Source organism: Microtus pennsylvanicus, chromosome 1 (genome assembly GCF_037038515.1).
Source record: "Microtus pennsylvanicus isolate mMicPen1 chromosome 1, mMicPen1.hap1, whole genome shotgun sequence".
In the NCBI taxonomy this organism is placed as follows: domain Eukaryota; kingdom Metazoa; phylum Chordata; class Mammalia; order Rodentia; family Cricetidae; genus Microtus; species Microtus pennsylvanicus.
The window spans coordinates 213,334,641-213,478,505 of record NC_134579.1 but is presented as its reverse complement, the minus strand read 5'-3'; the positions used below and the strand labels follow the sequence as shown (position 1 = coordinate 213,478,505).

The window sequence follows — 143,865 nt, the reverse complement described above, 5'->3', positions numbered from 1 at the left end:
GAGGTGTCTGGGTCTAGTAAAGTGGTAACTACAAGAGCGTGAGGACCCAAGTCCAATCCTCCAGAAACCACACAAAAAAAAGCCAGGGGCAGCAACACACACCTGTAATGCTAGCACTGAGAGGCCGAGGCAGGAGGGACCCTGTGATGTGGTATTCCTCTTTCTATGGTGTGGATATGTTTTATTACCAGTGATTAATAAAGAAGCTGCTTTGGCCTATGACAGGGCAGAAAACTAGGCGGGAAAACTAAACTGAATGCAGGGAGAAAGAAGGCGGAGTCAAGTAGACGCCTTGTAGCTGCTGAAGAAAGAAACTTAACAGTAAAACAAAGCCTTGTGGTGATACACAGATGAATAGAGATGGGTTAATTAAAGATATAAGAGCTAGCTAGAATACACCTGAGCTGTTGGCCAAACAGTGTTGTAATTGATATAGTTTCTGTGTGATTTGGGTCCAAGCAGCCAGGAAGCAAAAGTGCATTTTCTGTTTTCATCCCTGGGGCTCATTGGCCAGAACTGATGACCTTGTCTCAAAAATAAACATAGAGAACATAAGAAAACCAAGCATTGACCTCTGGCCTCCCATACCTGTACACACACATCAAAACTAAGACATCAAGACCACGTGGCAGTGAATTCATGTCACTGTCCATGTGTTTATCAGGTGCCTTCCTCGTTGCGGTGATGAAATCCTTGGCAAAAGCCACTTAAAGAAGGAAGCATTTACTTTGGCTCATGGTTCAAGAACTGCAAAGGCCCATGTTGACCGCCGCATACGCGGGACTTAGAATCACCTAGGCTTGCTCCTGTCCAGGGGCAGGGTTGGATCGGGTTACTTTAAGAAAGAAGATGCACCTAACTGTGAGCAGACTGTTTTAAGCCTGGGGAAGGTGAGCCAAACACACCAGCATTCATCTCTCGGCCCCCTGACTGCAGACACAAAGGGACCAGCTGCCTCAGGTTCCTCATGCCCGAGCCTTTTCCACCATGATGGATGCAAACTCAAACTGCGAGCCAGGACAGTCGTCCCCTTCCTCCTTCTTTAAGTTGCTTTTGGCGGGTATTTTGTCCCAACAATAAAAATTAACCAACACTAAGCTAGGTCCCCTCTCATCTGAGCAGACAGGGTAGACGGCAGGGACTGTTGACATTCAGCCAGCCTCCTCCTTTATGTCTCATCTGGAACCCCAGTTCATGGGATGGCGTTGCCCACATTCAGGTTGGGTCCTTTCCTTTAGTTTTGCAGGTCTGGAAACACCCTCACAGACACGCCCTATGGCACGCCTCCTACATGATTCCAGATCCAACCAAGTTGACAGTGACGATGGTGTCAGAGCTGAAACGTGGGCGCAGCATCTTCTCAGGAACACTACTGTGGTTGTGACTGGCTTGTCTTGGTGTGTCCTTCGGGAGCACCCTGAAGAGACCGTCTCTGGATAATCCTGGGTATCTTCCAGACCAGCAGCATGCTAGGGACCCCACTGGAGCCGGAAGCCTGAGAGATGCTCTGAGAAAACTGACAGGTGAGATCCACTGCCCACCCAGGGCGTCCACAGAGCAGAGGCTGCAGAGAAAGGCACACGCTTGTGTGAGCTCTGAGTATCGGAGCAGGGGCCCTGGCTCCACCACCCTTGTGGATGTGAGCTCTGGGGACAAAAGCAGAGCGTCCCTTGTTGGGTTGTTGTCATGACTCACTGAGAGTTCCCATCGAGCATCCACAGCTGATTAATTAATAATTATTAATATGTGAACAAGTCAGCGGGGGCCACAGGGAGAGAACAAAACCACAGTAATTACCAGGTGTGTGCACATGCTACCATCAAAACTTCATGTGAGTGGCAGGAGGTGGTGTGTGTTGTTTGAATGTGCATTCTTCATACTTCTAGAGGTTTCTTTCTAAGGGTAAGTTGCTAGTTGCTCTTTTTAGCTGTGTGTGTGTGTGTGTGTGTGTGTGTGTGTGTGTGTGTGTGTGTTGTGTGTGTGTGTGTATGTGTACAGGTGGTATCCAGAGAGTGGGCTAAGGAATTCAGATAAGAAATGGAAATAACTGAGTATAAGTAGTAAACACACATGCAAAATATGGGGGAACCAACTACCCTTTTGCCCAACCCCCTATGTCATTTCAGACAACATGGAGATATGAATAGTTTGTGTTTTGAAGGTAATCTTATCTCAGCATGTATTAGTAGGTGTTCTCTAGAAGAACACACACACACACGTGTAAAGGGGAGTTTTTAGAATGGCTTATAGGCTGTGATCCAGCCAGTCCAACAACGGCTGTCTACAGACAGAAGAATCCAGTAGTTGTTCCATCTGCATGGCTGGATGGCTCAACTGGTTTTCATTGTACCCTGGAATCCTGAAGAAGTGGCGCTAATGAAGGAATAGACTTGCTATTGAGGGTGATAGCAAGCAGAGGAAGAGAGAGCAAGTCTCCCCCTTCATGTCCTTTACATAAACTGCCAGCAGAAGGTGTGACTCGGATTAAAGGTGGATCTCCCCTCCTCAGAGATCTGGATTAGAGGTGGGTCTTCCCACTTCACATGATTTAATTAAGAAAAAAAATCTCTCACAGGTGCGCCCAGCCATGTGGGTTTTAGTTAATTCCGGATGTAGTCGAGCTGAAAACCAAGAAGAGCCACCCCACACTCTAACGCTGAACCTTCTTTGGGTGAACACCTAGGGATAAACTGTCCAGCCGCAGCATTGGAGAGCTGCTGCTGGGCTTGACTAACCATGCAGAGTTGGTGAGGAGTGCTGTCTGGAGGGTCGGCTGGACTGTACGCATCAGTGGCACTGTCCTGAGGGATGGGTGGTGTTCCCGGTTTGCTCTTGAGGAAACCAGTCGTTACTCTATAAAGGGGTGACTGGAACCCAGAAGACCGACTGCCATAATCCCAGGTCATAAGAGAGCTACTGAAGTACCCGTTATCAACCGCTTTCCTCCTGGTCTCTGTTCATGCTCTTCCGACTGCCCGAAAGCCTTTCTTTACAAGAGCTCCAGCCCCCCCTTGACTGGCCAACCTTGAATTCTCCCTCCAAAGGTCCCTGACACAAGAGTAGCTGGCACTCTGGGCCTGCATTGACTCCCGATCCATAGCAGCAACTGATCAAGCTGTGTTACCTCTGAAGGACAGGTGAGTAGAACAGAGCTCTGTGCACATAACTGACAGTCAGATTCCACCACTGTCACTATGGGCTTCCCTCTTTGAATTCTGAACAACTCTATAAAAAACCCCACTGTGGTGCAAAGCAGCGTGTGGAGCCTGCCCGATGCTGTTGGCTATGGGCATCTGGCCAGAAGTATCCTGCTACCAAGGTAAAGCGAGGCAGGCTGGCTGGAGAGCTTGTTTCAGATTTGTGTGAGTTTATGCTGGAGTCCCTGAGACGTTTGCTCAATGGTGTCCCCCTCCACCCGACCCAGGACAAAGGAGCCAGGTCACCTCCGCTTTACAAAGCCTGCACGCCCCGTTCGTCTATTCTCTCCCCGCAGCTGGTGTGTCCCCCCACAACTGCTGGCGCTGAATTTGAAACTCAAGGATGACTCAGATGGCATTTTTGGAGATGCTTTTTAGCGTCAGATGACTCAGTGTGTTTCCACGCCAAGGTTTTACTCACATTGTTTTTTATTATAAAAACAATCATTGCGTTATTTGTGCTCATCATAGAAACAAAAGGTAAAATATAGTGGTTTTCACCGTATTTTTACATAGTGTCCAGCCAGTGAGCTGGCCCACTGTAAAGGAGCTAGCCACCAAACCTGACGACCTGAATTCAATCCCAAGAACCCACATGGTGGAAGGAGACAACTGCCTTCAAAAGTTACCCTCTGACCTCACACATGCTCCATGGGACACATGCACCCCCCCCACACAAAATTAACTTTAAAAGCATAAGCACAGCGTCAATTAATTTTTTCAATGAGAATATCCCAGGCTTCATCTTGGCCTATATCGCAGGTGCCAATTAATTTGTGTTTCTTTTAAATTTCTAGATCTAATGTAACCGTCTAAACATAAGACAATCATTTGAAAGATGGGAATATAGAAACTGTTGTGTAACAAGGAAAATTGGTTTACAACAGGCCTGGAGGCGTAGCCCAGCATGCACAGGACAGGACCCGAGGGCCCTTTCTAGGACCACACACCCACAGAAGCAAACAAAGAGCCAACAGGTTCACAAAGTCACTTAACAGGAGGGCATTTACAAAGGCCTGCGTACACTATGCTTGCCGTAGTGGAAAATCCATGGACGGGAGATGGAAAGACTCACAGGGTCTGGTTGGCTGTGCCCTCCTGCCCTCCTAACCCTCCTGACACCCAAGGCGACCATATAGGCGGTGTGGATGAGGGAGATGATTAGGATTACGTCATGGGGTAGAACCCTGATGACTGAAGCTGTCTGAACCAAGCTCTGAGAGAGGCCGGCACTCTCTCCACTGTGTGGAACGGAAGGGGACTTGTACCAGACATGGACTCTGCGGCACCTCCGTCTTAGACATCCAGCTCCAAACTGTGAGGAATAACCTCCTGCGGTCCAGAAGCAGCCCTCTTGATGGTATTTGTTACGGTAGTCCGAGTGATGTAAGACAAGGTGTACACTAAAATACAGTTTACTTTTTAACATACAGTATTTTAACATACAGTGAAGGAGCCAACATCAAACCTGGGAGCTGTTAACAGTTACATGTGATTCACTCAGTTCTGCTTTTGTTTGTTTGTTTGTGAGACGGGGTTTCTCTGTGTAACAGTCCTGGCTGTCCTGGAACTCACTCTGTAAACCAGTCTGGCCTCAAACTCAGAGATCCACCAGCCTCTGCCTCCCAAGTGCTGAGATTAAAGGAGTGCGCCACTGTGCCTGGCTTCACTTTGTTGTTGTTGTTAGAAAATGTGGCTTTGTAATGAAAAAAGGCTGGTTCTTCTTTGTTTGGGTCTTCTCTAATTTTCTAGTCATTTCCTGTTTTGATGCAATATCCTCTAACACTTTAAGGTTCCTGTTTTGTAGGTCAGCTCCCCAGCCCCCATGGTGTACACTGGTTCCTATATTGTAGGTCAGCTCCCCAGCCCCCATGGTGTACACTGGTTCCTATATTGTAGGTCAGCTCCCCAGCCCCCATGGTGTACACTGGTTCCTATATTGTAGGTCAGCTCCCCAGCCCCCATGGTGTACACTGGTTCCTATATTGTAGGTCAGCTCCCCAGCCCCCATGGTGTACACTGGTTCCTATATTGTAGGTCAGCTCCCCAGCCCCCATGGTGTACACTGGTTCCTATATTGTAGGTCAGCTCCCCAGCCCCCATGGTGTACACTGGTTCCTATATTGTAGGTCAGCTCCCCAGCCCCCATGGTGTACACTGGTTCCTATATTGTAGGTCAGCTCTCCAGCCCCCATGGTGTACACTGGTGGCCCTGCTGTTCGGCCTGCAGTGGGACCACCAGCCTTCCTGATTGGCCCAGGCCTGCAGTGAGCCACCAGCCTTTCTGATTGGCCCAGGACTGGGGTGCACCAGCCTTCCTGATTGGCCCAGGCTTGTCTGAAGCAAGGTAGGAAGAGTTAACCACCCTGAGAGTATCCAGGTCCCAACTAGGTGTCTCCGGCTTCATTAACCCTTGACGAGCTTGCAGCCTGCCCCTGGGCTGTATGCCTCATCCCCTGGCCGCACAACTGATCAAGAGGCCATGGCCACCACACTGGTGCATCCTTCAGGAGTTTACCCACTTGGAAAACATACGAAGCAGCCCTGGCAAGCCCCAAATCCTCCCTAGGGACCTGCCACGTGGTATTTGAGAATCCCTGAGTCCCAACACACTTTTCTCCATTCGCTCCTGGCTTTATCTTCAGAGCCACATGAGCGTGACGCTGCCACAAGAGGTCCAACATTTCCATCCTGTCCCCATTTGCTCCAGCCTGTCTGCCCCGGGTTTGGCACTCTCATTGTCCCACTTGCTGGCCTGTCTCCCGCCCTCCTGGGGGCCTTCACTCAGCCACTGTCTTCTCACTCAAATAGCCTTCCGGTCTCCTTTGTAATTCTTCTCACCATCCTTTGTAGCCCTGCATTTGCTTAGCCTGCTTTTCCAGTGCTGTGAGAACAGGGGACAGGGTAGGCTGTGCTTTCAGGTTGGACAGGTGTCTAGAGGACAGTTATAGCCCTAAATATCCCCCTCTCTCAAACACACACACACACACACACACACACACACACGCACACACACACCCTACCCATCTTCTAGCTTGCAGTCACATGACACTTAGCCACCCTATGTAAACAAAGCCATAACCTCCAGCTGCCCCTGCGTACCAACCCTAAGATAAACTGTCCTTGTCCCTCTTATCACCCAGTGTTCTCGGTGGCATGTTTGTCCCTTCCCTTTATCCTGCAGCCCACACAGTTTGAGTCACCATGGGTCCCCTAGCTGACCAAGCTTAAGCTGCAGAGAGCCTTTCAATAGGTATGCCACCCCTCCTGAGTGTCGCATGATGTCAACAATAGCAGAAGCGTGGGCACCGTCTGCAGGCTCAGGAAGGTTCTACGGAAGGAGTGAGCTCCCAGCCTGGTCATGGGGCTCAGTCATCACAGAGTGTGTGGATGGCCTGACTATGCTTTATTGACTCCTGCCCCTGATTGTTACACCAGTGGAGGAGGCTATTATGGAAATGATGCTCACAGAGCTGGCTGTGACCATGCAAGGGAATCATGCTGGTCTGGAGAACCCCTCAGAAAGAGCATTAGCAAGGATAGTGAAGCTCTGGTGGATAATGAAGACTTGGAGCCAAATCAGCATATTTTCTAGTAAAGGACCAGAGAATGAATGATATAGGCCTTGCAAGACCATAAATCTCTATTAAACTACTATACTCTGACTGTGGAGTATGTGTGTATATGTGTGTTTGTGCATGTATGCATGTGTGTGCATGTATGTATGTATGTATGTGTGTGCATGTGTGTATATGTGTTTGTGCACCTGTGTGGACATGAGTATGTGTGTGTGCATGTGTGTGTGTATGTGGTGCATATGTGCATGTGTTTGCACTGTGCATGTGTGTTGCATGTATGTGCACATGTGTGTGCATGTGTGTATTGCATATGTGCATGTGCTTGTGGAAGCAAAAGGATAGACTCACTCCTACCTCAGGCACTTACCACCTTTTTTGAGACAGGATCTCTCATTGGCCTGAAAGTTACCAGGTTGTCTAACTTGGGTGGCCGTAGAGCCCCATGGGTCCCCCGTCTCTGCCATTCTGGTGCTGGGACCACAAGGACTTGCTTCCAGGCTCTACATTTCTTACAAGCATTCTGGAAATCTGATGTTTATGAGGCAAGAGGTTTACAGACTGAGCCCTCTCTCCCCAGGCCCCGAGCACTGGCTTTGCAAGACAAATCAGCATAGATGATACACAAGGTTCCTAACTGTGCTCCCCTGAAAGATTTAACAAATATGGGTGGAACCAAGGTGGCCTCCTGGCCCAAGTCAGCCAACCCAAATTCCTTCCGGCAACTGGAAATGGGCTGGGTATGGAACTCAGTGGCAGAGCCCTTGCCTAGTGAGCATGAGGCACCAAGTTCTACTGCTTAGCCCCAGGCGGGGGGGGGGGGGATTAAAATAAATAGATAATAACTACAAAACTTAACAGATTCAGATATGAAGTCACGTGAAGGGGAGACGCTAATGACTTTCTGACTTATGTTATCTACAGAACAATAATTACCATAGGACACGTGCCAAAGCTGTAAGAACCAAGAAGAGGTTGCCCCACTCAGGAGTCTCTTCTGCAAGACAAAGGCATCTATGCAAAGCGGTTGGATGAGTGCCCAGCAGAAGCTGTGCTAGGTCAGTGTCAGTGTGAGGAAGTATCCAGGGACCGGTGCCAGAAACGTGTTAAACAAGAAGTAGGAAGAGCATGCTATGAGGCCTATATGGGGGGACACCCTGCACTCCAGAGTGCCAGAACAGCTACCGCCCATGAGGGCCAGTGCTGGAACACCAGATAAAAAAGAGGTCTAAATCTGATGTTCTAGAATGTTCTCTTGAGGGTTATGGGAAGACTCTTAGGATACAGCCAAGGAAGAAGGAAGTGAGGTGTGTGTGTGTGTGTGTGTGTGTGTGTGTGGTGAAGGGTGGCATTATAACAGTTTCCTCTAGAGCTCTGGGAGAGAGGAACTCAGGCTAAAAGGTGGGGAGTGACCCAAGAAGCAAGAGACAGGGTGTGCTTTGGCCTTGAATCACTGCCTTCGTGATCCTGGAACAGAAAAGAAGCCATTTAAGAAGAAGCTGCTAAAGCCTCACTGTGCCCCACATACCAGGCTGCGCTGGGTGGGGCAGCTGTGCAGACCTAACCATGGCACTCTCCCCTTCCTCCATGTCTGGGACAGAAAAGTGGAAGCCAAGAACTGGGGACCCAGGTTTTCTTTAAGGTCTCTAGCACAGCAGAGGGAGACAGTAAGCACTAAACCCATGCATGAGTGAAGAACAGGTAGACAGTAAGCACTAAACCCATGCTCAGGTGAAGAACAGGTAGACAGTAAGCACTAAACCCATGCTCAGGTGAAGAACAGGTAGACAGTAAGCACTAAACCCTTGCTCAGGTGAAGAACAGGTAGACAGTAAGCACTAAACCCATGCTCAGGTGAAGAACAGGTAGACAGTAAGCACTAAACCCATGCTCAGGTGAAGAACAGGTAGACAGTAAGCACTAAACCCATGCTCGGGTGAAGAACAGGTAGACAGTAAACACTAAACCCATGCATGAGTGAAGAACAGGTAGACAGTAGGCACTAAACCCATGCTCAGGTGAAGAACAGGTAGACAGTAAGCACTAAACCCATGCCCAGGTGAAGAACAGGTAGACAGTAAGCACTAAACCCGTGCTCAGATGAAGAACAGGTAGACAGTAAGCACTAAACCCTTGCTCAGATGAAGAACAGGTAGACAGTAAGCACTAAACCCATGCCCAGGTGAAGAACAGGTAGACAGTAAGCACTAAACCCATGCCCAGGTGAAGAACAGGTAGACAGTAAACACTAAACCCATGCATGAGTGAAGAACAGGTAGACAGTAAGCACTAAACCCTTGCTCAGATGAAGAACAGGTAGACAGTAAGCACTAAACCCTTGCTCAGGTGAAGAACAGGTAGACAGTAAGCACTAAACCCATGCTCAGGTGAAGAACAGGTAGACAGTAAGCACTAAACCCATGCCCAGGTGAAGAGCATAATTAACAAGCCAACCTGCTAGAGATTTCAGTCAAAACATGCCGTCTCCCTACCAGAAATGCAGAGATGTATGGATATTTCTATGCATTTTATTCATATCTCATCATAGCTTCCTAAATGAAATTTTGCCTTCGTCAAATAGCAATAAGGTGGTTTCTGTTACTTTCATTTCTTTCACTTAAACACTTATGTGTAAAATTGTTTTCTGATAGCATATCCTAATAATACATACATTCAAAAAGAAGCCGAAATCTTGGCTGTCTTTCCTGTAATCCATTGGTACTCAGGGTGAAGACTGGGTACGTCCATTCACCCCAAGTCTGAACATCACTGACTGAGCACTCGGTGTTGGAGAATATTTATTTTCAGGTGTGTGGCTTTTGTTTACGCTGCATTGGTTTAACTCTGTGAAGCTGTGTTACTGCTCCTGTCTAAAACACCTGATGGCCATACTAAAGCACCGAACAGCCAATAGCAAGGCAGGAGCAAGGATAGGCGGGGCTGGCAGGCAAAGAGGATAAATAGAAGGAGAACCAAGGAAGAGGAGAAGAGAGAACAAGGGGAGGAGGACATCAGGAGCCAGCCACCCAGCCACCCAGCCACCCAGCCATCCAGCCACCCAGCCACAGAGCAAGAGTGAAAGTAAGATATTCAGAAGTAAGAAAAGGAAAAAGCCCAGAGGTAAAAGTTAGTCGGAATAATTTAAGAAAAGATGGCAAGAAGCAAGCCAAGCTAAGTCCGAGTATTCATAACTAAGAATAAGCCTCCGTGTATGATTTATTTGGGAGCTTGTGGTGCCCCCCTAAAGCCAAAAGAGTAAACAATAAAAACAAACAACAACAACTCAGCAGATAAGTTCTGACTTCCATGAATTGTGTTTGAGGAGGAAGTGCATGATCTGGGATGTTTTGAGCTTTCTAAAGCTCATATAGTTGATTGTTTACTTTGGTCAGGCACCTTCATGGCCACACAGACCTTACAAATTAGTGAACTGACAGATATCAATAGCAGAAAGCTCTCCCCAAATTCAGGACGAACTTCATTCAGGATTTTAACATCTAGAAACCAGAACCCTAAAATGGTTGTTATGAGTTGTCCGTTGTTCCCAGGGCTTGCTTCCGCTTTTTGGATAAAGAGCCAAGTCACGGCAGAGGGCAGTAGTGGGAACCATAGGTAGAGTGGGGAGACCAGAAGATGGGGGACAAAGCCGGCAGGTGCTGATGCTGCCTGGCAGAGCCTGTGTGCTGCGGATGCAACCGAGAGAAGCAGGCGTCTCTACGCCACTCAGGTCCCGGCTGCTGTGTGTGTGTGTGTGTGTATTCCCATATGATTCTTCCAGCAATCCTAAACGTCACTTACTCTTTGACAGTACGGACAAGAAGTAGTTCAGAGGTTTGACACTGATTCCAAGACAGTTTGTTACGGTTTGAATGTGAAGTATCTCCCAGAGACTCACGGGGACCACTTGGTCCCCAGAGGGCAGCACACTTTTGGGGATAATGGAAACTCTAGGTGACAAGGTAAAAGAAATAGAAGAACCCTGGGGGCAGATCTTTGCCTGTGCTCACTCTGTCTCTCTCTCCCCCACCTCCTTCTCCCTCCCTCTCTCCCTCCCTCCCTTTCTCCCTCCCTCCTTCTCTCCCTCCCTCCCTCCCTCCCTCCCTCCCTCCCTCCCTCCCTCCCTCCCTCCCTCCCTCCCTGCGCTTTCCTGGGACTGAAACTTCCCTAGGTCAGAGACCCAGGATTCCATTATTATCAGGGGTTAAATTCCCTCACAGTGAACGTGTGACTTCTTAGGAAAACCGAGGCTGGGGCTATGTTCCTGCCACCCCCGCGACGTTTTCCATTTCCTCGCTCAACCAGACGTTTCTAATCATCAATCACTACGATCTTCTGCAAATTAGAAAATGACCAATTTTTTTTTTTTAGAACTCCAGGTGTGTTGTCATTTTTGTGAACATTCTATATGCTAAACCTCTTTTCTCTGCACAAAGCGATGGTCCCAGTGCCCAGTGTTGTGCCCGGGCTCTTCCACCCACGTTAGTCTCACAATGCCAAGTGTGTTGCCCTTTCTATTATTTAGGAGTCCCTCTCACTTTGCATGCTTGGAATGCATCCACAGCATTTAATTTCCTGGTGTCACAGCCCTGCTCAATGGCCCATACCTTCAATCCACACACAACACCTCCCTCGGCTGGAGTTAGCCAGGGATTTTCTCAGGATGTGAGTCAGACCGGGTCTGATTGGCCATCAGGGGATGGACATGGCAGTTCACTTTCCCCATTTGTGATTGTAACGAATACAAAGTCAATATTGTACACTAGGCTGGAAAGCAGAAGAGCAAACAGGAACAGAAGCCGTGTTCTGTCTGTCCCCCAACCCTCTACACAGATCTATGCTCCTGCCTCACTTTCCTCCATTTGTGTACCCTCCCTTGAATGTGAGCCGACCATGTCATATACTCTGTCCCCTGTGATAGAATGCCCTGTGGAAGCCCTCAGTCATGATTCCTGCATCTCCCCTGAGCCCATGCTCCCTTCTGCCTTTTTTTCTAGCGCTGGCAATCAATCCCATAGCCTAGCACATGCTGGAGAGCACTCTAAAGCAAAGCCACTCCTCAGTCCTATACTGTTCCTTTCGACGCCTCCCTCAAATCATGAACAAGAAAGATCGTGTAAGCTAATGTTGTATTTTACCAAAGGAATATTACAGCCAAATGCATATAGAAATTCTTGCCTCTACTCTTTCCCTTCTCCTCTTGTTATCCAATCTCTCTTCACTTTCTTCCCTCCCTTGTCTCTGTCTCTGTCTCTCTCTCTTCCCCTCTCTTCCCTCCCTCCTCAGTGGTATTCGGGACTGAACCTTAGGCCTTGTATATTCTATGTAAGCACTGTCAATAGCTGTGTACTCAGCTCCCTATTTACTGTGTTGGTTTGCTTTTGGAGACAGGGTTCTAATGAGTGGTCCAGGCTGGCCTTGAACTTGTGGTCCTGCTGCCTCATCCTCTTAGAACATCGGTGACCAAGAAGGAATGGTTAGTGTATGAGTGGATTTTGACGACCGCTTCATAGCTTGATTTTTGTCTGAAGTTCACATCCTCCCCTCACAGTGGGGCTAATGCAAGACTCTATCCAAGTTGGCAGTTTTGCGTTGAGGTTTTATTTGTCAAAGACAATGACTATTCACTGGGTGTGGTGGCACAGGCCTTTAATCCCAGTACTCAGGAGATAGAAGCAGGTGGATCTCTGTGAGTTCTAGGCCAGCCTGGTCTACAAAGCAAGTTCCAGAACAGCTAGGGCTGTAATACAGAGAAACCCTGTCTCAAAAAAAAAATAAAAGACAGTGATTACTCAAATAATAGACCCTAATGGTCCAATTAGAAGAGTCTCTTGTCCTATAGGACATTATTCACAATTAAGGTAGAGCCATTGGGTTTATTATGCACCCCCTTTTTTTTAGAGAGTATTTGAAGGACTGTTGCACAAGAAGAATCCTTCCAAACCTAGACCAGGAAGGTCTGCAAAAGTTAGCGAGGACCAAGGAAACACACTAGAACAAACAGGGAGTTTGCTGCGCAAAGAGGAAAACCGTGGTTCTCAGCCCAGAGCTGTCAGACTGCTTTTCCCAAATGTCACGGACTTTGGTCAGTTCCTGTGAGATACATTCTAGAAGAAAGGAAAACAAAACATTGCTCAGAGGGACAATGGGCAGTGCGTCTGGACGAAACTCTCATTGTGCCACACTGGAGCCGAAACTGGGGGCGTATGACTGGTGACATGGGTCACTGTGACCCACAGAAAAAGGGTGGCTGGCTGGTGTACCAAGCCTGCCCCCACCCCAGCAACCAATAGGAGCCCTTCAAAACTAAGATCTCTGTCTTAGCATACTGTGCTTAAAGGTGCTGGCCCTAAGAATGTATTTGACAATAGCTGCTGATCTGTCTGCATAAAACTTGAAAGGCAGAGTCTTAAAGGGACACCCAGGAAACATTGAATTAAAGGGGAATTGAGCTGGGGTTGTAGCTCAGTTGGCAGAGAAATTGTCTAGTAGTCCTGAAGTCCTAAGGTTCATCCCTGGTGCCGTATGCAACCAGGCACGGTGGTACTAAGGAAGTGAAGGTGGAAGCGTCAAAAGTTCCTTCTAAGTCTAATACTGAGTAGTCATGATTATAAAGTCCTTCTCTCTGGTAGCCTAACTCTTCCAAGACACTGAAGGTGTGGAAAGAGGAGGCAGCTAAAATGTGAGCATCGTGTCTACATGGCTGCTCATGTATCTGTGATCTCATTTCAAGAGGGTTCCACGTAGGATGTATGCTGGAGGCATCTACTCATCAGCGAAGAGGAGAGGAGGCTTCCTCTGGTGTAATAGTTTGTGTGTGGTGGTGTGGTGGTGTGCCCCGTGGCAGTGGGGACGTTCTCCAGTCCGCACCAAAAGAGCCTCTTTGTGTGATCTCTGAGGCCTATGAGGTGACCACTGCCGAGGCTCAGCTACCCCTGCGTCTTGATGAGGAGCTCTTTCTGCTGTGTCCCTTCTTGTCCTGCGCTGCTCTGTGGTTCGCATTCTCTGTCCTTGACCTTGCTGTGGGACTGTGGGCACCTCTCAGCTCCGGGTGCATGACAGCAGGAGATGCCACACTCCTACAAGGCTGTTTTCATGCCACAGGGAGCTAAAATTTTCATCATTGAGAAACACGTGAAGCTGCAGCCTCAAACTGTTCCTGTCAGGTGGAAGGTTTCTGTCTCAACCAATAACAACTTGAGGGTGGTTTGTTTGTTTATTTAAATTAAATATGTGTGTATATGCACTTATGTGCATATGTGTGTGTCTGTCTGTGCAAGTGTAGGAAGAGGGGCAGAAGTCAAACTTTGGTGTTGTTTCTCAGGATACTGTCTACCTGTTTTGTTTTGGTTTTGGTTTGGGTTTTTAAGATTTGTTGATTTTACTATGTGTTACTATATGTATGAATATTTGGCCTATATACATACATATATATATATATATATGTTGTACATGTATACTTGGTGCCTATGGATGTCAGAAGAGGGTATTGGATCCCCTCACACTGCAATTACAGATGGCTGAGAACCACCATGTGGATGCTGGAAGTCAAATCCAGGACCTACGCAGGAGTAACACATGCTCTTAACCACTGATTTCCTCTAGCCCAGTGGTTCTCAACCTTCCTAACGCCGAGACCCTTAAATACAGTTCCTCACAGTGTGGTAACCCCCAATCATAAGATTATTTCATTGCTACTTCATAACTGTAATTTTGTTAAATATCTCCTTTGCAGGACATCTGATATGCAACCCCAAAGGGGTCACAACCCACAGGTTGAGAACACAGGCTCTAGCCCCTGTCTACAGGGTTTCTCACTAGCTAACCAGTAGCCCCAGGGACCCATCTGTCTCCACCTCCTGGCGGCTGGCATTATAAGCGTGTGCTACCGCCACACCCAGCTTTTCCTTTTGGCATTCTGGGGGTTGAACTCAGGTCCTCATGCTTGAAAGGCAGGAGCTCTGTTGAGCCACCTCCCTGGCCCAAGGCCATTGCTCGTCTTTTCCAGATTGAAGACCATCCTGCTGGCCTTTAGTAAGTCAAGTGACATTTATTTAGGGATTTCTAGCTTCATCGTCTTGTACCAAATGTTTACACAGAGGGAAGTGAAAGAGCTGGCTTGGAGATCTGGAGTGTGAGACCTCAAGTATCCTGATACTGAAGCAGCACTGAGTTCTGGCGATGACCGTGGTCTGCAGTACAGAAGGCCATTGTTCTTGAGGGTGACAGGTTAGGGGTGTCTATAACTAGCAAGCAGATTTTTTTAAAATCTGCATAGATATGCATATATAGTATACATAGAGATATCCCTTTATCAAATGCTTCATCTATACTTTTGAATTTTTCCATATCACAAAAAAATCTATCATCTCTAACCTGAAGAAATTCACACATTATTAATGAGGTGTGTGTTCCTAATAATATGGGAAAGAAGGACTAAGCCCAGGACTCTACAGTCTTTAACGAGGAGGGTCTTGGTTGACATATAGCTACCGTACCCACAAGCTCCAGTATCAAAAAAGAAGCCCAGAGCAGATCAGCAAGTCCTGCCGAACCCAGCGTCTATATAGAGGCCCATGTTTCCTGAGACCTGGGCTAACCCCTGAACAGTTCTTTGTTTTGCAAAGCAGGGCTTTGGGAAAGTCAGCCCCTCAGGAGGAATCCAAGAGGTTGGCTCCAGGTCAAGTCTTAGACCCAAACTGTGATGGATAAAAATGCCAATCATTCTGTATCTCAAAACTACGCCTTATGCATGAAAACAGAAGGGTCCTTTTGAGACCTGAGCTGTGTTTGGTTACTCTCCCAGCTCTTTATTAATGCAGCTCTGTGTCTAAGTATTCCACCTGTTGGACCCAAATGGCTCTCCGTGCTTCTTCACTTCATCGGGTGGTCTGGTAGCAGCTTCCCTGCTGGAGATACCCAAGGTCTCTGTCTCCTTATGACGTGACACTTATGTTCCTTCTCCCATCGGTTATCTCCTCGTCTGCCTCCTTCATCATCACGCTTGTGCACGGAGCAGCCCCAGCACACGCCTCTACCTGAGAGACAGTTTCTTTGTGCCTCTGTATCAGAACCCCTGAGACCAGGTAGTTTATTTCTTACAGTTCTGGAGGTGGGGAAGAGTGTGAGATCCTGGTGCCAGTGTGTGATGTCTGGTGGGGCCATGCTGCTGCATCCTTGAGTGACAGAAGGTGGGAAGGCAGCAGGGACAAACCCCTTCCATCGAGTCCGTTGACGAGGACGCTAGTCCCATTCTTATTTAGGGAACCTAGTAGCTTTGTCACCTCTTAAAATGTCTTTTTTTTAAACTGTTGCAACTTTTTAACCCTTCATTGTTTTTAACTGAGCTATACATCTTTCCCCACTCCCCTTGGTTCTTCCTCTCACCTCTTCAACCCTTCCCTCCTGCCTCCCACACTCCCGATTTATACAGGAGATCTTGTCTTTTTCTCCTTCCTAGACAGATCCATGTATTTCTCTCTTAGGGTCTTCTATGTGATCTAGGTTCTCTGGCCTTATGGACTGTAGGCTGGTTAGTCTTTGTTTAAAGTCTAAAGGCCACTTATGAGTGAGTACATATTATATTTGTCGTTTTGGGTCTGTTTTACCTTACCCAGTATATTTTTTTCTAGTTCCATCCATTTACCTTCAAGTTTTAAGATGTCATTATTTTTTACTGCGGTGTAGTACTCCATTGTATAAATGTACCACGTTTTCCTTATCCATTCCTCAGTTGAGGAGCATCTGGCTTGGTTCCAGGTTCTGGCTATCACAAATAATGCTTCTATGAATACGGTTGATCAAATGTCCTTGTGGTATGATTTAGCATCCTTTGGGTATATGCCTAAGAGTGGTATTGCTGGATCTTGAGGTAAATTGATTCCTAATTTTCTGAGAAATCACCACACTGATTTCCAAAACAACTGTACAAGTTTGTACTCTAATCAGTGATGGGTGAGTGTTCCCCTTGCTCCTCATCCTCTCCAGCGTAAGTTATCAGTGTTTTTTATTTTGGCCATTCTGACAGGTGTAAGATGGAATCTCAGAGTTGTTTTGATTTGCATTTTCTGATGGCTAAGGATGTTGAGAATTTCCTTAAGAATCTTTTGGTCATTTGAGATTTCTGTTTAGGTCTGTATCTCATTTTTTATTGGATTATTTGTTCTTTTGATGTCTAGTTTGAGTTCTTTGTATATTTCAGAGATCAGTCCTTTATCAGATGTAGGGTTAGTGAAGATCCTTTCTTGTTCTTTAGGCTACCATTTTGTCATGTTGACTGTGTCCTTTGCTTTACAGAAGTTTCTCAGTTTCAGGATGTCCCATTTATTAATTGTTTCTCTCAGCATCTGTGCTACTGGGGTTGTATTTAGGAAGTGGTTTCTTGTGACAATGCATTCAATTGTACTTCCCACTTTCTCTTCTATGATCTTCAGTGTGGTTGGTTTTATGTTGAGGCCTTTGATCTATTTGGACATGAGTTTTGTGCAGGGTGATAGATATGAATCTATTTGCATTCTCTACATGTTGATATCCAGTTATGCCAGCACCATTTGTTGAATATGCTTTCTTTTTTCCATTTTATAATTTTAGTTTCTTTGTAAAAAATCATGTGTTCTTAGGTATGTGGGTTGATATCTGGATCTTCAATTTTGATTCCATTGGTCCTCCTATCTGTTTTTATGCCAATACCAAGTTGTTTTACTATTGCTCTATAGTAAAGTTTGAAGTGAAGGATGGTGATGCCTCCAGAAGTTCCTTTATTGTACAGAATTGTTTTGTCTATCCTGGGCTTTTTGTTTTTCCATATGAAGTTGAGTATTGTTCTTTCAAATTCAGTGAAGAATTTTGCTGGGATTTTGATGGGTATTGCATTGAATCTGTAGATTGCTTTGGGTATGACTGCCATTTTTACTATGTTAATCCTACCTATTCAAGACCATGGGAGAGCTTTCCATTTTCTGATGTCTTCTTTAATTTCTTTCTTCAAAAATTTAAAGTTCTTGTCATACAGGTCTTCCACTTGTTTAGTTAGAGCTACCTTCAAAAATTGTCTTTTTAATATCAATAACTACCAGTGAGCCAGATGAGGGGACCCCAGGGAGAGCACTGAGCAGAAGCTAAGCATTGTTAGACGCTGCTAAGATCACTGAATGATGATCGGTTTTTCAAGTTTATGTCATCAGCACGCCTTCTGGAGTTCATCTTCCCATGTGTACACAATGACACTGGGAATGGTGTAGTCTGACCACCCAATTAGCAAGCAACCAGAGCCATGAAAACCTCCTGTTGTGTCCTGGGCACAATGCTAATCAGGAATCAGGCTCCTGGCAAACATAGTCACTGTTATTGTAGGAATGATCTGGGGAATGTCCTCATGCCAGAACAGGCTCAGGGAGATTCAGTGAACCAGAGATGTATCTGAGAATAGATCTCAGGAGTCTGCTAGATGTGGTTCCTGGAATCTGGTCTCTGCCTCTCTTAGCACCATCTGCCTCCTGTGCGTTCTGTTAGGGGTGATCTCTTGGGCACTGATGCCTTTGAAAACACACACCCACCAATACAAGAGCATAGCTGACTTGGCCAACACAGAAGTCTGGTGTATCAACAATCATGATAAATAATGGCAAAATTAATTTATGCCTTTTCTCTTCTTTATACAAAGGTACTAAGGCAATCAAATCTCCTTCGTGATTTAGACATGTGCCCATATAAACACATTAATGGTTTTCTCAAAATGATCACTCAAAATTATTCAATCATTTCAGAGAGGATTTTGGATTTTTCCTGTCCTTCTCTCAGGCTTGGGTGGGCTACTAGCATATTGTGTGTGGGTGTGCTCTTCCCTCAGTAAACAAATCCTATATAAAGGCTAGGCATCCTTGGTTTGATGTGGGATTCCCCTCTGTATGCTGTGATTAACATTGATTAATAAAAAAAAAACTGCTTTGGGTCTATAGCAGAGCTATAGGGGAACAGAGCTAGGCAGGGAAAACTAAACTGAATGCTGGGAGAAAGAGGGCAGAGTCAGGGAGATGCCATGGAGCCACCAGAGGGGAAAGATGCGAGCTGCCAATTTGAACCTTGCTAGTAGGCCACGAGACTTGTAGTAAAATATAAAATAATAGAAATGGGTTAACCAAAGATATAAGAGCTAATTAGCAATATGCTTAAGTGATTGATTGGCCAAGCAGTGATTTAATTAATACAGATTCTGAGTGATTATTTCATGGTCTGGGTAGCCAGGAATGAACAAGCGGCCTCCTACAACATTGGTTGAAGCATCTAGGTCCAAGGGGAATGAGGAAATAAAAACCTTGCAGAGGCTGGAAGAAAAGCATCCTGGGGTGACGTTAGAATAAGCCACTTCTCACATAAAGGAAAGAGGGATCCAGGAATTGGAGGGTGGGAACGAAGGAAGCTAGGATGAGAGAGCAGTCAAACTTAGGAGTTAGAGAGAGGGGTATGGAAGACTGGAAGAGAGATGAGAGAAGGTGACAAGCACCGGTGTGGTCAGAAATTTCTCCTGTAGGTTCTTCTCACTATGACCAGAGGCAGGGCTAAGGATGAACAGGAACCAGTTGTGTGAGTTACATGTATGAGGTTGATATGAAATATATTTATATTACTGTAGGATTCCCAGACCCCGCCCAGGAACTCACAGGGTCTAGATCCTAGAGGAAGCATTGTTCTAGATATGAGAGAAAGAGCCAGTATCGCAGGAAATACAAATCCAAGACCTGGTCCTCATTCATAGCATTGGATGATGTCCTTAGAGACCATCCTAGAATTCTAGAGTGTCCTTCTGACCCTCTGTGGTGGGTGACTTGTCTCTGATCTCCACAGATGAAGCATGCATACAAGAGCATTTAGAGTCCAAAGTGACTTCTTCCTTTGTTGTAATAAGGAGCGGCGGGCTGCGTCCCGCCACCCGGCTAGCTTTACCCCGAATAATTACAAGGAAACTGTATTCTTTTAAACACTGTTTGGCCCATTAGTTCCAGCCTCTTCTTGGCTAACTCTCGCACCTGGACTAACCCATTTTTAATAATCTGTGTAGCCCACGAGGTGGCTTACCAGGGAAGATCTTAACCTGCTCCTGTCTGGAGTGGGAGAACCATGGCGACTCCTTGACTCAGCTTCTTTCTCCTAGCATTCTGTTCTGTTTACTCCGCCTACCTAATTTTATGTCCTATTAAAGGGCCAAGGCAGTCTCTTTATTTAACCAATGAAATTAACACAAGCCAGAAGACTCTCCCCCATCATTCCTTCTGTATCTCTTCCTATTGTGATTTCTACAAAGGTGACCAGTGATATCCTACCTACCTTTTTCAAAAGTAGTATTTTTTAAAAAGGTTTTTAACTGAAGTAGAATTACATCATTTCCCCCTCCAATCTCTCCTTCCACGCACTCCCAGATATCCTCTCATGCCCCCCACTCTCAAGTCAAGAGTCTTTCCCCCCTTTGATTGTATCTGCTAAATATGTGTATGTATAAATATACATAAACAGAGCCTACTGAGTGGTTTTGTTGGAACATTGTTCCAGTCTTGTCTATTCAGTTATTTCTAGGAGAGACTGGTTCACCGTAGGCATTCCTGTATTCTGGTTCTTACATTGTTGTTGTTGTGTTTTGTTTTGTTGTTGTTTGTTTTTTAAAGCGAAGCAGTAATTCTGTACCTGTGCAGGAAACTAAGGTAAAGGAAATCAGAGAGCAACATCTATGATTCCCCAGACTTTCCCTAAAGGCAACATTGTTACTCTGAGCTCATTTGGCCAGAGGTCCTGGTAAGCTAAGAAAGCAGGAGGAGGTGGATTGGGAGGGCAAGGAATGAGAAAGAGGAAAGGAGGGCCTGCCTGTAGGATTGAGGGATGGGGTGCCTAGAGGTACCTCTCCCTCCATAGCCAGCATGGGCATGCAACCTGGGAAGTAGGAAGGAGGAAGTATTGTTACCAAGTCAGGAAAGACAAGAGAGGTTAGCACCCCAGTTCTGGGCCAGAGGAAGCAATGGAAAAGTTGAGAGTCTAGAAAGCCTTATGGGGACACAGGCCCAGCTGGGTGTCCTCTGTCCCTTTAAGGGCTCTGTCCTCCTCAGGCAAAGAGTATACAGTGTGTGCCTTGCTCTACTGAGTAACACTTTGGTCTTATCTTCCTGCCCAGCTGACTGTCATGTTTTTGCTGAAGAAGCGTGGGACTAGGGACAAGTTTGAGCACAGATAGTCACTGCCAGCCCCAGGAGGCCCCTGAGTGGCCTCCTCCTGCCCTGTGCTCCCTGCTCTGTAGCCTGGGGACCACCTACAGGCTTCTGGTCCTTTAACCCCTGCAGGCCCAGCAGGCAGTCGTCGGGGTTCAGGGCGGAATCCAACACTGCCCTCCCTGCAGTGATGTGGGAAGAGTGAGGGCCCACCACGCAGTCCTTACCCAGTACTGGTCTTGAGAACTATTCAGATCCTATGATAACTTCATGAAAATGTGCATCACGTACATACACACATGCATATATACACACATACAGACACAACAAAATTTTACTCAGCTGAAGAGAAAAAATATAAAATTTACAGAAAAATGGACAGCTCTGGAAAGTATTCTATTAAGTGGCCCAGACTCTGAAAGATAGGAATCCCATATTCTCTCTTGTATGTAAAAGATCTTAACTCTCATTGTCCTGTATATGTAACAAAGGGGATGAGACAGTGGGTATAGACTATGGGACTACCAAGGAACCCTCTAGAGAGAAACAGGAGATGTTGAGGAAGAAGGGGGAGGGCAAAAAGTCACTTGAGATAAAAGCAGGAGGTTATAGGAGGAAGGAGGATGTGGAGAGAGGGAGAGAAACAAAGATTTGTTTGGACAGTGCCATAAGAGACTTAACATTTGTATGCTAGTCAGAAGAAAAAAATTAAAGAAGTCAGTTGTCTGTTTAAGAGTTATTTATGCATTAAAAAATAAAATTAAAGGTTTTGAAACCATCACCCTGCCTGTCTTCTCTGCCCCGTTCACTGTAACCTGAGCCAGGAAAGGGATAATTATGGGCTGAGTGATGGCCCCACCATCAGACATTGTTAACGTCACTGTATTTGGGAAAATAGTCTTTGAAGCGGTAAATTAAAGGGGTGACATTAGGTTGAGCCAGAAACATGATTGGTGTCTCAATAAGAAGAGGTTAAAGTGCTGACAGACACAAGAGAGGGACCACATGGTAACACAAGGAGAGCTGTTTGTAAGCCAAGGGCATGTCCACCCTGCAGACATAATTGCTCTTGAATATCTTCCTTCAGGTTCATGACAAATACATTTTAGTTATTTCAAGCCCTAACTTGGTGGCCAGTCCTAAGTGGGACAGTAGAGGAAAGAAGTTGAGATTCTCACAAGAAGGGTGACATGGTTGTCCCTGGGACCAGAGACAGCAGATAGAGAATAGATCCAGGGTTCACATGCAAAGGCTTCTGGGAGCCCCACAGTGGTATCTCACAGCCATGGGAAGCCCCAGCAGAGGAACACTCTTACTCCAGCCTGCCAGGCATACCCAGGGCTGGAAGTAGCAGGCAGCTGCTGAGGTAGAGAAGCAGGGGCCAGAGCACTGGGGGTAACCAGCACTGCTGAAGAGTGTCTGGCTTGGCAGCACCCACAGCACAGGTGGGTGGCCAGGCTTCATATGTGGGGATCAGAGCCACGACCGAAAGGTGAAGTGGGGCTCTCCAGATGAGCCCCCTCCAAATACGCAGCCCATCCTGCACCTTCTCCGCACCCTTACTTCTCCGGCCGTGCATCTGGAATGCAGAAAGTCAGAGCCGGTCTCTGAGGCGCCTTTTTGTACTGAAGTTCTGTGTTTTTGATTCATAATGGTGATTCATGATGAGTCAAAAAGGAAAAGGTTAGAATGTGTTCTGAAAACCCCGCTTAAGCAAACAGGCAGTCATGTGCTCCATTGTACAGGTGCTTCAGAGCCGAAAGCACATCATTGTTGAACCATAGAGCACTCCAGTACCGAGAGACCTGACTTCCGGGGAGTTGTTTACTGCGCAGTGCTGACAAATTGACTGTCTGCAGGTTGAGCTGCCTCTGCCAAGCCCTCTGCTCATGTCGTGAGGCTGTGCACTGTGTGTGTACGGTGTGAAAGAGCAAAAGGCATTAGTGCATGACATAACCTTTAAGCTTGGCATCTACGTCGCTTATTTTCCTCAAAAACTACTTGAAAAACTGAAGCTTCATGAAGGAATGCTTTACATTAGCTCACAGTCTAGCGGTAATGTCCATCACGGTGTGGAAGGCGCAGTGGCAGGAGTGAGGCGGCTGGTCACATTGCATCTGCAGTCAGGAAACAGAGAGAGATGGACGCTGGTGCTCAGTTTCCTTTCTCATCTTCATTGAGTCTGTGCCTCCAGCTCAGGGATCAGAGCTGCCCACATTCAAGGTGGATCCTTGTGGTAGTTTGAAAGAGAATGGCCCCCAAAGGGAATGGCACTAATTAGGAGGTGTGGCCTTGGTGGAGGAAATGTGTCACTGTGGAGGTGGGCTTTGAGGACTCATATATGCTCAAGCCACACCCAGTGTCTCAGTCCACTTCCTGTGGCCTGCCAATCAAGATGTAAGGACTATCAGCTCCTGCTCCAGCACTATGTCAGCAGCTTGTCACCATGTCACACCAGGATGATAACAGACTAAATTTCCCAAACTGTAAGCTACCCCATTAATGTTTTCCTTTATAAGAGTTGCTGTGGTCTTGCTATCTCTTCACAGTTAGAAACCTAATGAAGACAGTCCTCCCACCTCAGTCCAATAGAGAAGCATTGGCAATTTATCCCCTAAGTTAATCTAGCTCTTGTCAAGTTGACACAATATTAACCCTCACCACGGTCAAATATAACTTCAACTTTCCTTCAGAAATGGGGTTATCTGTGAAAACAAGCTGTGTATGCAGCTGGCATTGCCTTTCTTGAGAACTTGGTAGTTTCCAAATATCAAGAATCTTTTCTGTAAAAAGCTCATTTCAGAATTAGAAGGGCAGTGTAATACTTGATCACCAGCTAGCAGACATGGTTTTGGAGGGCTGTGGAGTCAGGAGAATGTGGCCTGGCTGGCAACAGTGAGTCTCTAGAGGGAGCCTTAAAGGTGGTGGTACCTGCCTCTGCTGGCACCCAAGCTTTCTGCTTTCTAATCTGCCATGATTTGAAAAGTAGCAGCCAGGAGCTACAGTGGCATCCCTGGAACAGGTACCCACCATGCCTTCTCCACAATAATGTGCTATAATCCATGAAACATAGGCAAAATAACCCTCCCTCTTTAGTTGCTTCTATTGGAAGTGTTTTACCTGTATGTCTGTGGACCACTTGTGTGCCTCATTCCCGGGAAGACCAGAAGACAGTGTCAGATCCCCTGTGACTAGAATTATAGACGGTTGTAAACCACCATGTAGGTTCTGAGAATCAAACCCAAGTCCTCTGCAAGAGCAGCCAGTGATCTTAACAGCTGAACCATCCTTGTAGCCCATTCTGTTGGATATTTTGTTTCACAAAGAGAAAAGTAACTAATACAAAGGGTCTTTGAAAACCGCACATCTACCTCTTTTCTCTTGGCTGAAGATAAACTTTTTTCCCAAAAGCAAACCCTTCAAAGTAGACAGAACACCTCCATCTTCCCTCCATCTGCAGCCTCTCTAGCGGTAGAACATGAGTCAACCCAGGAGGACCATTTTGCCTGGGGGTCCCAGTTCTGACTATCCTATCTGAGTCTTTTTGTCAAGTTTTGGTATCCCCATCCTTCCGTTGCCCTTGACCCCTCAGATAGGCATTCTTGCCGTTAGAACGTGGGTCATTATCTGTGTACATTAGAAACAAGAATTTCCTTCTTGCCCTGAGATTAGGCAATGGAAAATATCTTCTCTGATTTTGTATGGACAGATGTAACAAGTGCCCAGTCCCACCCAGGAAACCCTCCCTCGGTTCACTCCCAGGGCATACAAATACTTATGCTTTCTGTCTTCATTCAATAAACAAGGCTGTTATCTTCTGGTAGATTTAAGAATGTTGGCGTTGCAAGGTGTTGAAACCCTGATGTGGTCTAGCGCTTTCGGTCTGTAGCGAGAAAACTAAAGGTCCCAAAGCAGTGGAGGTTGTGAAACTCCATGGTGACAAAACAGGACTGGAATCCAGTTTTCCCAAGTCCTAGCCTGAGCTTGTTAGGGTTGGCATCATCTTCTGTACACTGTAGCTTCAAAAGGGGTGAGGAAAGGACTGTCAGCCCCACACCCATGAAGACACTGTTTCCAGGCAAGAACGTACATCCTCTCCCACCCAGCACCCATGGAGAAGCTCCCCATGGAAGGATACACGGACTAATTTTCAGGTATCAGCAACACAGTGATAAGAGACTGGGGCTTTTCTGTCTGGTCATTCAGAACAAAACACCCAAAGAATCATTGCATTTACTGCATTTTCTTTCTATTTGCCTGCCTGTCTGTCTGTTTCCCTACGTACCTCTATCTGTCTGTCTGTCTGTCTGTCTGTCTACCTGTGTGTGTTACATGTATGTGTGCAGTATGTGTACACTTGTGTGTGGGATGGTGTGACAGAGGAGGACATCACGTATCTTGATGTGTCACTTTTTGCTTTATTTCCCTGAGACAGGGTCTCTCCTTCAAGTAGAGTTCATGTTTTTTTTTTTTACTAGAAGCCAGCAAACTCCAGAAATTCTTTTTCTAAACCCCCACAGTGCTTCAGTCATAGGCATGTGTACAGCAACATCCAGCTTTTTACATGGGTGATGGCAATTTGAACTCGGGTCCTCAAGCTTGTGCAGCAAGCGCTCTTCTTAAACCGTATTTCCTGCCCACCCCACCCCAATCGTGGTAACAGATAGCATGTTCCATTTTCACCGCTGAGTGTTCAGTGCGTGGCATTTAAATACGTTCACATCATTCTACAAGTGTTGCTATTGTTCAGTCCAGAACTTTTGTTTACAGACACTCACTCTGGACCCCACGTGCCCTAGGCTGAATTGTGTCTACCCCTGCATTTCATGATGAAATCCCAATCCCCATACCTCAAAGTGTCTTTCCATTTGGAGACGGGATCTTTAAGGTGGTAACTAGGATCAGGTGGATCCTAATCACTGTGGATGTGTTCTTGTAAGAGGCGGGGATGGGGACTCACCCAGAGGCTAGACCATGTGAGAAAAGAGGGGTATCTGGGAGCCCTGGAGGGAGGCCCAGGAAGAAACCCACCTGCAGACACACTGAACTCAAATATCTGTCCCCAGACCTGAGAGAAAATGGATTTATTTCGTTCAAGCCTCCTGGTTGTTGGGACTTTGTTATGGACGTTCTAACAAATTAGTGCGCCGTTAAATCAAAGCTTCCCATTTCTCCCTATGTCCAGTCCCTGGCAGCCTCCCTTACACTGCCTCTGTAAGTCCCCCTATTATGATATCACATGTAAGTGCAATTGCATAATTTTTGCCTTTTGTGTCTGTTTTTTTCTATTAAGCATGTGTCCATGCTTCATCTATGCTATATCATGGATCAGAATTTAGGTTTTTATTTTATGTGTCCAAGTAATATTCCATTGTGTGTATGTTCCTGCAATGGTTTGCCTCTAGAATGTTCTCCACAGGCTTCTGTTTCAAGAGCTTCGTGCCCAGCTTGCAGTGTTGTTTTGATGGCTGTGGAGCCTTAGAGGGTGGAGCCTGACTGATAAAACTGAGCCCTAGGGGTAGGCCCACTCTTTCTGCTTCTTGATCAGACACTATGTCACCAACAGCCACCTGACATCCTGGACCAGGTCAGTCCACTATGACAGTCTGCAATTGTCTCAGTTCCTTCTCTATTGCCATGGTCATACACCGCAACCAAGGCATCTTATAGAAGAAAGAGTTTATTTGGGGCTTACAGCTTTAGCGAGTTAAGAGTCCGCGACTGTCACGGAGGGCAACAGGGCAGCTGACAGGCAAGTGTGGAGCTGGAGCAGGGTTAGAGTCCATGACCATCACAGAGGGATGCACAGCAGCTGACAGGCAAGCGTGGAGCTGGAGCAGGGTGAGAGTCCGTGACCATCACAGAGGGGAGCATAGCAGCTGAGGAGCAGACACAGTGCTAAAGCAGGGTTAGAGTCCGCGACCATCACGAGGGGAACAGGGCAGCTGACAGGCAAGCGTGGAGCTGGAGCAGGGTTAGAGTCCATGACCATCACAGAGGGGTGCACAGCAGCTGACAGGCAGGCATGGCGCTGGAGCAGTAGCTGAGAGTTTATGTCTCGAGACAGACTCACAACCTGGGAACCTTCCAGGGAGATAAATTCTCAGGTTCCACCCACATACTGAATCATAAGCTCCGGGTTGGGGCCCTGGGCTCTGGGAGCTGACAAGTCCCACAGGTGGTTCTGGTACACTCTACAGTGTGGGAACCACTGCCCTCATGGAAATCGCAAGGCTGGGTCTGCAGGGCAGTGGAATTCGGCCCCGCCACTTTCCCTCTGCGAAGATGAGGGAGTGTGAGTGGCACGTGTTCAAAACTGGTTGCATGTTGAAAACAATAAAAAAAGACTCAGCACACAGCTTCTGCACCAGGCTGCACCGATTATGGTCTCACAAATAATTTACAACAATGTATTCCCCCATTTATTGTAATGCAATAAAATGCTTTATATTTTCTTTAGAAAAACCAGCAGCATGGTTGACCGTTATCCCCACTGATTAAATTCTGTCAGAATAAGATCTGGTTATGAGTAGCTTGTAGGGATTCCAGAAATTGTTTTCAAGCCACGCCGTTGAAATTTTCAGGAGGATTTCTTAGAAGAGTAAGATGAATAAGATGTAAGGCTATGTATGCCTAGCCACGAGGTTATGATAGTGAGGGTTATTCTTTTAAGTTATGATGAGAACCCTTACCACTTGTCAAGAGTGCAGAAGTGGGAGGTTTCCAGCCATGACGTGGTCTAAGTGGACCAAAAGATAAGTTCTGTGGAATCGGGTGGGAACGGGAATGCTTTGAGCTGCAGCCTTGGTTTGTTCAACGTGACAAAATGCCTTAATCTAGGCCGATGTTACACTGTGTGACAATTGCCTCTTCTCCCACATCCTCCGCTGTTTGCAACAGCTGAAGGCCAAGGTACGTTTTGTCTTTATCTTTTTTGGCTCTAAAATGAAATCCTGCTGGCTGGAATCCAGTGTTTTTCAAGTGCATATGGAATGCTGCTTTCCCTTCAGTTACAGCTTACAGCTATGTTTAAAAAGGTGTATGGGGCAGGCGGTGGTGGCGCACGCCTTTAATCCCAGCACTCGGGAGGCAGAGGCAGGCAGATCTCTGTGAGTTCGAGGCCAGCCTATGTTGGAGGAGGCCACTTGTTGGTTCCTGGCTGCCCAGCCCCGAAATAATCACACAGAAACTGTATTAATTAAATCACTGCTTGGCCCATTAGCTCTAGCTTCTTATTGGCTAACTCTTATATATTAATTTAACCCATTTCTATTAATCTGTGTATCACCACGAGGTCATGGCCTACCAGCAAAATTTTAGCACATTTATCTCTGGTGGCGACTCCATGGCATCTCTCTGACTCTGCCCTCCTTGTCCCATGCTATAGGCCAAGCCAGTTCTTTATTCATTAACCGACAAAAGCAAAACATAGGCAAAAGGACCTCCCACACCACGCCTGGTCTACAGAGTGAGTTCCAGGACAGGCTCCAAAGGTACAGAGGAATCCTGTCTCAAAAACAAACCAATCAACAAATAAGTGAATGAATGAATGAATTAATGAATAAGTGAATGAATGAATGAATGAATGAATGAATAGAAAGATGTGAAGGACTCAGGTGGCACCAATGATTCTTCATTTCCAGAAAATCATACTTGAACTCCAGTCCCCGAGTGCATTGCTGCGGGGCAGTTCCAAGAGTGCACATCACGGTCCCCAGCTGGGCTTGCCTTCCTGCTCTTCGTGGTCTCAGTGGTAAGGCTCAGTATGCCTTCATGAGACTCAGGATGGTAACCCTCATCCTTTTCTTGCCTATCTTCCTGTGCATGCTGCCCTTTGTTTCTGTGGCCTGATGGTTGTGCTCAAGTTTGCTCTTTCCTGAGGCAGACAGCAGTGAACACAGAAAACTGTATTGTTTTGTATTCTCCAGGAACAACTTCAGAGAATCAGAAGGCAGGTGTGAACCGCAAAATGAAATCCATCATCAACGCCTTTAAAAGATATTCATTTGTTTATTTGTTCATGTGTGCAGGTGTGCTTCTGTGTGTGAATGATGGGGACGGGGGACAAAAAAGGACACTTGCAGAAGTCAGTTCTTTCCTTCCACCACGTGGGTCATGGTGGGGATCGAACTCAGAGCATCGGAGTAGGCAGCAAGTGACTTTATTTGTAGAACTATTTTGCCCACCCCCTCTTCAACACTCTTCTCAACTGAGTGTGAATGATAAAACCGAAATTTAACAGCCACGGATTTGCCAAATATTCTTGGTCTGGGAAGCTCCTTCCCCTAAGTCCCCAACGGTTGCTCCATTTGCAGGGATAGGTTAGCTGACATCTTTGTCCCACTGGAGACCTGAGGATCACATCCTCTTCGCTGATGACCTTTATCCCCAGGAGCCCCAGGCCACTGCACACAGGGCATTTCCTTATACCTCATTCACCCTTCGTTCTTCTTCATTTATTCCTTCTCTCTTCTAAACTCTTCTTAAATATTTTAACTTTTATTTTTAGATGTATGGGTGGGTGCTTTTTCTGCATCTATGTCTGAAGAGGGCTTTGGATGCCCTGGGACTGGAGTTACATACATTGTAAGCCACAGTATGGTTTAGAAACCTGAACCCAGGTCCTCTGGAGGAGCAGCCAAGTCTCTTAACCACTGAGCCATCTCTCCAGCCTTCATCTGAAACTCTTATTACCATAGGCCCCAGATATTGGCTTTAGCCCTTTCTCTCGCCCCCAGTGTTGCATGGCTGCATTTACTGAATAAAAGGGCACTTCTCTGTGTTAAATTTAAATTGCAGATACATGACTCATTTTATAGTGCAAGCATGTCTCAGCCATCACCTGGCTCCAAACATTTACCTGCCAACCAACTTTAAGAAGTAGATATTGCATCAAACGGGCTGGCAATTGTTCCCTGCTTATCTGATTGAGATGTAACTAGGTGTGCTGTGCTTCACCTGTCAACCCTAAGGTCGCAGCTGCCAGTATTCTGCTGATGCCATCAAGATGCTTGTCTCCAGTTTAGATCTCTCTTGCTTCTCAGACCCCTGCTGCCCAGGCCCTGTCATCACCAAGTAATGAATGGGTGCTTAATCTTGAGATATCATAACTGTATAAGCTGACCTCATGATTGCTCTGTGCTGTGGCTAAAGGGAAGATTCTTACTGTAGATATGAGACACACACACACACACACACACACAGAGAGAGAGAGAGAGAGAGAGAGAGAGAGAGAGAGAGAGAGAGAGAGAGAGAGAGAGAGAACGAGAACAGTGGGCATCCGGAAGAGTCCAGAACAGAGAGAGAAAGAAGTAGACTAAACATGGCCAACTGTTGTGGAATAATCTTTTTTTACACTGTGAAGATGTATCTTTACCAAAGCACCTCCTTATTGGTTTAATAAAAATCTAAACAGTCATTAGCTAGGGAGGAGGTATCGGCAGAACATCCAGACAAAGGATGCTGGAAAGAAGGCAGAGAAGCCAGCCAGAAGTGGAATGAGTTGGGCACACAAAATGGGATAGAGATAAAAAGTCACACGGGAGTATTGTAAGGAGGCTTCTTATTCATTTCCTGGCTTCCCAGACTCCAGAAATAATCACACAGAAACTATATTATTTAAATCACTGCTTTGCCCATTAGCTCTAGCTTCTTATTTGCTAACTCTTAAATCTTAATTGAACCCATCTCCATTAATCTGTGCATCACCACAAGATCATGACTTACCAGCAAAGTTTCAGCACATCTGTCTCCGGCAGCGGCTCCATGGCTTCTCCTGACTCTGCCTCCTTTCTCCAAGCATTCAGTTTAGCTACCCTCACCCCATGCCTAACTAAGTTCTGTTTTCCTATAGGCCCAAAGCAGTTTCTTTATTCATTAACCAATAAAAGCAACACATAGACAGAAGGACCTCCCACACCATGGGAGAACATAGATTAATAAAAATATGGATTAATTTAAGTTATAAGTGCTAGTTAGAAACAAGCCTAAGCTATTGGCCAAGGAGAAGTCTCTGTGTGGTTATTTGTGATCTGGTTAGTGGTACAGAAAAGGTCCTACTATGGCCAACAGACTAGACCTGGTCATGAGAGAAGCAGGGGTAGAGCATAGGGAGAGGAAAAGAGGAAGAGTGAGAAGGGATGAGGAAGATAGGTGGTGAGGGGAGACCAAGAGAGGAAGACCCAAAGGGCAAAAGAGAAAGCATAGCCAAAATAGCAGACTGTAGAGAGAGCGAGGGGAGGGAACCCATGTGGTGGAGAAGTTCAGGGGAGAGGAGGAGGTACTTGTGATACTGAGGTAGCCTTGAGGCCAGCATGTACTTTGTGAGCTAATAGGCACCACAGATAATCATTTGTTCCTTCTGCCACTGATAAGGAAAATGACTCCTCTTGGTACAAGGAAACTGGCTTCACAAGTTTCTGAAAAATGCTGACTTTTGCCTAACTGCTAGAATTTGGGGAAACGGCATTTCCTTTGGACCTGACAATAACCAGCATTACCTTTCAATGGTGTCTTAGTTTGGGTTTCTATTGCTGTGAAGAAACACCATAACCAAAGCAACCTGGGGAAGAAATGATTTATTTGTCTTACTTATCAGAATCCCAGTTCATGGAGCAATGTCAAGCAGGAACTCATACAGGGCAGGAACCTGGAGGCAGGAGCTGATACAGAAGCCATGGGAGGGATACTGCTTAATTGCTTGCTCACGAAGCCTTGCTCAACCTTCCTATAGACTCCAGGACCACCAGCACAAGGATAGCCCCACCAACAATGTGTTGGGCTGTCCTGGATTGATCACTAATTAAGAAAATGTCCTATAGGTTTGACCACAGCCCAGTCTTCTAGAGGCATTATTTTTCAGTTGAGATTCCCCACTCTGAGATAACTATGGCTTGTGTTGAATTGATATAAAATAACCCAGCACAGCCCAAATCTTTGCAGAGAATGTCCTCCAGTTGTGCCTCCTAAAACCATGGACTCTTCATTATGTGCGCCAATCATATCCAACCACACTTCCTAAAATATGCTACCTGAAGCCCTTTTCATAAGTCAAAGCTAAAATCAGCTCTGCTCCACTGTACCCCAAACAAATAGAAATTTACTTTCCAATCAGTGTTGGCCTTTGGGAGACTGAAGTCAGCTAAGTTGGAAGGGAGGTAGAAAGGGACAACACAGAGTGACTTCAGGGACCCGAGAACTTCAGAAGCCCCAGGAAGGCTGCTGGCCCTTCCAGACTCTGACCTCACAGACACACAATGACATCTGTCCCAGCATCTGGGCTACAGGCAGGCCATGCTGAATGTCAGAAGGGAAGGAAGCCCCATCTCAGGGGGGACGGTGTGTCCCGAGGACATGGAGGACAGCAGGTACAGCCACAGCATCTCTAGGGACGAGGTCTCTCTGGGATGTGTACAGCCTGTTGACTTAGCATGTTGACCTTGCTAAGATTATTTACTGATTGATTCTCGTAAACTGCCGTAGATTCCTCTGGAGTTTTATGGATTCAAACGTGTCTCTAGAAATGCTGCGATTTTAGCGCTTCTTTATTCTCTTACACTTGGCAGCACATGTTTTTCTCATTGGCCAATGATTCTATTAGAGCATGGTGGCTCCTTGTTCTCTCTTCTCAGCCAGTAATTGTCTGGAGAATATGCTATTCAAGGTGAAAAACCAGAGAAAGTTTTCAAAGAAAGGATGGAAGGGAGAGGGTGGTGGGTATCGAAGGGGTAGGGGAAAGGTAGGAGGTGTTAGGGATGGAGGGGACAGGCGAAAGGGAAGACATGTTTTCTTCCTAACGTGAATGTTCAAAAACTCTGTTGATTTTTTTTCTTCCCTCCTAGGCAAAACTAAATAAGTAGTTTGGACAGTTTATTTCATAATTTGGACAAAGCCTGTGCTGTTAGGGATTCCTAACAGAAGGACCAGGAGGGGAACTGTCTCTGACTCTTCCCTGCTTTGGGGGCCCTTTTCCTCCTACTAGGTCGCCTTGTCCAGCAGCCTTGATATAAGGGAATGTGCACAGTCTTACTGCAACCTGATATTCCATCTTTGGTTGCTGTGCTTAGGAGGGCTGCTCTTTTCTAGAGAGAAACTGGGGAGGACCTGGGGAACAAGGATGAGAGGAAGAGGGATGGGAAACCGATTATATTGTAATATATGAGAGAAAAATAAATACAAAATAAAAGAAATCCACTAAGGGGTTTCTCCAAGAAATAAATGACTCGGACCTCTCTTCATTTTGGCAAAAATAGCCTTTAGAAGACTCCTAGTTGTTGGGACCATTTGGAGTCCTGGCCTCCAGCTGCTCTTCCCTGCTAGAGATCTTTACTTTCCTTCTGATTTGAGTTACTGAAAGCTGTGTCAAAATTGTTTACCAGCTCTGCTTCACGAGCACGGGTTGCCTTGGGCTTGAGGATCAGGGGATGAGGTTTTCACCTGCTGGCCCACCTGACTGTTGGGTATACAAGCCTCCAGGGAGCTATTGAATAGAGGGCTTCTTACCAGTGACTAGAGGTCTGTGTGTTTGTGTGTTTCAACCTCCAGCCCCCTGCCCGAAGCTCCCGAACTATATGGTAGCACATAGAGTACAGACAGGCGTTGTGTGTTGCACCTAATCTTTGCGAGGCCACTCAGCGCAGAGCTTTCAGAGGGCTATGAGGTGAGGACGTGCAGTCTGGAGACCCAGCAAAACACACCTCTACACCCAGTGTTACAGCTCTGGGCCTGCAGCCTGCAACACCTAGAACAGGAGACACACAACAGGATGTCACAGTCAGAGCCGAAATGGATGATGAAGCCCACATTGTCCTTGCTCTTGAGATCTGCAAATATTACAGGCAACCAGAAACAATGAAAGCACCCCAGGGGCCCTACGCCCTGGAAGAGACCAGGGAATGCATAGCTAGTGGGATCCGCAGCAGGCTCTGCCATGGGAGCAAGGGTAGAACAGGCTGAAGAGTCAGGTTCAGCCTCTGGGCCCATGGGGACTACAGTCCAGACTCATCTTTATCTTTGTTTGTGTGTTTATGTGAGTTAGAGGGCAACCCGCAGGAGCTGGCTTTCCTTTCTTCTTCCACCATCCACACCCAGGAAATAAACCTCCTCTCCCCATGGAGCCATCTCCCTGCTTTCTCTCCAGCGGTCCTGCTCAGCTGCCTGGCTCTTCCCATCGCCCTGGGCTCCTCGCTTCTTGGCCGCATTCTTGGCCTGCAGCTTCAACCTGCAGGCGTTGCTTCTGTTCTGCAGGCCGGCTCCACTGGCCTGTGGGTAAAGCAGGGGAATAAGTCTGCCGATCCCCTCTGTCCTATATTCCTAAGCCCGGAGGTGAGTCAGCGAGGCATGGGGTCTGTGCACGCGAGTCTCCACAGCCAGGATAATAGGAGATGCTTTTCTTTAAAGTCCTACGATTTCAGTGGTAAAGCAAATTCTCTAGTGTGTGCGAGGCCCTGGGCTCAATCTCCTGTACCTAAGGGGAAAAGAGTGTTAATGAAAGATTCGTTCTGGAGCCGGGCAATGGTGGCACACGCCTTTAATCCCAGCACTCGGGAGGCAGAGGCAGGCGGATCTCTGTGAGTTCGAGACCAGCCTGGTCTACAGAGCTAGTGCCAGAACAGGCTCCAAAGCCACAGAGAAACCCTGTCTCGAAAAAACCAAAAAAAAAAGAAAGAAAGAAAGAAAGAAAGAAAGAAAGAAAGAAAGAAAGAAAGATTCGTTCTGACAGGCTGGTACACGTTTAGGTTGTAGGACTACAGACAGATTTATTCTTTGTATCAAGCACAATAGTGACAGTTGATAATTATTTTATACTCTATCTTACACACACATACACACACCCCACACACCAAGAACGTGACTAGAAAATGGGCCTATGGCTTACCTCAGTAGTAGAGTGTCTGCCTAGCGTGTATGAGGCCATGTGTTCTCATGTCCAGCATCAGGAAAGAAGGAAGAAAGGAAAGGAAAGGAAAGGAAGAGAGGGAGAGAGGGAGGGGAAGAAGGATGGAGGAAGGGAGGGAAATAAAAGTGTAACCTTAAAGTTCAGCTGAGTTGCATGAGCAGCAACCAAGAGACCCAGCTGCCAGTGGTCAAAGGAAAGACAAGATAATTTTTTTTCATTAGTTATTATTTGTGGAGCCCTGCTGTAACAGGTCTCAGAAAGTGTGACTCCTGCTCTCACAGGCTAGTATGGAGTCAACATGTAAAACAACCTAGTAGATTGCACTTCGGTAGCTGCATGAAAGCAAATCGGTCAAAGGTAACTCTGCCTTCTGGAGAGTGAGACGAAGCCAGAGATAGAAGAAGACCAGCCCTGGAGAAGGCTGAGGGGCAAGGAAGTCTCTGAAAAGTGTGAGAGGAAAAAGCCTTGAGAGACGTGGCCTGATCCTAAAGGAGCCTGAGGAGACTGAGTTCTGTGCAGAACTGAAATATCAAGGGATTTCACAGTCACGTCACAATGACAGAGGCCTGGGCTGGCCCAAGGCAACAGAGTGAGGAGAGAATTAGTCACGAGTAGCTTAAGAAGTGCTAGGAGAGTCAGGCAGAAGACAATGGTGGCAGAGAAGAAGAGAGGCTCACGGCAGCAGTGAGTGCCGTCAAAAAGACCTGATATTCCAGAGAGAGGCAGCGGCCCAGCTCAGGAGCCAAGGTGGCCTTCAGAGGGCTTGAACTTGCTCAGCTTGAGGCCTTTAGACTTTCTACGTGAGAGCATCATCTTCTCGCATAAACAACTCTGGGATATGAAGAGCTATGTCAACCACATGGACAAATTTGCCATGAATGATTGGTCTGCAGTTCCACCACAGCAAGGAGGCTTCACAAACACTTTCCCATCAGGCTCCCCAACCCCCAGAGTTATGCGAACAAGCAAAGCAAGGGGCCTGAAGCTTTAGGAAGGAATCAGTATTCTGTTGCCGGCAACAGAGCTAGCTTCGTGGTAGAACTTACCTAAGGATACCAGAGAGCAGCGTCCCCTCTTCTGTGCCCGATCTCCCCATGGCTGGCTGGCCAGTCGAGCCCTGGAGAACAGCCTGTGAGTGACCAAAAACCCCTCTTGCGTGGCTGGTCTTCCCATGGCCGGCAGGCTGCCCAGGCTGTGGGGAGCAAGCCCGTGACCAGCAGCCTTCTTCCATGGCTGGCCTTCCCATGGCAAGCAGGCCGGCCAAGCCACGGGGAGCAATAGAAGCTAGAAAAACACTTTCCCCTGAGACTTACTTTGATTTTTAATTATGTGTATATTTGGATCTGGGGGGGGGGGTGCGGGTGCCCACAGAGTCCAGAAGAGGGTGTCATGGCGTCAGGAACTGAAGTTACAGGCAACGGTTGTGATTTCTCCAGCATGAGCACTGGGAATGAACTTGAATCCTCTATAAGAGTGGCGGGAAGATTAACCGCTGATCATTTATCCAGCCCCAGGATTGTTTTATTAGCCACAATCTTCAGGTCATATATGTATATTGCAGAAAGTGCACATTAGGCAATAAATATCAAACAGCAATGAAAGGCTGCCATTTCCTCCTCCGGGAGAGGTCACCTTGAGCAGCACAGCAATCTTCCAGTGTGCCATGCTGGCTTCCCTGGGTTCTTGTGGTGAACGGTCGCATAGCATGTGCCTGGAAACCAGAAGAGTATGTGCTCTCGTGGCCAGGATGGACCCGAGGAGTCGACAGGGCTGGTCCTCCTGGAGGCCACAAAAATGAGCCTGCTCTGGTGTCCCCCAGCTTTGGGTGGTGTTAGCAGGTCTTGGTGTCTCTTGACTGATGGCAAAAGCATCCAGCCTGCCTGTCTTTGCTTATGCTAGGTCTCTCCTATTCTCACGGACTCACTGGGTCTTAGGGTACCCTCATCCTTAGGACTCTCTCCCAGCTCCTCTAGGGTACAAATCTTCATTTAACCCAATCCCCCAACACCTGGTAGTTCTGGGCAAGAGCTCTGAGCTACATGCCCAGCCCATCATGGCTAACTACATCTAGAGACCCTGTTTCTAAGTAAGGTCATATTTTGGGGTGTTTGAAATTACCTGGCACAAGTGAGAACAAACCCGCTTAGGACTTTATTAGAGGGGGTGCGTCCAGGCCTGGGGATCGGTGTGCAGACAGAGAGCGAGAGATGGCGCGTCCAGCTTTGAAAAACTGCCTAGCACATGTGCACAGGGGGTTGGCGTGACTACATCACACTGATGACGCACAAGGGTTAGCTGAGTCATACGTGGATGTAACCACACATGCGCACATGGGTCATGCGGGGCCCTTTGTACCCGAGGGCCTGTCTGCACATACCTGCCTTTAAAACTTGGAAGTGCAACCTTATCTGTGGCTGAATAATTACATTCCACCCTTTTGTTTATTATAAAAATCTGGGGGGTTGGGAGGCTTTAATGGATGGGAATGGGGTGTCATAAGGTTTCTCGTGACTGCTTCACGCTGACTTTGTGGGTGACGAGAAGTTGAGACACTTGACCATGTCCTGGGGTGGCTGATTCCTGTTGTATTTTCCGGGCTCTGAGGAACTGGCTGGCTGGCAGCTTGGACCTCGCAAGATGCTGGAAAGGCAGAAAATTATGTCTGGAAAAAATTTTACATCTAGGTGATTAAGAGAGGAGAGTCCCAGGATTTAAGATGGGGAGTCTTTTTTGGGGGGTGTGGAGGAGAGAATTTCCCAGGGGTTCCCAAGACCAGAAATGATAAGGGAAGAATTAAACTATACTTATTCTGGGCAAGTCTGATCTGTTCAGGTTGGTCCAATTGACTCCCTGGAGCTCATGAAAAAAAAGGTTTAAAAAGAAATAAATTTTATACATATTAAAAGTTTATGATTACGACGATAGAATGGAAGATGGGGGGGGTTAAGAAGAGGAAGTTATTGAAAAGGATAAACAACCATAGATCCTGGTGTAGCTCTCAGCCACTGCTCCAGCGCCACTCCTGCCTGCCACGATGCTTCCTTCCGCGATGATAATGGACTGAACCCCTGAAACTGTAAGCCAACCTCCATCACATGCTTTCTTCTGCTATAGTTGCCTTGGTCATCATCTCTTCACAGCGACAGATTTGCTTAGTGGTTAAAAGCACTTTCCACTTGTGCAGAGGACTTGAGGTCAATTCCCTGCAGCCATGGCCAGGCAGCTCAAACCACCTGTGACTCCAGATCCTATGCTGCTGTCGTGGCCACCTGTCATATGTGGCATGTACTCACACAGATACACACACACACCAGACACACACATACACACACACACCAGACACACACATACTCACACAGATACACACATACCACACACACACACATACACACACACCAGACACACACATACACACACAATACACACATACCAGACACACACACATACACACACATACTCACACAGATACACATATACACACAATTTTTTAAATACCCTGACAAAAGCTACTTAAGAAGGGTTTCCTTTATATATATATTATGTATACAATATTCTGTCTGTGTGTATGCCTGCAGGCCAGAAGAGGGCACCAGACCCCATTAAAGATGGCTGTGAACCACCATGTGGTTGCTGGGAATTAAACTCAGGACCTTTGGAAGAGCAGGCAATGCTCTTAACCTCTGAGCCATCTCGCCAGCCCCAAGAAGGGTTTCCTTTAACGGTTGAAGGTTCTGTCCCTCATGACAGGAAGCCAAGGCAGCAGGAGCTTCAGCAGCTGGTGACAGCACATCCACAGTCAGGAAGCAGAGGGGGATGGATGCATGCTGCTCCTTATCTCTCTTTCTCCATTTACCTAGTCCAGGATCCGATCTAGGGAATGACTCCACTCACAGTGGTCAGGTCTTTCCACCTCCATTAGGGCGGTCAAAATAACCTCCCAAACAAGGCTGTCTCTTGTGTGACTCTAGATTCTGTCAAGGTGACAACAGTTATCATCACAAGGTGGGAAAACCCACCCTAAATGGAGGCGGTGTCATACAATGGGCTGAGAGCCCAGGCTGTCTAAACGGGGAAGTGAGCTGAGCACCAGAACTTACCATTTTCTTCTTGCTGACTGACTGTGGATACAAAGTGGCCAGCTGCCTCCTACACCTGCCGCCTTCCTTGAGCTGTGGGGCTGCCGCTGACACTGGGTGGAATTCAACTCCTTTAAGTGGCCTTTGTTAGGTATTTTAACACAGCAATAGGAGAAGTAACTAACACAGAAGGTTACATTTTTACATAGCCTGGTTCCTTTTCCACTTTTTTCTATAGCATGAAAATCTCCCTGGTTTTCAAAGATAGGATTTTCAGTTTTTATAAAGAGGCTCACCTGGCGGCCAAGCCATGGTTTATGTAACTGACCTGCAACTTCCAATAGGAATATACTCCTGGGCGGTCACTGAGCTGCTCCTAAGGGATGGGCACTGCCCAAGCCTCCAGGTTTTCCCTGCCTACTTCCTAGGTATAGCTACAGTGAGTGGTATGACTGGGGTCAGGAGTACAAGTATTTTAGGGGCTCATGAAAAACCTGTTTAAATGAATTCCAGAGCTTGTGTCAATTGCTAGAGGAGAGACCCATGGCATTCTGTCCAGTTACACTGCATGTGTGTTGTCTGCAGAATTTGGAAAGCCCAGGGAGAGAAGTGCGTCTTCCCTGGACTTGTATTTTGGTGTAACTTTGGCTTTTATAGCCTTGTTTATTAGCCATTTACATGGATTTTTCTGAATTACTACTTTTTTGCCTTGAATCTCATTCTAAATTTGTTTCTTCTTTCTCCATTGGTTGACAATCCCTTACCCAAAATGTGTATGGTCAAAGTGGTTTAGAAAGCTTTTCCAGATTTGGGAATATTTGACTATACATAGTGATTGAGGATCTTGGAGACAAGACCCGAATATAAGTATAAGAAGTTTCATTTATTTATTTTCTTGTGCGTGTGGGTGCTTTGCCCTCACGTATGTATGTACCTGGTGCCTTTAGAGGCTAGAGGAGGGCTTTAGGTCCTCTGGAACTGGGGCTACAGATGGTTTGAAGTGTCTCATGGGTGCTGGGACTCGAACTCAAGTCCTCTTGAAGAGCAATTGGTGCTCTTGTTAAGTTTGCTGAGGCATCGCTCCCGGTCCTTGGTATGAAAGTTTAAATTTTTTTTTCTATTTCTAAGTACCTTATAAAGTAACCTTAAGTTAATTTTATACAATATTAAATAATTAGCATGTCTGTACTTTGACAGAGGCCTGGAACAAGAGGCAGGTGGCACACAAAAACTCTAGAAGTCTAGATTTTGGAAGGTTTCAGATTTTTAGGTTAGGAATTCTCATCCTGAGTTGACGTCTTTGTAATAATCACTTCTTACATCATAATGACGGAGATAGTGCCCTTCCTTCTTTTTAGAGTTTGAAATGAGCTGAGAAACTTCGCTGACCCAACCCCTCTGCTTCCTTTCCCATTCTCCAGCTGCTGTGGCACCCTACGCCCTGGAGTCTTGTGTCTGTCTGTATCACAACTGTTTACATGTCTCTTTCCGCTTTAAGAATGAGCACTCACGGCTTGTTTTTGTGGCATGGATTCCCAAGGAATATTTTCTGAACTAGACTGTTACATTATGACAGAAATTCACAGTCTTTTGTGAATATGGGCATATAAAGCAGACTCAGACTTGAAACGGGACTCAATAAAATGCCTAGAATTTAGCCCATTGATGTTGTGATTCCACTTTAAATAGTCACAAATGGCCATTTCCTTCCCTTTCCTCTGATATGTTTCTAAGATCCTGAGTTCTTAGCAACATTGGCTAATAGACAAAGTTGTAGTGATAGCAAGGGTCATAATTGATTCGTGATAATGAAATAAACACATTAAATATTGAACTTGGGACAAGAGTTGTAATTGTCAAATGTTTAATTTCCTGTTGTTTCCACCAAAATCATTTACTGTACCTGTAATCAACATAGCATAAGTTTATGTAAGTCTCAGGTATTATATTATTATTATTATTATTATTATTATTATTAGGGTTTTTCCAGATAGAGTTTTCCTGTATAGCCCTGAATATCATGGAAGTAGTTCTGTACACCAGCTGGTCTCAAACTCAGAGATCCATCTGTCTTTGTCTCCCAAGTGCTGAAACTAAAGGTGTGTACCACCATGCCTGGCAAGAATTCCCAAATTTTAAAATTGAATTCCCATTCAAAATATAAATATGAAAAAAATTAACTATTTGGAAAACTTTTTGATTCCCACCAATGAGGTCATAAAATAACAACTTGAAAAGTTTTATGAGAATTATTTTGGGGCGAGGGGTATTGAGTCATTTTTCTAGGTAGCCCGGGCTGGCCTGAAATTGTCAGCCCTCACTTAACCTTCCAGGAACTGGGGATTACCAAGAAGTTTTAAAGATTGCATTGGACGCAAAAAACAAACATTTAGACTAATTTTTATTATTTATGTGTTGGTGTCTGCTTCTGTGCATCACATTTATGCAGTGCTCCTGAGAGCCAGAAGGGGGTGCTGGAGTCCCTGGTGTTGAGGGTGGTTGTGCCTTGTCAGATGTGGATGCTGGAAACCGAACCCTGTCCTTTTCAAGAGCAGTAAGCACTCTTAACCAGTTGGTATCTCATTTCTAGTACTTACAGGAAACTTTACCAACATCCTTTTATTACTAGCCGATCAAGTTGATTTTTACACCCCACCTTTTCTTGGTTGGTTTTGGTTTGGATTCTTTTGTCTTCCACTCCCACCCCAATTCTGCTTTGTTCTTCACACATTCCAGATGATTTCCGGGACGTCAAAGTAGAAACCCTGTTTCCTGTTTCTTGAGTGCCTTCCCCCTCTCGGCCCCTGTCTGCATCGTGCTGCTTGCCTTGAGGTTCTACAGCATTTAGAAACTCCGCAATACTGTGAACGCATCCAGAGAGCAGAACGAACCACCGGGGCTTTCTTTCTGTAACTACAAAAACATCTGTGACAGTGGCTGGGACAGCGCGCTTTTGAAGGGCACTTTAAGCACCTTGTGATTGAAATCACCTTTCCAGGAATGTCACGCACCTGGCCTTTGTTCGCTTCCCAACCGTCCTCCCTCCTTTAAAGTTTCACGATTCTATTTTGTTTAAAAGGTCTGCTCAGACCCTTGCTAACACCTGCGTGAAATGCCAAGTGCATGTGCGGGTTGCTACGTGTGCACAATTGCAGCGGTAGTCGGCCCTGGTGCCTGGCATCCACGGTCTGCACACCTCTGTCTTGGGAGCGCTGGATGTGATCTTGGAAGGGGCTTCCGGGCTCAACGAGTGAAAGAGTCACAGCCTCACTCTAACCATGGGGCGGAGGGGGACAGAAGAGGTGAGGAGGGCACTAGGATGCTCGGGCTTCCTCCCTCATCTTCTCGCTGAACGAAACAGGAGGGCGATTTCCAGGGCAGGAGGCCGAGGTTGCTCAGGCCTTTTCTGCGCGGGGAAGCAACAAGGTTCGTGAGCTGGGCAAGCGCCGCCAGGCCACTGGGCTGGCTTTGTTGTCCACGCGGGAGACTTCCCGATCCCATCTGAATCCAACAGGAGGCCGAGCCGGACACTTCCTCACACCCATTGGAAGGAGAAGACGATGACTCAGGTTACACGGGTCCGAGCTGCCCTCCCCACAGCTAAGTCGTAGCTTTAAAAGGAAGTGACATGGGTGGGGAGAGACGTCAGCCGAGGACCACCTTTTTTCCCCTCCCCGAAGGGTCCACCCCTTTGGGTGGAGTCTCGCTTTTTCTTTCGCGTGTTGGCTGACTTACAGCTTCTCTAAAGTAGAGGCAGTTTCTGAACCCTAGGCAGCTGCCTCGCAGTTCTAGCTGGTGAGCGCCAATGCACAGCGCTCCCGGGAACGAGGTAGGTGGTGTCCCTGCGATTTCTAGGCACCTTCTCCTGGGGTGGGGCGTGCAATGGTCAGATGCCCTTCTCTAGCAGGGTTTCCTCAGCTCCGCAGGTTTTCCTCAGACTTTGGAAGGGATGGGCTCGGGGCAGGCTGGGAGACTGGTGTGGTGGTGGTGAATGATGCCGGATGGGGAGCGGGGTACAGGGGCTCCGCCGAGGACCACTGCTTTGTCCCGGGTGGTGAGGTGCCTTTTGGGGCTCTGCGAGCACCCCTCCCAGGGTGGAAGCGTTTGTTTGGCTACCAGTGAAGCTGTAGAGAATCTTCTTGATACATATACGGGCTCTCTTTTGTGTTCGTGCAACACGTTCTTCTGTCTCTGGTGTTTCTATGGCAACCACAAAAATATACTCCACAAAATACAGTCCCGATCTAAATTGATTTATTTGTATTTCCTTCCTGGGCTTGGCCTGGCTGGGCCCCGCTGGAGCGCGGCATGACTCTGTAGATACCCCCTCCTCGTTTTCATTTTGGTTTTTCCCTATCGCAGAAGGGCTGGGGGAGGGGAGTTGTCAAGGAAACAGGCATTTGTAATCACCGCGGTATTTACTTAATTTTATGCTATTTTATGCTTCTGGGTTCTCCATCAGATGTCGAGATTTTTAAAGGGTATGCGGTTGTTGTTTATGAAGCTTTCCGGCGTTTGGGGTAGTTTTAAAAAACTTCAGTATTTCTTAAGACGTGCTACTGGACAAGCTAAGAGGGGAAGGAGGGTTTAACTCTTTACAGGCCGGGAGGACTTTGAAATAAAGTTTCAGAAAGTACCTGAGAATTCACAATGGTAAATACGTTATCAGCTGCGCAGGCTTACCCACAAGTCTAAACATGTATGAGTCTTGGCTCTGCTCTGAACTTCATTTAGCCACAAATCAAAGTGCAGTTAGTGTAAGGCATGTTAACTACCTAGCAGGATCCCTAGTGACTTCCTGCTTGGATCTGGCCTCCGTTACCCAGTATGTGTTACCCAGTGTTCACCCTCCAGTCTTCCCAAACCTGGAAGGATCTGTTCATCTGAAGAGTAATCAGCCAGCATCCTCAGCTAGTAAAAAAGTTACCTTAAGAGAAGGGAAACCGAGCATGTGTGTCTCTGTGTGTAGGAGGCAGGCTCCAGTGCACATGTGTCTCTGTGTAGGAGGCAGGCTCCAGTGCACATGTGTCTCTGTGTAGGAGGCAGGCTTCAGTGCACATGTGTCTCTGTGTGTAGGAGGCAGGCTCCAGTGCATGCGTGTCCAGTGCACATGTGTCTCTGTGTAGGAGGCAGGCTCCAGTGCACATGTGTCTCTGTGTGTAGGAGGCAGGCTTCAGTGCACGTGTGTCTCTGTGTGTAGGAGGCAGGCTTCAGTGCACATGTGTCTCTGTGTGTAGGAGGCAGGCTCCAGTGCACATGTGTTTCTGTGTGTAGGAGGCAGGCTTCAGTGCATGCCTGTCTCTGTGTGTAGGAGGCAGGCTCCAGTGCATGCGTGTCCAGTGCACATGTGTCTCTGTGTGTTGGAGGCAGGCTCCTATGCATGCCTGTCTCTGTGTAAGAGGCAGGCTACAGTGTATGTGTGTCTCTGTACAAAGTGGGGAGGTGGGGGATGGGTGGGATGGGGGCAGGGTTCCTGTTTGAAAAAAAATCAGGAGTCTCCAGTTAAAAGCAGGATATCCTTCTGATCCACCTGGGGAGATAAACAAACCTTCAGAAGAAAACTAAGATGTGAGAGAAAATTACCACCTACCTAGTGCTAAACAGGGGTAAATAGTTCATTGCCCCCAGGCAGGCCCATTAGCAGGTGTGGCTTGAGTTGCTACCTTTCTTCAGTCCCTCAGAAGAAAGCCTTGGTGAAGTCTTGCTGACACCAGAATTATCTCTTTAAAGGCACTGAGTAGAGTCCTGAATTCCTGAGGTTGTCTGTAGGTAGAATTTCAAAGGCCTCCGGATACCTCAGGCTATGAAAGCCCAAACTGTGGCTTTGAACCCCAGTCCCCTGACTATGTGGAATCAGGAAGGACCAGGGGTTTCTTGAATGTTCCTTATCTAACTTATGTTACCTCTGTCTGAAAAGTTGACCCTATAGTGCCAGAGGTCTTAGGCATTTCAAATAGAGAAGTTCTCTGCCAATGGGAGCTGAGCAGCACAGGACAAAGTTAGAGGGCTGGGTTTGTTGCTCAGTGGTAGAAAACTTGCCTAACATCCTTAGGAGTCGTCAAAACGAACAAATCATCAAACTAGTGAAAAATGGGGTTAAAGACAAGTGAACTAGGTGATGGGTTCAGAGCATAAAAACATCTGCTTTCCTTTTGCCAAGCACAAGTTAGCATACTGCCTGACAATGGGCTTACCATGGCCTTCCACAGCCTGTCCCTCTTGAGTTTCCAGACCCAGGAATTTCACAGCAAAAACCCAAATCAGAGAGGAAGCAGCAAACACCCAAACAGACAAAACCCCTCTCTGATATCCAGGTAGAGAGGGACACGTCTGACCTGTGGAAGACAGGTGGAGCTTTGTGGGAAGCAAGGTACCCCAGGATGACCCCCAGAAGGCCAGCCTGTGCTTGGAACCTGGGGTGGGGGTGGGGGAGAAGTGGGTGGCATCTTGATCATCCATCCGGGCCATTGCTTTAAATCACGAATGTTCGGAACTGGAATTGGCTAAGGTAACATTGTAGCACCTACTGTGTCCTGAAGGGAGATCTAGTGGCAGGGGAGGAAAGTCATGCCTGTTTCTGAGTGATTCTTGATGGGTGATGGCTAAGCCTGCTCAGTCATCCCCTGACATTGGGAGACGGAGACCCTGTGTCAGTCCAGCTCAGCAGTTTTCATCCGCACTGAGTCAGTTTGGAAAGCTAGCATTAGACCAGGAGATTCCATTTTCTGGGGACGGCAAGCCAGGGCTGTGGGGAAAAGGGGTTCCTGCTTGGCCTCTCTTGGGATGTGTAACTATTGTGTATCTCCTATGTGTCAGGGGCTATGGACACATCAAGTTAAGCGCTACAGTTTTAAATCATGCGGGGAGAGTTTTATGAGAGTTTAAAGGCTGACCAATCTCTTTTTTTTTCTTCTAATGGCAAAATAAGAGAAAATGCCATAAAATGAGAGTGATTTTTGTTGATGCTGCTTCTACCCTACCCAAGAATGCACTCTTGTATCACAGAGATTTCTTGTCTGTTTTCTCATTCTTTTAATTCGTTCTAGTACCTTCCTGGACCCTGAGCCCTGCTAGTGCCCATTGACTCGTCCACTTTTGTACATACGTCCACCCGTGTCCGTTGTCCAGCGGCCCTACATATAGTCGTTCATACATAGCATGTTGTAGCACTGTGTGTTCTGGGTACGTGCTCAGGAGCTGGCGCATAGAAAGCACCCTCACCCTGAGATACTGATAGAAACACCCACTAGCTGGTGACCCTGACTGTTGTTTCCACTTTTTTTGGGGGGAGGGGTTTCGAGACAGGGTTTCTCTGTGGTTTTGGAGCCTGTCCTGGAACTAGCTCTTGTAGACCAGGCTGGTCTCGAACTCACAGAGATCCGCCTGCCTCTGCCACAATTATTTTTTATACATGTAGGTTGCACTGGGCAGTGGGGGAGGAAGTGGTCAGCTGTTGACTGATTTGCCTCGCTTTCTCTATTGGTTGAACACAAGGCTGGGAATCATCTGTTAATTAACCTAAACAGGAGGGAGCAGGACCCTGAATGCAGGACCCGTAGGAGAATAGAGGCCATGCGGAGCAGATAGTGTTGCTGCCTGGGGACTGTGGCTCTTCCCGGCAGGTACAGAATATAGTTTGCTGTTTTGTTTTTGGATCTCTCATGTTCTTTGGAGCTAGCCCATGTGGAGCCAATAGAAACCAGAGACCCCTCATCACCTCAGGCAGGCAGTAGCCACAGCAGCTCACCTCCAGACCCTGGAACATCAAACAGCCTCCTGCTACCTCAATGTATTTCCTGGGGTCAGAGGTTTTCTCAGCAGACTGATCTTACCCTACAGTTGTCACCTCTGCCTGGAAGTGACTTGGCGTCCTGACAAAAGATTCCCAGGAAAAACACCCACTTCTGCCTGCCTGTTTGACCTTGGGAGGAAACTTTTAGCGAGTCTCCCTTCCCGATTTCTTTGTTATTTTAATCTCTGAGGAGCGCAGCCTCAAAGGAATCTGCTGTCCCTCCCCTGAGTTAGACCCTGCCAACCCGGTCACCTGAAGAAGAGCTGTTCTGCCTCCCTCAGTTTGGGTGTGACTGGTGACCTGCATAGACACTGACGGACTGGCCATTGTGTAGAATCCCTGAGAACGCTAGGGGCCCCTCTTTGTTGAGGGCTTCCTTTAAGTCAGCTGATTGGTGGACTTCACGGGGAATCAACTTTGTTTTGTGCTCGTAACAAATTTGCATGGAAAATCTATCGTCACTGCCCATTGTTCAAACCCAGACTAGTAAAGGGACTCCTCTGGGACTGGGACTAGCTACACTGGGGTTTGAACTCTCACTTCCCAGAATCTTGCCTTGGAGTGACTGAAGAGGCCTCCTCTCCTGGTCTGATGACTTCTTTCTCTGTGTCCTAGTCCCAAGTACACAGCCTAGAGCCCTGGTTCTCAACGTTCCTAATGCTGCGACCCTTTAACGCATACAGTTCCTCATGCTGCACTGACCCCAACCATACAATTATTTTAACAGATACTTCGTAACTGTAATTTTGCTACCATTATGAGTCATAATGTAAATATTTTCAGAGATGGAGGTTTGCCAAAGGGGTTGAGACCCACAGGTTGAGAACCACTGGCCTAGAAGACAATGGACCTGAGGGACTTTATTTATTTATTTATTTATTTGTTCTTGTGGGGTGGGGAGGCTTAAGAGGGGGGAGACAGGATTCATATATCCAGAACGGGCCTTTAAACTCCCTGTGTAGCTAAGGATGGCCTCGAACTCCTGATCTTCCCCTCCACATTCCAAATGCTGCAGCTTCAAGTGGGCACTACAAGGATACCCTTTCTATGCAGTCCTAGAGGGGGTGATTAAGGTGGTGCTCGACCACCGGAAGTCCATCCCCAGCCGAAGGAGAGAAACAATGTTTGTGTTTTAGGCGGCAAATCTCTACCCTCTGGATCTTCCCCCAGGTGCCTTTCGTATTTATTTTTAAGCCTGCAGAGGCAGAGACATTTCAGAAGTTGGAGAAGCAGAACAGTGCGGGGAAGACAAGCCGTTGTCATTCTGGGGAGTGTTGTAGTTTTCTGGGAGACAGTGTGGGCAGGGAAAGACATTGCAGGGCACACAGTAAAACCGGTATGAACTGCAGTCAAGACCTGTGTTTACCCAAGGAGCCAGCCTGCCTGAGTCACTTCTAATTAAGGACCCCTGCTGCCCCAGTCCTGCCGGCCAAGACAGAGGGGATGGAGCCCTGGAGCCCGGCTTTCCTCATGTTCAAAACCCAGTTTAAAATGCAGATCATCTGTGAAGATGCCGCTAGGCTTTATCTTGGACAAGCTTTGAAATGCGAATGGGAGAGAAGCATTGACAGGGGTGCAGTCTGGTCTGCTTCACCTCTCTGGGGGGGGGGCCATTGTGAGCAGTCGATTCCCTGTGGGCCGGAGGCTAACCAAGGCTGATGAAATTTTAAAGAACCAAGCACATCTTCCCAGGATGCGGTAGCTCAGCACACACATTCAATGCCACTGTCAAAACTTTTGCCGTGGATCCTGGTTGGCTGACAATCGCCCTAGCCCCTCCTTCCTTCCCTTCCCTGTTGTGAGGAAGGGGGAGCACGGGTGCGAGGGTTCAGGAGAAAGGCTAGGCCACGTTGGTGTTACTCCTGGTGCAGTGATAAAATCCCTGAGGAAAGTGAGTTAAGGATGGGAAGGCTTCTTTGGGCTCACACTTTAACTGGACACATGGCAACAGTGCGGGAAACAACCGGATTTTCATTCAGAAAGCAGAGAGAGATAGAGACAATGAAGTTTGGTGTGTCCCTCGCTTTCTCCCTTTTATTCAGACCAGAGCCTTATGCACGTGGAAATAAGTTGGCCACATTTAAGCTGGGTCTTCATGCCTCAGTTAACTATCACATCTTCTTGGTAACCCCGAGTCCATCTCTCTCTCTCTCTCCCTGATGTTCTCTACCCACCCTTCTAGAAAGAGTGGCGGGGCATAGTGGTGCCATGTGGCATTACTGAATAGCATGCCAGGTTCTTATGGACAGTGTGGGCTTCTCAAGGAACCATAGTTGGCACAGAAGAGGGAGTCCTTGGTTGAGAAAGGATGGGCACAAGGCTATCTAAGGAGCCGCCTATCTGTGTGCCTCCCTGTCAAGCTTCCCACGTCCTTCCTTAAAGGCAAGACTGCTCTGCCACATCACAGTTGACATTTGGGGACAAAGAGCTCTTGTTTGTGGGGCTGTCCTGAGCAAAATAGGCTGATAACTCCATCCTGCCATGAGATGCCAGGAGTAGTAAGGCCTCCCACTGTGGCCCTAACAATCTAGAATGTTCCAGAAATTGCTAGATACATCCTCCAGGGATAAATTTTCCCACCAAAGCTGAGAGTCACTGTGCGAGAAAATTTCCGCTTATGACTCTAGGAATTCATCTGTTTGCTTCCTGGCTCGAAGGAAACAGTCTTTTAGGGCTCATATGCATAAGTCCCACCTACATAAAATTTGCCCCTCCCCCAAGAGGCAATGGCCTGATTTAAATTCCTAGATACTTGCTTAAGAATTGAAAATACCAGCCAAGTAAAAAGTAGACATGGAGTCAACAAGCCCATATTGAAAGAGTTCATGCCATCTGTCCCGATCAAGCAGCTTGTAGCATTAGGCTGGGTGGCACTGCCAATGACTTTGAACCGTGCAGGTAGATCTGCCCCTGATGGAGTCAGGAACCACTCCCCTCTAGTTATAGATGAGCATGTCAGAGAGTTGGAGAAGCCACTCTGTAAACTGGCCTCTGCTCCCTTCTGCTGAGTTGGTCTCATGCCTCCTTTGACGTACCGACTAGCTGCCAAGTTCCATTGCAATGCCTATTCAACCACAAGTCTTTCCCTCCAGCTCTGACCCTGTGTTTCCCACACAGGGACCTCCCTCACTGTCTTCCAAGAACAGCCTTCCCGTCGGCCTCAACTTCCAGTCACTGGGAGGCACAGAGTTTCTCTGACGAGCTCTGGCAGACCCAGGGTTCCTGTCTTTTCACTTCCCCATCCTTCAGTCCAGCCTTGCACATCCCTGTGAGCAGTGCAAGTCCTGCATTCTACTGTCCCATACAAGTCAAGCCTCTCATGACATTTCTGGGCTCAAGTCCTTGCACTTGCCTACCACAGGGGGTCCAAGGAGCCAGACATCTCTAGTGCCCTGGAGGAGGGCAAGAGCCCACATAGATCATTCTAGCCCTGTGAGATAAGAAGCTGGCCTCTGAGGGCCCGCAAGGCCTGCCAGTCTGCCCCTGCCCAGCCTGCTGCCTGGGAAAGCTTCCTGAAGACCCCACTCCATCTCATCCGAGCATGCTTGCTCTTCCTGAACAAAGGTAGCTGGGTTTAGCTGTCTGTCGCTGTGATAAGATAACTCTGACAAAAGCAGATTAGAGGAGAAAGAGTTTATGTTAGTTGGTTCACAACTGGTAGTGTAGTCCCGTCGTGGCAAGGGAGTTAGGGGAGCAGGAGCTTGAAGCAAATGATGGCAGTACACGTGCAGTCAGAAGAGGACGATGGACGCACACCCTGCTCGGTCTCCATTCATACAGTCCACTATCCCAGCCAGGAGGAAGAGGACGATGGACGCACACCCTGCTCGGTCTCCATTCATACAGTCCACTATCCCAGCCAGGAGGAAGAGGACGATGGACGCACACCCTGCTTGGCCTCCATTCATACAGTCCACTATCCCAGCCAGGAGGAAGAGGACGATGGACGCACACCCTGCTCGGCCTCCATTCATACAGTCCACTATCCCAGCCAGGAGGAAGAGGACGATGGACGCACACCCTGCTCGGCCTCCATTCATACAGTCCACTATCCCAGCCAGGAAGAAGAGGACGATGGACGCACACCCTGCTCGGCCTCCATTCATACAGTCCACTATCCCAGCCAGGAAGAAGAGGACGATGGACGCACACCCTGCTCGGCCTCCATTCATACAGTCCACTATCCCAGCCAGGAAGAAGAGGACGATGGACGCACACCCTGCTCGGCCTCCATTCATACAGTCCACTATCCCAGCCAGGAAGAAGAGGACGATGGACGCACACCCTGCTCGGCCTCCATTCATACAGTCCACTATCCCAGCCAGGAGGAAGAGGACGATGGACGCACACCCTGCTCGGCCTCCATTCATACAGTCCACTATCCCAGCCAGGAAGAAGAGGACGATGGACGCACACCCTGCTCAGTCTCCATTCATACAGGCCACTATCCTATCCAGAAAAGGCCTTCAAGCATAGCCGGGCAGGTCTTTCCAAATCAGTGCTATCCAGATAGTCCCTCGTGGGCATACTCATGTCCGAGGTCACTCTAGATTCTGGCAGACTGACTGTTGTCATTTACCATCATAGAAATGGAATCTATGTTTCTGGGAGAGGAATGTAGCTGGGAGGTCTAGGGGGCTGCACAGCAGGCAAGCCCGGAGTGCTGTGGCCTGGGGAGAAACACATGGACTGTCCAGTGGGAAGCGAAGACCTCCCCGGATCTGCGGAGGAGGAGAGGACGCAGGTCAGAGAATCCGGGAGCTGGTGGCTGGTTATGTTGAGAGCCTCTCTGACACTGGAGGAAAGGGAAGGTTTCCTATGCTGTCCTTTCCAGCAGTCCCTTGTCACGTGAGGCTCCATTCTGCCACACAGTCACTTCTCGAAGCCACGTCCCTCTGTCAGCAGCCACTAGATGTTGAGCGTTTTGCATAGTGCATGTCCGTCAGCCTATCCCTCCTCTGGCTGTGGAGGTTATAGATTATCTTCTCTGGTTTGATGGAAGCTGAAGTCCCAGGGCTAAGAGTCCTCGAGCACCCCGAGTGGGCTGTGCATGGGATGATAAGATGATTGCACACACAATACACTGCCCAGCCTCACCTTTCTCCGGATTGATGTAGATTTCCTCTTGCTGTGGAGAAGACTTCTTAGATTCAAAATGAAATGGACAGAGACTTTTTTTTTTCATTCTCACACCAGTGACTCAGGGGGAAAGACTGGAAAAAAAAATCACACAGACCAAATTATATAACGAACAGTGTGTGATCCCTTAAAGCCCAGTTTGGCCTCCTGCTGTAGAGGATGAACGCGGTTCACATTTTAGTGAGGTTGGGAGAGAGGACAATGAAAGGTTTCGAGTATGCCCAGTTGTTTCATTCTTTATTCCAGATTTTGCATCATTGAGCCTCCCCGCCCCCTCCCTGTTCCCTCTCTCCTCTTCCATGCCTGAACTGTGGTGTCTGGTCCTTGACAGCTCCCATCTTCTTCATCCCTTTCCTCCCTTCACTACTCTGTCAGGTCAGATCTGCCTGTGTCCTGGGGTGCTGAGGCAGCTTCCAGCTGACTGTTGTTTCCTATGTTTGTTACTCAGTTTCCACCTGCCAATCAACCGTGCCTTATCCTGGTCAACACTAACCGGGACATAGATATTCCATCCTTGAGAACCAAGAATGCCACCTGCTTTTTGATTTGGTCGCTCTCGGAACAGTGTACACACACACACACACACACACACACACACACACACACACACACGCACACAAGTAGGGAGCCTTTTAGGGACCATGAGGAGAGCATGGTGCCGAGGGAAACAGGGTTGGGGTACGTGGTCTGTTTGGGTTTGGCCCAGAACTTAGTGTCTGTCCATGAGACCTTGAACAAGGACCAAGAGCTGCTTCCTGGCACATGCTGCCCCTGGCACAAGGGGCTGGCTCATCTGATGTCCCTGTGAGTGTTGCCTTTGTTTCCTTTGTGGTCAGCAAGGCGTCCAGGGCCAATGCAAACTTTGTAACCAAGGCACCAGCTTTGGGGCCATCTGTGGTGGGCAGACTGAACTCGGTCTAATCTCTGAGGTCTCAGTGGTGCTGAAAGAGCTAAGGGAAAGACTTTGGAATGTGGAAACAACCAGATGTGGCTGTGTTCCCAGTATTCTGGAGGCAGAGGCAGGAGGATCAGAAGTTCAAAGCTATCTCTGAGTGCACACAGCTTTTGAGGCTGAGCTTGGTCTATGTGAAATCCTGATTTGCAAAACCAAAAGCAGTCTGGTGGGATATCTCAGCGGGTAGCTACTTTCTGCCAAGCCCAATGTGACTGAGGGAGAGAACTACCTTCTGTAGGTTTTCCTCCTGACACCCACAGGGGTGCTGGAGCATGCATGCCCCTGCCCCCAAAAATAAATGCTGGGGGAAAAAAGCAACAACAACAAACAAACAAAAGCTAGCAGAAGGCACTTGGTGCTTAGCTACGAGCTCTCCTGCTTGGGGAATATTGCTGGGAAATTTTTGAGGAGAAACCCAAGTTGGATAGTCTCTTGGTAACTCTGGGAAGGAAGGCATGCTTGCTGGACCCCTTCTGTGCTTGTCTCTTTACTCTCTATCTCCAGATGTGAGTCTGACTTCTAGAAGGGTCAGCGGGTGCATGAGACACAATCACCCCAAGACCGTTCTTGCCGTGGCTACTTTGCATTCCTGGTCTCTTTTCTGCCAATGGCACGTTTAGTGGAGGTTTGATCTTTCTCATCTCCTCTCTGGTCACATACCCTTTAGGGTCTTCCTCATTTCTGCTGGAATGAACTCCATTCTGGGTTATTCTAAGACACCCTGTTCTTTCTGGGCTCTGATAATCCTGTCACCATGGACAGAGACTGCTTACGTCATAATAGAAGGCCAAGTTGTTTCTTGACACCAGGATCCCTGCTCTGGGGTTAAGGTCAGCTGGTACCTTCACACTATAGCTCCTCCAGGTACTAGGAGCTCAGGGTTTCATGTAAGAATTTGGAAACAGCCAAGGGTCCACTCATAAGTAAAGAGAAAAGGAAAAAAAACCAGACCAGTTTCACCACAGGATCCCCTCTTGACCTTGAGTGTTTTTAATAGGGTGAAGGTTCCAGTTGTCTAGATGTGTTTCTCTGATCAATACACATTCCCAGACAGAGATAGGGTGATGTTGCTGAGGTTTCCCATGTGAAATACAGCTTCTCCACACTACAGTGTCGGCTGGGTTGTGGGAGGTGGAACATCCTCCTTTTAGACCCAGGTTTGTGCTAAAGCCTCCTCCATCAGGTGGGTGAGCCTACGCTCTATTCTACTATGACCAGACTACTCAGGAGCCACAGCTGGATGTCCCTTGAGAACTGTAGGGGGAAGGGACCAACCACCACCTATTCTGAATATTTCTCCACCATCAGCCCTGGCCAGGCCTGCACAGGACACCGCGTGTACAAGGCTGGAAAACTGTCCTTGCTTAAGGACTCCATCTTTGTGGGAAGGCAGAGGAACAGAGGTGGGAGTTAACATTTCCTCCTTGTCTCTGAGATCCTAGGCTGCCCTTCACGTCACTGACCTTGGAGAAGGTGCTCCTTTCTATGCTCTGCTTGAATTCTGTAGCAAGGATCTCCACAGTGTAGTAGCAATCCTGAAAAGGCCAGCAGAGGGGCCCCGCCTGAGTGGGGAGGGAGATGGCACAGGCTGTGCAGGGTTTTGAAGGGTGAGCGCTCGTGCACAGTCAAGAGTGCTGTGAGGGGAGAGGCACAGGCAGAGGGGGGACGGAGAACACAGTGTCCAGAAGCATGGGAGTGAAGGCCACTTCGGAATTCTGTACGTGGGAAGAACCCCCTGCCTTCACTGCTGCCTGGCGCTGGTCTCTGTCTCCACTTTTCGGCACACACTGTACAGGAGAGAGGCAGTTAGCATCGACTTTGCTACTTGAATTTATTACCATTCTTTCTTAGAGTCTAGCAAACTCTGGGAGGTTCAGTGTCCTGCTCTCCTGCAAGGTGCTTCCAGAAGCATTTTTTTTTCTTTTGAGGAGTGAAGGGCATGCTCTGAGGAGATTCCCCCACCCCATCTACTTATCTGAAGCCCACATTGCATCCCAGCATCCAGCTGCTTTTGTTCAGGTGAGGTGAGGGCTCCTATGTCTCGCTTCATTTCACAGTGGTATGAAAATTAGTCCCAATCTTCATCTCAAATCTTTGCATCAGAGATCCCTCCACAAGGCAAGTCCTAGCGGTCTGTGAGCAGAAGCCAGAGGCAGATGCAATCTAATCGCATGCTCAGTCCTGGGGCAGAGGTCACACACGTGCAGTTGAGCTAGTTTCTGACTTTGAAAAGTCCATTTTCGGATGATGCACATGGACTTTTGAGAGTTCCAGATGTCGTCCTGGTTGGTCAGATTGCAGTAATAATGGGTCAGTTAGGGTCAGGGTGGCTTCATAGACTCCTCAACTAGTCTATCACCGTGTAGGGCCAGCCCTTTGAGTGAAGCTCTACACACCCAGTCCTGGTGGTCCTTGGGAAAGAAGCCCCACCTTCTCATTTGGCCAGGCCCAGAATCCTCACGGCTCATCCTGTGCCAAGTCTAGAGTTTACTTGGTTTCCCTGGTGCCAGCTTGTGGAGGGTGCCCACAGGCCTCCTGGAATTCTGTGTGGCCTTACAAGCTCTTGACCCAGAGGCCGCTGCCTACCTAGGAGGTATTTGAGGTGTGACTGGCTTTAGAGACAAGGGTCCCTGTGTAACTAAGGCTAACCTGGAACCTACTCTGCAGTCATTTTAAGGAACAGAAAGAAACAAGTTAAGTTTCTGCGCCTTGAACCACCATTCTCCATGTGTGAGATTTCGTGGGGAGTTTAGCTTGGGGATAAGTACAATTCTCTGGGCTCACACACTGGGAGAGTCCCATGTAGCGCCTCTATTCCGGTATGTGGCTTAGACTCAAATCTGTCACTATGGACAGCCAGGTCATATGATGTCATCTCAGTATAGGATGACCCTGTGTTGCCAAACCATGAGACACTCAGCTTCACTGCCATCATGGCTGGTAATGCCATGTGCTGTCTGCTTGGAAAGCCTGGCAATCCCGTTTGCAGGAAATTTGTTTTCAGACAGGATAGGATGGTTCGGGGTAAGGAAGGATGAAATTCCTGCCATCATGAGTTGTTTCTGGTGTTCCTACGAAGACAAAGCAATGTTCAAGGAGCAGGAGGACCTAAGATTCTCACCTGGAGCCCTGGTTCTTAGGGCTTAGGAGGTCTTAGGGAGATTGGCAAAGTTCCACAAGCCCAGGGATGAGGAAAATGCCTGTTTTCAAAACCTTGAGAGCAGCTAGACACCAGCACTCAGGAAGCAGAGGCAGGTGGATCTCTGTGAGCTCAAGGCCAGTCTGGTCTTCAGAGCTGTTCCAGGAGAACCGGGGTTGTTATACAGAGAAACCCTGTCTGAAAACAAACAAACAAACAGCTTCAAAACCTCAGGAGTCCGAAGGCCGGAACTATTGTTCAGGTGTGCTGGACCATTCTGGGCCAGCACTGCACATGCTGGAACTAAACCCCACGGAGTTAAGCTTGTCTATGCCACTGGGACTGGTGAGCCATTTGAGAAGATGCCAAAGCAAGGGTGGTGTTTTGTGGCAGCATTTGACAGACTGTGTCACCTCCTAATGTCTCGTATGTATGATGGAGAAGTAGAGCTTGGGAGGCCAGGCACACTGAGAGCCAGGCCAGATGATGGGACATGTTTGTCTTGGGAGGCCAGGCACGTTGAGGGCCAGGCCAGATGATGGGATACGGTTGTCTTGGAAGGCCAGGCATGTTGAGGGCCAGGCCAGATGATGGGACATGTTTGTCTTGGGAGGCCAGGCACGTTGAGAGTGAGGCCAGACAAGGGGACAAAGTTGTCTTGGAAGGCCAGGCACGTTGAGAGTGGGGCCAGGCCAGATGATGGGACATGTTTGTCTTGGGAGGCCAGGCACGTTGAGAGTGAGGCCAGACAAGGGGACAAAGTTGTCTTGGAAGGCCAGGCACACTGAGAGCCAGGCCAGATGATGGGACACGGTTGTCTTGGGAGGCCAGGCACGTTGAGAGTGAGGCCAGACAAGGGGACGAAGTTGTCTTGGGAGGCCAGGCACATTGAGAGTGAGGCCAGACAAGGGGACAAAGTTGTCTTGGTCTGTTTTCTAGTTCCTGTTGTTCCCGTTCTTTCTGTCCGCATTCCTTTTACATCTATGTGAGGAAATTTAAATGAGCTTCTCATAGCCAAAGACTTCTTGGTGTTGACATTTCAATCATTTAAAGTGTTTTCTTCCTGCCTTGCATTGGTTCGTTGATATTTATTACATTTGTTTTATTTTACTCTGCGTGCGTGTGTATGTGTAAGCACACAGTCAGAGGACAATGTAGAAGAAGAGATCCTTCCAACATGAGTGTTCCAGAGCTCAAACTGAGGTTCCAGAGATCAAACTCAGGTTGTCAGCTTAGCCAGTGCCCTTACTCTCTAAGTCAGCGGTTCTCAACCTTCCTAATGCTGCAACCCTTTAATATAACTCCAATGTTTGGTGGCCCCCAGCCATAAGAATGTTTTTGTTACTGCTTCATAGCTGCAATTGTGCTACTGTTATGAATCATAATGTAAATACCTGCATTTTCCTATGGCCCACTTTGAAAGGGTCATTTGACCCAAGGGGGTCACGACTCACATGTTGAGAATCACTGCCCTCATTTTAAAAGTTTTATGACATTATTGAGATAGCTTTTTTTTTTTGGTGCGAAGGTCAATAAAACTGCATAGTTTAATGAGTTTGGTTGATCATGTACTTACTATGTGACCATCACCACAACCTGGCTTAGAACCTTCTGTTGGTTGCTAAATCCTTTGCACCGCATCAGTCGATGCTTCCTTAGTGCCCTGGATCCAAACCATCAGTGACCCAGGTCCTAAACGCAGTTTCACCTTGACTAGCTGTTGCAGGTCCGTGAGCCAACCCTGTCATATTCTGGTTCTGGTATCTTTGGAGTCTACCCTGCCTCACGTGGGATGGCACTGGCTCCCTTTGCCGTGGCGAGCGTCACCGCGGTGGGGTTGCTTCATTCATCACACACCCATTCAGCGGTTGTGCGCATCTGGGATTGGTTCAGTGCTCACCTCATGTTAATTTTCCCATCTTTATCTCTTATTAAAAGTTATATTAGAAGCAATTCCCATTCATCTCGCCACGTCAGCTCCACCTCAGCAGTCTTTGCAGAAGGCAAACATTTCTGTGAGGGACAGCTAGAGAGGCTTCTTCACAAAACCATGGCGGTATTCTCCCCACCGCCTCCACCAAGGGAAGCGTGTGGCAGCTCCTCATCCATAGTCTTCCTTGGCGATCGCTGAGCCACCCTCATGGCCCCAGGGAGCTGGCTCCAGGGACACTGACTGTGAGAAGTCAGCTTCCTCCCCGTCTTTTCCCTCATGTATTTGAGTCATGAAGCTTCATGGGAGTTACAGCCTGGTGAGTCTGGTGCACACAGTCACCCACTGCATCTGTTAGTGAGCACCGCCCTTACCACGGGTGACAGCTAGGTGTGTCTGGCACACCCCTGTCACATCCATTAGTGAGCACTGCTCTTACCACGGGTGACAGCAGAAAATGTAATAGCAGGTTTTCGGAGTAGCCTTACGTGAAGAGAAACAGTCCCGTGTCCTGCTCAAGGTTTTCTTTGAGACTTCGTGCCAAGCCTGGTTTTTCTCAATGGATGTGATCTCTGCTTGGCACACAGGCCTCTGCTTGGCATGCTTTTGATAGACTGTTGACAGAGTCACTGTGACTTCCCACAGCCCTTCCCACCTGCTGGCTGTGCTCAGGGCAGGGTGATGCTGGACCCAACTTTGGTTTTTGCTCCGGATTCACAGATGTGTCAGTGTAGGAAGGTCCCTGGAGCTCCCCCAAGGTGCTCTGACCGCTCTGACATCTGCTAGGGCCCTTTGATGACGTGGCTGAGGACTGATTGCCTTCTCTGTAAGGCTTGGTTCATTTCCTTGTTAAAATAATACTCTACACCATATATACCCACTTTTCCACGTGGACCTAAGCTGCTTGTGCTTATGGCTTGTCTTCTATAGGACCAATGTCGTGTGTGTGCGTGTGTGTGCGTGCATTAGTTAATTATAGGTATGTGCAGGTGTGCATATGTGTGTGTACATTTGTGTGCGTGTGCGTGTGTGTGTGTGTGTGACATCCAGAGGTTGACATCAGCTATTTCCTTGCTTGCTTCTCAACCTTAATTTTTGAGACAGGGTCTCCCAGAGAAGCTGGAACACATTCATGACAACAGGCTGGCTCTCTAGCAAGCTCTGGGGGCCCATCTGCCTTCTTCTCCCCAGTGCTGGGGTTGCATGTACACACCTGTTGTCTCTGCCTCTTCCATGAGTGCTGGAGGTGTGAACTCAGTCCTCATCCTGTGCCGCTCACACCTGTGCCGCTCACACGGAGCCATCTTCCAAAGCATCTTCACGGCCCTGCTTTAACACTACCCTCAGGGGGGCAACAATGGCCTGTGGTGTGTTCTGCCGTTTGCAAAATCTGCTAAATGGTGTGAGATGCAGTCCTTTGTGTTTCTAGAGCCTCTGAGTTGCCAGGATTTACTTTCTTAGAAATAGAGTTCTGAGATGAAGGAACCACCTCCAGAAAGTCCTAGCCTTCAGCACTGAACCTGGGGCTCCAGTCTGCCACTGGGCAATGATCTTTAATTAAATTATGATTAGCATAAGTCTTGGGGCCTCTCTTAAGAGAGGAAGTTCTACGTCCTCTTAGTAAAACCTCAGGATTTGCTAAATCATGCTACTGAGAAGAGACAATGAAAGAGTGCCCAGAGCTTCTAGAAGAATTGTTTTCCCTCCGTGCTCTGCCCTCCGTCATGTTTACTGTGAGCAGAAGAGCAGGAGCACCGTCAAGCACACAGTAGGTGCTCCACAGATGGTAGTTAGAATTGCCCGTGGGTGCAGACATGCATACCTTTAACCGCTTGCCTTGTTCCCGCTGGTTTTCTTATTAGATGTTCTCAGCGGTTTTGTGAGTCAGGCCAGGAGGAACTGTGAAAGAGGAACCAAGGCTCTGAGAGGGTTGGGGATGGACAACAGGGCACCTTTAAATAATTGTAGCCTGAAGGAAGAGGAAAAGCTTTGTCCACAATGTCAACCACTTCATTATGTATTCTTGAAAAGAAAAACAAAAAAACAAAAACAAAACAAAGGTAGGTGTGGAGATGTGGTCTTGTAGTTCAGGACTGAAGCAGGAGGCTCTCCCAGAGTTCAAGGCAAGCCTGGGCTACACAGTGAGCCTCAGGTCATCCTGGGCTGCAAGGCAAAACTCTGAATTATAAAAGAAAGGAAACAAGAAGAAAAGCTTAAGTATACAATGACAAAGCAAAGAGGTAGTGATTCCCATAGCCTAGTGTGCCTGCTACATGGATAGTTGCATTGCTACGTGGACAGTTACATGTTAGGGTTAAAGAAAGAACACTAAAATCGCTTATAAGATTGTAATCATGAGCCGGGCGATGGTGGCGCACGCCTTTAATCCCAGCACTCGGGAGGCAGAGGCAGGCGGATCTCTGTGAGTTCGAGACCAGCTTGGTCTACAGAGCTGATGCCAGGACAGGCTCCAAAGCCACAGAGAAACCCTGTCTCGAAAAACCAAAAAAAAAAAAAAAAAAAGATTGTAATCATGATTAAAAGCAAAGTCTCCCCTGCAATGAGTTAGCTAGCAGGAACAAAGCAAAGCCTTCTGTGATGTACTAAAAACTAGAAGAAAAGATGCCTGAAGAGGTTAGAGTGTCCGTGGTAGATTTCCTAGTGTGTGTGAATTACCATAATAATGGGGATAATTTCAAAGCATTCATGACTCTGACTGATAAATGACTCATGCAGATAGTACAGAATCCTGATTTTACCAAGACCTGTTTGTATTTTAATGGAAAACTCCTTTCTAAAAGGACGAGTCTGTCACCTGTGAGCTCCTCCATCTAATATCTGGGGCTTAGGTAGCTCATTTGCTTTCTTGTGACATTTGAGTCTGCTTGATAGATGGCTTGGTACTTCCGCAGCGTTACCATGAAGAGGCTCTGTGCGCCACCTGTGGGGTGCAGCGGGTTCTGTGGGGTGCAGCGGGTGGGGTGACAATCCTGTAGGTTTGTCTGGCCTTTGGAAGCAGGCGCCATGATGAGGCCTCTGCCCTGTGCTCACTGCAGTAGCAAAGGAGGCAAGGTCCATCTGCTCCTGCTGTTCCTTTCATGTTTTTTGGGAATTCAGAGCCATCAACCCCGGAAATTTAATTACGTTACATCATCTAGAAATTGAGATCCAATCAATGTTTATTGAGGACCAGTGTGTTCTGTGAGAGGGGGAAGGGGTGGTAGTCTCTCTGGACTGATGCATAACTTGTTAATTGTATTACATCATTAGATACAACATCTAGAGAAGGACTCATTAGAATCATAAGTCTAACGTAATACATGTATAAAGCAACCTCCCAAACGCGAAGCAATCAATTTAAAAAAATCTTAAATTACATTTAGTGTGTGTGCGTTACACAGAGGAGCACCATATGGTACATGTAGAGGTCAGAGGACACTTGCAGAAGTGTCTCCCTCCTCCTGCCATGTGGGTCCCTGTAGGCGGGGGCTTCTTGTTTGTTTCCCAGACACCCAGGCCCAAAATAATCACATAGAAGCTGTGTTAATTAAAACACGGCTTGGCCTATTAGCTTATGCATATTTGTAGCTAACTCTTACATCTTAAATTACCCCATCTCTATTAAGCCATGCATCATCATGAGCTACGTGGCGTCTCCCTGACTCTGCCTTCTTTTCTCCTCTATCTCTGCTTGAAATTCCTGCCTTGCTCTATGCTGCCCTGTCATAGGCCCAAGCTTTCTTTATTCATTAACCAATGAAAGCAGCACAGATACAGAAGGACCTCCCACACCAGGTCCCAGGATCAAACTTGGGTTTCTGACTTAGTGGCAAGTTCCTTTACCAACTGTTCCATATTTAAGACCCCAAGTGATGGATTTGATTGTTGTACTGATTTTAAAGTTAGCATACAAAATAATGACTTCTATCAGGATGTTTCATACATCTGTATCAATGAATTTTTCAACTTAATAATGAATGAACTCCAAAGACAGACAACCCAGTGAATGAACAAAATTATCAATGAATGAGCAAGTGAGTGTATGACTTAGGAATCCCATCCTGGGCTCCGCCTAGAACCTGGTACGCCATCACCACTTCGTGAAAAGTCTGTGCGGCTCCTGAACTATGGGACTGAAGACGAGAAAGGGAGTGAAGGCCTTGCTTCAAGCATCGTCATCTCCGTTAATATTAATGAGGCTTTTCGAGGAACGGCGAGTCCGCAGTGACCCCGAAAGCATCCTTCAGACCTGAGTGCTTTGATGTGCTTGCAGCTGCTTTCCTGGGCTGTCGAGAAACAAGGGTACTGTAAGTCAACTTATTTCGGGCACTCACAGCCAGCACTTCTGTCTCCAATAAATGATTCATGTCAGAGAAGCACCTAAGTGCATTCGCGTCCTAGCGCGGCTCTCCAGGTCCATTACGGTTGAGTCTACTTGGGGGAAATGGCCTGGGTTGGTTTGACATCCCGGTATGAATATCAAAGCAAAGATATTTTTCAAAGGTAGTTACATTGATCGCTCACTGATTCCACTGTCCTTACCAAAAAAGGAAGATTGGCAGAGGCAGTCTCTCCAAGAATTCAGGAGTCAAGGGCACCTCACAAATAGGGACAAGGAGAAAGAAGAGCCCAGCTGCCTGTATCTGAGATGCAGACGGGGAAGAAATGCCTGTTTGCCCCAGCCAGCCTTTTGTGGGCGGACCGCCCCTGGGTCAGCCCCATGGCCCCATCACCACACTTTCCTTGGACTCTTGGTCTAGGTGTCTGCCACACCAAGTACAAATGTGTGGCACAAATTCTAATTAGTATTAATAATAAAAACCCAGAGTCAGATATAGGGGTTAATGCTGAAGATCAGAGAAGCAGAGCGACCAGCCACTAGAGAGTTCTTTAACCTCCACCAAAGCTCATACCGAAGTGGTGATCTTGTCTTTAGACTGCATCCTCAGACTGACTGTCTCAGGCTGCATGCTCCTCCTGCCTTATAGACCCCTCTCTGCCCAGCCACCTCACTCCTGTCTCCAACTCTCTAGTGCTGGGGTTAAAGGCCTGTAATACCAAATGCTGAGATCACCTTTGTGTGAGCTCTGATCCTCTTTAGATGGATTCAATCTCGTGCGGCCTTGAACTAACAGATTCCTCTGCATCTGTCTCCCAAGTTCTAGGATTAAAGGTGTGTGCCAACATTGCTTGGCCTCTAGTGGCTTAGCTCTGCACTCTGATCTTCAGGCAAGCTTTATTTATTAAAACACAAAGTATCACTACACAGATGCATGTTCACTTCCATAAACCCAAACACGAGGGTGCAGGGTGTGTGGATAAGTGCCCACATATACATTTTCTGGTCTATGAAACTGAGCTGATAACAGGGTGTGTAGTCTGTCTACAGGTTTCTGCCTATCCTGGACCCGTGGGAGAGTCGGGACATGGGGAGGTCAGTGATTTTTGGAGACAGATGAGGAAGTTGGCAAAGATGCTCAAGATTCAACCTCACATGTTCTGACTGTAGGATCCTCTTCCTTTTGCACTTACTTATCCCACCGTACAGAGCTCCGTTTCTAGGCTGTCAGGTTACCCATGGCAACACAAAGTACATCTCTTCTTAATGACTTTTCTCAAAGCTTGTTGGTTTGTCGAGTGTCTCCTCCCTGTGTGGCTTTGTTATTGGCCTCTGAGCTGTGGTTCCTCTCACTTCAGGTCTGAGAGAATTTATCTCCAACCCAGTAACCTCTACAGGGCTGGAAGCTGTGGATGGGTTCACCATCTCTGTTGGTTTCCAGCCATGGCACGTGGCCACAGATAATATTTTATCCTGTGTGAGATGGAGTCCTAATGGAGCCGTTGGCCCAGACAGGCTGGGTGGTTGGGACCAGAACAGTAGTAGGCAATGTGCCTTCCTACTCCCTTTCAAGGTATGATAGGACTGGTTTGGCTGCCGCTGGAGACTGGAGTTGTCCCCCCATAGTGTCCAGCCTGCCTGTTATCACAGAGCAGCAGGATGTGGCTGTGTTTCACCTTGCTGGAATCTAGTTAAGGATCACAGAGAACCAAAACGATCGTGGTTAATGCCTTTCCCCATAGTCATCAAGAATGGGAGTACTGGTCTAGAGACATGGTTCAGCATTTAAGAGCACTGGCTGCTCTTGCAGAATAACCAGGTTCGATTCCCAGCACCCACATAGCTGTTCACAACTGTTTGTAACTCCAGTTCCAAGGCATCCAACACCTTCTGGCCTCTGGATATCAGGTACATGTAATTCATAGTCATGCATGCAGGCAAAATACCCATACACATACAAAATAAATCAATTTTTTAAAAAGAAAAATGCTAGATGATAAAATAACTTCAAGGTAGTTCCCAACAAAGTTTTGAAAATTTTCCTAAGTTCTAACTTTAGGACAAGATGAAGAAAATTCTGACTAACTCAAACTGATGACCAGAGGCACAGAAGAAAAGTTGGTAAGAAAAAGATCTTCTGAGTTGAAAATCCCGTGGTTGAAATGGTTGAGACCTCGGAGTTTTGAATTTATGTTTTGTTTTTTTGGATTTTAGAAATATTTGTGCATACATCATGAGAGGTGTCAGGTGTTGGGCCCAAGACTAAACATGAAATCCATGCGTATTTCATGTTCTTTACACGCATAAGATCACCTGAAGGTGATCTTAGGTAATAATTTTAATAACTTTGTGCATAAAACTTTGTATTTAGGTTTTCAGAGAAATGCTTATCCTACAATGAAGATACTGGGGGCTGTGGGGAAGCAGAGGTGGAGTAGGAGAGGGAAAGCCGCCTATAGCAGGGGTGAAGGCAGAGGGTAGGGTTTGTGGTTGCACTATCAAGAAGGCTGACGATTGTAGCTCCATTCAAGTAGGTTCGCTGATGGCTGGCTGGATACTGCATGTTCCAGGCCACACAGTTCAGATGGGGCACTCCACTGATGAGTCTCTCTGCAGCTCTGTTGAGGACAATGTGAGAAGGACAGCAGTAGCCACTAGCAAGGCTGCTGGCCCTGGCCAGTGACAGCAGGAGTAGACCAGGAAGTATTTAGTGTAGGGAATAAAATTCTCAGTTTCCAGTACCAAATGACAATACCATTTCCTTCCTGCCTACCTCTCTGGGCCCAGAGGTGAGGTGGCCAGCCATTTCCCCACTTCGATGGCTCCAGTGGAGGGTGTAGCTACCTCTCCTGTTCCGCAGCCTCCATGTGCCCCCATCATAGGCTTATGACCCGTCAACTAAGGCCCCTACTGATGGCAGTTGTCACGATGATGAAGATCACAGCAACATTCAGTTCCAGTTCAGCATTTGCTGTTCCCCTCCCGTGTCCGGAATGTTTCATTTATTGACTGAAACCATCTCATGCAAAGCAGGGGGACACGGAGAGGGTCATCCGTTTAGAAGGCGAATTTTTCTTTTTGCATTATAGGTTTGGGTTTTAGTGTTGTAGGAACTTATTACATTTTTTTCTCCAGTTTTTATTGGACTCAGCAAACTTTAATAATACATAGTCCAGGCTTGGGAGATGGCTCAGTAGGTAGGATGTTTGTTGCTCAAACATAAGGACCTTATGTTTGGTACCCATATCAAAAGGTGGGCATACAGCACATGTCTGTAACCCCGGCTCCAGGAGGGTAGAGAAGGGAGACCCTCAGGGTTTCACTGGCCAGTCAGTCTAGTTAAGCAGGGCTTTCTGGTTCAGTACAAGATCCTATCTGAGAAAATAAGCCGGAGACTTTCTGAGGGACCTCTGGCGTCTGCAGGCACTCACACCGTACACCCGTACACCTGTACACCACATGTTATATTATTTCCACTGAGCATCTTTTAAAATAGCTGTTGGCAACGAGACCAGCCAACCGGATTCTGCAGGCTGTGTGTAAACATGGTGGTCAGCACCTGTGAGGGTCCAGCCCTCAGGCAGGTGGGGAGAGCAGGGTCAGGGTCAAAGACCATGAACATCCTGCTTGGAAGACAGGCACCTCTGGGATGCTCTGGGACTGCCAAAAAACTGCTCAACTCACCACCATCCTATCTCAGACATGGGACCAGTGATGGGAATCTGGAGCAGTCCTGTGAGGCGGAAGAAGCTCATGGTGAAGTTGCCCATCTAGGGCCTCTTGTCTTACAGGGAATGTCACAGTGATTGACACCAGGAGGCCTGGTCCACATCTGGCCCTGCCTCGACCCTCCATTTAACCTTTTCCCTTTAGCTGGGCTATGGATATCTGTTTGTTCATGCGGTCCGAGGATGCTTTTCCCCTCATGACTTCGTGTGACAATGAGAGAATGGGATACATTTGTGGTAGGGGTCTGACCTCACCAGCTTCTGTTTGGAGAACCTAGGATGTTTCAGTCTGAGAGCTCTTGTCTCATACAAGTCCAAGCTTCCGAAGACCCAGCAAATGTTTAACACTATTCCCTTATCTGCCTTGGGGGTTCACAGCTGTAATCCCTGCGTCAGGGAGGTGGAGACATGAAGACTACTTAGTGAGTTCCTGAGCTCAGTGTGAGACCCTTCTCAAGGAAAAAGAAAGCAAAGGTCCTGGGGGCAGTCCAGGTGCTGTCATAGAAAAGTCTGACCCGCCCTCCCATCCTCAGGCCCCCGTACAGGATGGAGATTGATCTCACTGCCTCATCCTCTGAACTCCACCTGAATATTCAGATCCTCCCCTCCCCCCATGTCCCCATCAGAAAAAGAAAGATAATCTTTCTGCCTCTATTTTTCTCCTCTTATCTGTTTTTCTGAGTTTTCATTTCCTTGAATATAAAGCTTTATTCCTGTAAGCATCTCAGAACTATTAAATATAAACAAAGATTTTGTAGGCTGCTGCTCGTTTGTTCCCCGCTGCTTAGACCCGAAATAGAAATAATGGCTTAGACCCGAAATAACCACACAGAAACCATATTATTTAAATCACTGATTGGCCTATTAGTTCTAGCTTCTTATTGGCTATCTCTTACATCTTAATTTAACCCATTTCTATTAATCTGTGTTTTGCCATGTGGCTGTGGCTTACCAGCAAGGTTCCAGCTTATCTGTCTCTGGTGGTGGCAACATGACATCTCCCTAACTCCACCTACTTTCTCCCAGCATTCAGTTTAGCCCCCCCACCCCCAACCCCACCCTCTGGCTCTGTTCTGCCCTATCACAGGCTCCAAAACAGCTTCTTTATTAACCAATGGTATTTACAGCATACAGAGGGGAATCCCACATCACAAAGATGTATATTTTCTGTGTCCTATGTTTTTACCTTCCTGTAGCTAGATCCTGGAGAAGGGTGAAGGCTGTTCATTAGAGGACGGAATGAAGCACAGAATGATTTATGGGCTCCGTGGTTGGCCATTCTTTAATGGACATCATGTACCATACAGAGGATTTGGACAGTGTCCTATTCTATGAAATTTTAAAACAAGCTAATTTTATGTAAGACTCTGCCAAATCATTAGACAATGATGGTATTTTAATTGAAGAATATTTTGGTTCAAGATGGACCTGTGGACAGCTAAATTCAGTCTAGAACACTTTTTCTCTGTGTCGTTTTTTGGGCCTTAGGCCAACACCCGTGCAGAGATTCTAAAACCTGAACCTAGCCTGTTTGTCAAGACTAGCCAGCCCACTTGGGCTTGCAGACTCCTTGCCATCTCTGCGGAGAATGGCTAAACTCCTCCAGCTGACATGCATCTAGTGATCAGAATGCTCTGTACCCCAAAACAACTTCACTCATTCCTGTCAGGATGGCGCCACTCCCCTCCGCACTGCCCCTGGCTGTTCTCTGCCCCACAGGCCACCAATACTGGCCTAGAAACTGAATTTGTCAACTGCCCCTACTTTAGCTGCTTCTGCGATTGCCAGCCGTTGAAGCTGCACTTGCTCTCATTTATCTGGTCCCTCGGGCCTCCTTGAGGACTTTTTCTGCAGGCAGTGTTGTGGAGGGGTTTGGAATGGACCTGGTAACTTAACCTTTGTCCATTCTTCCTGAGGTGGGCACCTGGGGCCAGGCTCCAGGCAGGCTGGCTTGCACAAGCATGACATGCATCTATGTAGAGGTGAGAGTACGCACGTATGTGGGATGTGTGCTATATGTGGACAAGTATGTGCATGCATGTGTGTTTGATGTGTACATTCCTATAGTATGTGAAGGCATGTATATGTGGGATGTGTGCTATATGTGGACAAGTATGTGCATGCATGTGTGTTTGATGTGTACATTCCTATAGTATGTGAAGGCATGTATATGTGGGATGCATTGTGATATCCGCTGTTGACATTCTGGCTGGGCCTTTTGGTGTTCTTGCTCCAGTTATTTCGGAAATGTAATTCTGTGTAACTTTGCACCCTTTGTCATTTCATATCACAGTGAAAATGTATCCTTCCCACTACAAATCTGCTGTAGGACAGTTTACCTTCTACTTGAGATGGATCACCAGGGGCTGGTCTGATCGATCGAGTAGTAGGAAGATGTTTAGGGCCCTGCATGTGCTTAATTGCAAGAGGACAAGGGAGCTTGTGCTCCCATGGAAGCCATGGGTGCCACTGTGCCTCAGTTCCTTCAGAATGGAGCATTATAGTGAAAACAAATGAGCTTTGTTTGAGCTCCAGCTTCCTTGTTCTCTCTGTGCATCTTGTACAGTGCTCTGGAGATGGAGCCTCAAAGGTCCTCAGGTGATGGTACTGCTGGTGCTGGGCTGGCATGGAACTTCCAACAATTCTTTTTTGTTTGTTTGCTTTTTTGTTTGTTTTTTGAGACAGAGTTTCTCTGTGAAGTTCCTGGAACTTTCTCTGGAGACCAGGCTGGTCTTGAACTCATAAAGATTGGCCCATTTTTGCCTCCCAAGTGCTGAGATTACAGGCATGCCCATTATCGCCCAACCAAGTTCACCAATTCTTATAGGTTGATTTGCTTAGAACACAAGAAGAGGTTTGGCCTCTCTAAGCACCTGGCCTAATTGGGTGCTAAGACATGAGAGATAGATAGATAGATAGATAGATAGATAGATAGATAGATAGATGATAAATAGATAGACAGATAGATGATAAATAGATAGCTCTATAATGTGTAATAAATAGACAGATGATAGATAAATGGATAGTAGATATAGATAAATAGATGATAGATATAACATGTGCAATAGAGAGATAGATAGACAGACAGGCAGATGATGGGTGGGTTGTGGGAGGGTGAGTGGATGGAGGACTTTAAAATGAAACTGTTGCCTCCTGATCCTAGTTTGGACTCGGCCTCTCCTGCCTGTGGTTGTCCTCACGCTTTCTTCACAGCTGCAGATCCTGGATGAGGCAGAGGGTGTAGCTCTCCTGTTTGCTTCTGCTCTGTCTCTGTCTAGAGAAGGGGACAGTTCAAACTCTTCTATCTGCTTAAGCATCCGTAACATGTCAAGACTATGAAGGTCATGTGTATGTGTGTGCACTTGTATAGCTCAGTGTCTGTAAACTGCCATGGTGCCCTGTGCACACTGTGGAACTTGGGTTTCCATAGTCCCAACTTCTTCATATTCCAGGATTCCCTTGTTACTAACTGGCGGATGATCCCTCCTTTCTTCTCAGTTAGTAGGCAGCATGCTCTTCCTCCCTCACAGACATGTGGGTGCCTCCCCTCACCCTGCATGTTTGTCAATAGCCACATCAACCTCCGAGAGCTGGGATAGGGATCGGTCAAGCTCTGTTCCCGCAGGACAGGTCTCATTCATTTGGCAGAGAAAAACAAAATCACAGAACTAAGCCATAACTCTCCCACCAGTTAAGGCACTGTTAGTAGATGGTTGTGGTTGATCATAGAGTAGAGGTGAGTTCTATTGCTCTGTGTGTCTGTCTATAGTCTACCACTTATTATGAATCATCTATGTCTTTAACCTATCGTCTATATATCTATCTCCCTATTTACCCTTTATTGCCTATCATTTATCTACTACCTATGAATCTATTATCTATTTTTAAATCTATTTTTGATCAATGACCTATCAATCTATCTACCTATCCTTGACCTATCATCTATAAGTTACTACTTTACTATGAATCTGTTATCTATCTATCTATCTATCTATCTATCTATCTATCTATCTATCTCCATCCATCCATCTTTCATCTATCATCTCTCTCCTTTCAACTGCCTCATGCTGGTTCATACATGGGGAAACTGATGGCTGAAGAGGTTAAGCCACCATCACTGTGTTGATCAATGCATCGTTATTTACAAAGTTATGACGTAGATACAACTTCATTGTTATGGTTGATCTCTGAATCCCGTAGGTTATCGTTTGGATCTTCTGAGAAGTAGTGTACAATTCTGTTTCTTGCCTCGTCTGATCACAGACTGTCTAAGTGGCTTGGCTGGGGGGCTTTTCCACAAAGTCTAAGGACTTCCAAGTGGAAAGAAAAACAGGCAAAGAATCTTACAGTATTTTCTCTCTAGCTGTTTTCATCTCCGCTCTGGTATTTATACCATATTTTCTCAGCCTGATGTGAAACTGGCTAGTTGCCACATTAGAAGAGAAAGTTCTTTTTAATTCAGAATGGCAGGTCCCCCATTTATCTGGGATTAAAATTCATATCTTTTCCACACCAGACATACCCGATACCTCTCTAATGATTTAGTGTTCTCTCTTGCGCTTCTCTCTCTCTCTCTCTCTCTCTCTCTCTCTCTCTCTCTCTCTCTCTCTCTCTCCTTCAGGTGATATCATGACTTATTTTGCTTTTGTTTTTCAATCAAGTTTTGATGCATCTCTATAACCAAATACTAGAACCTGGATGATGTCTCAAGAAAAAAAAATTACCTAATTTTCTGTGCTGGAGGTTCTAGAGCATGCTGCTTGCTTCTCCCTGGCTTTTGGTTGTCTTAGTTAGGATTTCTATTGCTGTGATAAAGCACTGTGACCAGGCATCTAAAGCATCAATCTTTGGTGGTTTATCCAGACCATGGAAGCCAAATTAAGTTCCACAAAGCCAAGAAACATTATCTCCCTTAAAATTTTGATTAAAATGGAGTAGCCATGGTAGATCATAGCTTCAAATCCAAGCTACCCAGGGAAACCCCAAGTCTATACCCATACCCATACCCATACTGAGAGTGTGGAGCCTGTGACGCAGAGGACGGGCCATGTCTGCTAGGCCAAGCTAACTGCTAAGAAATTGGACCTGCTCTCCCCCTACATTTCTTTCCTTCCAGAAAGGTGTGGGAATTGCACAGGACTGCAGGTGTCTCCCTGAAATCCTTATGATGTGGGAAGGTCATATGTCAATCTGTTTATTTCATTGGTTAATAAAGAAACTGCCTTGGCTTATTTGATAGGCCAGCCCTTAGGTGCGTGGAGTAGACAGAACAGAATGCAGGGAAGAAGGGAAGTGAGCCAGAAGCCATGCCTGTCCTCTCCAGGGCAGTCGCCATGAAGCCAGCGGCCAGGTCAGACATGCTGAATGTTTCCCGGTAAGCCACCACGTTGTGGTGCTACACAGATTACTAAATATGGGTTAAAGCAAGATGTGAGAATTAGCCAGTAAGAGGCTGAAACTAATGGGCCAGGCAGTGTTTAAATGAATACAATTTGTGTGTTGTTATTTTGGGTGTAAAGCCAGCCATGTGGGAGCTGGGCAGGAACGCAGCCCGCAGCTCCAACGACATCCTTAGGACGAACCACATTCTTCTTATGCCCTCCTCATTGTCAAGACCATCTTAAAGTCAGTGCAGATGACCCAAGACCGAGCCCCTGCTCTATCTTCCCACGCGAGTGTCCTTTGTGACTGGGAACTTCACTGCAGACTGCCCTGTCTTTTGCTCTTGGGGGACTGTGAGCCGCTGTGCAGTGAAGTATGAGTCAGGAGAGCGCCCTCCTCTCCCATGGGCAGAACAGCCTGGACAGGTGCAGAAGAGGGACTGAAGCCCTAAAGTCAGCTACCAATTGCCATAATCTTATGGAGGTCACCCAGCCTAGGAACTGCCCCTTTCCTTGCTCTGGAAAATGGTTCAGTTGGTAGAGTCCTTGCCTAGGCTTGCCTTAAGCCCTGGGTTTCATCCCCAGAACCACATGGATCTGGTGTATAGCACACACCCGTGATCTCAGCATTCAGGAGGTGGGAGCAAAAGGGTCAGGAGTTCAAGGTCACCATTCTTGGCTACTCAGAGTTTGAGGTCAGCCTGGGGTACATGAGACCCCGTCTGAAAACAAAAGCCTCAACTCATGGGATTCCTAGGCATCTAGGATAAGCTAACATATGTGAGCATCTACAGATCGGTGGTCATGCTAAGCTAACATATGTGAGCATCTACAGATCGGTGGTCATGCTAAGCTAACAGATGTGAACATCTACAGATCGGTCATCTTTTGCATGATAACAAGTTAGCAATTCTAACCTCTGCCAAATGTGAGGAAGTTTTTCCTAAAGCTTGAGGCTTCCTGTAGTAATAGGAGCAGCAGGGCTGCGTCCCCAACACCCCAGCCGCCTGCTCGGCTAGCTTTTGCCCCGAAATAACAACACACAAACTGTATTCATTTAAACACTGCTTGGCCCTTTAGCTTTAGCCCTTACTGGCTAATTCTGATATACCGATCAACCCATCTCTAATAATCTGTGAGCACTGGTCTTACCGGGAAGATTCTAGGTCGGAGCTTCATCGCTGAGCGGGGCATGGCGTCTCTCTGAGGCGTCTGCTCCCGAGAGGAGAGCTGTGGAGTCTGAGCTCACTTCCTCTTCCTCCCAGCGTTCTGTTCTGTTTACTCCTCTCACCTATCTTCTAACCAATGAGGGCCAAGCAGTTTCTTTTTATTTAACCAATGACCTTCCTCCATCAGCTTCCTTGGAAGTCTGCAGTCATCTTGGCTCCTGGGAGAAGCGAGCCTGCCTCTATCCTTTCTTCCAGGGCCCTTTCTGCCGAACTGTGAGGTCATTTTATCCTTTTTGTTCCAGACCTGGAGACTGCTTAATGGCATTACACGTCTGGACTCTCTGTGCTGGCAGAGTTACTTTCTGATTTAACAACTCTTATGGGGTGGGTGCCATATACCTGTACAAATTACATATGTATGTATAGGCATACAGTACACTGAGGATCGGCCTAAGGTACTGGGAGTGAAGATGAACCCCCAATTAGGACAGTAGACAACTTACGGCAGCTTGAGCTGTCCACTGTGAACTAGTCTAAGGCTCTTGAGGGTAGAGACAAGCCCAGCTGTGTCCCCCTAATATTGTCCAGGGTCATCTTGAATTCTGGAAAGTCCAGCCAGCAGGGAGTGGTGAGGTGAGGTCTGTAGGAAAGCAAGCAGAGGAAAATGGGAAAGGGCTGGGCAAGGCTGTGTTGCCTGAGAAGGCCCAAGCAAGGGCCACTCAGTGTGACTCTGGGAATCTATGCCACCATGGCTGCTGTTTGAATAGCAACTTAAATGATCTTGATCTAGTCGTTTCATTTTTCCAGGCCTGGGACTGGCCCCAGAGGCTGCTGGGAGGATTAACGGGAACAAGGTCTTAGCAGGGCCTAGACTGATCAACGGGAAGCAATGCCATAGCGATGCCTACTAGACAGAAATGAGTCAGCTTTTAGCTTCCGGTGTCTGCTCTTCCTGGAAGCGGGTTCTCTAATATAAAGCACACCATGCTGGTGCTAATGTATAACATTTCTGTGTTTCAGCCGCTTTCCTGAGCCCCGGCTCTCTCTCGCTTCTGGAACTATCCCACCATCCACATTTCTCTACTTTGAGAACTCCCCCACGTCATGGACCTCGTCGGGCTGCTGAAGTCCCAGTTTCTGTGCCACCTAGTGTTCTGCTATGTGTTCATCGCCTCGGGGCTCATCGTCAACGCCATCCAGCTGTGCACACTGGTCCTCTGGCCCATCAACAAGCAGCTGTTCCGCAAGATCAACGGCAGACTGTGCTACTGCGTCTCCAGCCGTAAGACCCAATCCGCACCCTTCGCGCTTGCTTCCTCCCCGAGATGGGAGGCGCGGCTTCTGGTTCCTCACAGGCTTTCCCCTAGGCTGGCACGCTAGGCTGGGCTGCTGTGTCTTGCTCTTGGTTGCTTTAGATTTGAAATGCCTATTCTGTCCCCACTCTACAAAAATTGTCCTGCCCGTGAGAAATGCCAATAGCACAAACAAAGCTAAGCAGCCACGAAGGGCGAACTGGGAACGGTAGATATACCTCCTATAGCCGCTTCTCCCGCTCTCCTCCTCAGAAGTGAGTGGTCTGTTTCTGCTTAGTTATCCTGATTAAAATAGTATTAATCTATGGCTGGCGTGCACCCTAGAGCAGTGGGCTCTCTCTGGGTGGCAGCCTTGGTTCGCAGTGCTACGAGTCAAGTATACATGTATCTTTAGAAACTAGATGCCAACGAACCATATTGCTCTCATCCTTGCTTTTGGTTTTTCCTTCTTATTTTGTGATCGTCATAGACATATGTGGCGTTGTAAGAGACAGAACAGTGAAATCCTCAATTCGTTATGGGATGATGTAAGAGAAAAAAAGGGATGAACTTGACTCTACACCCAAGCACCCTGTGCTAGTTCCCATTAACTGCACGGTGGTTGTGTTAGGTTCTCTAGAGGAAAAGAACTGGTAGAAGGAGTATTTATATGTAAGTATTCATTCTAATAGGACACACACACACGGCTTATTTGAGTGGCTTACATTCTGTCGGCCAGCTAATCTAATAACGGCTGTTGTCGTAAGCCACACTTTGGGGTGACGTCTCTCGCAGTCCAGCCATAACAGTTTGTGCATTCCAGGGTAGGGGCGTGAGGATTAGAAACATTAGGTAGGAGGAACAGAGATATGAGAGAAACACAGACATAGGAGAGTACCAGGAGGGCAACTTAGTGGATACTGAATACTGAATTAGCCCACGTTTAATTTTCGTATGCTTTCATACCCCAATACAAAATAGGGGAAGAAGGCTGAAATACTCTTTAACGTGACACAAAGTATAACAAGAACAGTTACTTGTTTCAATACTTGAGACATCAAGCCATTATTTACTGAGTAAAGCATTTTGATGTTTTGGGCAGAATATGTAAAGAATACATCTTAGACAAAGTATCCTATAGGCAGTTACTTCCTATGTCAAACCTCCTATTTTAAAGTGAAGGAGCAGCCGGGCGATGGTGGCGCATGCCTTTAATCCCAGCACTCGGGAGGCAGAGGTAGGCGGATCTCTGTGAGTTCGAGGCCAGCCTGGTCTACAGAGCTAGTTCCAGGACAGGCTCCAAAGCCACAGAGAAACCCTGTCTAGAAAAACCAAAAAAAAAAAAAAAAAAAGATAAAAAAAAAATAAAGTGAAGGAGCCGAAATAGGCTGAATCCTCTGACCTTTGGTCAGGCTTAAGCAGATCCCCCACTATGGGCCATCTTAATGTCCAAAACACCAAGTAACCACGTCCTAGGTCAGAGTTTCTGTTTTGTAGCCACACCCATTGTCAACAACCTTGAAAGAGCAAAAATAAGCTCAGACTTTCTGACCTCCAGGCAGGGCGGGACAAGCTCATATCTGTGGGCCCTCACAGGCTGTCTCTCAATGGAAGTTTCAAGAACCCAATAGTTGTCCGTTCCATGAGACGGGCTGTCTCAGCTGGTCTTCAGTATATGTCAGACTCCCCATAAAGCAGGCTCGAGGCTCTGATGCCAGTGAGGGAACGCCGCAGCAGCAGGATAGATGAACTTGCCAGCGAGAAGGAGGGCAAGCAAGCAAAGAGCAAAAGCCGCCTTCTTCCATGTTCTTTGTGTAAGCTGCTATTGAGAAGTGTGGCCAGATTTAGGATGGGTCTTCCCACCTCAAAAGATTTAAGGTGGGTCTTCCTATTTCAAAAGATTCAAATAACAAAAAATCCCTCAAAGGTGTGCCCAACTGCTTGGGTTTTTAGTTGATTCCAGACATAGTTGAGAACCAAGATTAGCAGATCATTGGAATACAGTATTGTAGCCAGGAAACTGATGTTCATAGTAACCATCAAACATGCTTAGCTTTCTTTCATCAGTGTGTGTGTGTGTGTACATGTGTGTGCATATGTGTGTGTGTGTGTTTATGCTAAGCTGTTTGAAGCATAACTCATTTGGCCAGAGCTTCCACAGTTGAAAGCAAGGCTGCAGTATATTGCAACATGTAGTGATGAGTTTTGTTGCTGAGAAACACTGAGCTCATATTGTTCCTTCAACTAGAAAATACTGTTTTATTATCAGTTATGTATGCGGCTGAAAATACATTCAAAATGTGGGCCCTGTTGGTCAAGCCAAGCAATGAAACTATCTCTGTAGCCTTAGATTATGGCCAAGAGACAAAACTATTATCTTTCCAAAACAACAAAGAACAATGAAGTTATACTTAAACATCCTGCTTAAAACAGTAAGGCCTCTATTGGAGTTTTTTATTTCATTTTTTTGATTTTGAGACAGGGCGCCACTATTATAATTAAAATAGTTTTGAACTTGATAATCTTCCTTCCCTGACTTTTGAAAATTGGGATTCCAGCCATGTGTTACTTACTGTAGGCAGAGACTGCTTGTTTGTTTCCTGGCAGCTTCAAAACAAATAATCACACAGAAAACTGTATTAATTACAACACTGGTTAGTCTATTAGTTCAGGCTTCTTATTAACTAACTCCTAATCTTAAATGAACCCATTTCTATTAATCTGTGTATTGCTATGAGTCTGTGTCCTACCGGGTAAGGTTCTGGCATATTTCTCCTGGTGTCTCCCTGACTCTGCCTAATCTCTCTCTATATCTCTATTCAGATTTCCCACCTGGCTATATTCTGTCCTACCATAGGCTGTGGTAATAAAACATATTCACAGCATACAGAGGGGAATCCCACATCATGTTACCATGTCCAACTTTATAGTCTAAACTTGTAAACTTTATTATCTTCCAGCGTGTGCATGTCTGTGTGCACATATGTGCACGTGAGTATAGATGTCCACGGAGACCACAAGATCCCATCAGATTCATTTCTGTTTTTTTTTTTCTTTTTTGTAGTTATCAGTGTCATTGTCTGATTTTGGTGTTACAAGAGTGCTGGCTTGATAGAATAAATATGGAAGGGTTTCTTCTATTTTGGTTTTTTGTTTTGTTTTCCTTTGTAATTTGAGAAAAAACAGTGTCAGTTCTTTAAAAGCTTGGTAAATTCCACAGTGAAGTGTTTGGTCCCAGAATTTTCCTCCTCAGGAGACTTCTGTCAGGTTCTCTTTTGCAGTTCATTGTTTTTTTTTTTTTCGGGTTTTCTGTGTTTATATAGTTCACTTTTAGTACGTTATATGTACCAGAAATTTAGCGGTTTCTTCTAGGTCATCCAAGTTGTTGGCATCTAGTTCTTCATAGCAATCCCTATGACCTTTTGTTTCTGTGGCATCCATTTTAGTGTCTCATTTTTTCCTCCCTGCTTTTAATTATTTTTTGTCTTCTGTTTTGCTCAGTTAGGGGTGCACCCTGTGTTTTGTTTTGTAAAACAAACCCAGTTTTGTTTCATTTATCTTTCCTATTCTATTCATTTTGTTTATGTCTTCTCTGATCTGTTACTTCTCTTCTGCTAAGTTTAGGTTTGTTTTGTTCTTGTTTTTCTAGCTCCCTGGTTTGTATCATTGTGTTGTTCACCTGAGTTTTTCCTCCAGATTTGATGCAGGTGCTTGTTTCTGTAAGCTTTGCCTCTTGGTTCAGCTTTGGATTCATCCCGAAAGGTTTACTTTGTTGTGTTTCCACTTTTACTTGTTTCAAGCAATTTTGAATATTCTTTTTGATTTCTTCATCAACCCATTGATTGCTCAAGGGCATGCTCTTCTTTTTAAAACTGTGTTTATTTATTGTTCTTGGTTGTGTGGGTGCGCTCTAGCTATGGCGGGCGGTAGGAGTCAGCTCTCCTCTTCCTCCTTGAGACAGGGTCTGCCTTGTTGCTTCTTGCTGCTGCATAGTGCACTCACGCTTGCAGCTGAGCTTTCCTGAGATTCTCTGGTCCCAGCTTCCTGCCTCGCTGTAGGAATTCTGGGTGGGTCCCTCTGGCTGGCTTTCTTTTGTGTGTTCTGGGGCCTCAGCTCTGGCACCTGACTGGCATAGCCAGTGTTCTAAGCTGCTCTTTTTCATGGTGAGCTATTTCATTGGACCAAGGTCATGCCATTCAACTCCCTTTAGTTTATATCGTTTCTAAACTTCTTATTGTTGAGTTCCAGTTTTATTGTGTTGTTACTAGAGAAGATTTATGATATGGCTGCAATGTGTTCAAGCTTATCGGCCCTTCTTTGTTTTCGGCCTACCTTTCACACAGGGTCTTGCTATATGTCCAACGCTAGCCTTCAGTTTGAAATCTTTCTGCCTCAGCCTCTGAGTGCTAGGGTTACAGGTCTGCATGGCAACACCAGGTTGTGGCATATTTTATGCCTAACAAATGCTCTGTCCTTTTTTTTTAAAAAAAAAAATACATTTTATTATTTATTTATGTGTATATGTATACCTGTGTGAATGCAGGTACCCCGGCAAAGGCCCAAAGAGAGCATCCCCTTCCCAGGAACTGCAGTTATAGATGTTGGTGAGCTACCACATGGGTGCTGGGAATCGAACTCAGCTACCTGTAGGAGCACTCAGTGCCCTGGGCTGTCTCTCCAGCTGCTTGAACAATTTTTTGTATGTTGGCATTTTCAGCCATTGCATGAAACACTCCCTGAGTGTAAATGGACCTCTATGTGATCGATAGTATATTTTAATTTTAGTGTTTCTTCACGAACTGTTTTTGTTTGGTTCTGTTTAGGTGGTCTATCCACTGACCAAAGTGGGGAGTTGAAGTTCCGATCTGTTACTGCCTGGAGTCAACCTTAACCTTTAGACAAGACAGTGTTTGCTTTGTACACTTGAGTGTTCCAGCAATGGGTGCACATGTTCTGAATTTACAGTGCTTATTTCTTGTTTTGGTTGATCTTCTACAGTGGCCTTTTGGCCTTTTATGACTTAAAATTTATCTCACCTAATATACATACAGCTGTTCAGCTCTCCTTCTGCACGATGCTTGTGATCCTGTCCTTCTCTACATGTATCTTTGATAGTGACGTGAGTTTCTTGCAGGCAGCATATCATTGTTTGTCTTTCTTCTTGTTTTACTTTTTATTTTTAAAATACCCATGAGCATTTTAGTAATAAAAACTAATAGTGCCAAGTTAATGCTGTTTGGTTTTTGTCCATTTTACCAGTCTCAATCTTTTTCTAAAAAATTTTATATGCATGGGTATTTATTATGCCTATACAGCATGTGTGTGCTTGATGCCCACATAGGCCAGATGAGAGTGTCAGATCCCCAGACCTGGAGTTATAGACATCGTGAGCCATCGTGTGGGTGCTGGCAACTGAACTGGGAACAGTAACTTAACCCCTGAGCCATATTTCCAGCCCAAGAATAGTATCCTTGGTTGGCATTTTTTATTCTTTTAGGAATGTGGAAGTCATTCTCTTCTGGGCTAGATAGTGTCACTGAGAAGTTTGCTGTCATTCTGTTGGGAATTCCCTCACATGTGATGCTTCTTTTTCTATTTATCTGTTTGTCTATTTTGTTGTTTTTCCGAGATAGAATTTATCTGTTTATCTCTGGCTCTCCTGGAACTCACTCTGTAGCCCAGGCTGGTCTCAAACTCAGAAATTGCCCTGCCTCTGTCTCCTGAATGCTGGGATTAAAGGCATGCACCACCACTGCTCAGCTTTTCCTTTTATTTTTCAAAGTCTCTTTGTCTTGCACTTGTGTTAGTTGCCTGTGATATTCCTCAGAGAACATCATAAATTGTTGGGGAATATTATTTTAAGGTGTGTTACTTTTGTTTATGCTGTAGAACATTTGTTTAATGGCGTAAAGATGTGCTGCTTTTGTTTATGCTGCATTTGTTAACTCTGTGAAGCTGTGATTTGTTGCCTGTCCAAAACACCTGATGGGTCTAATAAAGAGCTGAACAGCCAATAGCGAGGCAGGAGCAAGGATAGGCGGGGTGGCAGGCAGAGAGAATAAATAGAAGGGGAACAAGGGGAAGAGGACATCAGGGGCCAGCCGGCCAGTCTCCAGCCACTGAGTAAGCACGAAAGTAAGATATACAGGAGTAAGAAAAGGAAAACACCCAGAAGCCAAAGGTAGATGGGATAATTTAAGAAAAGCTGGCTAGAAATAAGCTAAGCTAAGGCCGGGCATTCTTAAGAATAAGCTTCTGTGTGTGATTTATTTCCCCAAGGACCAAAAGCGTAAAGAGAAAGAATAAAAAACAACCAACAACAAGTCCTTTGAGTGTCCTGCATCTGGATGCTCATACATATTTTTTTCCAAATTTAGCTCCAAATTTAATATTTTATTGTATAGATTGTGTGCTGTCTCGTCTCTTCTGGCTAGAACACCTTTTGTCTGAATATTTGCTTTCTGATGTTATAACTGTCTCGTGTGCTTTTCTTTGTCTAGCTGGGTTATAGCAGAAGATCTTTCTAGGTGAACAAATTCTCCTGTTTGGTCTAGTCTCCTGTTGAGGCTCTCAGCTGTTCTCTCATTTGCTTTTGCTTGCTTGCTTTTTAGTTCAATGCTTTCTTCAGCCCTAAAGTTTTTTATTTTACATACTAATCTCAGTTTCCCCTCCCTCTCCCCTCACCTTCCCCCCACACATCTGCTCCTCAGAGATGGTAAGGCCTCCCATGGAGAGTCAGCTGAATTCTGTTGTATCACCAAGTTGAGGAAGAACCAAGGCACTCTCCCTCGTGTCTAAACTGAGCAAGGTTTCTCTTCATAGGAAATGGGCTCCAAAAAGGCAGGGCATTCATTAGGGATTGGTCTTGGTCTTACTGCTAGTCAGCCCCTAAGTTTTGTAGAACGCAATCCCTGCTGAATTCATCATTCAAGTCATGAGTTGTGATTTTGTTTATTGGGTGAGGGGAGGAGAGAGTGAGTGAATCACACCCTGTGGACCACACTCTCCTTCCCTAGGAAACATGTTGACTCCTCACAGAGCGCTCACCCCTTTTCCATTCATGCCCCTGCAGAAATGATTGTCCTGCTTGACCTAAAGCTCACGAGCTGTGTCTTGGGGAAATTGGGATGGCGCACATGGGACATCCCAAGACAGCAAGTCTTCAGTATATTTAGATGGCTTACTCTTAATTTCACTCAGCCCTGAAAGACCAATTGTCTTGAATAGTTAATTCTGGAGTTTCGTTTGAATTTGTTCTGAATATTTTAATTTATTTGTAATGCTAAAAAAAACCCCATTCATCTTTCTTTCTAAATTGTGACTTATTTTAACTTCTACCAGAAATGAGTATATTAAAGTACCCTCCAGATAAATATCTCCATACGCAATCCTGCTCTCAGACATGAGCCTGAACCTGGCTGCTGACTTCTAGCTCCAATGAGAAGTCTAACTCTTAGCCATCTGTTTGAAATGTGGACAGGGCTCATAACAGTGCTGACAGATACGGCCTCAAACTTGAAATCGGCAGATTTCAGAATCACCTGAAATATATGCAAGACTTCTAAATGTGATTTAAAAAAAAAAGTACAACCAGCATTGCTTGCTAAACCTCATTTCAAATGGATAGCCCTCCCCCTGTTGCAGCGTGGGAAAATATCTTTAAAAATGTAGTCTTCGCCTCAGTCAGCTATCTTCTCTCCCATAATTCTGCAAACCCTTCACACAGCTGCAGTTCCTCCTACTTCTTTAGGCTCTGATGAATATTTCCTTTTTTCTGCACCAGTGTAGATGCCTAAATACTAGAACCACACGAGAATAAAGCTGATGACATGAGAAGGCACGCTGTGTGGTACTGGGCTGAATGGGTGTTTATATCCAGTAAGCCATGGACAACAGATTAGAGATTTCTAGTCTTAAAAGTCTGAACATTCTTGGCATATGTGTAAAACCCTCCCAAGCGAGCATCAAGCATCAGAATAATCTCAGATGTATTTGTGAATTCCGAGTCGGTGAAGGGAATTCTGAATAAGGGTGTTGCTGTCATATTTTTTTCCTCATAAGTATTTTTTGAAATTTACAAAGTAAGGCACATATACAGGATGATGGGATTGCAAGATGGCTGACTAGAAGTGTTTCTCTACAGAAAAAAAGGGAAACTAAGATCAAATAGTTGTTCTCACTGTCTCAGTCATCCCCAGAGTCCTGTGGGGATGTAGGGGTGCACACACAAAATTGGTTTGTAAAGGGATTGAGCTGCATAACACCTTTCTTCAATATACCCCAGAGATTATCTATTCCTAAAGAAAGAGGGACTTTGCCCAGTAAGCAAACAGCCTCAAGTCATGAACACCGCGCGCTTGGCCGCTGGAGAGGCATGCAGCCTTTGCAGGGCCCTGCACCCTGTGCAGGATCTGCGGAGTTACCACACTGCTACATAGTTCTACAGGACTGCCTGCTGTAGACCCTGCCTGATGCAGATTCATGCTGCAAAATGCTCCTGAGAAGAGCCCAGCAAGGGTTCTGTGAAGTAACCAGGCAGCTGTCTCCAGCTACTTCATCTTGGCCCTTAAACCAGCCAGGTGGCCCTGTTACCCTCCCACACCACAGGAAGTAGCCGGCTGCCTTGCTGAGTAGCTCAGTCCAAAGGCCCCCTGGGAAGCAGACAGGTGGTTGTGTCTACCCAAGCTTCCCCACAGAAAGCAACTGAGATGCTTCCTAATCATTTCAGCCCATGGAGCCGCCTGGGGAGCAAGGGTGGTCCTACTCACCCATCTTTGAACCTCTGCCAGGCCGAGCTTGATCTATCATGTGTCCTGGGAGGTAGTCAGGCTGGGCCACTCACCATTCTATGACTGGAGTTATCTATCCTTTCTGAGCCAGACACCAGGAAACAGATAGGAAGCCCTCCCTGGGCAGGCCGCCAATCCCCTGACCTACACCCCCCAGCTCTACTGAAAGGTTCTGCAGAGACACCTTCCCAGCTCAGATCCAGAGATAGGAAACCATCCTGGCCATCAGCGTGGTCCTCACACACAAAAATGCACATACCCTTCCTACTCGGACAGCTACACACACCTACATGTGTTTATTAACTCCAAAGCCAAGCAACATTACACTCAGGGCAGTCAGCAAACTGTTCCAATTAACAGTTGCATCCCAGAAATCCTACGATCCCTCCCCTTTACCACCCCCCTCCCCCGCCGCCGCCGGCTCAGTCCTCTGTCACTCACACACGCTGCCAGCATTTTTTACAGGTGTCAACTACTGTGCCAGCGTCAGAACAAGGCCAACACAGCCTACTCAAGCTGTACCCCATACATTGTTGGAAGAGTCTTTAATGGCAAAACCGATCTTCCAGATGTGCAAATGGCAATGTGGGACACAAGATAAAGAAACACAATAAACAAGAGAAACTCTCGATGAGATAGAACATGATAGAGAAAACACATGGGCTAAGAATCACAAGAGCCTCTGCTCTTCTCCCTTATCTCTCTTGTTTCTCTTCTCTTCCCCTTGTCCCTTCCCTGTTCTCTCTCTGCCTCTCGTGGACTAGCCCTTTCAGAGTTCATGGCTTCCATCTGATGCATCTGCTTAGATCTCCACAGCGCCCCTATCTGCTATCCCAGTGGTAGGAGCAGAGTCAGGTTTTAATTCATCTTGTTTTCCTCACTTTCTCTGAAAAGCTGCAGAAGGTCAGACTGTAGGACACTCTCCTGGGCTTTGGTTCTCCAGCCGACGGGCCACTATCCGGGCAGCAGCTTGGTCAGCAGAGAGCTGTGCCATGCTGATCTGGCTCACCTTCCTATGTATTCTCTCCAAGTTAAGATTAAAGCCTGCTCTTGGAGTCTAACGGTTTCTTCTGGCACATGAATCACTGGGAGCAGAGTCTGCGGCTCCATCATTTGCAGCTGATCCACTAAGAGATTAAATGGTTTCCCGGGGTCGGACCCTGGTCACATTTCACTAATTGTCATCTTCCATTCCTCTGTTAAATATTCGAGCTCCCTGTTGTCACGAGTGTGTCCTGGGCAGCATCCAGCTCTGATGGAGCTCACGTACCAAAGAGCACAGTGGCCTTGGTGACAGATAAAGTCGGGACGCTGTAGTCACCAGCGGAACACAGGGAGCAGAGAATGTCCATCTAGAGGCTAGGGCCAAACTCACAGATGATAATTCCTGAGTGATTGGCCTGATGGGGAGCGGGGAGGCTGACTGGTGGGCAGTGCTGTGCCGTCCCGTTTCTAGATTGCTGTGCTGTATAGACAGAAAGTGCTAAGTCCGTCTCGCCCTGTGTGCTGAGGGTGGAAGAGAGTGGAAGGAGCCCACCGAGCAAGCTCCTGGGAGGTGTAGAAGGAAGCCGGTTGTAAGCTGTGGTGGGATGGAGGTGGGATCTCACTGCCTTTGTACTGTGACCTGTGGGTCACGACCCCCTTGATGTGAGGGTCAAATAGCAGATGGCCTGTATCACATATTTACATTATGATTCATAACAGTAGCAAAAACTACAGCTATGAAGTAGCAACAAAAATTAATTTTATGGTTAGGGTCACCACAACATGAGGAACCGTATTCAAGGGTCTCAGCGTTAGGAAGGTTGAGAACCCCTGCTCCAGGGGATCTGTGCTTTTTAATCTCTAGGGAAAGGAGGCCGAGACAGGCTCATCTGAAATTATATTTTCTTTTTTTTTCTTACGCTATAAACCTCAAACAAAACCAAATCAGAAAACTTAGTGGTCTATTAATGTCAGGGGGAAAATGCTTGTGATGAGGACTAAGATGGAACAGCTGTTTTTGAAAAGACTGAGGAAATAAAACAAAATGTAAACAATCCTCTCCTCAGCCTCAATCCCAGCTCTGGGGCCTGGCTGCCAAGTCCACTGTTCCTGTGCCCGCACAGGAGAGTTCATGAGCTATGCTGCTCCTGGCTTCAAAGGGCTGCTGGCTACAGAGTCCGTCCTGTGTGCAAGTTCACGAGGGAAGGAGAGAGACAACCTGAAGTGCTAGAATGTCAAACAGAATATTCTAAAGATTGTTTAATATGTGTATGTGTGTTTGTGTTTGAATGTTAGTTGCCCACCAGAGTTCACATGCCCATGAGGTCAGAAGTATTAGATTCCCACTGGAACTGGGGTTACAGGTGGCTGTGAGCTGCCTGAGGTGGGTGCTGGGGACTGAATCCCGGTCCTCTGCAAGAGCAGTACATGCTTTTAGCCAAGGAGTCCTTTCTATAGACTCTAAACAAAATATTCTGCCTACCTGCTTACAGGCCAACAACTGACCAGCCACAGAAACCTCAGTCCAAATGGTAAGACCTCAGTTGCTGGTGGAAGATGCAGAATGAGGTGCTGTGTATAAAATGTTTCCTAAATTGCTTAAAGTCGGGCTGGAGCTAGAACTCAGTGGGTAGAGTACTTGCCTAGAATGCAAGAGACCCTGGGTTAGATCCTGTGCACTCTCAGAAATCAAGTGTGCTGATGCCTGAGTTAAAGGTCATCCTTGGCTGTAAAACTGACCTTAAATTAGACTGGGGTGGTGTGGAATATTATTTTAATCAGGCAAAGATGTGTTGCGTTTGTTTATGCGGTGGACTATTAACTGTGTAAAGGTGTGTTACATTTGTTTACGCTGCATTTGTTTAACGGTGTAAAGATGTGTTGCCTTTGTTTCACCTTGCCTGACTAAGGCACCTGAGTGGTCTAATATAAAGCTGAACAGCCAATAGTTAGGCAGAAGAGGGATAGGTGGGGCTGGTGGGCAGAGAATCAGTGTGGGGAAGGGGAGGAAATCTAGCCTTGAGAGAAAGAAGACAGGAGAGAACAAGGGAGAAAGGGAGACACCAGAGGCCAGACAGACGCCAACTAGTGAGACAGACAGGTTTTCTCTCTGTAGGACGTACAGAGATAAAGGTAAAAAACCCCAAGACAAACATAAAGAGAAATAGATTAAAATAAAAACCGAACTCAGGCCAAGCGTTCAAAACGAAAAATAAATCTCCTTATCACGATTTGGGAGCTAGTTGGTGGCTCAAAGAAAAAGCCTGACACACTAGGGTATGTGAGATCTTGTCTCAAGGAATAAACCAGTAAGGAAGTGGATTTTAAGATGAAGTTTAGAACTCGCTGTGCGGGTCAGTTGCTCGAGGAGACTGCGAAAACCTGCCTGTCTTTTTCTTCCCATTATGGCTTGTTACTTGGGCAACTTTGGAAACTCCATATGTCTGATAGAGAGATGATGGGATGGAACTGACGAGGAGCCCCATGCTTTGGATATAGTGTCTTGATTTGTTGTTGTTTTTGATCACAGGAAGGTATTTATACCACCTTTCTGTACCCCAACTCCACGTGACCCTGGAAGTCACTTGTTTTGTGTTTGTTGTCGGCTGATCAGCAGTGGCTGAGCCCAGGAGGAGCAAGTTCTGGCTATCACTTAAGGACTTGCTTGGGTCCTTCCTGGGATAGGTCCATTCTCTTGCCTCGAGCCTCGTGGACACTTAAGGAGTGTCTCAGGGAGGTGGAGCAGGTCTGGGAGAGGCTGTCCTGTTCCTGTCTGAAGGTGGCACTCAGGGCTCGGTGCCTTGCCGATCACAGCCTCAGTAAGGCTGTCTGAGAGGAAGGAAATGGCCCTGTGGTGTCTAAAGACACTGGGTTGGTGGTACTGATGCAGGGGACAGAGGGGGTCCAAAATGGATGACCATAAAAGAAACAGGAGTCCTTGTCATCCCGAGGGAAGTGGAGTTTTCACCCAGTCAGAGCCCCCAGCACAGTTTTTAAGCTGTTCCATCTTCAGGCTGGGTGGAGGATTGATGATCTATTCCTTCCCGTCGTCTTCTTTGTCATGGTGAAGTATCAACAGGAACTTCTGTAGATGAGGGTTCTGGAAGAGAAGCAATCTGTGGCCCGTGGGAAATACTGGATCAGAGGAACTCAGCTCCTGGACCTCGGCAGTTGTGGTGGCTGGTGGCTGCAGTTTCTTTCTGTTCTGTCCCCTCCATCCCCTAGTGTAGGGGTGTGGCTGCCAAGGCCCTGCTGGGGTAGACCTGAGTATGAACCTCCTTTCCTCACTGGCCAACAGCCTTTTCTGCATCATTTTGGTGCAGCAAATTGCAAAGCAAAACTCCCTCCTCCCCTTTTTAAAAGAATTTTGCTTCCTGCTTCCTCTAGGAGCTCTTAGGAGGAAGGGCAGATGACAGGCCCATGGCCTGTGTACCAGGTCCATTGAGGTGGGAGGTGGGATCAGGGTGATGCTCTGGGTGAGAGACCTGCACCTCATCACGTGGCAGATGTGTGAATTCAGAACTAACACAATCCAGCACCTCCCGCTCTTCTGATCTGAGAAGGCGGTCATTTCTTCAAGCTTGTTGTGGGCACCAGAGAAACAGTAGCCCTGTGAGGCCAGACCCAGGCTCGTCTCTTGGACAGGCAGATGCTTTTGAGTGTGGTGGAGAATAGACTCACAAGCTGGTGGTGTGTAGAGTTAAAGACAAGAGATCTTCTGGACACCTACCTAGTTAGGAACTAAGGAGCCCTGGGAGCAGGCAGTCCTGGCTGGTGTGGAGAGGAGGAAGGAGCTGCATGGGGGAGGGGAGGAGGACCAGACACACCCTGAGCTTCAGCTCACTCTGGATTCTAGGCTTGCTCTCTGGGGACTCAACAGGAACCCCACCACCTATGGAGTCCCCAGCAGCATCTCCAGAGGGTGGAGGTGGCCTCACCTGGGTCCCAGAGAGAGGGACGCTCTAGTGAGGCCTGTGGGGAACTCCAAGAGAAGGAGCTGGGAGGAACCCCATTGGCAGACACCATGAGGAACGAATGTCACCCCTGTTCCCTGTGCTGCAGCCTTTCTAAGGACCATACAATTCAGCCAGTCCCGATCTAGACTTTGTCTAGGGCTTCAAATCTAGCCCAGATATTGCCTAGACTGCCTGCCGATGCATTGAAGCCACCTGGGCACGTGCACTCACACTAGGCCCTAGGACAAGGTTCTGCTGTGCCAGGGAGTGTGCCCACTGCCAGGGCCTCTGAGGCCAGATGGCTAAAGGCTCCATCCTACCCTGGTTCTACCTAAGGGGTGTTTGTCACCAGGTGGCAGATGGGCAATGGGGGGAAAGACACTGGAAGGCAGGCACTCTTCCCACAGATCCCATCAGGGACCCAGGCGTTACCAGCGGTTCCTGCCTGATTAGGAACACTTGTACCTCTGGGTAGCCCACCCACCCCTAACCCATTGAATCCTGTATGCTGGATTATAGGCTGGTTCAGGGACAGGTGGTATTGGCGGGCATTGTGATGGCTATTCTTGATTGTCAGCTTGACTGCATATAGAATTTTAATTAAGCCAAAAGCTGGGCACACTTGTGAGGGATTTTCAGGTAATTGGATCACTGAGGTTGTAAGACCCACCCTCAATCTAGGCCTTCTCCTGGCAGCTAATACAAGGACGTGGAAGACAGTATCACCCCCTTCTCTCTCTCTCTCTCTCTCTCTCTCTCTCTCTCTCTCTCTCTCTCTCTCTCTCTCTCTCTTCTTCCCTCTATTCTGCTCCTCTAGAGAAGCCAGTGCAATGCATTAAGACAGCGTTTTCCTGAAGCATGCATTGACCTGCATCACTGCTAGTCTTTGGAGCCCTGAGCAGAGGGTTGCAGGAGGCCTAGGACAGGTGGGTATGAGTGAGAAGCAGGATTACACATGAGCTAGGCACACGTGGCTCTCCACTGTAGAGAGAGGCAGCCAGGGGTTAGTTAGTTTCAGTTCCCATCATCCCATTTTCTCTGGAGTCCCCATACTGTGCCCCTGAACCTCTGAAGCTGATCACAGCCCAGGTGGTAAAGAATGGGTATTACTCTCGCTCGGGTGGGCAGAGTCCTGTCCAGGCTTAATGACAGCCAGAGGAAAGTAAACTTTCTCCTTTTTTTGTGTTTTTGCATAAAAAGGCCTGGGAGATGAGGTCCTATCAGATAGGCCGCATGCTGTATTGCCCCAGCCGGCTCAGTTATGCTGTGTTGTTGCTCCCCGGTCACTGTGGTGCCACCACCAGTGAAATGATTTTGTTTAACATGAAGCTCATTACAAAAGTAGCCCTGTGTCAACACCTCTGTCAGCTTCAGGGAAAGGAGGACAGCCTGGGGTTGATTTCTGGGAATACCGTGCGTGTGTGGTTGGCTAGCTAGTCTATCAAGTGATATTGCATGCTGTGCGTCAACAGGTCCGGCTATTAGCAGCAAACTGAACCGTCTATAGCTTCACACTAGGATGCAAACTAACAGAAGAGTGGAAACAAGGGCCTTGAATTTTTGAAGTTATTTTCTATGCGTTCATGTTTGTGTGTACGTGTGTATGTGAAGGACAAAGGACCACATTGTCTTCCCTCAATCACGCTCTACCTTGGTTTTCTTGGAGGCAGCATCTCACTGAACCTGGGGCTTGCTGAGTTGGCTAACTGGCTGGCTAGCCTCACCTGGGTTCCTTTAGTTTCTGCCCCTCCAGTCTGACGCCCTCCCCCCTCCGCCATGGCTGGGATTACAGGTGCTTGCCGCTTTGCCCAGATTTTTATGCATGAGTGTTGAGTGTCCAACTCAGGACTTTTGTTTGCACAACAACACTGGGGTTTTCAAGTTCTTAAAAAGAGTAATTATTAAATTATATATTTATTTTGAATAATGATCCTCTTGTTCCTGCTTTCCCTGAGTGTGTGTGTGTGTCTCCTGAATCGCTGATCCTTGGTAAAAGAAGTGACTTTACATCCTTAGAACAGAGGGATGTTTACAATGTAAAGTTTACAGTTAGACCCACTAAAGAGCCAGCGAATTTGGGGATTCAGCTGCTATGCTGAGCGCTATGAACTGGTGCCAGGTTGGCTTAGCTGTTGCTATGGGTTACAGAGAATGATTGTCCTTGTTTGGGGATTTGTTTGGGATGGTGGTAAGCTTCGCTGGTGGCTTGGGTTACAGTTTTTGGTTTGGCTTGGAGTTAAATGTGGTGTCTTGGGTGTGGCTTGGGAGACCGACGTTGCCAGGAAAGAAACTATAAGGTTTCTACTTATATTTCTTTTGTCATATCAATCTTCTGAGCAGGAGCAAACAGTTTAATATATTCCATAAATTATGAAAAGTACGTTTCACATTTATTAAACTTGTGTATGCTAGTGATACATATTTAATTTTTTAAAGAATGAAAAATATTTGAAAAGCATTGTGGTTAGCCTGGAGCGTTTTGTTTTACTATACCAGAGAGGGAAATAAAATGACTTAATTAGCCATTAAGTTGAGTTGGGGTAAAGTTCTCAGCAGGCCCAATCCCTCATAGCAAAACATCTCCTGTTTTCCTCCAGGTCGCTACTTATCTTGGGTCCTGATGGGATAGGAGGCCTCCCTCTAGGGACCCATACCAGGTTTCCAGGAAGGAGGGAGTTATGGGTAAAAAGCATTCCCCAGCCTCCTCAAATCCTAGGAATGCACGCCACCCTATGACTTAAAATGTGTGCTGTGCCCCTCCCCCTCCCCGGGTAGAGTTCATGGTGTGGGCAGCCCTAAGCAGAGCAAGCGTCCCCAGTGTTGAAGCTCCCTTTGGAGCCTACAGTCTCCCCCTTAACAGCTGTAGAATCCCTAGGAGGAGGGGTTCTTACTAAGGGAACCCTGATATGCACTTTTCCTGTTTTGTTTTTAATTTTGAAACGGGAAAATAGACTTCAACATGCTCTGAACACAGGAAGGTGAGGGGTGGTCTCAGGTTTTCCCACCTGGTCAGATAAGCATACTCTCAGATGGCAGCGAACACACATGCTTCTCGGGGAGCCTGACCACCAGGACTGTGTGCAGAGAAAGCTTTTGGGTGGGATGGAGGGGGTGGTGAGGGGTGGAGGGATGTGGAAGGAGGTAGATGCTAGGGAGCCCTGGGTGGATGGGCCTGGGGGTGGTCAGAGCAGTGTTTCCATGTCGAAGGACATTTTCTGGGAGAAGTACTCCTCGGAAACATTCTCCTAACTTGAGAAGGCGCCTGGAGAAGGCACCCCAAAAGATGAACGCAGAGGCCTCAGCATACGGTCCACCCAGGATGAAGCAAAGACCCACAGACTAAGGGAGTACTCCCTTCCGGGTATTGTGTGGCCTCGCATGAACTGTGAGGATTTTCTTCAGTGTGGAGGAATTGTTCCCTATGCCCTCAAGCCATAGAAATCAGCCTGAGCAGGTTGTATCTGCCCCAGCTGTCCTGAAAGTTCCCCCCAGCTCCTTAAAGGCATCCTTATGAGGTTAAACCCTTAGTGCTTAACAAAGAATCGGACTTAGTTCAGATGTGTAGGGGGAAAGAAGTTAGGGTAGGAGAAACCAAGTTGTGAAGATGCTGAGCTTTTCTAGAGTGGAGGGGCAGAGGGATGAACACGGTAAGTGACGATAACGAGGTTAAAACGAACCGTGGTACTTTGAGCTGAACAGAAGTTCTGCAAACGCCATGGGGAAAGCCCATGGTTGCGGCCTCAGTGCTGCTTTTAGCTGGTGTGTGTGTGGGAGGGTAATGGCCAAGGCGGGGGACATGGAAAAGACTGATCAGCCCAAGGCACCTCTGCCTGCATTTGTGTCTTGTTCCCCGGGGAGGGATAGGGTCAGGGACTAGCCCACCCTGCTCATCTGTCTCTCACTTTGCATATGGAATCTTCTTTTCTGTAAGAGGGCAATACCCAGTCAGACCACGAAAGGTCGGTCACCTTAGCTTTGTTCCGAGACTTTAACCAATGCCCACAACTGGACCAAGTTGCGTTCATCCTTGGTGAGTGACCTTAAGCCAAGGACAATCGATTCTCCAATAATCCAGGCTCTCCCTTTTAATCTTTGACTCCTTTCTCTTTTATCATGAGCCTCCGCTACTGTTCCTTCTCTAGAAAGTGTTTTTGGAAGAATTCTCAGGTGTTGTGTTGGTGTGGATGCTCAGGGTAACATGGCCAGTCACCCTGTGCTTTATAAATACGACCTTGGCGTGTGTTGCATCAGCCAGCAGCTGTGACTGGCAGAAAGAAACCAGTCCTACAAATCCACGGCAATTAATACAAATGAGGTTTCTTTTTCTAGCTTAATCTGGCTGGCTGTTGAAGGTCACTACCCTGTGCACACCAACCTGCAGGCTGCTGTGTGGAGAATCAGTGGTGGGCGTATGTGTGTGTGTGTGGTGTGTGTGTGTGTGTGTGTGTGTGTGTGTGTGTGTGTGTGTGAGAACCTTTCTCACGTCATTTGCATGAGAATAGTTTGTCACATTGGAGATTCTTTCCTTGGAATGAAAGGGTGGTCGGGGCATTCAGAGAATTAAGTAGAGTCTTCACCAAAGGCAGGTCCTTTCCCCGTGTGTAGCACGCTCTTCCACGGCTGCGCAGCATGTCTGGCTACTGTCTCACTGAAGGACCTGCTTCCTTATCTCCTGAGTGCAGTCTCACTGATGTGTTGTTTACAACACTTGCCTCTGAGCCACCTGGAACCCTCTGGTGGTTGATGCATTTCCCTACCCTTTTCTGGTCTCCTCTAACAGTGGTCATTTCCAGCTGAAAACTGCACACGCTAGGGTCAGTGGGTTAGGTTAGGGGTGAGATCCAGAGTCGACAGCTCCTGCTATCCTGGCCCTGGAGGGGGCCCCCTTTCCTGTGTGGTTCAGTGAATGAGCAAGCCTGCCTACTACCCCATGTGGCACTAAGTGTTCCTAGACTGTACAGACTGCTGACTTGGACCCTGGAGGTACTTTTCCTTAACCTTTGGAGTATGGGGAGACCAGGATTATTTTAGTATTATATTCCATTACTTGTAAGTCATCATGCTTTAATGAACTCCAGGCTGGGCGGTGAGGGTTCTTCCAGCTGTAGCCAAGAAACCAATCGTAATACAGAGGGAGAGCACACACAGCTAAATTACCAATTCCTTCATATCAGAGACGTGACTATTGGGACTTCCCACAGAAAGAAACGTGACTGGGACTGCGGCCAGGCAGTGGTGGCTCACGCCTTTAATCCCAGCACTTGGGAGTCAGAGGCAGGCGGATCTCTGTGAGTTCGAGACCAGCCTGGTCTACAAGAGCTAGTTCTAGGACAGGCTCCAAAGCTACAGAAAAACCGTGTCTCAAAAAACCAAAAAACAAAACAAAAAAAAACCCAAACATTTGTCTAAAGATTGGGACTGTGTCTCAGTTGACAGTGCTTGCCTAACGTGCTCCAAACCCTGGGTTTGATCCCCAATACCACACAGACCACGTGTGGTGGCCCACACATGTACTCCTTCACCAGGGAGGTAGAGGCAGGAAGAAGAAAGTTCAAGGTTATCCTCGGCTACATTGTTAGTTTGAGGCTAGCCTAGGTTACCTAAGTCCCAGTCTGAAAAAACAATTGACCGGCTTCAAGAGGGCCACCCTTGAAAAGGGAGGGGAAGGTAGGCCGTCCAGGGTGTTAGTGGTGCAGCCTGGAAATCAGCTAACTCCACCAAAGCCAGGATAGACAGACTCACAAGCCCTCGCTACAGGAGACAGGCAAACTTTAGCTTTCCTAGGTCTGGTAGGTGCCGCACACTGCCCGCCTGTACCAGGAAGGGGCACTGAGTTCTGTCCTCTGAAGATGTCTTCTCTTCTGGAAGCCTGGCTGCCAGCAGCTGCCTGTTCTCCACGTCGTCTTTTATGCCACCCACACGGTCAAGGCCTTCTGACACACACGCATCTGGCCTGGTCTGCAGCAGCCTAGAGTCCACATTCAGTAATGTGCCACAGACCAGCCGCAAAAATGTCAGGGATTTTCCAGGTCGTTATCAAACAAATACTACAGATGTGTGATAAATTACGTTATATAATCAAGTTGATGTTCAGGACCCATTACTACCCAGGTAGCTGACTGCATGGTACTATTGCCTGCATGCCAGATGTTAGGCCTTTCCCCTCAACTTCCATTCAGTAATTCCCTCCCCCACTGCCCAATTTCCCATTTAGTTATTCCCTTTCACCAGCTGCCGTCTACTACGATGGAAATATGGAAACTGGCAAAGCTATTTTGATGGCAATTATCGATTGTCAACTTGACAGGATCTAGAACTGCCCAGGAGACCTTTAGGCATGTGTGTGAGGGCTTTCTGAATTGGGCTCACTGAGATGGGAAGACAACCGCCCCCCAAATGTAGGCAGCTCCATTTTTACGGACTGGGCGCTACCGTTTATCACTGGCTACAGCGCCTCGTCTTTTGGGGGTCTCAGTGGAACACGGTGCTCTGTGGAAGGAGTGGGTTGGGTGCAGAGGAAATCTGGATGATCCAGGGACCCCGCCCTCCACCCAGCTGTGGTGTGGTGGGAGCGCAGTGCCCTGGCTGATGGTGGTGAGTTCAGTCCAGCGTCAGAGGAGTGGGGGAGAGCTGACCACTGGGGCTCTGACCTGGGTGACTTCCCAGAGTAGGTGTGATGGGGGCTGGGCCATGTCTCGGGCGTTTAAGCGAGTCATTGTGCTTTCTGGATAATGCCTTCACTAGGATGCTTACAATGCATGTTCTGAATATGTGACATTCTACACAACGTCTGCCTTGACATCCGGGTTTCTTAAACAGATGGTGAACGTTGTATACCCATGTCTCGACTGGAGCAGACCCTGATCAGTGGGATAAACCACAAGGCAAGACCCACACCTTTGTACTAAGTTACTGTAAACAGAACCAGCCTCAGGGAGCAGCAAAAGGCATTTATAGTGGGGCAGTTGGCTTGAAAGGTCCTGCTCCGAATCTTCCCCTGGTGTCTAAGCATGCTCAGTGGAGTGATCTTCTAATCATTTCAGTAGACATTTAGTGAGCACCCACTGCCAACCCTAGCGGGCCTCATGTTTAAGTGCTGGACTCAGAGATGACTGAGGCTGTTTTTCTGTCTTGAGGCCTACAATTCTTAGCCTCAGCACTAGGCTTGATTTACAAGCAGGATGGCCAAATCTTTCCACATCCCACACCTGTTCTTAGTTCGCATCTCCTGACTCCGTTCCTCGTTTTCTCTGTTCTCTGACAAGTCTCGTGGCAGAGGCAGGCGAGAATGAGGACTTGCCTGAAAAGAAATAATGCAAGGGGTGGAAACGTCTGAAGAAAGAAGTATAGCATGGTGAAGCAAAACCTCGTGCAGGAAGGAAGACCGCACTGGTCGGTCAGAGCGCTGGGCCTTGGGCAGCCATGGGGGAGAGGAGGGCAGACATCATGCATGAGTATCATTGAGCTTCCTGGAGCATAAGGTGCAAGAGGGCAGGGATGGGAGTATGCACCACTCCCTCCACTGACGATAGGAATTGGAGCAGGCGATGAACTCAGGAGAGCGTGCTGCTAAGATCCTAGGGACGCTGCCTCAACAGCCTCGGCCCCTTGCAACCGTCATCTGTTCATTTATTCTCACCCAGCCCACAGTGAACTTAGAACTCTGGAACAGAGACATCGCCAACTTGTATTTGTGTCTACACATGTCACAACCTTCTTTGTTAGGCTGTGAAGGAGCTGCCTTGTCAAGTCCGGAGGGAGGGAGCCCTTGGCAGCCTCTGGGGTTTGGCTCTCATTGAATGGCAATTTTTATTTGTTTTCCTTAATCCCTGTCTAGTAACTGCAGAGTGGCAGAAAGAGGCGAGCGTGCCTGAGCCCAGACAGCTTCCAGCTCCTGGACAGAGAACAGCTAGCGGTCCTTCATGGGGGAGGGGGCTGAAAAGCATTGCTTGTGGGCACAGACTGATGAGACTGTTCCCTCTCCTCAGGGTGGCATGTGGCTCGTTAGGCACTGCTTGGGTGGGCTGCTCTATCTAGGAAGGGGAAATGGTTGTAGTCTGGGGACGGTGCTGGACTGTTTGGTTTGGTTTTGTTTGCGTTTTTGGAGCTAGACTCTGACTATGTAGCCTTACAACACTGGTTTCAGACAGGCCATTCTCCTATCTCAATCTTGGGCTGCTGGGATCACAGGTGTGTGCCTCCTCCCCTTACCCCTCCAGGCCTGCTTTCCTTTTGAGTACTAGGAGAGACCATTGTCTCAGGTGGATCAAGCAAAGAAGATCCTTAGCTGTCAAAGGACCTCACTATTCCAGGACGCCCAGACTGAAATGTCTGCCAATTAAAAACACACAGTCTCCGTTCATGGGAATCAGATGCGGGCGGCGCCACGCTGAGCATCCAGGTTGTTAGGTGCGGTGACAGGACTTAGACCACAACAAGCTACTGTCGTTCCGCCCTCCCTGGTGCGAGCATATGCCAGCCAGTTCAGGAATGAAAGTGGCAGAGATGGAGTGGGCTGGCAGTTCAGGGAGCCTGAGGTCCAGTATACACTGCCCGCTGGGGTTAGGCAAACTCTCCGACCCACAGAAGGTCAGGAGCCATTGGCAAACTAATAAGGCATTAGAAACTTGGCAGGCAGTCATATGTGGGAGTAGGGTCATCAGTTAAATGGAGTAATTAGTGTTGCTTGCCAAATTGGGAGGACTTGTGTATAATAAGCGTTAGAATTGTACTCCGGCCTGGAGGAATGAGAAGTGTCGGGTGAGTCCCTTTGGAGGGTTTAAATCAGTATTTAAATATCACAGGAGCAGACAGGAAACATAGCGTCAAGCTAGATGTAGACTTTGTATCACTGTAGGAAAGTAGGGGCCCTGTTGCCATTATCCTAGTCCCATCCAGGGACAGCTGCGGGACAGGGGTAGAGGCCACTCTGCACTGTCTGTGTGTGTGTGTGTGTGTGTGTGTGTGTGTGTGTGTGTGTGTGTGTGGCGGTGGCGGCTGACAACCGAGCTCTGCACAGTGCATTCCTGCTGGTCTGATAACAAATTAAGTCTTCCATATTCTCCGAGGCTTCCCTAGGCTGGCATGTTGCAGGCAGGCAGCTCCCAAGTGATGCCTAGGGAGGCATGTGAGACCAAGTGCGGTAGTTGGGGGAAAAAATGGCCCCCAAAGGGAGTGCTACCATTAGAAGATGTGGCTTTGTGGGAGTAGCGATGGCCTCGTTGAAGAAGTGTGTTACTAAGGAGGTAGGATTTGAGGTCTCTTCTGCTAAAGCTTCGCCCAATGTCACAGTCTATGTCCTATTGCCTGCAAGATGTAGGATGCTCAGCCAATTCCCTGTCCGCATGCCACCGTGCTCCCTGCCATGATGATAATAGACGAAGCCTCTGAAACTGTAACCCCAATAGATGTTTTCCTTTATAAGAGTTGCTATGGTCATGGTGTCTCTTTACAACAATAGAAACCCTAAGATGGTAAAGGAGCGACTTCTGAATTCAGCTTAAAGCGGGTAGATGTAACCGATGACCCGAAGGGCACAGACCAGCCAGACTGAATCTGGTTCCCACTTCCTCAGACCCACACAGGAGCCGGGGCTCAGTTAACTGGATGAGTGAGTCTCCATCAGTTCTTGCCTTGTACAGGCTCCTACCTGATTCCAGTCTCTGACCCACCATCTGTCTATGCATCTTGAGTTCCTTCATTTATTCATTTAGCAAACATTTGTTCAAGTTGTGCGCACGCCACACTGCTCTTGGGGGAGAGCAGACAAGTGAGGCCTACTTTGGGCTTGTATCCCTGTTGGAAAAACCTCAAGGTGTGACCTGCAGTCTTCCTGTAGCTCGGTGGTTCTCAACCTTCCTAATTGTGTAACCCTTTAACACAATTCCTCCTGTGGTGACCCCAATCATAAGATTATCTTCGTCGCTATTTCATGAGTGTAATTTTGCTAGTTATGAATCATAAATATCTGATATGCAGGATATCTGATATGTGACCCTCAAGGGGTGGTGACTCATAGGTTGAGGACTGCTGCCCAACAGGAGACTCCTAACTCTTGAGGCTCAGATAAGGAGTCTTGCTGATTTAAGTGGCCAAAATAAACTTGTCTGATCTCCCTGTGGCCCACGCTGCCTGGCTCTAACTCCTTCTAGCCCTGATCTTCCAGTCTTGGTTCTGCAGGTTTCAAGCCCTCCATGTGCCCCAGCTGTGGTGCAGATGGAAATTAACATGAGATAGGAAACCAATAACCTAGCTCCCTACTCTGTTAGAACTGTGAACGCATTTGTAGCTACATTGGTGAAACCTTTCTCTGGACTGGGATTGTTCCTCTTTAATGGACGGCACCTAACACTCTTCTCTAGGCCTCTGGTCCACATTGTATCACGAGCTGTCAGAGAATGTGGCATAATGCCAGCAGACCTTGGAGCAGTCTTTGGGGTTTTTTTCCCCTTTTTCTCTTTTTCGGGACAGTATAACTCAAGAGTGCTGAGATTACAAGTGTGTGTGCCCAGGCCTGGCTAAATCTCCGAGTTTCTGCTTGCCCAGCTCTTCGTCAGAGGGTCCTGGTGGGAGCTCCTTCCACGTGTTCTACTTTTGATAAAGAAGACTGTGTCTCATCCAAGGGCCAGGAGGCATGGCTCTGTTCTGGGTGGAAGTTACATTTCCGTTTTTCTGATGGGCCTGTGTCATTTCCTCCTCATTCATGAGAGGCCGTGTGTAGCCTGGGGATTCCCTCAAGGGCAGGCCCATCCTGCACTCAGATTCCCCAGTGCTGACAGCAGCCTATCATGACCAATTCTTTCCTGTTGCCTGGCCACACATTTTATCCTGCCTTCTGCTTCAGTGGTTACAAGTTATGAATGAATGAAACACAGACTGTTTTACTGTGCCTAACGTAAATACTCGGAAACATTATTTATGAATTATTTAAAAGTATTTATTTATTTGGTTTCCTTCTGACTACATTTACTTTTCAATTCTTTTTCTTAATTTTATTTTTCTGTATCTCTAGTAATGAAATCTGTGTCTAGATGGATAATTAGGCCTTGAATACTAAATGGCAAATGATAGCTAATTTTTCCTTTAACCCAAGGCACTCATTGCAAGCATGTGTGTGTGTGTTGTTGTTGTTTTTAAGTGACTTCATATTGGACCTAGGGAGATGGGGCAGTCATGTGCTTCATTGTATTCTATCTCGGGTTTGTCTCAAGGCTGCAGGTGTTGTCTAGTGACAGTGTGTAGTCTGCCAGCTTCTTAGCGTCACATTTAACAAGAGGTGACTGAAGATAAAGGAGTGGGTTTATGTTAGCACCTAGGCTGCTATTATTATTATGATTTTCAACTTTTCATTTAAATTTTTTTTATTATGTTTAGAGAAGTGTTTTCAGGCTGTGGTCTACACATGGAGGTCAAAGGGCAGCTTGGACTCCTCTTTCTGCCTTGTGACTGCTAGGGCTGGAACTGAGGTCGCTGGACTTGGTGGCAACCTCCTTTATATGCAGAGCCAATTTGATAGCCTGTTATTTTCAACTCTTACGACGGCCTTTCCCCTTTAATCCATTTCTTAAAATCGATTTCCCTGCAGTTTGATGTTTCAATTCTTAGGATCTGTCGGACATTCTATGCTGTCTTTTGTTTTTTATTTTTATTTTGTCTTTTGTTTTTTCCTAAAAGTCACATTGCTTCTTAAAGTTGTGTCTTTCTTGTTTGTCAATGCTCTGGAGCAAATCCAGTCGGTACCTCTACAGGCTGCACCAGCAATCTGCTAAGCTATGTCCCAACCCTTACAACCAGGGATTTGTTCTGCTGTCCTCCAAGAGTTGGGCTGTTCTGAGAAGAGACAGGTACTGCATTTGAAACGACCTGGACATGGAGTTGGCATTGGCTGTGTACCCTGGGGGGGGTCTCTCTTTTGCATGTGATGGTTCATCTTGGCTGTCAGCTTGACAGAGTCTAAAATCACTGAGGAGATGAACTTCTGGCACACCTGTGAGGGAATACCTAGGGTAGGCCAGCTTCTGGGCATGCCTATGAGGGATTGTCTTGATTAAATAAGATGAGAAGACCCACCCTAAATGTAGGCTAGGGTCCTAGACTGAATCAAAAGGAAGCAGCAAACCGAGCATAAGTAAGCACCTGTCTGCTTCCTGGCCACAGATGCAAGATGATTCCAATGCCATGAATTCCCCCGCCGTCATGGGTGATAGCCAAGAGCTGTGAGTCAAAACTCCTTTTTGCTTGAGTTGTTTTTGCCGGGTCATTTGTCACAACCATGATGCAAATAATGACTGCCCTGCCTCCATGGGAAACTGGCTAAGCTGTGGTACTGCCCAAGGTCTGATGCAGGGAGAGAATATTCTAAGCTCAGGCTCAGCACGGGCACTGGAAGGAGCCTTGTGGCTGCCCCTTCCACTGTCTGGGTGAGCATTCTCACCGTAGGCTCCACCGCTGACGTCTCTGTCAAGCTAGCACAGGGAGCATGCTCAGCAGGACATGTGTCCTGGCACCTGCTGTGGGTAACCGGGAGAACCTGGGGTGGAGGCACAAAGGTGGTGCAAAGCATGGGTTTTTGCCCACCGGGTTCTGGGTCTTGTGACTTCCACCAAGCCAGTAGTGCTACGCTTCTCAAGCTTCCCTCAGGAAGTGGAGAGGTGCAGTCTTCACCCTTTCCCCCATCACGAGTAGAAACTGCCCCACAGGCACCCCCAGAGGTTTATCTCGGACCAGGCAATTCTTTATCCTGTCAAGCTGACCATCCATAGTGGCCCTCGGGGATGTTCAGGCTTGGAACAGCTTCAACTCACCAGAGTGTGGTTCCTCTGCCCTTGGCGCCAGGGCATTTCAATTCTGTACGGCTTCTGATGGCCAACAGCTGTAGATCAGTGTTGATTGACACTTTGTTTTTCCTGTGAAGATTTAATTAGCATCTGTAAAGTTTCAGGGAGTTAAACTTAATCAGGAGCTAATGGGATAATGAGAAAGGGAGCTTTTTTTGGTTAATTGTCTTGAGCTGAAGGACAGACGTCAGGCTTCACGTGGGGGTCAAGTAGGAACTGCATTATTTATTTACCTTTGAAGGAGAAACTGCTTATACAGCAAGCGGTATGAATATTAATTGGAATATTATTAAACCCAACAAAATAACAAGTCACCGGAGTCGACTGAGAAGCGCTTAGAAGCTCACTGATGGAGAGTAAAGGCTTTTTGAAAATTCACTGAGGAGGAATTTTCATCCAGACCCACTCCAGAAGCATGTCTTCAGATCAGATGTGCTGGGCATATACACTATGTCTATATGGAAAGATAAGCAAAGTGATGTGTGGACACATACGCTCCTAAGTATTTACTGATGTGAGGACAGTGTATTCTACTCATCTGGATGTAAGTTAAGGTTTTTAAACACATCCCTGCCTGTGTGTTTAGACTTGAAGGCCAACTCCACTCAAGAGGCCACTGCTGGAACAGTTTAGGATCCGCGTTTATCTTAAGTGTCTTTGGCTGGAGGTCTCAGCCGCTCAGCTCATCCCTGTGACTACTCATTTATGCTCATGTATGCATGTACTTCTGCTGTGGCAGCTCCTGGTAAATGCTTTCCCTTTGAATTTGGAAGGTCTGAAGAGGGTCAGGGTGAAATAAAACGGCGCTTCAAAGGGTAGGGAATTGGGTGCTACCAGTGGTCATTAGAACTCTACTATAGGGCTTCAGACTGGTAGACCTCAGGAGCTTCAGTCAGAGAACTCACGCAGCCAAATCCCATCAACCCTGATGCATTCATTATGTGTTCAGTAAACATGTGGAGCATATACCACATGCAAGGCCTTGTACTAGTCGCTGAGTAGAACGCCGCGGGATGTCCCGAAGACTCACTATCTGATAGTCTAACATGTGTTGGGGTTAGAGCAGGCAAGGGCATGAATAAACAATAAAGATGCATTCGGGTTACAAACTGCTGTGTAACACATGATCCCTGCCCCTGAGTGGCCGAAAGCAAGCATTCATTCTGCCCTGGAATCAGAGCGGTGGGCCCCTGGGCACAGCTGGAGTCTGCGCTAGGTTGCCTGTTTTCACTGGGGATTCTGTAGCTGTGGGGCAGGAATCAAGGGTGATGTCTTTATTTATGTGTCTGGTAGTTGCTGTCTGCTGCCTCTGGGCCTCACCTGAGCTCTTAGAAGGGCGATTTATCCTATTTATCCATGAAGCATCATCAGCTTGGTGAGCCTCGTAATCTGGTTGTCCGAGGCTCTGAAAGTGGGGTGTCAGCGCTCAGAGGACTGCTACCTTTTATGGCCTGTCCTTAAGGTAGACCACTGGGGGTTAGGGGGACACTTCAGCAGGTCAAGTGCTGACAGCTAGTTGTTGGACCTTGCTTGTTGGCCTCAATCAACCCTAGCTGACATGGTGACAGAAACCCAGTGCTGAGCCTTGCCAGTCTGAATCCTTGACCATCTGAGATAATCCGTGTTCACTGTTGCTCTGAGCCGCTATGCTCTATCAGCCAGGCTTTTAAAGGGATCAGTGTTGTGTGTTTGTTGGTATGTGTGGCATCATGGCATGGAGGGGTGTGTCCATTCAAGGTGTGCCCATAAGAGCGTCAGACCGTGAGGACATTAGAAATAGGAAAAGGATTATGGAGAATAATGGCCCAAGCATAGATTATAGATCATGGTTGATTCAATGGGGCTCTCCTGGTCAGGTTGCAGCGTGACTGGAGTGGCCTTTGGGACACAGTGACCTCCCCCGCCCACACACACACCTGCCCTTAAGTCAGCCTGGGCATCTCCCTGCAACTGTTGATAAAAATGCGGAGTCAGCACGGGGTGGGGGGCAATGGCTAAGCTGGTCAAAACTGCTCGGACCTAAGTTTGATCCCTGGAACCCACAAGATAAAGCTGGGTGTTGGCATGTGATTGAAATGCATTGCTGGGGAGGTCAAGACAGGTGGGTCCCCAAGGCTTGCTGGTCAGCTAGCATAAGGTTTTCTCTGCAAACCCCAGGTTCCAGTGAGAGGATCCTATTGTGAAAAGTAAGGAGGATGGTGCATGAGCCATGACACCTGTGGCTGACCTCTGACCTTCACATGCGTGTGCACGCACATGCGCCTGCATAGTCTATACTCATACATGTACATCTGTATACACACACAAATACAAATGCAAGGCCATTGCCCCTGACCCAAGCCTCTGCGACACTAGCTCGTGCCATGCCTACAGGGCATATTCTGGTTTGAAAAGCCTCTCTCTGACCTCAGAGTTCCAGGTACCTCCCAGGAAGTTCCTGCTAGGGGAATTGGGGTGACAACCTGCAAGCAAGAAGTGACTAATAAAAGAGGCAGAAAACCCACCATTTCTCCTGGTTTTTATAAATGACTTTCTTTCTTCTGCATTCTATTTTTAACCTGAAGTGCTCGTTGAATAAAAATGAGACTTAAAAAAAAATGTCAGTCGGCCCCTGTAATTTCCTTTCCTTCAGATACTTTAACATCTCCCTGGGGACCACAGCACTCATTAATCCAGTCCCAGGGAAAATTGTCATTTGTCATTAATGACTTCTTAACCTTCGCCTTATCTGATTAGGCTCAGAATTAAGTCTGCCTGGACAAGCCTCAACGCCCACCCTGCCTCCCGCCCTAGCGCATTTTCTCCAGAAGGCACCTGAGCCATCAATACTGCAGCGGAAGTCAGAGCAGATCAATGGGATGAGATTTCCTTGTCACAGGGCTCGATTGTGATGACTTCTTGACTAGCTGCTGTCTGGGTGGCTGAAGCTTGGAGCTGCTGATAGAGAAATATCTCAGCTTAGTCTGGGCTCACAGCTATCGGCTGTGCAGTCACAGCTTCCTGGGCATAAATGTGGTGTTTTGGTGCCTTTTGTAACCTCTACTGTTACTGAGACCAGCTGTTCTGAGCTTGTGAATTTGGACAATCAGAAATGATGGGATCTAGGGGTAATCCTTAGCATCATAAAGGACAGAAAGGAAAAAAGAAGAACCCCCAAGAGGCTAGTGCTGCCCGATGGTCATGGGCCAAATGAATCATGTGCCAGACGGCTTCAGGGTCCATACCTACAATCCACACCATCCACATGCGGCTTCAGGGTCCATACCTACAATCCACACCATCCACATGCGGCTTCAGGGTCCATACCTACAATCCACACCATCCACATGCGGCTTCAGGGTCCATACCTACAATCCACACCATCCACATGCGGCTTCAGGGTCCATACCTACAATCCATACCATCCACATGCTTGTATTCTCCTAGGTCCGGGCCAGATCTGTTAGACACCGGGCAAAACTTCTCACTGATAATTAGCATCTTAGCGCAGATATCTGAAGATAAAATGGTATTTTAGTTAAGAGAAAACTCTGAGTCTAGACAGCCTGCTCTACTATTTCTTGGTTTGTAAACCCCTTCCTGTAGGGTTGTTTGGCACACAGAGCTTAACTTTAAATATTAATAATACTCCTTGAATGCATTCAGTGCAAGGGGTAGTTTCGCCAGCATTAACTCTCTGCTGTTCTACCATCGAAGGAGCACTTGCCTGCCTGGGAGGACTAGGTGAACTTTAAGTTTCCACATTTGCCTTCTGTCCTTCCATTTCTCCTCCCACCCCCACTAGACCCATCCTCCTGCCGTGTTTGCTTCTCTAGAAACACACATCAGCATCTTTTTCTGTCCCCCTTTCTCCATTTTCCCGTTGCTCTGGTCCTGCCGAAAGGAGATATTTAAAGCTTTGTTCCAGGAGTCCAAAGACTATAAAGTCTTTAGACAGAGTTAACTCTCCAGTGGGAGGGTGTAGGGATGCAACTCGGACCGTTTCTCCAGCTGGCGTGATGGGCATGGCCCTTGCTCCCTGTCTTAGCCAGTGTGGGCTGCTCTATCAGCCAGGCCTTTAAAGGGATCGATGTTGTGTGTTTGTTGGGGTGTGTGTGAGGCTATAACCACAAATTGACCCCTTTGTAGCAGCACCCACGACGCTAGTCCTTGATTAAATCACTGGGTACCCAGCCAAGTAGACAATTCTGCTGTCGTTGTACCAGCCATGGCAAAGTGCCTGCTTGTGGTTTTTACCCTGACTGTTGGCCACACCAGCCTGTGCTTTGGCCAGAGAGAGAACTGTGGTTCATACAAAGGAGGGGAGGGTGTGACTCAGAGGGTGGACGCTGGCAAGGACGTGCTCACTGGATATACTCACGGTGCTGTGTGACAGCTTCTGTGTCCCTGGACCAAGAGGCCAGTCATGTCTCTGTAATTAGCAACCTGGGATCCTTTGAAAGCCGTGCAGTTAGGCAAGGCTGTTTCATGCAGATGTTCAACAGGCCAGTGACAAACACTTAGAATTAATGGAGGTAATCTTTCCCAGAGGCACAGGGTGGCATGGGCTTCTCTTAGGGTGTCACTAGAGAGAGTTCAAATATGGAGGCCTAGATCACATGAGCAAGTTGTTTTCCTTCCAAGCTGTGCTCTTGTATTCATTTAAAAAAAAATACACAAGACCACTCCCAAGCATTTATACACTTGGCTTTAAAAAGGCCATAAAGCAGAAGATATCTTAGGCACTTTGCCCATGGCAGATGGGGAAACTGAGGCAGCATGAGGTGCAGAGTGATTGGCCCTTAGCAGGGGGTTGTGCCTGTGTCTCGTCCTTGTGGTGGTCAGTAGCCATGGAGCAGCTTCGCTGTGGTAGCCTTGGCTCACATTCGATGCTGTGTCATTGTGGTAGGAACACTGGAGGATGCCTAGCTGCATTCCTGACCTCTACCTGCCGGCGCCAGCAACACCCCTCCCCAGGTGCGACAGCCTAAAGTATCTGCCAGAATGTCCCCAGGGAGGGGTTATCACCAGGCTTAGAATAGCTCTTGGCTGAGAGCTGTTTCCCTGGACTTTGAGAAGCCTCTCCCTTATTAGAAGAGGAACCCACAGTTTAGAGTGTTCTCTTATATTTAGGAGACAACATGTAAATTGCTTTTCCTACCCACCTTTAAAACTGAGAACAAGAAACACAAAACTCTTTAATAGAAAAACCTATTCCAGTTCCTTTATTTTTAAATAGAAAGGTTAAGAGAAGTATTTTAAAACACAAAGCAAAAGAACTGTGCTCCATTTTGACTGAGAAATGTCCCCTGCAGGCTCCAGTTCTGGGGGTTGGTTGCCCTGGTGATGGGCAGGCGTCAGCCCCTTGGTGGATTCATACTGTGGCATTATTGGAAGGTGGTGGCTTGTTTGAGAAAGCAGGTCACTGGAGGAGGTTTTTCGTCTCCCACCCCTTGCCTTTCAGCCCCTTCTTCTGGTCTGTGCTGAGGTGAGCAGCATCCTGTGTCTCCTGGATGGACCCTTCCTCCTCTAGCTGCTCCCTTGGGGGTTCTCACAGCCCATCCCCGTGGCATATATTTTTTTCCTGTTTTCCTGAAAGGCATTTTTTTAAAAAGATTTATTTATTATGTATACAACATTCTGCGTCAATGTATGCCCGCACGCCAGAGGAGGGTGCCAGATCTCAGTACAGATGGCTGTGAGCACCATGTGGTACTAGGAATTGAACTCAGGACCTCTGGAAGAGCAGCCAGTGCTCTTAACCTCTGAGCCATCTCTCCAGCCCCCGTGTAAGACATTTTGATACACATTTCCTCCTACTTTTTGGTCTCTTCATTAGTTTCTAGGACATTCTTCCTGACTCCGCCCCTTTCCTGCTTCCACGCTCTTTAGTGCTCTTCTTCCTTTTATTCTCATTAATTTTTTTAATTGATGGTTTGATTTTTGAGATGGGTCTTCTGTTTTTTATCCATGTTGCCCTGGAGCTTACTGTGTAGCCCAAGGCTGGCTTCAAACTCGCAGCCCCCTGCCTCCACCTCCTGTGTTGGGGATACAGGTGGTGGCACCACACCCAGCCTTGCTTGCATTATTATTATCAACGTTGCTCTCCAAGGGCCTGACACTTGGCACTCCTGTCCTCCTGGTGGTCCCCCACCTCCATCTCTTTCCTCCTGACAAGAATTGTGTAAGAGCAAACAGGCCAAACCAATCGAGGGAGGCATCAAAGTCCGCTTTTCGTTTTCAACTGTGATATCAAGGCCCATTAATTATGTTAGTTCTCAAAGTCTAACCCTTTGAAGGTTCTTGACTGCCAGGTGTGGCAGCTGTCACCGGTATGGTGTTGTGATAAGCTGCCAGGTGACCCTGCAGAAAGGAGAGGCGAGTGTCGGCAATGCCGTGGTACTTGGGGAAGGGATAAACCTTAAAGCCAGGCTCTTGTGTGACCCTTGAGGTTGGGGGTTGACCTGCCATCCAGAGGCAGGCCAGTCGGGACCAGACACAGTGTCTGTGGGCCCTCCTTTCTTGCCTCTGGTTTCTAGGCATAAATAGTTTGGGATCTGAGGGCAGAGGTCTTCCTGCAAGGTTCCCCTCCTGGGAGTTTTCCTCCCAGGGCGGCTGAGGCTGCCACTGCCCTGCTCTGCCTGTTCAGTCCACATCCTCAGGTTTCTCCCTTGGGCCACTTGATGAGTTTTGTTTCTGCCCTCACTGCACACGTCACAAACATACCTGGCCGAGGGTCCCATGATGGATACTTGAGGAAATCCTTTTAGCTCTTACAGTGGCCCTCTGCCATACAGGACACAGCTTCTCCCAATCACAGGGTCGCTGTGTTTCCAGATGGTGTGAATGACCTAAATTCGTCACATAGCTCAGCACCACTGAATGTTTGCTTAGGTGTTTGGAGTTCAGCGTGCCTTCCCGTCCAGTCATCTATGCGTTGGCTCTTTCCAAATGCTTGTGTCTGTTTGGCAGAGGGGGAGTTAGACTTTCCCTGAAGATGGAAGCCGCTTTCTCAGCTTGAAAGCTTCTGGCAGGGTTCAACTAAGTTATTTAATATCTTTTCAGACAGTTAATGGCCTCAGTGTTGACCTAGGCGATGGTAAAGGCTTTTAGAGGGTCCCAGAAGCGGCTCCATTTGTTACTGACTTGGAGAAACTGAGCAAAGGCATAGAAGGAAGCAGGTAAAATATCCCTTGCTGATAACCAGAACCGGAGAGATTACAGCTTTGTGTGAAAAGGCAGTGTCTGTTGGCCAGACCCCAGGCTAGGCAGATGGCCCCAGACATTGTCAGGTAGCCCAGGGCAGTGCTTAGAGGTTGGGGGGGGGGGAATCATGGGGCAGTAGGTTGCATATGGGAAGAATTAGGGAGCCAAACCCAGAGTGTCTCCATCTTCCCAGAGAGACCAATCACTCAGAGGAAGAATCCAGGATTCTGGGGTTTCCTGAAGAAAGGTCCTGCCGTGAGAAGCCATGGTGGTGAAGGAGAGGCTGCTCTCTCTGAAGGTCATGTGTGTTGATCTAAGGAAATGGGGCATCCATTCATACCATAAATGTCTAGGTCCAAGATTGGTGACATTAACGAGTAAAGCAAGCTTCTTTCCTCAAGTAACTGTTCTATGGAAGAGTGCATGCATGTGCGCTCACACATGGAGTGTGCGGGTGGCGGAGGGGAGGGGAAAAGAGAGAAATGGCATCTAGCAACCAGGCTGACAAAGGGGCCACCGACAGCTCACAAAGTCTCTGTGCGCTTCATAGCCGTGTCTTTTTATTAGAGTTGTTTATCATGTTTATACATGTGAGCATTTTGCCTTTGTATAGTATGTATACCACGTGTGTGCCTGGTGCCTGGTCAGATCTCCAGGAACTGCAGTTGGGGATGGCTATGAGGCCCCGTGTGGGTTCTGGCGACCAAGCACGGATCCTCTGGAAGAGCAGCCAGTGCTCTTAACCTCCTGAGCCATCTCCCCAGCCCCTGTTTTTGTATCTTATCTGTTGGACTGATCTGCTGGGACAGCTGTGGAGAGTGTCAGGGAATCCTTTCACATGGTGGGCTCAAGGCCCAGAAGCCTTCCCTACCTTAAAGTCAGACAGACCCACAGTCCCAAAGGTGCCACACCTGAGGGCGTATCCCTCAGAGCTGTCAAGAAAGAGACAGGACATTCAGGTAAAACCCAGGGGACTTGGGAACCCGGAGACTCAGCATGCTTGACTGGGAAGGAGCTTGAGGATATGTCCTGTGGCAGTGTGGGCGCCTGGGTTTCCAGTGCCACTCAGCACAGACATGGGATCTAGAGCCTGCCAAAGGTCAACTGGGAGATGCTTGCTACTCAAAATAAGATCCTGAGTAGCTGTAATGTCACACAAAAGTGTGTGTGTGTGTGTGCGCGCGCGCATGTATTTATAGAGGTCAGAGGACAACTTTTTTTTCTTTATTTTTTTTAGTTGTTGAAAAAAAATTTCCGCCTCCTCCCCATTTCCCATTTTCCTCCCCCTCTCCCCCTCTCCCCCACTCCATTCCCCCTCCCTCTCGAGAATAAAGAACAGTCCAGATTCCCTGCCCTGCAGGAAGTCCAAGGTCCTCCCACTTCTATCCAGGTCCAGGAGGGTGAGCATCCAAACAGGCTAGGCTCCCACAAAGTCAGTTTGTATTAGGATCGAAATCTAGTGCCATTGTCCTTGGCTTCTCATTAGCCTTCATTGTCCGCCATGTTCAGAAAGTTCGGTTTCATCCCTTGCTTATTCAGTCCCAGTCCCGCTGGCCTTGGTGAGCTCCCAATAGATCAGTTCCACTGTCACAGTGGGTGGGTGCACCCCTCGTGGTCCTGAATTCCTTGCTCATGTTCTCCCTCCTTCTGCTCCTCATTTGGATCTTAAGAGCTCAGTCTGGTGCTCCTATTTGGGTCTCTATCTCTATCTTGATCCATCGCCAGATGAAGGTTCTAAGATGATATGCAAGATATTCATCAGTATGGCTATAGGATAGGGTCATTTCAGGTTCCCTCTCCTCAGTTGCCCAAGGTACTATCTGGGGACATCTCCCTGGACACCTGTGAGCCCCTCTAGAGTCATGTCTCTTGCCAACTCTAAGGTGGCTCCCTTAATTAGGATATATATTTCTCTGCTCCCGTGTCCACGTTTCCTTTATCCCAACCATCTCATTCCCCCAAGCTCCCCCAATCCTCCCCTTCTCACGTTTCTCACCCCAATTCCCCTTAGCCCCATGCCACCTCACCTCCAAGTTCCCAGTTTTTGCCCGGCAATCTTGTCTACTTCCCATATCCAGGCGGATGACTATATGTTTTTCTTTGGGTTCACCTTCTTATTTGGCTTCTCTAGGATCACAAATTATATGCTCAATGTCCTTTATTGATGGCTAGAAACCAATTATGAGTGAGTACATCCCATGTTCATCTTTTTGGGTCTGGGATGCCTCACTCAGGATAGTGTTTTCTATTTTCATCCATTTGTATGCAAAATTTGCGAAGTCATTGTTTTTTACCGCTGAGTAGTACTCTAATATGTATATATTCCACACTTTCTTCATCCATTCTTCCATTGAAGGGCATCTAGGTTGTTTCCAGGTTCTGGCTATTACAAATAATGCTGCTATGAACATAGTTGAACAAATGCTTTTGTCATAATGATAGGGCATCTTTTGGGTATATTCCCAAGAGTGGTATTACTGGATCTTGGGGTAGGTTGATCCCAAATAGCCATTTATCCCCTAAGCCGATCAGCGGACCTTCCTGATTGCACACCAGCCCTGACCCTCACCAGGAGATGTGAATCAATTCTTAGAGGAACTAAAAAAAGAAGAGTTTCTATAACATAGCTCAGTTGGTAGAGGCCTGCCCAGGATGTGCACGGCCCTGGCTTCAGTCCCTGGAACCCCAGAATCTAGGCATAGTGCCGCGTACCCACCAATACTTCAGACATTTCAGGGCTAAGAACGCTAGCATGAGAAGTGTGAGGTGATCGTTAGCTATGCAGAGTGAGTTCAGAGCCTGGGCTACACGAGACCCTGTCAAGGAAGGAAGGGAGGGAGAAAATAAAGAATAAAGAACAGTTCATTTGTCCATGACCATCTGGAGAAGCAGCCCCTTGACTCCAGAGTCCATAGAGGCAGCAGTGACCTTGGGCTCAGGTTACATCCTCCAGAGGGAGCTTGTGCAGTTAACGTATTTACTGAGGCCTTACCATAGTTACCTACGCCTTACCGTCTTTACCGATGCCGTACTGATGCCGCACGGGTCTGTCTTTTGGCACACGCAATCAACAGCTGACAAAATCTTTGTCACCGACACTGTAAATATCAGGCTACAAAAGTCACACAGCTGCAGTTTAATCTTGATTGTGTTCTTAACCTAATTACTCAGTCCATGTCTCTAGGGCTGCGACAGGTGAGGGACAAGAGCGTGCATCTCTCCTCTCCTCTGAGTCTGTTTCCTACCTCCAGAGCTTCTGGGAGCATCTAACAGGTTGGACCCTTTTCTTGATCCTGTTAAAGAAGCCTGCGGGGTAGTGGGGTGCTTGGCCTAACCTAGCATTTAGGTCTGTGGTAGTGCCTATATCACAGTGAAACTGTTTACGTTTTAGGCCTGTTGGGAGGTGAGAGGAGTTGGAGAAATGAGGCTTTGTGAGAATGTACTTAAAGGAGGGACTTGCGAGCAGGGGGTTTGTCCTTCCTACCATGTTTGTTCCCACCATGACTCAGAGTCCAAGCAGAAGGTGGGAGGGAGCAGAGCAGGTGGCAAGAGAGTGAGTTGATGAAGGCACGGTGCCCAGAAGGTGGGCGCACTGCCCTGGCTGTGGCCCCCAGCCACCCGGATCCACTGTGTGAGAAGGGCACAGATCCCGAAGTCTTGGCCTTCTGTGGTCTGCGGTGAGCCCAGCTCATGCCGTGAGCCTGCTTCTTCATCTCAGGAACACGAAACCTGACAGGCGACTCCCGTGAGACCTAAGCCTTGTCTGCTGTCTGCAGTGTGTGGGCCATAAACCTTGGCCAGTCCCCCTTGACTTGTCATTACCTTCTTTGTGCCTTTATCCCATCAGTGCCTGTCCCTGGGTCCTGGTTGTCACCCTGAGCTGTATGGTCCCCTCCTCCAGTGCCACCGCTGTACTAACCCTGTATATGCAAACTTCTACAATCTTAGAGTCGACGCTTTGATTGTTTCCACACCCAAGGCCAGATGGGGTCCACATCCTGACTCCTGCCAGGCCATAAGCGTTTAGACAGTCACTCATAATTTCACTAGCAAACTCAGGTTAAACATTGGGGACATCCTCTCTCTAAAAAGGTGGGGTGTAACTAAAGTGCAGATTTACTGTTCAGACTTAACAATGTCCCGTGAAACATACATATACCTTCGCAAGAGGCCAGCAGAGTCAGAGACCCAGGGTCTCAGCAGTTGGGACAGTCAGCACACTGAGACCTGGACCTTCAGTAGGTGGGGTCTTAGCAGCCTGGGACAGTCAGCACTCTTCCCTGGATCTGCGTGGCTGTGGGAGAGCCTCATCTGTTATTTGAGGTGTGGTTGGCCAGAGAGGCCCTGCTCCCCTGGGGGAGGCTGTTCACCCCGAAAGGTTACTTCCCCATCCTCTCAAGCTGTATCCATGAGTTGCAGCAGGGCTGGTTGCCATGGCTACCACTGGGCAGATGTGGAGACTGCCAGACTTAACAAATAGAAACTCGGCATCAGCCAATTGAATTCCAGGCAAACAATGAATGATATTTCAGTGTTTGATTCCAGTGGTGCTCATAGTTTATTACAAATATGTCTGGTCAGGGTTATGTGAGCAAATGAAGTGCAGTTTATGAGAAATCAATATTTACCTGTGTACCTTGTGCTTTACCTGGTGACCTCAAAGGGACAGAAAATGATCCCCCCCTTTTTAAAAAAATATTAGAGTTGAAGATTTCACTGGCAACAACTGGTATTAGGGGAGGACCCAGAGCTGTGTGAGGGGAGGACCCAGAGCTGTGTATGGGGAGGATCCAATGCTGTGGGGGGAGGACACAGCTGTGTGTGTGGAGAATCTAGTGCTGGGGGAGGACTCAGAGCTGTGTGTGGGGAGGATCCAGCACTGTATAAGAGGACCACCACTATGTAAAGGGAGCACCAAAGAACTCTGTGGAGACTTCACTGGTTCCCAGTCTAACAGGAGAACCTACAGTTTACCCTTTTCTCCATAGTTAAAATTTTTATTATACTTATTTGCTTGTGCATTTTTTGTGTGTTTATTTGCATATGTGTTTGGGTGTGTTCACATCCTGCAGAAAAACTGGTAATTTCTGAGGACTGTTCCTGAGAGGACCCTGAGTTCCTTGACCCTGAAAACCAACAACCTGGCTATAGCTAAATCATTTGGAAGGAGCTGTTACCAAGGTCCAGGGTCACGCCAACTAAGGAGCCATGTATGGTATGGTACAAGCTTGTAATATCAGAAACTGGGAGACAGAGGCAGGAGGATAAAAATTTCAAAGTTATCCCTGGCTATATAATAAGTTCAGGGTAAACCTAGACTACAAGATATCCTTTTAAGTTTTTTTTTTTTTAAAAAGCCTACTAAGGAACCAGGCATGATGGTGTGTGTACCTGGAACCCTAGGGCTCAGTCATGGGGATAGCAAGTTTGAAGGCAGCCTAGGCCAAAGAGCGAGATCTTGTATTAGATAAAACAAAACAACAATAACAAAAACTAAAAATGGTTCAGGCCTAAGGCTTTTTAAAAAGTATCCTTAAAACAACCTCAGAAATTACCACTGTCGGGTGGTAGCTATCTCAGTGGGTAGTCAGAGCTGTGAGGGTGCTCTTTACCACTTCCTGGGAAGGGACTTTCAGAAGCCCAGACATCAGGCCATCAGAGAGGAGGTGGTAAGTACTCAGGGTCTGGATGCCTCCAGGCTTCTTTTCCCCTGTGCCCTGAGGGCATGAAGCACCACTTAAGCCTTTGACCTCACCACCTCCTTCTGAGAACCAGCCCAGCCCTGCCAGGGTCAGAGGTCATCGCTACGCAGCCGAACTGTGCACATCTGTAGACACAGGCCCCACTCGAGAGAAGGGCATTTTAGTCATTCGGTTCAGCTAATTTTAATAAGCGCATAATTACATAGGAGATTATCTGTCATTGGCGACACAATAAGTACATGTAATTATATTTTATAATTTAACTTTTAACTGGTGATAATTGAGGTTAGAAATGAAGCCTCTCCTCTTCAGACAAAGCCTGCCTAGAAAGATCCTGGTGCAGGACTGTGACATTGTCTGCCAGGGCTAAAGACACACAGATGTCCCTAGCCTCTCCCAGGAGTCAAGAAGAGCCCAACAGTAACTATTGTTGCAGCCACGCCACCGGTGTACAAATTCCACACCGACTCAAATGGGAAATGAAAGCACAAATTCGGTTAGTGGGACCCGAGCGAACAGAAAGGCTTCTGACTAAGGCCTAGCTGTGTGCCCAGAAACACTGTCCTGAGTGGGCTCTCACAGTGGGGTGGGAGCGAGCATGGTGCAGTGGAGAGTCTGAGCTCTCGCATCCAAGCTGGGGCGCCACCCGCAGGCTCTGTGTGGAATCACAGGTTCCTTGCACTTTGCTGGCCCCAGACAGCTCCAGAGGACTGAAGTGGGAACTCCCCCCATCTGCCATACCCTGGTACCGTACCCTGGCACCATGCCCTGGCACTGTACCCCGGCTCCGTGCCCCTCATCTTTCTATTTCTTACCTCCACCTTCTCAGCCAAGCCTGATGCCCCTCTTGAAGGATCCCGTATTTCCCAGGAACCTCAGGGACACCAGGTCCTCCTGACAAGGAGTGGCTCTATTTACTGAGCACTTCCTTTTTCTGTATTTTTTAATGTTAACTTAGCAATACATTTTTTCCCTCATGACTACATTTTTGTGCCACCAAACTGGGAGTGGAGTAGTGTCTGTGACATTTCCAGCCCCATCCTGGGATCTCTGGAGTATCTACACTTCCCACTCAGGCGCCTGGACCAAGGGTGAATCTGAGGCCAGATGATGGTGACTAGAAAGGAGGCCATTGGGAGGAAGCCACTGTGAGGAATCTGGGTCCTAGCTCTGTGTGTATGGGGTTTCCCACTCTGAAATTCCCCACCCTGACTTCTCTGTTGACTCATTTTCCATGCTCCCGAGCGTCCCAAGACTCGAGGTGTCTTGATATAGCAAGTATTTATGATGGGGTGGGGTTGTCTCTAAAGAGACAGAAGGAGGTAGATAAAGAAAAATCTTGTGGGACTGGAGAGAGGGCTTGGCAGTTAAGAGCACTGAGGGCTCTTCTGGAGGACCTGGGTTCAATCCCTGGCACCCACCTGGCAGCTTCCAATTGTCTGTAACTCCAAGATCTGACACCCTCATACAGACATACATGCCAGGAAAACATCAGTGCACATAAAATAAAAAAAGTAGATTAAAAAATTGCTCCTTTAGTGGGTCTGTGTGATTACACGGCTCTATCTCAAATATATATGTGTATATATACATATATATATATATTTGTAGTTTATTTTTTAAGATTATTTATTTTTATATACAGGGTTCTGCCTACATTGGTGCCTGTACACCCTTTGAAGAGGGCACCAGATCTCATTACAGATGGTTGTGAGCCACCATATGGTTCCAGGGACTTGAACTCCAGACCTCTGGAAGAGCAGCCAGTGCTCTTAACCTCTGAGCCATCTCTCCAATCCCATATTTATAGTTTCTATATGTAGTTTATTCTAGAGCCAAAGATAAGTGACTATAGCCTAGCAACCCAGATTTAGGTTATTCCATATAGCATGCTCCAATACAGTAATAGTTTCATGAAAAAAAGTAAAGATAGATTTATTTTATTTATATATGTATGTATATACACATACACATGCATATACATATGTATTTATAAATTTATGCAACAAATATATAGACGTATCTGTGAACGTGCATGTGTGTGTGTGTGTGTGCATATGTGTTGTGTGTGTGTGTGTACGGGGGTGTTTTGCCTGCACGTCTGAATGTGTATTATGTGCATGCCTGGTGCCTATGGAGGCCAGAAGAGGGCGTCAGGTCCCCAGGAACTGCAGTTAAGGATTATGAGCTGTTATGTGGGTGCAGGAAACTAACCCAGTTCTCAGTAAGAGCAGCCGGTGCTCTTAACCACTGAGCCACATCTCCAACCCTTTTGTGAAACTTTTGAAACAACAACAAAGAAAATCACAGACCAAGACACTTTAAAATGCATTAGTGGAAATACCAGGTGGATGGGAATCACCAAGTGGGAAAAACTTGACAGTGGCTTCCGAGCTCTGGCTGCGTCCTGAGCCCTGGGGTTAGTGAAGGTCAGGGCTCTGTTTTTATAGTCCCCAAAGGATGTTAATTGATAGTCACACACTGAGGAGGGTAGTACATGATTATCAAAAGGGGTTAAAGATGGGTCAGGATAATTTGGCTTTTGATCAGTCAGCCATCCTTGTAAAATGCTTAAACAGACACAGCTACCTCAAAACGGACACTGGGCCCACCTGCTTCCCTGCTGCTTGTTTGTGCGCCTGGATGTGTGTGTGCGCGTGTGCATGTGTGTGTGTGTGTGTGCGCGCGTGTTCATGTGTGTGTGCGTGTGCATGTGTGTGTGCGTGTGCATGTGTGTGTGCATGTGTGTGTGCGTGTGCGTGTGTGTGTGTGTGCGCACGTGTGCATGTGTGTGTGCATGTGTGTGTGCGTGTGCATGTGTGTGTGCGTGTGCATGTGTGCGCGTGTGCATGTGTGTGCATGTGTGTGCATGTGTATGTGTGTGCGTGTGCATGTGTGTGCGCACGTGTGCATGTGTGTGTGTGTGCACTCGCACGCCTGCATGTCCACTATGTGGTCGTCAGTGATAGCGCCGTGGAAAAGACTCTTCGTGGCAGGCAGATATCTGCTTTAATGTGTTGAGGCCATTGGGAGAGGACAAGCCTTTGGGCTGTATCATTTCATCTTTATAAGGTAGCTAATCTGAGCACAGGTTCGCCCAAGGTCAAGGTGTATCCCCTCCCTGCTGGTCCTCTTCTCTTTCCCTACCTCTTCTTGACTCCTCCTTTAGAGAGTCATGACTTTAAGGTGTTCAGTATCTCAGATCTGCACCAGGCTCTGGGGACACCTCCTGGCTTGGCCTTGGTATGCATACCCACATCTTCTAGGCCGTTGTCTCCCCTCTCCAAGACTCAGTATCCTCATTTCCACAATTGCTCTCCTAGGACGCCACATGTGCCTCCCTTCTCTCCTTCCGTGTTTCCTTGAGTCTTCCTTTTCTTACCCATAATTTCTTTAAGCTGAATGGTGGGTACAAGAGCAAACAGAACCAAATCTGTAGGTCAGGCCAGACATCTATAGCCAGAGTTTAAAGCTTTCACTTTTCAATTAGCCCCTCAAAGCAGTAATTATGGTATTTTTTTCCCCAGTGATATCACTTCCTGTAAACATTCCTCTTTCTGGCATCAGGTGCGCAAGGACCATTTCAGGAGTCTGAAGAAAACATAGCAGCCAGGAACCAGGGCCAGGGCTGGACACCAGGTGCAGCTGTCCTGAGAAGGGGCAGCTGTCACGCCTCTGTTCGAGGGAACAGCCTAGAGAAAACCGATGTGGGCAGCATTAAATAAACTGAAAGTTGAGAAATGAGAGGTTTTGAGAACTGCTGCTGACTGCTTAGAGACCCTGCATGCTTCCCTGTCCCTCGCACCCAGTGTGTACCTTCCCCGGTTCTCTGATTTTACAATGCTGTGTTGTGTATTTGTTGGCTTATTCCAAATGGAGGAGAAAGTAGCTTGTGGGGAGAAGTGGGGGCTGCTAAAAAAAGCCTGTGCCTTGTTTCCTCGTCATCTGGGAGAGCTGCTGAGGATGGAGGCACCGTTGCAGGCAGCCAACTGGGCTAACCCCGTGTCTCCTGATACTTCAGCCCCCTCCAAAGCTTGTGCTTGTGGCCAGTGAGGCTCAGGCTTGCTTCCCGGAGGCTCTTGCTCGTCACCACCAACTGCAGCACTGGTCACTTCGTCCACAGAACTGCTGCAGAGCACAGTGCATTCTCGCCCTGGGGCACTGCCATGATGGAGAGATTCAGGACACAGAATCCAGAGGGCTGTTAGAGAGGGAAGGGCAGTATCCAAGAGGAGGAGCAAAGAGGGAGACAGAACCCAGGTTCCTTCATGGATGATAGAAGAGTTCTTTCCTTGTGCAATAACCCAAGTCCTAGTCTAGAGGCTTAACCCCGGGAGCCCCATTATCTCAAGTTTAGTCTTGTTTTAGGGACAGCAAACTGCAGTGATATTGAAAGGGTGGCAAAGGCGTGTCGTCATCATTTCGGCCCATGTGGGGTACCAGCCTGAGCTGTCGGGACTGAATAGTAAGAACAGGAGCGGGAGCTTGAGGTCTGTGTGATTGAGGATCCTCCATCAGACTGTGGTCTTGGTTCAGCATCTCAGGTGGTTCTACAAGGTGGACCTGGAGAAGGAGGCCCCATTGCATAGGATAATCCCACTTCCCCTGAAATGAATGTTTCTGCTTGGGGTCAGGGAGTAACCTATAAGACTCTATGCTCCTGGAATCTAAGATGGCTGCAGGGTTAGACACTCACTAGAGACTTTCGGGCACTTTGGGAGGGGATGCTGTGCAGACAGGACATTGCGGATGCTGATAGCGACATGTCAGCCTTCTCTGTCCCTTCATGCTGATGTCCCATCATACTTAAATTGCCCTTTAGTGATGGGCAGGGCTCCCTGCAGTTAGACAGGTCTGTCCCAACAATTTAAAACAACACAGACAGATACAAAATGAAGGCATTGGCGTCGGACTTTTCTCCTGCTTTGAGTTGGGAGTCAGTGTTTTCCAGCCGGAACAGTTTGTAAGTGCTGGGAGTATCAGGAAATGCTGCCTGTGCTCTCCTCAAATGGGATTTATTGGAAGGACAATGGGTGACTCACACCAAGTGTCTAGCCAAGAGGTCTCAGAAGAGCCAGCACTGAGGATTTGAAGAAGGTGAACCAGGGTGGCCTCTCACCTGTGTGTGACCCACTTGATATTGTCCCATGCCTGGCGCCTGTTTCCAGAGTGGACTAACTGGGGATGATGGAGCCATAAGCCTCACCCACATGTAGGGTTCTATCCTACGCATAAGCCCATGGGAATGTGCCAGATGGCTCCCATGTTTACAGTTTCAGTAGAGTCGGGCTTTTGACCTGCATTTAAATTGGACAAAGGCCCAGAGAGACTAAATATCAGCAGCCAAGGGGACTTGGTGGCTGTTGGTGTCATTCTAAATGCCAGCCTCACAGACTGAACAGGGGAGAAATGTCTGGGTCAGTTGAGTCAGTCTGTGGGGATGACCTGAGGTGACAACAGACACTTCTCTATGGCACGGTGTGCCGATTTAGTCTTCTCTCTACCTTTTCTATTGAGTGGACTTGAGGACAGCGGTCCCCACCTGGGTGACTCAGCCTCAGGGCACAGAGCGATGCCTTTGGCAATGATCAAAGGTACAGCATAGTAGTCAGCAGGATGGGTGACATTCTCCTTACCTGGTGGCCCTCCCAAGAGGGAACCGGAGTGGTCCTGACCACCAGAAATTTTTATAAGACCCCCTGAGGCATTCACACCACAAAGAAAAGACATGACCGAACCATGGGGTTAGATTATGCACAGCTTAGAAACTGGACTATGGGGCCTTCTAGATGGTTCTAGTGTTCCATATTCAGCCTCCAGTCTGGAAGAGAAAGGTGTCTCCAGACAATCAAGATCAAACCCACTTGTCTTTGTGTACATGTAGGATGTAGGAGCCCTCTATACAATGTGTACCCCACTAAGTATTACAAACAAGGGTGCAACCTTCATAGAGAACCCATATAGCACCCCCCTGCCAACACCTCCCACTCTAAAGGTGCACTTGAAGGGGCTATGTGGTCATTCACATTCAACTCTGTGTCTAGAGCTTCCCCCACGGTCTTCCTGAGACCCCCAGCCTCAGAAAACTGGCTGCCTAGAATAAAGCCCCCCCCCGCCAAGAACACAGTCAGATTGTCACCTGAAAACAAGTCTTAATTTTCACAGGCCCCTCTAAAGAATATGGTAATAGTTTTGTTGAAGCCTACAGCATGCTGACTCCAAGTCACTGAAATGGAGAAACTTGTATTTTGCTCCACTGTGGTTGCTGGTCATTCTTGATGCCGTCAGGTGTCATTAGTGGGAGAGAAGGAGTTGAGTCCATAGCATTCTTAGACGGAGTTTAGAAGCTTGTCAGCCAGTTGTTTATAGAACATACACCATCTCGTGCGGTCAGCACTCGGACATAGATGTGGGTGGATCCAGACTGATGTTATTTCTCCCAAGTTACTTTGTCAAGAGGTATAAAGGCCTGGCTAACCTGAAGCTTCCTCTCCCTCCCTGAAGACTGTTGCCGGGTCTTGCTTGTTTATAACCCTTCCAGCAGCTGGGGTCCTGGCTAAAATGCCCTGAAACTTTGCCCTGAGAAGCAGCTTTGTCTTATAGCATGGCCCAAGAAAAGCAGCCCCAGGACCTCAGGGTGGTAAAGTAAATCTGTGTGTCCTTTGGTTTCTTGCAGAATTGGTGATGCTTCTGGAGTGGTGGTCAGGCACGGAGTGCACCATCTACACCGACCCGAGGTCCTCCCTGCACTACGGGAAGGAAAACGCCATCGTGGTTCTCAACCATAAATTTGAGATTGACTTTCTCTGTGGCTGGAGCCTGGCTGAGCGCCTTGGGATCCTGGGGGTAAGTGGGCTGTGCCTTTACCTGTCACGCCTGTTTCTGAGTCAGCCATGCAACTTGCTCTTGGTCACTCAGGACTTCTAGAATCGGCAAGGTTTGTTGTTGTATTTACTTAGGGGGCAGAGGTGAGATAGGATCTCGCTATGGAGCCCTGGCTTTTCTAAAATGTATCCTCAGCCTCCCAGAGAGTTGGGATGAGAGCTATGGCCAGCTTTGGCAAGGTATTTTTATTTTTTGTTTTATTATGATTATGATTATTGGTTTTTGTAGTATGGAATGCTCTCAAAAGCTGCCTGTTTTGGTTATTTTTCTCCTTGCTGTGAGAAAATATCAGACAAGAGCAACTTAGGTAGGTAAAGGCTGATTTTGGCCAGTTTAAGGGTCTATGCTGGCGGGGAAGGCTGGCAGCAAGAACTCAAGGTAGCTGGCCGGTCACATTTCCTCTGCAGTCAGGAAGCAGAGAGATTTAGCTTAGTTTTTTTTAACCCTCTAATTTATCCCAGGGCCCTGGGCCATGGACTGTTACTACCCACAGTAACGGTGGCACATTCCACCTCAGTTAATCTAATCTAGGCAATGACTCACAGGCATGCCTGGAAGCGTGCCTCATCGGTGAGTCTAGAACCAGCCACCTTGACACTATGAACCAGCATGATGCTTGTCCTTCTTGCTTAGAATCATGATTAACATCTCATGAGCAGTTGCAGGAGGTACCCAACTGTACCACACGCCAAACTAGTTTTCCTGTTTATTTACTGTTTAATCCTTATAGAAGCATTTATGAGTGGATGTAGACCACCGTTCCAAAACAGACCTCAATTAGAGTTTCTGTAGTCGGCTAGGGCCACCCAGCTGTAATTGGATTTGGATGGGAACTTGTCTAGTTTGGCCCAATTCCTGTTCTTAATTGCTTAGCTCACAGGCAGAATTCGCCTGATTTTGAATGGCTCCAGGCTTAAGAACGTTGAGTCTCTTAAGTGGCAAAGTTTCCGTAGCAGAATTTGGAATGATTCCTAAGTTCCGTTTCCCTCGAATTAGTTCCACTTCCTGCTTGCAGTCTCCTTGCTTTAATAACTGGCTCTCTTCGGTTGGTTGTTGTCATCTTTCACACGCAGCGGTGTGTCATGCTTGAGCCTGTGGCACAGCAATGCCTCAAAGTCGCCAGCAGCCTACAGATACTGCAATGGAAACTAATGTGTCTTGGGCCCAGGGTGGAAAAGGCCCTAGTTTTCCTGAGAACGCGGAGGTGAAGTCTTGCATTTGTGATGATGGCCCACAGATAGACAGGTGGTCTGCTCATGGTATACTGGGTTTGGTAGCGCATGAACACAATCTGTTATGTTTAGAATACTGAACTGTGACCTTGGAGTATGGGAGGGCCAGAGAATTTGCAGGTCTGCTTCCTCCATGCTGGTGACAGCATCTCTTTTGTTTTTCTGTTTATTCTTCAGTGACTCTTTTGGGGAGCCGGGGGGGGGGGGGGACGACGACAACAGTGACTCTTTGGTGGGAGGGGGCGCACACACACAAGCACATTTGTATTTGTGTTCAAATATGTTTTCAGAACAAAAATGAAAATTGTAGTACAGAGGTTCCTCCTTGGTCCATCGGGGACACACCAAGGCATCCCAAGGATGCCTGAGTCTGTGGGTAATATCAGATCATGTATTTCCAAGGTATCCCAAGGATGCCTGAGTCTGTGGGTAATATCAGGTCACATATGTGCTGTGTGTTGCTTTTCATGTTCTGACCTAAGAGTCTAACTTGTAATTAAGAATAACGAGGTAAATAATAACTAAATAGAGCGATTATAGTCATGATCAACAGTAATAGAGTATTTAAACTCTGTGTGCAGCTTTGGGATGTTCCATTTAACATCACCAGACCAGATTGTCCCTGGGTGAGTCAAAGCATGGGTGAGGTAGGAAGCTACCATGTCCCTGTCATCTTGTGTGCTTGGAAGACAGTTAGAACTCCTGGATGTGCCAGGTGGCTTTGTGGCCTTTCTGTTCTGAATGTGATGGATTTTCCATAAGTCAAGAGTCACTGTGAGGGGGCCCTGAGGCCCTGTCAGCTTCCTGCTCCACCCAGGGGAGCGACATCACCCTGATTCCATGTCTTTAAAATGCACACCGTTCATGCCATTTCTCATCCGCTGTGGTGGTTTGAATAGAATGCCTCCACAGGCTCGTAGATTTGAATGCTTGGTCGCCAGGGAGAGGTGTTGGGACTGGTGGTCCTACTGGAGGACAGAGGTCACTGGGGGTGGGCGTTGGGGTTTCAAGCGCCATGCTTTCTGCCACGATGATCATGACCTAATCTCTGAATGGAAGCCAGTCCTGTCAGGTGTAACTTGGCGCTAGTTGTGTGGGTTCCCACAAGTCTGTGAAATGAAGACACAGTGACACCTAAGAATGAACCTCGCCTCTGTGGCTGCAGGGGACTCAGTCTCGGTGAACGGAAAGCTTTCCCTTTGCCCCTTGGCATCTTTATTTTTTCCCGTATTTACACTTTAGCTAGTAGATTTCCATGTCTCAAAACAAACTGAATGAAGTTTCCAAAAATGCAATGCCAGGTGAAAATACCTGATTCAGGAGGTACTATGGTTTTCCGGGCTTCCTCTACGCCAAGTTTTGCATAGGCTTTGTATCCATGGGAAGGGAACTCTCAGACAAGATTCATAGAGGACAACAAAAGGTATCTGTAACATAAAGAGTGGACTAGGGGCCGTGTGAAAACTTGGAGCCAGGTCAGGTATAACCCGGCGGGGTTTCATGGCTAGTGGAGGTTGCTTGCTATCCCTCTGGCGCCAAGTCAGCAGGACATTATACCACACAGCCCCATTGAAATGTCTTTCTTTATAAAAGCTGCCGTGGTCATGGTGTCTCTTCACAGTGATTGTTGACAAAGACACTCACTGCTCTGTACTCCCAAATCAGCAGTAGTTTGCAAGTCTGATTCCAAAGCTTTGGGAACTTGAAACCACAGGCTGACTGCTGGCAGGACCAGCTTCATGGATACATACAACAGTCCTTATGAGAAGCAAGAGTCCTTGGTACCTTTATAAGGTCTGGGAAGGGGCCACAGGAACAGGACACTAAAGTTCTGAGAAGCTTGCACATGGCCAAGAATCCAGGAATAGGCGTGGCCAAGAGTTCACAGCCAGGGAGAGGCAGGCATACATTAAGAGAAAGGGAATGAACCTGAAAAACGAACACAGAAAGGGACTTGGGGCCAGAGGGGTGTCCCCAAGCTAATCAGGGGACCCATGAGCATGGAACCAGAACTAGAGAGGACACCCAGGGCTGGAGAAGGGCCTCCCCTCCAGAGAAGGAGCTGGGAATGGCTGGTGCCCTAGGGCCAGGCCTTCATGGAGCAGAGATGGCATCCCAGCAATCTAGGGTTTTCCCCAAATGCCTTGAGCCCTGGGAAGACTTTCTACCTCTGAGCACTGCGTGAGACACAGATGCCCTGAAGCAGACCGCCTTATACCAGCCAAGGATTTCAGTTCTATACTGATTTGTTAAATGAATATTAGATTCAGAGATTTTTTATTTTTATTATCTTTAAACCCAAACAGCTGGGTTTGGATGTAATGAATATGAAAATTCCCACCAGTGGGGGCGCCTGGAGCTTAGGAGTTGGGGAAAGCCCACCAAGAGGTTTGGCAAGCAGGTCTCAGACCTTGAACCAGAGCAGTATCTGCAGCATCCTGCAGCCTGGGAGCCAGGTTCACCCTGCCGTACCTCCCCAGCTCTAGTGACCCCTAAAGAACTGAGGGAGAGGAGGCGAATCACTTGCCAGTTTCTCCAGTCACCAGAGAAGCAGGCAGAGCCATTGCTGCACGAATTGCAAGGCTTTGGGAGAAAGGGAGGAAGAGGAGGAGAGGAAGGAAGATGAAAAGGAGAGAGAGGAGGAGAAAAAAAGGAAGAGTGGAAGGAGATGGGGAAGTGGCTTCTTTCACAGGTAGTTGCTGCGGGACTGTATCCTGTCGTTGCAGAGGCAACTTTGCCATTTCTCAGAGGCACCATAGTCACAGAGAGGCTAGACAAAGTGCCTGCTCGCTTCCCAGAGCGACCCATAATTAATTCCTCCTGCTTTGAAAGCACAGGGGAAGTGTTTGGTTAAATTGATTGCCCTTCCAGACTCCTTTGTCTTCAATGACCTTTAACAGCAACACCTTCTCCATCTTTCCTCTCCTTGTATAACATGGTTTTGAGAACCTTCTGGGTCTGAGGAAATTGTTTAAGAGGAGGGACTGAGGGATAGAGTGATGGAGGGAGAAGATAGATAGATAGATAGATAGATAGATAGATAGATAGATAGATAGATAGATAGATGATAGAGATTCAATCCTGACTTGTATTTTTTAATCATCATCTGAAATAGCCCAAAAGGAAATGAGTTTAAAATAAATGTAATTTACAGAAATTCTTAATATTGGCTATGAAGGACAAGTGATAGGATTTTCTTTAGAAACAGGTTTGACCTTGTGAAAACACTGAGCCCCCACCTGGGTACCCTGTCCTGGAGGCTCAGGTTCCCCTTAAGGCTGGGCCATCATTGCTGGGTGGGATCAGGTCTCCAAAGGGTCAAGTTGAGGTCTCTCAGACACAGACTGGCCTTTTCCTCTTGGGGCCAAGTGTGACCTGGGATTAGCTTGGGAGTGTGTCTCCACTCGCTCAGTGAACTAAAGCTTCTGGTCCTATTTGCTTGTCTTCCTGCCTCAATGAAACATGAATGTGTCAAGGTCAAGACTGTGCAGTCTGTGCACAGGCATAAAAGTCTATTAATGAGATGCGACCCGCTGCTGTTCCCAGAACTCATCTGCCGCCCAGGCTGCGACATGCTGGCTAACTCTCAGGCCATCTGGGAGCTTTTGCTTAGGCTCCTTAATGAAGCTATGTGTCTTAGTCATCTGTGGCAGTGTGTGGTCCCCGGAGTGAGCATGCAGACTGTTGACTCCCTGCTTTGTCGGACCCGCAGACACCAACCAGCTGGGCTCCCAGAAGAGAGCTAGAAAGACTGCGGTCATGTGACTGCTGGAGCAATGGTCTCCTCCACAAGTTTGGCAGGTACTGGCTAGCTTCCAAGCTTAGTCATAGGCTTGTTGTTCCTGCCTCAGTCTCTGACACATGGGCCTGTTGAAGGGTTTCCCTGGACAGGGTAGTCCCTTCTCTGAGGATGTGCAGTGCCAAAGAGAGCAGGGCAGAAGTCACCGCTGTGTGTGATGGAACCTTGTATCAGATTTTGTTTGTGAGGGATTTCCCAGCCCACACCCAGGAACACTCTAGGTGGGAGCATCTCAGAGACTGCTCTCCACACCCTGATGTTTTGTTTAGACCCTCTTTCATTTCCTCCTCCTGGCAAGTATCAGTCAGTTGTTGCAAGGCAGCATGGCCTAAAAACAGGTTAGAATTTGTTGTGTTTCTATGTGCAGAGAACAAACGAGAAGAATTCTTTTTTTCCCTCCGTCCTTCTCCCCTTTCCTTCCCACCTTCCTTTCCAAGACTGTGCTAGAACTCCTCTGTAGACCAGGTTGGCCTTGAACTCACGTAGCTCTTGCCTGCTCCTGTGGGATGTCCTTCTGCATATGCATTGCTTTTATTGGATAATGAATAAAGTTGTTTCGACCAATGGCTTCGTTGAGTAAAGACATGCAGGGAAATCTGAACAGAGAGAGTAGGTGGAGTCAAAGAGATGTCATGTGGCTGCCAAAGGAGAGGGACACGCTGGAACCTTACCAGTAGGCCACAGCTTTATAGTAATACACAGATTAATAGAAATGGACTTATTTAAGATGTAAGAGTTAGTTAATAAGAAGCCTGAGCTAGTAGGCCAAGCAGTGTTGTAATTAATATAGTTTCTGTGTGATTATTTGGGTCTAGGTGACTGGGAATGAACGAGCAGTATCTGTTTACAGCCTGCCTCTGCCTCCAAAGCACTGGAATTAAAGGCATGAGGTCCCACTTCCCAGCTTGTGGTTTCTTTTTCTTTTTTAAATTTCTATTGAAAAATTTTTTATACAATGTATTTTCTTTATGTTCTGTTCCTGTTTCATACACACACTCCAAAAATCAAAACAAAGAACTAGCAAGACAAAAATAAATAAACAACAACAAAATGAAACAAAAAGCTGCTCACCAAAACCAGCAGGAAGTTCATGTTGTGTTGGCTTCTGCTCCTGGGCGTGGGGCCTGCCCTGGAGTGTGGTTGATGGACCCTGTGACACTCCATTTCTGAAAACTGATTTTCCTTTTCAGTAGGGACCAATTGCAAATACCTTCTGGTTAGGGGTGCAACCCTCAGATCCGCTTCCCCTTTCAGTCTGAGACCTTGTCTGGCTTGAACAAGTATAACCCTTCAAGTGGCAGGACAGCTCCTTAGCCCTCCTATGGGGGTTAAACAAAGCTATCTTAAGTGGACTTGACTGTTGAGGAGCCTCCTGGGGACTTTCAGAGGGAGGTGATATTGAAGGGAAGCCTGGAAAGACTTGGTAAGACTCCAGGAAGGGACAAGAGGTCAAGGTGAAGGGGTCCACGAGAGAACCCAAGAGAGTGGGTGCTTGAAAAGAGACATTATAATTGGCAGCCTGGGTGTGACATGTGAGGTTTCCCCACTAGAGGAGGGCTAAGTGCGTCTATTAGCCCCCACCCCAGCCCAACCTCCAACTCCTGAGCTCAGGTCAACGTGGGGTGACCTGGTTCTGCATGTTGGTGATGCTGTTTGAGCCCAGTGGAGGGATGGCATATAGTGAGCGCCAAAACCAGCCTGTTTCTCCTACAGGCTTGTGCTCTTCTGGCACAGCCCCTCCCGTTCCCTACTCTATGGGTTCAGGGTTCTCACTCTTAGCTAACTACCATCCCGGGGCTGGAGATCATCCCCTCTTCTGACGGTGGGCTCAGCCATGAAGCAGACGGCCTGCAACTGCCCAGCTCTCAGAGCTCTGAGATTGCACACCAGCCGCCAGCTAGGGAGGGGGGCCTAGCATCTCCTGCTTGTCTTTGGCTCTCTGAAGGGCTCCGAGAGCACCTCGTATTGAAAATGGGCCCTAATAATCCATTTCTGACATCTTAGTGGAGATGAATTGGCACCCTAACTGCAGATTTTGGCAGGCTGAGTGGACAGATGTGCTACTTTAGGCCCTGACCGTTTGTTCATGTACTGAGCCAGGAGGCAGAGGCAGGGGGAGGGGGAGGCAGAGAACCTGGTATTATACAGAGAAGAAATCCAAGTAAATGGCATATACAAGGTGACCAAGTGAATCCTGGGTATAGAAAAGTCCCAGGCAGCTCAGAGAAGCACAGCCGCCTCCTTGAATGTACTCCCAAGTCAGCCCTAAGCTAAGGCCTGCAGGGCCCCTTCTCTACTGGCAAGCCAGTTAAGTTAGCCCATGCTGGCCAGAAGCTAACCCGGCAGAGACTAGGCTGCCTGATAGCAGGGCCGGCCACAGCCACCTCCCTCTTCTGCAAACAGCGCCGGCCAGTGACATCTGCTCAGAACAGCTCTACTCCCCACTAATTACCCCCACCCATCCCTCTGTTCCCGCCCGGGGCCCTCCACACCTGCCACGGGGACTCTTTCAGTTGGCCATCCCACCCCACACCTGTCAAAGCCAGGCGTCCCATTATCTCCTGCCTGTGTGTGTCTGCCTGTGTCGTACCCCACCCCCCACCCCACTCCACGTAATGCCTCCTGCTTATCCTCCCAGATGCTCTGGCCGAAGGCCATCCTAGAAGCATCTGGGCAGGCCTTTCAAAATAGTAAGGGGGTGGGGTGGTGAGGGGTGGGGGCCATGGGAATGGGGCGTCAAGGGGTGGGGGTGGTAAGAACCTTGCACAGGAAGCTCCTTTTATCTTTTTGTTGTTGTTCTGGCTGCCACAGGTCCTCAGAGAAGAGCCCGGGTGAAAAATACCCTTGCTGGTCACACACAGCACACTCATTGACTACCCAAAGCCCCGCCCCTCCCCACTACACTTTACACACCAGTCAAATCTAGAAAAGTCTGAGGTTTGCCGAGGGGAGGGAGGCTGAGAGCTGAAGGACTTCACACACTGGGCTTGATTTTGATAAATGATCCATAGTTATTTTCCAGCCAAGAGAGATGAATTCTTCGAGAGTGCTTTTGTTTCTCGTGTGGTCTGTGTAATTCCCCCATGGCTGTGACTGATCGCAGAACAGGGTTCATTTTGTTTGGAGACTCTAGTAGGAAACTCTGCACAGCCTTTTCCTGTGCGAGAGACTTTGGAAAGCCAGAGCAGGGCCAGCACGGTAAGGAAGATGTACTGCATGATAGAGTCTCTCGCTTTTGGTACCCATTGCACGTCTTGCTCATCACTGTGAGCACTGCCCTCATCTCCTTCGCCACCCCGGGGGGTTTCCCTGAACACACTGCTGTCACAGGAGGGCAATCCCTTGACCCATGCACAGAGAAAGTGACTAAGTCAGTCCCCACTGTTCTACCACGTTTTGCCTCTAAACTCTTGTCTACCTTGAGGTCATAGACAGTCCCATCCACCTTTGTGTCCCCAGCACTGGCTCCATACCTGGCCTAATGGAGGTCCTTGCTAGATAGTGTTCACATGGACTGGTCAGTCTGAGGTTAACGATTCCAGGAGATAAATTCTCATGTCACCAGTGGGCACCAAGGTTGCGCTGTTGGTTGGCTTGCCCATGCTTCTTCCTGCTGAGCCATCATCATCTTGCAGCTCTGATCTTTATGTATTTAGTAGAAATGTCAAACCTTGGCTAGACCCGAAGGACTAACTGATTAAACCTTGAGGAATGGTTCTGTGTCTGGAAGTTAGTAAGGTATTAAATGCAAACATAGCCTTGACCAGGAACCAGGAACCATCCTGTGGAGTGACCTCACTCCAGAATGGGTTTCTGCCAGACCCTGGAAGTTTGGGGTTCAGGGACAGGGAACAGAGCTGGCCACAGATTCTAACCTGTAGACCGGGCATTGTCTTGGACCTAGAAGGGGTCTTGTTTGAAGTCTTGTACTGAAATGGGTTAAAAGCCACCAAATCTGAGGGTTAAGATGCCCCGAGTCACTGTGTTATTTAAAGCAGATCTTTCTATGGTCCTTTGGTCACATGTTGTGCCTTGGAAATGCTGCTTCTGGCTCCTAGAGTGACTGTTTTCTCTGAGAGATGGGTGATGTCCTCCCTGGCTGGGTAGGACACCCATGGTAATGAAGTTCTCATTCCTCGTGACCCAGTAACACCCTTCACTCTCACACCCAGCCCCCATCGCCAGATAATTTCCAGAGATTTTCAACTGTAGAGTGAACTGTGACCTAAAAACTGGCCAAGGTAGACACTGCAGCACCTGGTAATTGTGGTCACCCTGTATAAATGTCAGGTTTCCCTAGACGGGTTTTTGTCTTCCTTTCAGAACAGTTTCCGGTCATAAATGAGTTGATTTGTGAAAGATGTTAGCATGTCCCCCAACTCTCTCTCACCTGCCCCCCCCATCCTCTCTCTCATCTATCCACCTCCTACTTAGGGTAACACAAGAATTTTAGACAGCATGAATATTAGTGGCTGTAAATTGAGGGCTGACTAAGTTGACCTGTAATTGGCCAGCCAGCTCTTTGGACTGCATCGTCTCTGTGACGTCCATTCAGCCCTATGGTAGGAGCTGTGTGGCTGCTGCGTTCAGGTGAATGCTAGCTCTGGTGACAGTAAGACTGTGTTGGCATCAGTGGGCAGGAGAGCAGAGTGGCCCTTGGTTTGCAAACTCAGCTATACTAATATACTAGTAATGAATGTTATTTTACTATGAGGACAGGAAAGTGACTTGTGGTATCAGACAGTGATGGAAATACAGACCCTTGAGTTACCCCCTCTAGTTGAACCCCTAGATCTCACAACCCACAGGGCAGCCTTCTCCACCAGCTACCAAAGGAGAAATGCTAAAACACACTTGAGTTTCTTAGGAAGACCAACCATGAATAGGAAGAGTGCCTGAGAACACAGCTATGATTGGCTGGGTGAGATTGGCCACCTAGCAAGCCCAGTAGCTGTGATGAGAGACAGCATCTCTGTAGGTGGCAGTATGGGTCATTCTGTAATCCCTGAGCACTGCCACGTGTAATTTTTGCAAGGTGCAATACAAAGAAATAGAAATCCAAGAAAAAAATTCTTTTATGATTCATGTATTTTTTAAGATTTATTTATTTATTATGGATACAACATTCTGCTTCCATGTATGCCCACATACCAGAAGAGGGCGCCAGATCTCATTACAGATGGTTGTGAGCCACCTTGTGGTTGCTGGGAATTGAACTCAGGACCTCTGGAAGAGCAGCCAGTGCTCTTAACCACTGAGCCATCTCTCCAGCCCAGTACATAGAATCTTAAAAACAGTTTTTAACTTCCAGAAAGATGAGCTTGATTAGTCATTTGAGGCTTTTAGCTTGGTTCCATTTGCTTACATCATAGAAATTTTAAGTTTCTATGGGCAGTGACAGAAAACAAAAGAAGGTGAGGGCCAGGAGGAATGTGACTCCCTGTCATAGACAAGAGTTAGAGGGAACTCCAGGGTCTGAAGTCTAGTGTGGACCTAGGGCAATGGGCTTCCAGGGAGAACTGTGACCCCAGAGACAGTTTGGTTTCCAGGGTGACAGGCATCACCTCAGGAGTCCAGCAGTTTGTTCCCACTTCTGAGACTTTAAAGTTACTCTGTGCTGAGAGGAAAAGCAGGGTAGAAACATGAAGACTACTGAGTGGAAGACAAGAGGGGCCCAAGGGGAGGGGGCTGTGTTGTGAAGCGTCTGCTCTTCCCGCTAGGCAGCCAAGGCTAAGGACCGTGACTGGACAGATAGCTGTCATCAACTGTCCACACTGCCAACTTGGGCATCATCTCAAGAGTCAGGGAGCATCTTAGTCAACCCCAAACCAAAGGGTAAAAATACAAATGGGAGGATGGTGGTGGAGGAGTCCTGGGGAGGAGGCTGAATGGGCAAAGTACTTGTCACGCAAGCAGGAGGACCTGAGTTTGGATTTCTCCGAACTTCCCTGAAAGTAAGACACAGCATGAGTGTCTGTAATCCCGGGATTACACTCACCTACAGGGAGGTGAGTGGTGAGGGCAAGCGCATCCTGAAACTAGTGTGGGCCAGCTGTCCTGGAATATGCAGCAATAACAAGGAGTCTCTGCTTCAAACAAGGTTGAAGACGAGGGCTGATGTCCGCTGGCCTCTGGCCTCCACGTGTACCATGGCACACGTGCCTGCATTCATAAACATGAATGTGATTGCATGCGTGCGCGCACACACACAGCTGGATGGCGGGGAGGCAGGCAGGCAGACATGTGATCCAGGTTGCCTTCCTGCCTACCCTGCTCCTCATGCCAGCAGCTATGGGGCCCCTCTAACCCTGCTGACCTCCAATCGCCCATCTGCCAAGTGGACCTTGCTGGCCTTGTCTGTAGAACTCAATGGCTTTGTTGATGGCCATCTTTGATGGCATCATACAGATTTGCCCAGGAAGAGCTTCAGGGTGGGCTTGGTGAGCACGCCAAATACCAATAACCTAGGAGGGCTCTGGTCCATGAGAGCATCCTCAAGCCTCTATCCCCTCTGCTGAGAGCTGGCACTTTCCCAGACCTCTGATCCTGGAGCAGCCCACCCCCACGCGGTGAGTATGCTCTTGACCTCGGGTCAGTGCAGCCAGAAGAGTTGTGAGTGCCAAGGCTTTGGTATAACTCGTTCCTTCTTACCCCTAAGATCTCCAACAGCCGTGAAGAACTTCTGTCTCCCACACAAACACCCTAAAGTGCTCTACCTCTATTTCAGAACTCCAAAGTCTTGGCCAAGAAAGAGCTGGCTTACGTCCCGATCATTGGCTGGATGTGGTACTTCGTGGAAATGATCTTCTGCACGCGCAACTGGGAACAGGATCGGCAGACCGTCGCCAGGAGCCTGCTGCACCTCCGGGACTACCCAGAGAACTATCTGGTACGCAGGCACAGTAATGAGCACAGAACTGAGTGGGACCTGAAATTGTGTTTGATTTTAGGGCTTTGTGTAACACGAGGGCTCTAGAACTGACTTGGCTTCAGACGAGACTCTGCACCTCTTTGGGTTGACTGTGGCCTCTGCTTGACCTTGGGGTTGTGTGACCGCATCCTTTGCTTTCTAGTTCCTGATTCACTGTGAGGGCACAAGGTTCACAGAGAAGAAACACCAGATCAGCATGCAGGTGGCCCAAGCCAAGGGACTGCCCAGTCTCAAGCACCACCTGCTGCCACGCACCAAGGGCTTTGCTATCACCGTGAAGTGCTTGCGAGATGTAGGTAAGGATGCCTGCCAAACAGGGGTTTTCAAGGCTAGGTGGCACTTGGGACAAGGGGCAGGTGCAAGGCTGGCTGGGCCCTTCATGTTTTTGCACCTCAGTGAGTACCGCCCTCTGCCGGTCAATGGCATCACTGCATGGAGCATGCAGACGTGATAGCCTGATGGTGAAGCAGCTGCAGGGTCTTTGAAGCATCTCTTGCTTGTCTATTGCTATCAACCACCTGCAGATAACCTGACCTGTATACTATGGCAGCTCACCTGTGAGTCTGGAGCCTCAAGTCACTGTAGATAAAAACAGAAGAAAGCAGTGGTAACTTGCCCCTGGTGTCCTGCTATGTCTCTCTCTCTCTCTCTCTCTCTCTCTCTCTCTCTCTCTCTCTCTCTCTCTCTCTCTCCTTTTTTTTGTTTTTGTGGGGGCAGTTTCTCTGTTTCTCTGTAGGTTTAGAACCTATGGAACTTACTCAGTAGACCAGGCTGGCCTTGAACTCACAGAGGTCCACCTGTCTCTGCCTTTAATCTCAAGTGAGAGGATTAAAGGCATGTACTACCACCATCCAGCTTCCCCCATTTCTTTTTAAACCCTCTGCCTCAATGTAAAATGTATTTTCTTGTTCTCCTACATAACACCTTTCTCTCACATTGGGCTCCCAAGAGAGGCTTGACGCCATACTTGGGCTGCGTAGGACTTGACACAGCTTTAAGTGGGGAGGCATCATAGGGTTGGGTAGGCCTTTCTAGAACTTGGTGTGCCAGGTTTTGTCCTGCAGTCAGAAGTGGACAAATCTGGCCCTATGGTTTCAGGCCCTATGTACCTCTTCTTGTGAGGGACACCTCCTTAGCCCCATGTCACGGATTAGCCATGGCACCAAGGACATGAACAGGTTAAATGTCTTTTGGTCTAGTGCCCACTTATGACAAAGAGTTTTTAGCTCTTTCAGGGCACAGCCTCTGGGTATGCCTACGAGGGGGACCCTCTCCCATCAGCAAAGGCAGTGGACCTACAGGACTGTAGTGGGGATCTACAGATCTATAGTGGGGACCTACAGAACTGTAGCAGGGTCAGACATCAGGGAAAGAACGGATGGTGATTTTATCACCTTTGAATCCTTATTCTTCATACTTCTGAGTGGTCCAGGTGCCAGTTAGGATCCCTATGATCCCCCACTACTTGCACTAATAGTAATTTATGTAAATTATGAATTTATGTAAAGCTCTCGGGTTAGGGCCATGATCTATCATCACGAGTATAGTGTGCTGGGTCTGCCATTGTGGCCGACATCTGTCACCTCAGCCGCCACATGATGATGGCAACACGAGTCTACTCTCCAGAACACCGAGGTTTGGAAGATTGAGGGATGTAGCTAAGCAAACTGCCTATCACTGGGAAGAAGTGTTTGTGGGCGCCACACCCAGCCACACTCTGGAACTCCTCTATTTTCTACTTTCTCTGCTGCCTTGCACACTGGGAAGAGGCCATCCGTTCCTGCAATGGTTTTTCACAATCTATTCACTTGTTTTTGTCATGAGCTAGCCCATTCTTTGAACAGTAAGCATTTCTCGAGCCTGGGCCAGGTCACAGGCCTCCCACAGCAAGCTTGACTAGAATGCTGGCAGGATAGCTTAGTGTCCAGGATGTAGATGTCTTGTCCTGGCTTTGTGGCTGCTTCATTTGGAGGCTGAAAATGTTCATAGGAAAGTTTACACCATGGCTGGAGAGATGGCTCCGTGGATCACTTACTGCGCTCGCAGAGGACTGGGGTTCCTGTCCCATCACCCTCCTCTGGTGGCTCACAACTGCCTGTAAATGCAACAACAGGGGATCTGACGTCCTCTCCTGGCCTCATGGGCACACAGACCCACACAAACGCATCCACATAGTTAAGTAAATCTTTTATAAATTTTCCATTAAAAACAATCAGAATGGCTGTAGTTGTGTAACAGACACAGCCTCGGATGAATCTAACCCATCTGGTGCCCATGTTCGTCCAAACAGCCACAGGTGCCGACTAGAAAGTCACTCATTACTGTCACTGCCAATCTAGATCTGATGGGAATCAGCACTTTCAAGCCCATGGGACCACAGGAGTTACTGTTGGATGACCAGCTTATAGTTGGCTTTCTGGTTACAAAAGATGACACGTGTCCAATGTAGGGCAAGTAAACAATCTAGGAAAGGCCAGGGAAGAGAGATCTTATCCCATGAGTCATTGCTAGATGGGTTATGGTGTGCTTATGTCTTCCGCTGTGTGTGACTACCAAGCAGAACCGGCCTCACCTGCTATATACTGCCTTGTGTTTGTCTTGTCTTATAGTCCCAGCTGTATATGATTGTACACTCAATTTCAGAAACAATGAAAACCCAACACTGCTGGGAGTCTTAAATGGAAAGAAATATCATGCGGACTGCTATGTTAGGTAAGTCGGCCCTGCGTCCTCTGTAGGAAAGAGGGAGCTTGTTTCTAAGTACCAAATCACTACCTGCAGCCTTCCAGGAGAACCTGTTAGCATCTCTCTAGAAGCTGCCTTCCCAGTCAACTTCTTTCCAGTCTTTATTTACATTTGAACTCAAGAGACACACCTTACTGCCTGGGGAGTAGCCTTCCCTCCCAGTTCCTTACTGATCTGCTCACCCTCACTGTGCTCAGAGCAAGTATCGTGTTTGGGGAGGTAGAAGCTGGATAAGGCAGGTCCCCATTCCTGACAACCACCTCTGTGTCATTGACTTGACCCTTGCTTGGTTCTGTTTGGCCATGACTGCATTTTGGGATTTCCATCTATCTTAGGGTTCCTATTGCTATGAAGGAACACCATGATCACGGCAATTTATAAAGGAAAACATTTAACTAGAATGGCTAACTTACCGTTTCAGAGGTTTAGTCCATTAATGGCGGGACATGGCAGCGCGCAGCCAGCCACGGTGCTGGAGAAGGAGCTGAGAGTCCTACATCTTGATCCACAGGCAAAAGGAAGTGAACTGAGACTGGGCATAGCTTGAGAGTGGGAGACCTCAGAGCCCAGTCCCACAGGGGCACACTTCTTCCAACAAGGCCACACCTCCTAATAGTGCCATCCTGTGAGCTTACAGGGGCGGGGCAATTACATTCACACCCCCCCCACACTCACCCCTGGGCCACTCGCCTCTCCCCACACAGCCAGAACTGTCATCAGGAACTGGACCGGGTGCTCAGCATGGCTCTCTCCAAGCTAACTCTTCTCTGCTTTCACAGGAGGATCCCCATGGAAGACATCCCAGAGGACGAGGACAAGTGCTCGGCCTGGCTACACAAGCTCTACCAGGAGAAGGTGGGTGGGTGCGCCCGGCTGTGGGGTCTAGGGTGGAAGACGACACTTTTTGATGGGTGGGCACTGGGAGCCAGTTATTGGTGGCCCTAGCTATCCACGTGTCCAGCAGTAACAGCGTAGCAGAATGCATCATCAGGTGGCCCCACAGGAAGTGAAACCCTGGTGTGGGTGGAGTGGGCCAACAGGAGGTCATAGGTGCTCTGTGTTGTCCAGAGAAGCGACGGTCGCTGAACTCACAAGTGAGTTTTTATGAATGTGCAGTGAGCAAAGGAAGGGGAAAAAAAGCAGAGGTAGGAGGACAGACAGCAGACATCCTCACTGGGGACTTGGCGCATCTGGGCGGCATCACCTGGATTCTCAGCTGAGCTCTGTCCACGGAGGAGCTCTGGCTTCCTCTTCCCGTCCAGGCATTTGTACCACAGGGTGAACGATTGCAGCTTCTACTGGAAATGGTCCTTCTTCCAACTCTTCTCAAGGGCTCAGTGTTTTTAATTCTTGCTGTCACAGAGTTATGGAAGATACTTGAATTGAACGAGCTCAGTGAGACAAGGCGGAGGGAGAGAGAGCCTCCTTGTTCTCAGTGTCCCCTTTATAATAAGCTTCAACAGCATGTGAGAGTTTACCAATATAATGTATATCAGTGGTCCAGCAGCCTGGCCTGCTGCCCAGGCACATGTCCCTAAGGGAGGGTCACTTTAGTGATAGATGTGGTCTTGACTGCTCTTGAGCAGACTATTCGGTGGCCCTGTGTCACTTCAAAGTGTGACTCAAATAAGAATGCATCCCCGAAGGGTCCCTGGTCCAGCTCCCCAGCTTGTTCTTCCTCTGAGTTGGGGCTTGGCTTTCACAGGCTTCTCTCTTCCAAAAATATAATAGGGCAAGGAGAACTTAATTATCATTGCCCTAACTTGATCTAACAGAGGTTGTGCCAAGAAAGTGCTGGCTCCTGCAGTGAGGAGCACCTTGTCCCTTGTGGACCCACAGCTCACCCCAAGCTCAAGGCCAGAGTGAGCGCGTGTCTTTGGTTGGTGTGGGCAGAGCTCAAGAGGCCATTCATTTGCCTTCTCAACCTAACACCACGGTCCTGCTGTGTGTCCTCGGTGCCTGACTGAGGCTGGCCAGCCCCAACCTCCCTCCCACACAGGAAAGAGAGTGGCAGACAGCCACTAGATGTGACACTGGGCAGCAATGAAACTCCCTAGTAGCTGCCCACAGAGCACTTTCTGGAAGGTTTTACCAAAGACCCAGTAGGCACCACCTGGATCCCAGCATGGTGTCTGAGGCACATTTTCTGTCCCCAGGATGCCTTTCAGGAGGAATACTACAGGACAGGGGTCTTCCCAGAGACCCCCTGGGTTCCCCCACGCCGGCCTTGGGCCCTGGTCAACTGGTTGTTCTGGGCGTCTTTGCTGCTCTATCCTCTCTTCCAGTTCCTCGTGAGCATGGTCAGCAGCGGTTCTTCAGTGACGCTGGCTAGCTTGGTCCTCATCTTTTGTATGGGTGAGTACAAGCCAGAGGCTCCAAGTGAAGCCAGCGTGCTTGGTGGATGCCAGATGTGTGGGTTCCTTGCAGGCTGTGGAGCAGCCCGAGTCTAGATGATCCTGGACCTGGACTCCCTCGTCCCCCGAGACTCCGCCCTCCCTTCTCTGAAGGAAAGCATGGCCCAGGGCTTGAGGGATCTAGTTGCAAGCTCTTTGCCTTGGAAGTAGACGTGGGGCCCTCCCTCTGGGACTCCTGTAACCTGCGAATGGGTTGGAATGAGGGAGTGCAGCAAGTTCGTTCTTCGTTCTTCACAATGGCTCGCTTACCCAGCACTGTCCGACCAAAGCAGTTCCCCACACTGAGCTTGTGTGCACGCTGCTCCCTGTCACACAGGACACAGCCTGGCACACAGGAAACTCACCAAGCCCCCGTCGCAGAGGTCACTGCTTATCTTCTGTGGCAGTTTCTGAGCGAGTTCCTCGATGGGTCCAGCACCTGGACAGCCACAGCTTCAGCCCACACAATGGTAGAGTTTGTGGGTACGCAGGGCCTTCATATATCCTCACAAAGTGGCCCTTACTACAATCCCCAAACCACCACCTTTTTGCCTTGGAAGGTAGTAGGGAAACCAGAGACATCTGTGAACCGATGCAAGCTGCTTGCCCGGTTCCTTTTACCTCCATGGTGCAAGGATGCCCTCCTCCCCCCGAAGCCCTATCATTGTCCTTTTAATGTCATTTCAACATGCAAAGGGATGCCCAGAAGTTGGGGTCAGATGATACCCAGATTCATTTGCATTTTCAGGGCAACGGCCTCCTCGTGGCTCCCACTGGCTAAGTGCCCCTGGAGTGTGTTCAGGTGCTCATTAACTGCTTTTCCCTGTCTCTGCAGCCTCCATGGGAGTTCGATGGATGATTGGCGTGACAGAAATCGACAAGGGCTCTGCCTACGGCAATATCGACAACAAACAGAAACAGACAGACTGACCTGGGAACGTCGCCTCCAAAAGGAACCTTGGGAACTGTTGGCCCCTGCCTAGCCTTCTTAGTAGGGTTCAGTGATGGAGCCGGGGAGCCTTGCTGGGAGGAGCAGAAGCCAGAGCCCCTCCAGTCACTGAATTTTTCTCAGCGCTGGAGGGGAAACGAAGATGTCCTTTGATGCAGACTGTCTTAAACCCTTCCCCTTTCCCGTGTGAATTCTTGATGCAGACTGTCTACAGTTCTTAAACCCTTTCCCTTCCCGTGTGAATTCTCGGGTTTGGTTATCTTTTCAGTTGCACACACACACACGCGTGTGTGTGTGTGTACACGCACATGTGTGAGAGAGGAGAATGGCGTGTTCATTGTGACCCTGGGACAATGGGTCTCTGAGGCTGCAGGGAAGGGCGGGGCTGGGGTGAAAGGGAAGGTGTCCCTGCCACCCTGTGGTGCTGCGTCTTTAACCCTCATTGCCAGCGATGGAGTCAACAGTGCTTTAGGTAAGACGACTAAATTATGCCTCCAAATAAGAAAAAAAAAATTAAAGTGTTTATCTGGGTTGCCTGTGGCATGTGTTTACACGAATGTTCCAGCCTCTCCTCTGCCCTCAGTTTGGGTATTCCAGAGAACTGTGCTCCTGGTAGAGGACTGCTAGGGGCTTGAGGCAAGACATGTTACTGAGATCACCACCCCCAAATGACCTGTCAGTGTATTAGAATACTGAACAACGTTGGTGTAAGCAAGGATTTGTTCTGGGTCAGAGTCCAAGGGCACAGTCTGTCCCGATGGGGAGGTCATGGGGCACGAGGAATCTGGTCCAACTCAAAGAGAATGTGGGCGCTCTGCTCACTCACTGTCTTGTATGGGTCAGGACCCCAGCCCATGGAGTGGGGAAGCCCATGGCTGAGGTAGGTTTGCCCACCTCGGTTGTTCTAGCCTAGATTACCTGCCCAGCCAGAGGCTTGTCTCCTAGGCAATTCTAGATCCTGTCGCGTTGGCAAGCAGCATTAATCAGTCACAGTAAGCCAATCCAGGGATGCTACCTGTAAGAGATGTGGGCGTGGAAGCCCCTCCAAGCAAGGGTGAAGACAAAGGTGCTGGGAGAGCAGCTGAGGGCTTGCTTGAGTAGTGGAGAGGGGTCAACGGGGGACAGCTTTGGTTTCCCAGTCTTGCTGAAATGCCATCCACTAGTCTTGAAGGTCTTATGCTGGTTTTGAAACCAAATGGTATGAAAATATCAAAAAACAGTCACAGGAGTTGGGAAGCCCTCAAACAGGGGCAGGGTCATTTACAAAAACGGCACTACACTCCTTTTCAGCGTGTGCGTAACGGAGCCAACCACCTGGGACATCTGAGACCTTGCAGGAGATGAGGAGGAAAAGCTGAGGGCACAGTCCAGCGACTTGGGCTCTCAAAGTGAATATTAAAAAGCCACAGCCTGCCAAGCACACCGCTGGAAACAGGCCAAGGGCTCAGGGAGGATGGACACCCAAACTCCCAGGCTGGTGCAGCCTCCAGCATGCACAGGCGTGACTGGTGCTTAAAGCATGCTTCTCAATTGCTTGGCTACCAAGGAGAAAAGACCCCAAATAGGGAGGACCAAGGTGAGGTGTTCACGTTGGAACTAGGTATTCTGGTTGGGCAATGGGTTGCTCCAGCTCAGGGGTGACCAGGACCCACTAAGGGATGATTAGGAAGGAAACAGGTACAGGGAGAGGGGGTGAGGAAGCCTCAGAGATCACTGTGTCACAGCATTCCAGGAGGCCAAACAACGGATGTCTCGGTATGTGGTATGTGAAGCGGTGGTGCCTGCTGCTGAGACGACCAAGAACACTTGTCGAGCGTATTACCAAACCAGGACCTCTGACTTCGGCAGAGCAACGGACAGAGTGCAAGGGTACGGAGAATGTGTGCCTGGGATTTTAGTATAAAAAGCAAGGCTGTGATGTGCCATTGCCATCAGAGCAAAACTAAGATAAATGAAGCATCCAAAGGCCCCACTTCAATGGATGGGATTAAATAAAATATTTATGTAACGCTTTATTTTGACAAAATGGGGCTGGCAAGACATCTCAGCAGGCAACGGTGCCTGCAGCCAAGAGACACGAGTTCAATCCTCAAGCCTCATGTGCTGGAAGGAAAGAACTAGATCTCACAAGTACTCTGATCAACACACACTTTCTGTGGCACGTGTGCATGCACCCTACATGCCCACAGTCACCATTCACACGAGCACGTGTGCACATACCCCAACTGTCCACAGTCACCATTCACACATCACGTGTGCGCACACCCCAACTGTCCACAGTCACCATTCACACATCACGTGTGCGCACACCCCAACTGTCCACAGTCACCATTCACACATCATGTGTGCACACACCTCCAACTGTCCACACAGTCACCATTCACACATCACGTGTGCGCACACCCCAACTGTCCACACAGTAACCATTCACACATCACATGTGCGTGTACCCTGCATGTGCACACATTCTCGATTCACACCATTCACACTATCTGCTACTTTACAGCTGCCCCATGCCACACTGGAGCTGTAGCCGCCACCAGGCCCTCTGGATCTCTGCAGCTCCTGCCACCCATCAGTGCCAGCAGATGGAAGCTGCCACTTTAACAGCCTTGGTGCCCATGTGAGTGGCTGACTCTTCTTACTTGGAAGTCACCTGTAGGCATGGGCCTGGTGTAAGCTACTGACCAAAGCAGCCTAGCAGAGTGCTTTTACCAGTATTTTGAAAAGTAAGCAAATTAAACCTAAAAAGTAAGGAAAGAAACAATGAAGATCACTACAGAAAAAACAGAAATCAAAAAAATAAGAGAAAACACCAGTGAAGCCAGAAGAGACTGAAAAGATGGACAGACCTTTATCTCTTTATCAAAGAGAGCACAGATGTGTACACAGGAGTATAAGGGACAGCAGACAGATGTGTACACAGGAGTACGAGGACAGCAGACAGATGTGTACACAGGAGTACAGGGACAGCAGACAGATGTGTACACAGGAGTACGAGGACAGCAGACAGATGTGTACACAGGAGTACGAGGACAGCAGACAGATGTGTACACAGGAGTATGAGGACAGCAGATATGTGTACACAGGAGTATAAGGGACAGCAGACAGATGTGTACACAGGAGTACGAGGACAGCAGACAGATGTGTACACAGGAGTACGAGGACAGCAGACAGATGTGTACACAGGAGTACGAGGACAGCAGACAGATGTGTACACAGGAGTACAAGGACAGCAGACAGATGGGTACACAGGAGTACAGGGACAGCAGATAGATGTGTACACAGGAGTACGAGGACAGCAGATAGATGTGTACACAGGAGTACGAGGACAGCACACAGATGTGTACACAAGAGTACGAGGACAGCAGACAGATGGGTACACAGGAGTACGAGGACAGCAGACAGATGTGTACACAGGAGTACGAGGACAGCAGACAGATGGGTACACAGGAGTACGAGGACAGCAGATAGATGTGTACACAGGAGTATGAGGACAGCAGACAGATGTGTACACAGGAGTACGAGGACAGCAGACAGATGTGTACACAGGAGTACAGGGACAGCAGACAGATGTGTACACAGGAGTACAGGGACAGCAGACAGATGGGTACACAGGAGTACAGGGACAGCAGATAGATGTGTACACAGGAGTACGAGGACAGCAGACAGATGTGTACACAGGAGTATGAGGACAGCAGACAGATGTGTACACAGGAGTACGAGGACAGCAGACAGATGTGTACACAGGAGTACGAGGACAGCAGATATGTGTACACAGGAGTACAAGGACAGCAGACATGTGTACACAGGAGTACAAGGACAGCAGACAGATGTGTACACAGGAGTACGAGGACAGCAGACAGATGTGTACACAGGAGTACAAGGACAGCAGACATGTGTACACAGGAGTATGAGGACAGCAGACAGATGTGTACACAGGAGTACAAGGACAGCAGACAGATGTGTACACAGGAGTACAAGGACAGCAGACATGTGTACACAGGAGTACAAGGACAGCAGACAGATGTGTACACAGGAGTACAAGGACAGCAGACAGATGTGTACACAGGAGTACAGGGACAGCAGACAGATGTGTACACAGGAGTACGATGGACAGCAGACAGATGTGTACACAGGAGTACGAGGACAGCAGACAGATGGGTACACAGGAGTACGAGGACGGCAGATATGTGTACACAGGAGTACAAGGACAGCAGACAGATGGGTACACAGGAGTATGAGGACAGCAGACAGATGTGTACACAGGAGTATGAGGACAGCAGACAGATGTGTACACAGGAGTACAAGGACAGCAGACAGATGTGTACACAGGAGTATAAGGACAGCAGACAGATGTGTACACAGGAGTACAAGGACAGCAGACAGATGTGTACACAGGAGTACGAGGACAGCAGACAGATGTGTACACAGGAGTACGAGGACAGCAGACAGATGTGTACACAGGAGTACGAGGACAGCAGACAGATGTGTACACAGGAGTACGAGGACAGCAGACATGTGTACACAAGAGTACGAGGGACAGCACACAGATGTGTACACAGGAGTACGAGGACAGCAGACAGATGTGTACACAGGAGTACAGGGACAGCAGACAGATGTGTACACAGGAGTACGAGGACAGCAGACAGATGTGTACACAGGAGTACGAGGACAGCAGACAGATGTGTACACAGGAGTACGAGGACAGCAGACATGTGTACACAAGAGTACGAGGGACAGCACACAGATGTGTACACAGGAGTACGAGGACAGCAGACAGATGTGTACACAGGAGTACAGGGACAGCAGACAGATGTGTACACAGGAGTACGAGGACAGCAGACAGATGTGTACACAGGAGTACGAGGACAGCAGACAGATGTGTACACAGGAGTATGAGGACAGCAGATATGTGTACACAGGAGTATAAGGGACAGCAGACAGATGTGTACACAGGAGTACGAGGACAGCAGACAGATGTGTACACAGGAGTACGAGGACAGCAGACAGATGTGTACACAGGAGTACGAGGACAGCAGACAGATGTGTACACAGGAGTACAAGGACAGCAGACAGATGGGTACACAGGAGTACAGGGACAGCAGATAGATGTGTACACAGGAGTACGAGGACAGCAGATAGATGTGTACACAGGAGTACGAGGACAGCACACAGATGTGTACACAAGAGTACGAGGACAGCAGACAGATGGGTACACAGGAGTACGAGGACAGCAGACAGATGTGTACACAGGAGTACGAGGACAGCAGACAGATGGGTACACAGGAGTACGAGGACAGCAGATAGATGTGTACACAGGAGTATGAGGACAGCAGACAGATGTGTACACAGGAGTACGAGGACAGCAGACAGATGTGTACACAGGAGTACGAGGACAGCAGATAGATGTGTACACAGGAGTACAAGGACAGCAGACAGATGTGTACACAGGAGTACGAGGACAGCAGACAGATGTGTACACAGGAGTACGAGGACAGCAGACAGATGTGTACACAGGAGTACAAGGACAGCAGACAGATGGGTACACAGGAGTACAAGGACAGCAGACAGATGTGTACACAGGAGTACAAGGACAGCAGATAGATGTGTACACAGGAGTACAAGGACAGCAGACAGATGTGTACACAGGAGTACAGGGACAGCAGATAGATGTGTAC

The 143,865-nt window shown here is 47.8% G+C and overlaps 1 protein-coding gene across 1 annotated transcript; it reads left to right on the top strand.

The window, feature by feature from the left end:
• The first annotated feature begins 42,578 nt into the window (after nt 1-42,578).
• Agpat4 (1-acylglycerol-3-phosphate O-acyltransferase 4) lies at nt 42,579-138,725 on the top strand. Its single transcript, XM_075950821.1, has 9 exons — nt 42,579-42,763; nt 73,527-73,788; nt 119,927-120,096; nt 131,894-132,055; nt 132,240-132,393; nt 134,707-134,809; nt 135,622-135,697; nt 136,999-137,197; nt 138,071-138,725. Exons 2-9 carry the CDS (start codon nt 73,611-73,613, stop codon nt 138,163-138,165), a joined length of 1,137 nt encoding a protein of 378 aa, XP_075806936.1. The 5' UTR covers nt 42,579-42,763; nt 73,527-73,610; the 3' UTR covers nt 138,166-138,725.
• The last annotated feature ends 5,140 nt before the right edge of the window (nt 138,726-143,865 follow it).

Excerpts from the sequence above, each read along its gene's own strand:
- Agpat4 (XM_075950821.1), top strand. The coding sequence starts at position 73,611 with ATGGACCTCGTCGGGCTGCTGAAGTCCCAGTTTCTGTGCCACCTAGTG. Across the intron at positions 120,097-131,893 it reads AGCGCCTTGGGATCCTGGGG|AACTCCAAAGTCTTGGCCAA; the intron begins GTAAGTGGGCTG and ends CCTCTATTTCAG. Across the intron at positions 135,698-136,998 it reads ACAAGCTCTACCAGGAGAAG|GATGCCTTTCAGGAGGAATA; the intron begins GTGGGTGGGTGC and ends TTCTGTCCCCAG.